The following is a 137921-nucleotide window of genomic DNA, read 5'->3' on the forward strand; positions in this document are numbered from 1 at the left end:
TCAAACATGCATGGGTGACACGTAAAACCTCTTTAAGCATGTTTTTGATGAGCGAGCTACATTTTAACATGGAACAAAGCTCCATATTGCACAATACCCCTTCTTTAATATAAGTGTGTTTCCTGCACTAATCACCAAATTATTCAAATTTCTTTCAACAAATGTTTTCACGGTTGTAAGCACATACAGAAGGTGTGGTTTAAAGGTGCACTGTGTAACTTTTTGGTTGGGGGTCTGTCAACTTGTTTCTATGGATATGTCATTGCTCTTCCTGGAATGTTCCACAGTATGACTTTAAATGGCTCTACCGTACATTTATTCAATCACAGATGGTTTTATAGCTGAAACAACACCTCCAAAAACAGGCATTCTGAGGGTGAGGGGGGTCGCCTCTCTTGGTCTGGTTTTGTCTCATGAAGATAGAAAGGTTTAATGCCATACTGTGAAACATTCCAGACAAAGCAATAACATCTCCATGTAAAAAAAAGCATTTCACGCACCCTTCACCAGAAAAGTTACATAATGCACCTTTAAACAGAAAATCTATTTATATAAAGTGTATTTCTTGTTTGTTGAGGAGACGATACGATGATGTCATGGCCTGTATTTAACACTTATTTAACCTTAACTATTTTAACCACATTTCCACTGTTCGCACTGCACAAACATCTATATGCAAATTACCTTCTATCACTTATATTCTGAATAATGAAGTGTCTTGCACATGGACACAACAATATGCACAGGGCCGGGGTTGAACTGTCAATTTTGGGTCAGTGGGTAGCATATTTATTTAGTTTTGAATAATTATTAAACTTGTTTTGCTGGTTTTGAGGTAATTTAAAAAGGAAATGTATTTGCCAAAACTGTATTTTCCCACATTTTGTAGCTTGATTCAGTAACGACAACTTAAAACCACAAGCAGTGATAAAGGCCCTCTCCTGGCTGTGCACATTCCTTTTTATATTGGTTGTGCCCAAACTGTGCATTACAATAGTACTTTTTGTATTTTGCTGGGCTGCTTGATTCTGTAGCATTATGTGAAGTTTTGTTCACATTCATTGGACAAAAGACAATAGACTGTACAACAGAAGTCGTATGAGGGAGTGTGACTTCACCCATAGCGTTGTAGAAGTTTTAGCGACTAATTTGCCAGGATTCATATTAGGAAGTCCAAGTGCGTGTACCATGGCAACCAAAGAACCAATCAGGAGCGAGGATGTACAATCCCCTTCCTGCCTGCACCACTATTTGGGCAGGGGGTAGTGCTTTAGCAACTCTGTCAATGAAACCTGTTGCTAACACTAACAACTATTAAAGTTTATATCTTAATTTAGGGACAAAACAGTCAAATAAAAACTCCAAAACTCCAGGATCATGTAGAGCGGGTAGAGTGGGGTAGGTGAAATCAGGAATTTCCTCTCAAGCCTCAAATGGAAGACAAACATGCAGGAATTTGATTGATTGATTGATAGCATTTATATAACACCTTTCAAGATACCCAAAGCGCTTTACAGTTCATTATTCAGTCACTCCACACTCAGTGGTGGTAAGCTACCACTGTAGCCACAGCTGCCCTGGGGCAGACTGACGGAAGCGAGGTTGTCAATCTGCGCCATCGGCCCCTCCGAATCACTCAAGATACAACTGGAAATGATGAGGAATGCAGTTAACGTGCACACTCCAAATCCTAATTCTTATTAAGATTATTCAAATGTAATGGTGCAGTTTGTATCTTCTGTAAGTGATTTTAAAAGTCTATAAATCAGACACTAAGCAGATTTTGGTGAGCTTTGTAACCGCAGCTAATATTAAACATGGATGAATTCTCAGAAAAGTACATTTTTGAAGCTGTATTCAATGGTCCTGCAGCTTCTTTTCGCACATTTTGAAGGTTCTATATTACGCAAAATTGACTCTGGTGAGCTTTAAGTCATGCTATAATGTCTCTGTGTTCTGTTTTATTCACACAAATTTGAGTAACAATTTAAGTTAACAGCTACCTTTTTACTTTTAGTTCAACAGAGATGGTCAATTTCAGAAATGATCCAAATGGTGAAGTTGTTTGAGTTTAAAAACATACATGAATGAAACAAAACACAACAGGTTTTTGAGGAGGAAACAACATTATAACATGGATATGAAAATGGCATAATATCGGCTCTTTAGATATTCCCAAAGTCACTTCACTGAGTAGCACAAAACATTAAGGAGAGAATGAGGAGTTGTCTTGCTCAAGGACACAGTGGCAGTAGCAGTGCAAGGACAGCGTCAGTGGAAATGTGGTGTTTTTTTCAGTTTTTCTCTTGGTTTTGGAGCATGATTTCAGTGTCACAGTGTATTAAATGAATGATGCAGACACACATGTTTATCATGCTACTGTTCATTTATCCTGATTATATTTAAGACAATTTAATAAAAAAATATATCTTGTATGCACTCTGCTTTCACTTGTGTTTGCTACAGCTGAATCAGAGACCACCCTCTCCCCAGACACCTCCCTCAGGCCATAGACAGGGCTCCAGGACTGAACTATAACAGGACTAGACCAAGGACTAAAGCAGGACTTTACGAATTTTGGACCTTTTTGAGCTGATTTTTCACTTGTGCGACTGTTTGTGGGATCTTTTGGGATGAGTTTGGCTTAATTGTGTGTTGTGCTTTGTGTAGTCCATTGTTTCCCAAAGACTGGGTTGCAAGAGATTTTTTTTCAAGTCGCCTTGTGACGATCTGCATGTAGGTCTGCAAAATACATAAACATACATCTCTGTGTACCCCTTGCTCCTCATTGCTTCTCTGCACATGGAACCTCCACTCTTCCCTCTCTGCTCCTCACTTTTTTGGCAGCATCGCCTTGCCAAACCAGTTTTCTGTTGGAAACACTGATTACCGTTTTCATTGTTTAAAACTTGAATAATACTAGTTGTTCAAAGAGACACGATCACTCAACAATAAAATATCGTCATTAATGTTTAGTAATGGTCACAGTTGTATTTTATGATTTACAAATAATGTCTATTGACTTGGGTTGCAAAGATTTGTGACTTTTAAAATATGGGTCCCCTGAAAAAACTTTTGGGAAACACTGGTGTAGTATACATGGGGTAACAAGAACCGGTTACTACCTCACAACCAGCTCCCAATTGGCAATTGTAAATCTCAAGAAAATCAAACCTGTTCCAGTCATCTCTCGTGAAGGTTTTACACTGCTGAAGTGGTTCCACAAGTTGTGAACTTTTAAACCCTGTGATTTGGTCGTACATTTTGAGCTGGGGCTGAGGGAAACAATTGAAAATATTGCACAGTGTACGTCTGGCATAAAGCAGGACTGGACTAGTGACAAAGGAGAAAGTAACAGTGTATATCAATTTCAGATTTGAGAACAGGTACTGAACCGCAACTGATCCACAGTCACCACATCAAAAGTGTGACTAAACCAGGACTAAACCCAGAGATAAATCTGGACTAGACCAGGGAACACATCAAAAACCATTGAGCCAGGTCTTAACCAGGTAGGGACCAAGCCTGAATGGAAATAGGATTAAAAAGGGACTAAACCTGGAGTTGAAAGAACAGGGCATATTCATTTGTACTGTATTGCACGAGATCCCCTCCCATATTAATCACACTGTAAGTTACAATAGGTGTTTCATTTATTACAAGAGTCTGAACAATGGTACTTTTTAAAATGGCCCCAGAGTGGTGCTGATCGATGCCCCTAACCCTGCGCCTCTGTCTCTGTGGGGCTGTTACCTTTATAGATTTTGGTCTCTTCTCATCTTTATTGGGCTTATTTTGACCCATCTTCCCCTTTCAGTCCGTCTCTAGGACCGTATTGACTGGTGGAGGTCCGGAGGGGGCCACAGATGTGCTTCATTACCCCAGGAAGAAGCGCTCGTCCCCAGGCTCAGATCGCACCATCAGCCTGGTCCATGGAGCTCTGTAAACAGGGCTCTACACGACCCATTACTTGCACTGTCAAGAGGGTTATTTTTTTTACAACCAATTTTAACTGAGTTTTAGTTAAAGGGTCTGCACCAAAAAAGCATCTAATTATAAAGCATTTTAGTGTTGTGTTCTTGTTGTTAGCATGCAAGCAAAACTCCACTCTGATCTCTGACAATTGTGAAAAACACACATCATGGTGAATAATTACGATGCTCAGAGTGCATATGGTAAGTGAGGAAGAACTTTAGACCACTGCAAATTCTTTAAATAAACTAGCTCTGTTGACAGGAAGATAAGATAAATCAGGTGTACTCTTAGTCCACCCTGCCTTTGCAAACTTACGTGTCAAAATTGACCCTGATCTAAAATTAATCAGCAAATTTGTGCTGTTGTAAAGTCTAGTTTTTTCCAGCTAAGACAACTCTCCAAATTTAAGCCTATCTTGTCAACAGAACTGATTGATTGGACTATTGTAATGCACTTTATGTTAGTGTCAGCCAAAATGCACTTTGCCATTTGCAACGAGTCCAAAACTCAGGGGCTTGACTTTTAATGATTTAGTCACATAATTCTTTTTAAATTTCAGTTTAATTTTGTTCTTGTTTAAGACGTATTTCTCATAACTTTGATGCAGAGACAGTGTAATCAGGCTCCACAGTGGGAACTCTTTTCATTATTTTTATTTCCTTATCTTAATGTGCTCTAATGTTTTCATTTGATGGTTTTATTATCAGCCCTGCAGTTCTTTATTTATTATTCGACTAAATAAATGACAATTTATTTACTTTCACACAAAGTTATTATGATATGAACCATACACGTATCTGTTTCCGTTGTGGTTATGTCCTGTTTTAGACCTGTTTTAGTCCTGGTTTAGGCCTGTTTTAGTTCTGGTTTAATCCTGGTTTAGTTTTTTGTTTAGTCCTGGTTTAGACCTGGTTTACTCCTAGAATAGTCTTGGTTCAGTCCTGGTTCAGTCCTGGTTCAGTCCTGGTTCAGTCCTATTTTAGTCCTGGTTTAGTCCTGATTTAGTCCTCGTTTAGTCCTGGTTCAGTCTTGGTTTAGTCATGGTTTAGTCCTGGTTTAGTTCTGGTTTATTCCTGGTTTAGTTCTGGTTCGGTCCTAGTTTAGTCCTGGCTCAGTCCTAGTTTAGTCGTGGTTTAGTTCTACTTTATTCCTGGCTCTTTGTGTGGCTTTTTGTGTGTTCTTACAACTGTTTTGGCCTGTTGACGCGATCCACAAATGTTCTTGTAAAACTGAATTTAACACTGTTAAAAGCATAAATAAGTTGTGTGTTACAGAAATATAGTTTAAAACATATTCTGTTAATGGAGTCCAGAAATGGCCTTGATTTGAAGAGGATTTGGGGAAGATTGTCTTTTTGGATGGGAAATTGCAATGCATTTCCAGTGAATCTGAAGGTTAATTGAGTTCACCTTGGTCCTTGGTCCAACACAGTAGGCTATAGCAGGAGGAATAGACTACTACAGTCAGTCCACTTACACAATTAAAGCAATAGTTTGATTACAGTAATGATCATGGTCTCTGACTATTATTTAGTACTGGAGTTCAGATGACATCACAACATTCTGTAGGACAGATCTGGACATTGTACAGCTTCTTCGTCGGTCCCACACCGGGTATCAGATCGATCGGTCCATTGAAAAATTTGATAAAATGGGCATCGCAACAATGCCCAAAGCACCCCCACTCAACAGAGCCCCCTTGAAAATGCAAATTTTAAAATTAATTGGAGGCTCAGATGCAGGGCACCATCTCTGCGAGCGGCTTTAATTCTGTTTTATTTCTGGTTCAGTCCTGGTTTAGTCCTGGTTCAGACCTGATTTAGTCCTGGTTTAGTCCTGTTTAGTTCTGGTTCAGTCCTGGTTTAGCCCTGTTTTGGTCCAGTAGGAGGATTAGATTATTTTAAGATGATGGACTGTCAGACAAATCAATAGGAGGCGATCAAAGCGTGACAAACAAACATAATTGTGGCTTTTGTCAGTGACATGTTGCGGCGGCGACAGATTTAGATTTATAATTAAAATCTTGTCATGAATAAGAGTAATTATAGACACCGGGGGAGTTTTTTTTTTTTTTTTTCTTTTAAGACTTTCTGTAGCGTTTAATCTGCAGATGTTGTGGTGTGCTTGGATAAATATAGCAGGAGAATGGACCTTGTCACTAATAAAAATGATCACTGAAAACACATTTGTGTATTTAGCTTTTGTTTTTTTTATATACTGACAGAGAAGATGTTTAACTTTTTTTGTTTTTTTTGTTTTTTTAAATGTAGATTGGCCCAGTAATTACAGAGATATTAACCATAAACCAGGTTGTGAACAAATCTGCAAAATTCAAAAATAGGTTGTGTTCATGTGACTCTAAATATTTGAATGAATCCAAATGTTTATGGGACATTTTACAATGAGCTGGACCAGGACTGAACCAGGACTAAACCAAGGTAATTAAACCAGAGCTAAACAGGACTCAAGCAGGTCTGAACCAGACTAGACTAAAGCAGGACTAAATCATAACTAAAGCAGGTCTAAATCATAACTAAAGCAGGACTAAAGCAGGACCAAATCAGGACTAAATCAGGACTAAAGCAGGACCAAATCACGAGTAAAACAGGACTACATTTGGACTTAATCAGGACTAAAGCAGGACTAAAGCAGGACTAAATCACAACTAAATCACGACTAAAACAGGACTACATTTGGACATAATCAGGACTAAAGCAGGACTAAAGCAGGACTAAATCATGATTAAAACATGACTACATTAGGAGTAATTCAGAACTAAATCACAACTAAAGCAGGACTAAATCACATCTAAAGCAGGACAAAATCAAGACTAAAGCAAGATTAAGCAGGACTAAATCAGGACTAAACCTGGAGTGAACCAGTATCTAAACTATGGCAACTCAATGAGGACCAAACAAGGCTTAAAGTACAAAAGCAGGACTAAACCAGGTCTAAACCAAGACTGAAAGGGGTTCTAAACTGGATCTAAACTGAAGCTAAACCAAGACTAAACTAGGACTAAAACAAGACTAAACCAGGACTGAACCATGCAGAACTAAATCATAAACTTTATTCTTGAATCCATCCTGACCTGTTGTCCAGCTCGGTTTAAAGTCTGGGCAGATTGTTGCGATATCAGGTGAGGTTAAATGCTTAGTATTTAAATTAATCGAAAAATCTATAGCAAATTTTCCGTAATGTTTTTCCTTTTGGTGGTTTGGTCCAGACTGCTTTGGGAACATTGCAGTAGTGTTGCCGCGGTGACTCTGCAGAGGCACTCGGAGCTTCACTCGGAGTCGGAATAATGAGTCTGTGGAGCGTTCGGGAGCAGTGGGACTTTTAAATGCTCTAAGTGTGTTTTTATGGAAATGCACCACCACAACATTAGAGCTTTATTAGACAGGGAAAGAGAAGGGGAGGGAGAGAGGGGATGTAGTAGGAAGGACAGGGAGAGACAGAGGAGAGGAGGAGGGAGAAAGAGGGGGATGGAAGAGAGAGAGGGTGGAAAGGAGAGAGAGGAGAGGGAAGGGAGAATAAAGAAGAGAGAGAAGATAAGAGGAGAGGGAGAGAGCGAGGAAGTAGTAGGAAGGAAAGGTGGGAGGGAGAGAGGGGATAAGAGAGAAGAGAGAGGGAGGGAAAGATTGGAAAGAAGGGAGAGAGGAGAGGGAAGGTACAGGAGAGTGGGAAGGAGAGAGAGGAGAGGGAGAGAGAAGGGAAGTAGTAAGGAGGACAGGGAGAGACAGTGGAGAGGAGGGAGAGAGGAAGGGGTGGGGGTGGGGTGAGAGAGAGGAAAGAGATAGGGAGAGAGAGTGAATGGAAAGGAGGGATAGGAGAGGGAAGGGAGGATAAAGAAGAGAGAAGGAGAGAGGAGGAGGATAAGGAGCAAAAAGACAGCATTTTTAGAGGAAGGGAGGAAGAGATGGAGAGGAGAGAGAAAGAGAGACGGCAAAGAGGAAGAGTGGTGAGAGATGGAGAAGAGAGGGCGGCTTACAGGAGATAGAGAGAAGAGATTTAGCAAAAAAGAGCCAGACATAGACAGTGTTTTTATAGAAATGCATCACAACATTAGAGGTTTATAAGAAAAGGGGCAGAAGAGTGAAAAACAAAGAGAAAGGGAGAGGAGGAGGGGGGAGTGAAGAAGCAGTAGAGAGCAAATAAAAATGCCCATTTCATAGAAAGAGAGGAGGGAGGTAAAGATGCAAGAGATTGAGAGAACGAGGGCAGACAGAAGAGGAAAGGGGGCTGAGCAAATGTAGTCCAGCTACTGAAAAAAGAAGGTGAGACTTAAGCGGTGTGTTCATTAAGATGGAGTTGAATATTAAAGCTTCATAAAAGGAGAGAGAGAAGAGGAGGGAGAGACAGAGGGAAAAAGCATATATGATGTAATAGCGACACCTGGTGGACATGAGAACATTCGTAACACTTACAATACGAACGAAGACTTATTGTATAATGAGCAAATAGTTCATTAAGAAAAATTCAAATTCAGTAATTACTTGGCATAATCCTGTCTAATATCTGTAGTAGTATTTAACGGTCCTATATTAATATGTATAATGTGTTATTACAAGAGCAAAACAATAATTAAAGATATGTACAATGATTTATTTAAATAAGACAAACTAAATATGACATCTTAAAATGAGGTCATTGATACTTTGCAGTGATGTTTCTTTCATGTTGATCATGTTTCTTTTGATATGGATAGACAGTAATTTAACAGATACGAACCATAAACCAGGTCAACAAATCTGCAATCTGACAGTTAATGGCAAATTCCATTATATAATTTTGGCCTGTGTCCAGCTCAGTGTAAACTATAGAGATAGTACAATGTGTGGATGTCACATGAGTCTAATTAACGATCAGAAGACTTTATTTCCTGGTAGTTTAAGTTACTAAAAAGTTACACTTTTACCAGCTTCACAAACCGTGTTCAACTTAATAAGGGGGTAGTAAATGCTAAGACATAACATATTTATTACATGTTGCCTTTTATTGTTTTGAAAATAGTACATTCACTGAAAACAACAAATTAACATAGTAAGTTAAAAAAGTTTCACTTTAGTTTTTGACACTTTGCTCACTGTGCTCAGTCACTTCCCTTTTAAAGCGACTTCACAGCACAATCAGCATGAATCCCCTTAACGAAACTACTCCACATCACATCAGGTTTGTCAAGTTGTAGTGTACAACTTTGTATTCTGTTTTTGTATATGCCTACGTCACCCATGCTCCCAGCAGAGTCTTGTACAAGATTGTACTGGAACTGTAAAGAGGGTTCCATTAGGGAACGCTGTAACATGGCAGAAAGATCCAAAAATCAATTTTGACATTTATGACATGTACTAAAATAATAAAGATGGTAGTTCACAGATAAATTACTTTCAAATAGCAAAAATATTTCCTTCATCTGAAATGTGTCTTCATAAATTGTAATATTGAACAAATTATAATAGTCAAATCAGTGCAAGAACTGACGCACAATATCATCACTATGTACAACTTTTTGAATTAACACTTAAAAATTTTGAAATAATGACCAAGTAGAAACTAAATAAAATGAGTAACAAAAATAATAATTTGAATGAAAAAATAAAAAAATGGTGAAATAGTTGGGACGATTATTTATTAACCAATATACTAGTGATGCCACATCACTTTGAAGATCTAAAAAAAAAAAAGAATCTGGGATTGTATAAAAAAATGCTAAAGTGAAAGAATTTATATTTAAATTACATTTCTATAACCCCAGATTTGAGGTAAAGATGTGGGAACAGCGGAGAAGTCACAGTGGTCCTACACTACTACTATAAAAAAACAGTCTACAATAAATGCTCCTCATTCTCCTCTACAGCTCTGATTTACATACGGATTTCAACATGACCCACGTGTTTGCACATGAGAGAAGATGCTGCTTGTTGAAGAGAAAACAGTGTAAAACCCACAGACATAATCTGTGAAGTGTGAAATTTAAACATTGTGTAGGCCTAATATCTGAGGCAATTACAAACTCTTCGCACAGAGACTGAACATGTTCGGAAACCTTCAGACAAAGATACTTCATTGCTCCTTAGCGCTGGTTAGGTTCCTGTGCTAAAGGAACTACGAAAGAAAGTATGCAGGCTCCGTTTCCAACTCCTTTTTAACTCTGCGGACAGTCCTTATCAAGGAATACAGTGACGCACATCAGCTTTGAGTTTAAAGAGCTAGGAGCTTCGGGGTCAATTTGAGCAATTCGGAATGAGCCTGAGAATGAGAAAAAAACAAAAAAAAAAGGCACTAGCAAACCAGGTTAATTTGTGATTGTTGAATTCTGATAGTAGTAAGAGCACAGGCTACCTAGTAAAAGAAAAATCTGGACATTAACCAAAACACTTGCAATTTCAAATCATCTATGGACATCACTTTTTGAAATGTACAAAATTAATTAAATGAAAGAACTCAAATGACTTTAACATAAAATCCCATCTGTGTCTCAACTGATGATGAAAACGCGAGGCCCCTCCTCTCTCATAGGGGGCAGACTCTCGATCACCATGTTCTCTATGAGCCCGTACTTGTCCTCCTTCCTGCTCCGCCCTTCCTGTCTGGTTGACGTGGTGATGGGGGAACCGATTGCGTCACTGATCACGGGGTCAGTGGGGAGAGGGTCCGGAGAGAGAGACATTTGTTCAGTCAACCGTTTCAGTGTTAGCTGCACAAAACAAGCACAAATTAGTATCCATATAGTTATTATTTTTTTGGTTAACCTGAAATGAATAATCCCTCAGGTTTCAGTAGAGGTCATCTGGATTCTGTTTTTGCAATCAGATGCAAAAGCCATTTTTATTTGATTATACTGGCTTGAGACACTAGCACAAGTCTTTTATTTATTTATATTATTGTGTATTGACTATCTCACCCTCACCATTGTTAAGTACCTGATTAGCATGTGATTGGCTTTCTGTCACTGTGGTCCAGGGGAGGAGGATGCTTCTTCTGTAAAGAGCTGTTAGAATGACTAAAGAAGTGGACTATGGGAGTGTGATGTCACCCATAGAGTCCAACCAAGATTATCAGAATAACCAAAGAGCCAATCTGTTTAGCAATGCTGTCAATCAAACCAGTTTAACTCTAGTGGGAAGTGTAGGGAAAGAAGGTGCTTGATTTGTTGTTATTAATGATCATTTCTTGATTTAGTGACAAAAGAGTGAAATAAAAACTTCAGGATCATAAAGTGGATTAATATTAATATTTTGAGGTCTGAATGACGAGTCGAGTCAGAAATGTGCCCATGCTTACTTCCTATTATTTCTATATTATTATTCCTACAGTTATTGCCATTTATACAGTCTATGATTAAAACCTCAGTTCACCATTTCTGTTCAGAGAAGCATACTCTTAATAGAAGGTCACTTTCACTCTGGGCTTGGTTAACTCAGAGTTGGATAAATCCCAGTGCCCCAAGCCAGTACCATCAAATAGAAAATGGAACTGAAACGTCTTGATCGCAAAAACAGTGTCCAGATAGCCACCGCTGAAACTTTCTTTACAATGAAACCAATAATGATTAAAAAAAAAAAAGAAAAAGAGATAATATTAACACACAGAGCTTTAAACCAGTGAGAGGCCAAGTCATGCACTTAAAGGGAGACCCAGTGAGACTTTAACATGAATGACTTTACAATGTTTTCTGATAGACAAAACCTCAGTTTATTGCTTCATGTCAAAACTAGGAGCAGGAAAAATGCAAACATTGTTACTTTAAAGGTTCTGTATTACGTAAAATAGTCTCTTGTGAGCTTTAAGCCATATTAGAACATTGTTACCTCGTGAAAAACATACCTGGAGTTGTGTTTTGTTTCATTCGCACATGTTTGAGTAACCCTATTTGTTTACTGTTTACATCCCTTAAATTCAAAATGTGTTCTGTTTGATAGAAGAACTCAGCCTAAATATGCACGGTTTGTGGATTGAACGTTATGCGTTAATGAAACAAAACAAAACACAACTCTCGGTAGGTTTGTGCTGAAGAAACAACCTCTATATACCGTAGCATAATATGGGACCTTTAACATTATCTGTGTTCTCAGGTGTGAAATTAACATGTAACACTGAATTTATTGATAAAATTGTAATGTTGAGTCACATTTACAAAAAAAATCTAAAGTTGGTGTTTTTCAGAAATTCGAAAAGGCCTGTTGCTGATTCACGGGGGACCACACAAGAGCACTGACCCAGCCTCTTTTACCTTAACATTTAAATATCCCTCATGTCATTTGTGTCCCTTCCTCAACCTCTCCACAGCCCACAGACACAATAGAATAAACTCCAATGCATCACAATATAATATAGTAATAATTTAAAAACTATAGATACTTTGCAGCAACATCACACTGGGGGGGCGGTCTGCATGTACCGGTATATCTATGTTGGAATATTCAGATGTTACCATGGTGACACAATGCACACATTATTTTAAGTTTAAGTGATTAAAAGTTAGTGTTTGCTTGTCTGAAAAACAACAACAAAAATGTGAGACTGACTGAAAAACTGTAATGCTATTCGAGACAGACTTGTTCAACAGAACAAATTGTCTCACCTGCTGAAGTTCCAGCTGAATCATTTCTTTAAACTGAGCTTTATTTTAGTGCAACCTGATCATTAAATCTAACCTGAGTAAACCCCCCTGACATCAACTGCAAAGTATCAATAGAATATAATCCAGTAGAATCCAATAGAGTCCAATAGAGTCCATGAGAGGAGTGAGAGTTGTAGCCAGACTAACCACAGTTACATTGAACAGCTCTGAGTGTGTGGGAGACCTACTTCTCTCCTGAAAACAGCTTTGACTGCGTAACAGAGAGCCAATGCCTACCACCTGTTAATCATATTTAAGAGATACATGAAAGTCATACGAAAAAAGGTCAGGACTGCATACACTCGGACTGCTGGAGTTACTAATGAATACAGGTACAAATGAGAATCGAATGACTTGAAGTCAGAAAATTAAAACTCCACTGTTATTGTCTGGCAAGTTCAAACTGATATGGCTCTGTGTAGACCTGTCACGAAAACACATTTCGAAGTACGATATATTATATTATAAGAAAATATAGGCAACAAGTAATGTTGAATGCCAAAGACCCTATGATTTCTGGTAACGGACTAAATTGATACCACATTTTCAGGAGCCTGTGATCAATACAATTGTTCATGGTTTGATTTTCAATAAAAGGTGAGAGTGACTACTTGAAAACTGCTGACTGACTAATTTTATGCAACAGAGATTAGAAATTATGTCTCCTGTTGTAGTCAGCTCTTTCTGGTCAGACTGTGTTAAAATAAAGCTCAGATTAAAGTCTAATTTAAGTAACAGATGTTCTAACAGAATAGTGCTTTAAGTTAGCATCACACTCCAGGAAATATTTCTGACATCAGCTGCAAAGTATCAATATTATGTTGTTTAATACCTGAATGTGCATAAGTGAAAAAGAACCCACTCTACAGCCTTGTTTCTGAATTCAAGTCATTTTCTCTCTTCAGATGTGCAGCTGTTTTTTAATGACTTCAATGTTCAATCATTTTCAGCAGATGTTTTGACTGTGAATGTACAGTGTTGTCCCTGGAGTGGTTGAGTGAAATCTTGTGCTATGGTTAGAAGAAGTGACAGGTGTTGGTAGAGCGGGTGTTGGTAGTGCGGGTGTTGTAGCGCTGGTGTTGGTAGCGCGGGTGCTGGTAGCGTGGGTGTTGATAGCGCGGGTGTTGATAGCGCGGGTGTTGATAGCGCGGGTGTTGATAGCGGGTGTTGATAGCGCGGGTGTTGATAGCGCGGGTGTTGTAGAGTTGGTGTTCTAATGCTGGTGTTGCTGTACATTTGAATGGCAATGAACACTGTGAATGATGTCACACTCACTTAGTCAAATTTTTTATATTGTTTATGGGAGGAGGAAACCACACTGAAACTAATCCAGTCATATTTACATAATCGTTCAGGTGTGCGGTGGGTGCTTTCACACCTCTGAGCATAATGCCTATCACTATTGTTTTCCTTGTTTTGATTTACGTCTGTGGATGGAGTTATGAATATCATCTATGTGCAGATGCTGGGACTGTGTACATACAGTGTTGTCTTTGAAGAGGTTGAGCAGAGTCACGCCCACCACGATGACCATGAATGACCCCACGGTGGTCACCACATCAATGGGGGACATGGAGCTCCACTCCTGGAACAGAATGATGGAGGTGCAGAGGACCACGGAGGTGAAGAGCACGTAGTAAATGGGATACACCATCTGAGTGTTGAAAATGTCCAGGGACTTGTTCAAATAGTTCACCTGAAATATTAAACAAATGAGATCCTGTGTAACTATTGAGGATGACAAGATGTTGGGGTGAAGATGATAATATCTTAATTATACATATGAGAAATTGCTATTTGTGGTCATAATGCACGATGTACAAAGAGAAAGTACTTTACCTGGGCCAGGATAGACAGCACTAGAGTCAAGATCAGGATATAAGTGAGAGGGTTAGAGAAGACAGAGTAGTCCAACATACCTACAGAAAGAAAACACACAAAGTATTACCATAGCTCTAGAAACGAATCTGCTCCATGTGTGGTGTTTATTGTGATGTGTGACTTGTTGTGACATGTTTATCTTTATCTTTTTCGTATTGTATTGGATTCTCACAGGTCTGTAGTGCGATGGCCAGTCCTTTGGCGGAGGAGACGGTGAAAGCTCCAAGCAGAGAGCAGATGGAGATATAAACCAGGATGTTAGTCTGTCCAAACCGAGGAGCAACAAGCAGAATGAGCACCATGGCCGACACAAGCACCAGGATCGCATACACCAGGAAACCTAAGGCAACAGAACAGAACAGAACAGCAGGGTCAGGGGAGGGTCAGGGGAGGGTAAAGATCCGCTGTGGAACTTGAATTCGTCTCCATGGAGATGTTACCATTTTTCTTTTTCCTGTAATGTCCCACAGTATGGAATTAAACAACTCTATCTGGCATTTATTAAATTACAATGACTGGTGATTTTGCCCCTGGTTGCACCTGCTTGTCCACCTTAAAAAATAGTGATTCAAAACTAAATAGTAATTGCAGTAGTTTTAAAAATAATCATTCATTAAGTTGATGATTTGATAGATCTAGATGCTATAATAAAGAGAAGTGCTGATCTATGATGCAATGTGAATGAAGGATTTAATTGTTTTGTTTTGGTTTCAACTGTGTATTAGTCTAACAATAAAATCGTGATATTTCCTACACACAATAATTGTAACAACAGAATTTTAGTCGGATTACGCCAGTCAATAAATAACATACTGAGCGTAAAGTGATATTTTGTGTATGGCATGATCATCACAACACTGTTTACATTTACAAACATATTTTTGAGCTGGGTTTGTGTTGGGTTTATAGACAGGTACCCCACAAGAGGGCACTACAGCTCCTTTATTAACATGCTGATTATGGGTGCAGGTTGATAAAGCTGCACCATGACATTTTTCAGGTGGAGGATCCAGCACCTGCTTGTCTCCATGAAGACATAACTGTTTTGCCAGGAATGATCCACAGTATGGCTTTAAACTTATATATCTTTATGAAGACAAGCAGGTGACAGGCCAAGTTACAGGTCAAATCTGTGGAGAGGCAACTCTGCTCATAGTCTCATGTTTCTCAAGGAATTTTGAGCAATGAAAATAAATTAATAAAAAGGATATAAATGTTTAAAGGGCACATTTTGAACTACTTTCTGATCTATGTTGTAATGTTTCGTCATCAAAAACACATTTGTAGTTTTCTTATGTTGTATTCAAACAAACTGCACATTTAAGATAAGTTCTTCTCTCAGACTGAAAACACTCCACCTTGTGATGTCATGCAGTAATGCAGCAGGTGCTCCTCTGTGTTTTTAAACTCCAAACACTTTCACTAGAATCATTTGGATGCATTCAGCCTTGGAATTTCTACTCTCTATTGAACTAAATACATGTAAAAGAAAACAAACAACTCCAGGTGTTTTTGAGAAGGTAACAACATTAAAATCTGGTTTAAAGCTCACAAGAGTCAATTATGCATAAATTTAATACCATACTGTGGAACATTTCAGGCAAAGCAATCACATCTCCATGGGACAAGAAAATTTACATAGCGGAGCTTTAAATGGCCCAAAAGTGATCACAATTTTGGAGAACCCCTGTGTGATTACCTGGCTCTAGAATCTTCATGGTCATCTCCTGCAGTGATGTCACTTCCTGTTCCTTTGGCGCATGGATGACCAACAGGACGCTACCGAGAACGCACAGGAAGCAGCCGAATTTCCCAATGACGTTTAGCACCTCCCCTAACAGGTAGGAGGCCAGAACTGCACTGAAAGAGAAGTGTGTGGAGGGTGAATATCCTGCTCAACATTTACACAACATCTCAAGACTCAACACGGTGTTCAAATAACACCGCTCATTGGACCTCTCACACTGAAGACATTAAGATAATCTCCTCTTCTCTGAGAACTGATGTGTGTCAGATGCCCTCCCTGTCTCTCAATGGGGTCTTATTCTATGCAAAAGCTTCTAACCCTGTAGTTTAGACCTCCACAAACATGTACTGAAATGTGTGGGATTATCAGTGAGAGGTAAAAAAAATATACATTATTAGTTAATAAAGACCATAACTATTTACTTCAATACATTGAAAGAGTTGAAATGTGTTTAATAACTGTAACAGTGCAACCATACTGGTAACAAGGGCCAAAACTAGTCATTTATTTGATTATTATAATCATGTTTAAATTAGATAACACTTTTATTTTGTTAAATAAAAAGTTTAAAGTGTCAGAAAAATGCATTCCTCGTGTGTAAATTGTTTCGAATGGTTGAAGTTTTCCATGTTGATGACCTAGACAGAGGAATTCTTTTTTAGAACTCAGCGCTACTGTTTGTATTTTTGTACTTTTCAATTTTTTTTCTACAAACTGTCACTTAACTGATGTACAACTATAATAAATACTGACAACAGGTACTATCCCGCCAAGCTGAGTAAACATTACACAAATATGAAATGATGAGATTAAATGAAATATTGAAGTTATTGCAGCTCATGTTTTTACCTGATGATGACAGCGAGTGCGCCCAGTGGCGTCACGAGGGTCGCCGGAGCAAATGCATACGCCACAAAGTTTAACACCTCCCCTGCTCCCACTGAAATACAGAAACATGACATTAATCTCTTCCCCTCTGACACACCCCTCTGCTCTCTCTGTCCCTCCTCTGTACCATACATTCATATACAGTTTCTATGTGGTTACATTAGTACCATAGACTGTATAAATGGGCATAGCTAATGCACTAGTCGCCGAGTTCCAAATAGGAAGTTCACATGCAGGCTCTTCCGGCTCCTACTGACCCTGGCTCCTATTGACTTACATTAGATTATTGTTGCTCCTCTCTCTGTAACTGCTGCTGTTAGCCTCATCATTTTGGTCTTAAAATGTTTGTATGAACTTGCTCTACATGATCCTGGTGTTTTTTTTTTTTTTTGTCTGGCTCCAAATATGCCCCTGTAACTGCTCATATCGCAAACTTCATCACAGTGGAACCTAAAGCTATGGGTGAGGTCTCACTTGCTTAATCCATTTCCTTTTACAATCCATGATCAGAACATTTAAACTGTCGGGTTATTCTTACTGGTCAGCAGTCCGCCCCACCAGAGCCAGTCCTTCAGATATCCATGACCTCCATCACCTTAAAACACAAATAAGGAAACAGAGAACTGTATGTTTACTCAGGTCAACAGTAGCTTTGCTGTTTTGCCAAATTATTGTTGGTTCTTCATCTAATCTAAAATTGGTCAATGTAACATACAGTTCAGGGCTACACAATTAAAAGGGCCTGTACCAAGTTTTATTCCACATATCCCAGTACACATATACTGTTTAAGGTTAAAATAAGTCCACTGTGTACTGTCAGAATCTAATTATGAAGCATTTCACTGTCTGAGAATCAGTAAGTGTGCGTTAACATGCTACTGCGGTTACCTTTACCATGACAGCAGAATTCTGTGCTGGTTTCTGAAAGTTGTGAAAAGTGTTTATAAACTCATTGTGGTGAATAATTAAGATGCTATGACTGCATAATGTAAGTGAGCACTATCTCCTGTATTTATGTGTTTTTCGTCTTTTTTTTTCTTCTTTTCTACTTTTTCCACAAACTGCTACAAACTTGATATGAAAGTATGGTAAATATTGACCACATGTATTACCCCACCACACCAAGAAAGACATGAAAATCTGTCATATTCACTTTAAATATGAGCAATAAGGAACTTTTACACTTCAACAATTACATAAGATTAAATTATTCAAATGAGAAGTCTCCCCAGATCTGACAGACACTGGGGAGGGAGCTTTGGGACTGTTGTGTAACCAGTTTAGCGACCAACACTGTTACCAACACCACAGTCTCCATATCAACAACCAACGCAGCAACCCAAAGGTCAGATTTTCCAACTTACGACTTGTAAATTTTGGAAAAAATGGAACATCTCTCTATCTGGTAATAAGCTGTGTTCACATTGTGAAAGCCCTGTAGCTTAAATTGAGCTGGAGAGTGGAGACTGCATATTTGTTGACTTTTTATAGTTAATATCTCTGTAATTAATAGGCACAAAACTGGCACAAAGTTCAACACCTTCTCTGTCAATATAAATCAGGGGTCTCCAACTTTTTTCTCCTGTGAACTACTTTTTGTAAAAGGAAAATACTAGAGAGCTACTCATTTTAATGGCTGCCAGAAATTGAGTAAATATAAAAGTCATGTCAAGCTGTAGATGATGTAAAGTTAGATGCCTATAAACATACAACAATTTCTTAGTGCACAAAATTAGGCATCAAAATGATACATGCACAATAGAAATAGGCATTTAATCCATCGAATCTGAGTAATTCAGCACAATATGTCTAATTCAGAAATTCCTTGGTGAGCTACTTGGAAGGAGGTGGAGAACTACAGGTTGGAGATCCCTGGTATAAATAAACAAAGGTGATTTTATTTATTTTTTCTTCCCCCCACAATGGTTTCAGAAAATGGTGCCATTATTCAACCCCAAAGCCCAACATACTGGTCTGTTTAATGTGGGAAAGGGAAATAACCTGTCTAAACCGCAGAATAGTTATGATAAGATAAAAGAAATGACAACACCTTTATTTTGATAAATGAAGGATGGAGTTTTCTGAGTTGATGACACAGGTAGAGGGATTTTGTTGAACCACTCATCATTACTTCCTGTCATTTTTGTACTTTTCTTCTCAACTTTTTTTTCCACCTAAGTGATGTAAAACTATGCTAATCATTTACCACAGGTACTATCCCACCAAACCACCAAACCAAGTCATAATAATAAAACACGAAAACACGCCAGATGCACATTGAACAAAGAGAGGAGGGGCTGTCTCACCTGCCCGTGTGCTCCCGTCGTTTGGCAGGCGTAGTAGAGCCTTCTTCTTCATGATCACACTCATGCCGATCAAGATGGCTGACAGCAAAGCCAGAATCAGACCCAGAATTATATTGTAGGTGTTGTTCGCCGCCTCAACTACAAAGACAGAACAAGATTAAACATATGGATCATAGCAAATCTACATTTCCGGTCAAAGGTTTGAACACACCCTCTCATTCAATGTTTTTAAATTCAATGTTGACTACTTTCTACATTTTAGATACATATAGAAGAGATTAGCAGTCAATATATACAGAATTAAGTAGCAAAGTCAAAATAATTAAATATTTTTTATATTTTATATTGATATCCTCAAAGTATCCACCCTTTGCTTTGTTGACAGCGCTGCAAACCCTTGGCCTTCTCTCAGTGAGCTTCCTCATGCAGTCCCTGAAATGGTTTTCACTTCAGAGCTGTGCCACATCAGGGTTAAGAAATGCCCAAAGTGCAAAGCAGTGAACAAAGCAAAGGGTAAAGACTACTTAAAAAAAAAAAAAAAAAAAAAAAAAAAAAAGAATTATTTAGGTTTTTATTTGTTTGTTCTGCTACATTCCACATGTGTCATTCGTTTATAGTTTCAGTGAGAAAATTAACAAAAACATTAAATGAAAAAGTGTGTCCAAACTTTTGACCAGTGGTGTACTGATATTTTGCAGGTGATATTTTCAACATTCACTGGGGGGGTGACGCTAACTGTAGGCACTGCTCTGTCTGAGGCTTTATTATACTTTAATCTGAGCTTTATATGTGACCATAAAGAACAGACTTAGCTAGAACTACAACAGGTGAGCCTATCTGTGCTAAACAAGTGTCTCTAAAATAAGTGTCTCTAAAATCAGTTTTTCAGTTAGTCACTCTCACCTTTTTATTGAAAATCAAACACGTAAACAGAACCACAAATGCTCATATTGATCGTAGGCTGCTGAAAGTTGTTGTTTAAATCCATTTTGTATTTTTTCTTGCATTTTCAGATAATCTTAAAACTTTTTTGGCTAATGTGTGCAATGAATTCCCATAGTAAAACCAATAGAGATAAATGTAGAACACCCCCAGCATGATGTCACTGCAAAGTATCAATAAACATGTTCAAAGGGGGCCAGGGAGAAGTAAAATGCAGTGGTGTAACATAACAAGCTCCTTTGTTTAGAAAAAGCACAATTGAAATAGAATAGGACCAAATAGTTCCTCTCTGGCTTGGATTATTCAGAGTGTATTTCCTCATTTAAACAAAAGGCCTTTAGAAAATCCTTCCACATTCACATTACCATGCAAATAACTTGACGTAACTCAGTATTGTGCTAGATTTAGTTCCAGCTCCTTTTTTTTTTTTTTAAACAATATGGCTCATTTTATAGAAGGATTTATTCTAAAACCTTGCTTTAGGGTTACAGTGTCAATGGTGTGTCAGTGGTAGACATGTGAAACCATTTCAAAGCCAAACACTCATGTGAACAAGTATCAATTCTGAACTTCATATTTTGTCAAACTTGCTTATCACATATCATCATTTATAGTTTCAAATTTGGGTTTGAAAATAGAATAGTTCATCATCAGTTTATCAGTGTTACTGACAGGCCTAAGGTACATAAGAGTATTGATATTTTGCAGCTGATGTCGTCAACATTTCTTGGGGGTGTGATGCTAACTGAAAGCACTGCTCTGTTAGAAGCTCGGTTACTCAAGTTAGACATTAACCTGAGCTTTATTTTAACATTAGCCTGAGCTTTATTTTAACACAACCTGACCATAGTGTCCACACTGGAACTACACCAGGTGAGATGATTTGTGCTGTTAAATAAGTCATTACAGTCACACAGCATTAGCCAACAGTTTCTCAGATAGTCACGCTCACCTTTTTGTTGAAAATCAAACCAGCCCTTGAACATGTGTTATTTAAATTCATTTTGTATTTTTGTTATTTTTTTGGTAAGTTTTCATACGACCTTAAAACTTTTCTGGCTGCATTTTCTAATGTGTGCATTGTGTTGCCATGGTAACTAACTACTGGTCATTTCACCAGAGAGGTTTATGAAGAACACCCCCAGAGTGATGTCACTGCAAAGTATCACGTATACTGTAAATTTGTCTTTTTATTCTCCTTAAAAGGCCTGTCATAATATCAACATTTAATATATGATAAATTAAGCAATAATTATTGGGGATCGTTGTATTTGAGCAAAACGTGTCTTGTCCCAAAACAGATTTATTGTATAATGGTTTGTTCTTATTGTTAATTATTGTTAATATTGTCCTTATTTAGGATGTATTATTACCATTTATATCTTTTTTACCATTTGTTATTATCAATAAATCTAAATAAGCAGCTCTTGAGGTCAAAATAATTCAGCTGTGAAGTGGTTGTTGTATATAATTAAGTGATTTATTGTCCGATAATCAGGAAGTGCACTGTTAGCATAGAAGTTGTTGTCGATTTCCAGAGTCAAATATAATCTAAGTAATCTGATTGATGATAGTTTACACATGTGCAGGTTTTGATAAGGAAAAATATGCAAAAAGGGCAAACTAAAAACATTTTAAATACCACGTTATTTTAAAATTCATTGGGCCTCATTCATTTATCTTTTCTTAAAAAAAGAAAAAAATATTTTTACTTTAAGAAGATGTTGACAGAACTCACAAAACGTTCTTAACAACTCCTTCTTAAATGACAGTTGCGCCGATTTCACCAACACCCAGCTACAAACACCTCCAGGCTAATTTACATTTCATTTACGTAGAAAATGAATATGTATTTGGTCAGAAACCCCTTCTGAACTTCAAAATACAGCCAATATGGGTTTTGCATTATGACCTGTGAAAGCGCGAGGGAGAGAGTGAGGAGGAAGTGAGGACGAGTGCATCTACAGACCACGGATGCTTCATCAGCAATTTCAAATGTTCAAACTCACATGAACACATTCAGGGAGGGAATATTTAAGCCATAAATTTATTGAAATAAGCGAGCGCTTTCATTGCATTTATCATGCTTTTTGCAATTGCGGACCCGAGGTAAATAATGTGGGAGGGGGCTGCGGGTGGGGGGGTGCATAAGAGGCGCTCTGGTCATGGGGGGTGAGGGGGATGTCAACTCCAGTTAAACTCAATAGACCATATGCTCTATAAAACACCTCAGAAATTTTATTGGATTACATAGTAATATATTTAGGAAATAATAAGAAATAAGAAAATATATAACTTAGAATCATGGAGGAATTTGAACTTTTAGTTGCATTAACAGAGTTATAATAATCTAAAACAGTCGAATTTATGTTCTTACAAGTGCTCCTGACTGTTGATAGGAGTTGTTCTTCCAGAAGTACATTTTCAGTGAAGAAAAAGTTTTGTGAATGCCAGAAATGTTCATAAGAAGGCTTTAAGTACAAATTTGTTGATAAGAACATTTCATGAATGAGGCCCATTGTACTTCACGTTCCAAACACAGTGACTCTAAAAGTGTTACCTGGTTTGGTGTTGTTGGTGAAAGGAGTGAAGGAACTCATGAACAGAGTCTGATCAGTGATGACACATACCGTAGACTGAGAACCACAGACGACCCTTAAGAAAGAGCCTGAACACACAGAGAAAGGAGAGAGGTTAGCCCAAAATGCCAGAGAAACAATCAAAGAGTTATTTGTTTTTCAGTGTGTCAAATCTGACCTTCTGAAAATTAAACATTTAAACATGAAAATTAGTGCTTGTATCGATAATTAATTGATGGTATTTATATCAGAAATCCACACACATTTTTCCTGATAATTTTTATCAGTGGCTGTGGTTACATACAGATACTCAGATTAGCATCAGATTTTTTCAGTCAAAAGATAACTGAAATAATATATAATTGAAATCATATATTATTTACAAATAATATATGAAAAAAAAAAAAGGTCCATTAAAGGTGTAATTTTTCTTCCCGTTTCTATGACTACGTCACTGCTCTGCTCGGAATGTTCCACAGTATGACATGAAACAGCTCTACCTTACATTTATTCATTTACGGTACAGGTGGTTTTGTAACTCAAAAATACCTAGAAAAACAGGCATTCTGACTGTGAGCGAGGTCGCCTCTCCACAGATCTAACCTGTAACTTGGTCTGGTTTGGTCTCCATGAAGACATTTGGAGAAAAGCACTTGACGGGCCCTTCACCAGAAAAGTTACACAATGCACCTTTAAGATAGTTTTACCCACAACGATCAATCTCCTCACTACATGGACTCATAAACATCTTATTTATAGAGAGAAAGGTTCATTTCATCTGTGTCTGATCCCAAAGTCTCTATCGATGATGAGCGTAGTCTGCAGTGTCCCTGGTGTTTAGCAAACTCTAAACTTGATTTTCTTGTTTTAAATGTCAAGTACAAACTAAATATTGATCAGAGGTGTAGACATTTACTTTTTTACATAAGGTCCTATGTTAAACAAATCGACTCTTGTGAGTTTTAAGCCCTGTTAAAATGATGTTACCTTCTTAAAAACATACCCGGAGTTATGCTTTGTTGTTGTTTTATGTTTGAGTAAAACAAAAAACAAAACAAAAAACATCTAACTTTTACCTTTAGTTCATTAGAGATTTGCAATTCCAGGCCTGAAATTATCCAAATTATTCTAGTGAAGTTGTATTAAGTTTAAAAACACAGTGGAGCACTTCCTGTTTTACCACATGACAGCACAAGGTGGAGTGTTTTCCATTTGAGAGAAGAACTCAGAACCCTAAATATGTAGGGTTTGTGTGTTAAACATGTGTGAATGAAACAAAAAAAACAACTCCAGGTCTGTTTGTGATGAGCATAAATCAAAAAACAATGTAATTTAGGCTAATTTAGGCTTTAGCGGCTCTTTCACATTTTAGACATATTTTGAGCTACACAGGAAAATGATACAGAAGGAAAAGAGAAGAAAATGACTTGCCATTGACTCATATAATGCTGCCACTCATTCTAAAAAAAATGTAATGTCATGATGTAATCTGCATAACTTATATTTGTCCACCCACACCACAACCTCTGCGGCCTACATTAATTGTATGTGAAACTCAACCTAATTTTATAATTGCACCCTGAGTTTCCATGCCCAACCCACCAACAGGAGTCCAACTAAATAAACACTCACTAAGTAAATACATAGTTAATGTTTTAGTGTTTGAATTATTACTCTATGATTGTAACCCCATTAACAAGAACAAGGGCACACTAATATGATGTCATAAATATTTTATCAAATTTATTGGTGTGTCATGTCAGAAATTTTATGACCCAGGATGAAAGTTTGTACAGCAAACAAAATTTGAGTATAGCCAAGTAAAACTAAAGAGCTCATTTAAAGCTATTTTCTGATCAATGTTGTTTCTTCATGAAAAACATTTTAATTGCTTTAATTCATAAATAAAATGCATATTTAGTTTATCTCTCAGGATAATTTCAAGATAATTTCAGACCTGGATTTACTAATCTCTACTGAACTAAAGATAAAATGTTACCACGACCCTGAGACAACCACTTCATGTCACCACAAGGTGGAGCTGAGCATTTTAAGCTTTGGAGATCTAAACGAACTAATAATAGAAGATTACTCAAACATGTGTGAATTAAACAAAACACAACTCCAAGGATGTTTTTGATGGTGTAACAACATTCTAACCTGTCTTAAAGCTCACAAGAGTCAATTTTGCGCAATATAGGACCACAAAACCTCAACTAACATTTCAAAAGGATTGCTGAAATATACTAGCCTGATTCATCAGCCAGTTTCACTTTGTGGAAACTGTCGCAGCATTAGGATTTGTTTGCTTGACGGTAGACAAGTACTGTTTTTTTTATTTAACCAAACGCTGCTATTTGGTCGTGACATATTTAATGCGCCGCTAATGGGGCTAATTGAAATATTAAGCTTTTCCCAAATCCCGTAGGAAGAAGGGCAATAACTTCTGTCCCACTGATAAAATTCACCAAACATTCTCTTGGTTCCGGCTTTAAATCCTTGATCTCGGGAATCGTTGCCAACACAGAATGTATGGCTCTTTGCTGATTAGCTGGTACCTGGACTCGTACTTCAGGGATTCTTGTAAACCATCTAGTGTATTCCAATTCCTGGCCTAGTTGCTGGAAAGAAATTAAATTTAGCGGAGGCGCTAGGTGGCACCAGTCTGGCTAGAAATACACTGCCATCTGGACAAAATAATAATGATAAAAAGGCATTAATTTTAGTCAATATATCCCACCCGTACTAAAGAATGTGGGTAGATATATTAAATCCTTGGACTGAGGTAGTTAAAAAAAAAAAAAAGTACACAGATTCTAATTGAAACTATTATCACAAGTAGATGCTAAAAAAGGGACAAAATTAGATTTTTTCTGAATAGTTAAAAAAAATAAAAATAAAATAAAAAAAACTAATAAAAAATTGCTCTATATTTATACTATATAAGAAGACAAACTAGTATGAAATAAACCAGTCTTATTTTGAGACAATGTTTGTTCTGTTTTCAGGTTAGACAAGACCATGCATTGCCAAATCTATAGGAGACATTACTTGGACACAGTGTGCAAGTGTATGTGTGTCCCTTCCCCCAAGAGAGGCAGTAGAGCCACATGAGTGTGTGTGTGTATGTGTGGGTGTGGAAGTGGTAAAGGGTGCTCACCCGGGCCAGGGAGGTGGCGAGAGGTTGGGTGGGTACCTGTAATTTTTGTTGACCGCTACTGCTTTTGTTTCTAGTTTTATTTTATCAATACAGTGTTCATCTTCGCAATATTTCTTTTCTCTGTATCCGCATTTGTACGTTGCCACTGTGATTGACAGTATGCCAGTTGCCCATTCATTAAACCATCGTAAAACGCATACTAGATCCAGCCTCTTTGTTTTGCATTGCATACAACATGTGGAGTTTTTTTTTTTTTTTTTTACTGAACCCAATTCTACCTCTCGCCGCTACAATATCTGCAGAGGTCTAGACTACAGGGTGAGGTTACAGATTTTATGTAGAATAAAACCCCATGTAGACACAGGGAGGGCATGTGGCACACAGGGAGGGCATGTGGCACACAGGGAGGGCATCAGACACACAGGGAGGACATCTGACACACAGGGAAGGCATGAGACAAACAGACACACAGGGATATTTCATAACATGTCCGTAAAGGTCTAAATTACAGGATTAGCCAGTTTTACACAGAATAAGATCCCATGAAAACACAGGGAGGGCATTAGAAGCACAGGGAGGACATCTGACACACAGAGAGGACATCAAACACACGGGGAGGACATCTGACACACAGCGACATTTCAGCACAAGTCTGTGGAGGTCTAAAATACAGGGTTAAGACTGGCTAATTGCAACCATTCAAACTGTCATGTCTGTAAACTTTGCCAGCCCCTGCCAACAACACAGCAGGTGGTTCACTTCTAAATAATGGTCAAGACAAGCATAATTGCGCAATACTGGTTTGACCACCTCTCTGCTGTGAAACAAGTGAAACAAGAGCTGGTCTCATACAACTAAGCACTTTATATTTACACTGTCAACAAAGCCTGAAAGTACATGCAACGTACTATGTGATCTGACATAAGGAGAGAAGTACAGGAATGGTGTGAATAAAGCATCACAGCATTCTAAAGAAAGATTGGCAAAGGAGAAATTCAATTTGTCAGCTGGACAGATGTTTATTTAAATGTATATTTGTCAAGTTGACAAATTGAATTTCTACTTTGCCATGGATTCTACCTGGATGACCGAGGGATTCTACACACACCTAAAGCAGGATTGTCAAAAGTATGGGAAATCAGATACTAATAAATATTGAAACTAGTTCTGAAACTAGACTTAAAGGGAAATTATTTGGACACAATAGCTCACACATCACAAAATAATAATAATAATAATAATAATAATAATAATAAATAATAAATAAAAGAGTAAAAAATATAAATGGTAATAATACATTCTAAAAATAAGTATCAAAAAAGATAGCAATAGACAGATGTGAAATAAGACATAATTATATACATGTAAATGTACAAGGCAAAAATAAGTAAATACATAAAATCTCAGCTATATTCAAGGGGTTATAGGAAGACTGACAGGAGATAGGGTTATCCGTTACATTAGGGTGAGTTGTATGCAGTATGATATGAATGTAAACTAGATTACAATTTGAGCAGATTGATGAAAAAGTCACATTCACAGGACAGAAATGAACCTTTCCTGAATAGCTAGAATGATCTTGAGCTGTATCAAAACAAATATAAGCCATGAACAACTGTGGAACCTACCTGAACTGCTCAGGGATTACAAAGATAAAGTAAGACCGCATGGTAATATAAAGGAAAGTACTACGGTTTAATGTTGAAAATCACATTCTATTGTTTAAAGACTTTTTTCATCATCATCGTCGTATCGGAATTGGTATTGCACATTGATTCTATTCCTTAGTATCCTTAGAGTCTGAAATTAAATAATTGAAGTTTAGGTTTCTTTCTAGATCTTGGTAACATCAGAATTGACTCTCAAGTTACGTTTTGTTAGTAACATCAAGATCAGTATATTCAAAATGTAACTCTGTATTTAAGTAGTGTTTTTCACAAATTAGTGTTTTGTAAAGTTCTTCTAAACATGTTCTTTATTAACCAAAGTACATGTTTATTCCCACCAAAAATTAAAGGCAAAGTTCTAAAAGGGGACTAAATATAACTCTTAAACCTTGGGTGTAAATCAGATCTAAAACACATATTAAACATTGTTACTAAAATGTCAAACTCAGTTTCAACTTGATACTTAAATGATAATCTTAAAAGCAAAACTAACACTTTTCAACACAAAATCTTTTTTTGTTTATCATATGTGATCTTACACTAGTTCTGATAAAACTCAAGATGGAACAGTTTAGGAAAAGGTCCAATTTGTCCCAGTTATGTGATTTTTTTCTCAAATAAGTATCTAGTTTTGGTTCTAGTGTTAGTATTGATTAGTATGTGATTTTCGATACTTCTCACAAACCTAACAGTAAATGCATTAAAAATATTGTTTTAGGCCAGAGCTGCAACAATGAAGTATAAACAAACCAACCAACTGCCTGGAGCCCAAAGCTGTAAAATCATAGATTAGATGATTTTTATATCACATGAAAAATGTACTTGGGTGTGCCCATGGTGCCTGGAGACAGTTTTGTTTTAGTCACAACACTGTAATAAAGGTGAACACTGATAGAGGTATTTTAATAGTGGAATTATTAATGGGAACCTCTTAATAAATGTAACTCAACCAGACAAAATACCAAACATACCAAAAGATAACTTACCTGAGTGACTTTTTGAGGAAACCGTACTTTTCAGAGTACTTTAATTCCATTTGAGTAACATTTTAATTGAAATAACAGTACTTTAAGGTTAATCTTCCCACTGCAAATAAGTCTAAAAGTGACAAAAGCTTTATGTTGACAATATGAAATTAGCTGAAGTAATTTCTTGCACCTCTTCTTCTCATAATAATTTAGTTTCTTTCATTTTTGTGTCTACCCTTTGAAAACACTAGTCTTAATGTTTTGTCCTTCTGATTACATTAACTACAAATTATAATTCAGATGTTCAGATGTCCCAAAACTGTTTACTTTAATGATTTCTTGGACCACTTTGTATTTCCACTTTTACTTGAGTTCAATTTTGTCTAATCTACCCAAGTCAGAATATAACTCGGATTTTACAATGCGTTTTTCGTCTCACTTTCTATCAAATTTAGCTACTACTACTTCATAACATTCACTTTTGTTGAAAATAATTATCAGAACAGTAGACAACGGGAAAATACGAGTGAATTTCAGACAGAAATTATGTTGTTGTTAGCTTAGGTTAGCTTAAAATGTTAACGTTAGCATCCACGTCTTACCGTTGTTACAGGTCTCATTCTGCAGCTGTAAATCCAGCATTTCTGCCGCTTTTCCCGAAGATTTCCGAGGATAAAATCTACAAAACACACACAAATACGCTAACTTAAATGCCCACGGATGACTGCAAAGGGATCCATTAACATCTCGCAAGGTTTAAGCGAGAAAGGGGTAAAACATGTGGATATTGTTGTTCTACGCTACACGATGGGTTTAGCAGAAGAAAGGATGTTTGGAGGATACCGGATAGAACAAGTGAACCAACACCGCCCTGAGTGCCTACAGGTGGGCGTCTACCTGTGTGCTCATCGGCCTCTCCCAAAGCAACCGCAGAGTCAAGGCAAAACCAACAAAGAGCAGGCGATTCGCGCACTTCGGTGTTTAGTCATAGCGCTCAAAGATAAAACAGTGGCGCTTTCTTATTGACGTAAAGGAAAGCCTAAAAAAATAATACATACATACATACATACATACATACATACATACATACATACATACATACATACATACACACAAACATACATACATACATACAAAACATACATACATACATACATACATACATACATACATACATACATACATACATACATACATACATATAGCCCATTATGGACTGCGTATTGTTTTTACAACGATATCCTGACAAAACAGAGGTTCTGGGAAGAGCTTTGTCCTCCTCAAGTGGTGAAAGTATGAAAGTACATTTTCATTTACAATACAGATAAGATATGATAAACATTTACAATGCAGACATATAAAGAAGTTTCATGCTAAACATTCCAGGCAGGGCAATAATATCCACATGGAGACAAGCAGGACAAGCCGGTTCTTGACTGGTGCTGGTTCTGGGCTAGGCTTGCTTGGTTTTCCACCAAATGAGAGTTAGCATTTGTTGCCATAGCAACTGTTAATTTACTAGCCCACAGTTAGCTTTGTTTTTTTCTCTATAACTGCCCCTGCTCTTGCCTTACCAGCCAGTCCCATTCTGCATTTGGTTCTGACTGGTCAGGTAACCCTTGTTCCAGTGTACTGGGATATTCTGATCCTCCTCATCCAACTTCAACTCAATTAGAGTTGAAGGGGGGATGCTCTACATAATTAAAACTTAATTAATTAATAAGACTAACATTTATTTCTGTCTACCACTAATACAGGAAAAGCTTCACTGCTTTTAAATTCCATACACCTTCACCAGATTCATTTGGATGATTTCAGCTCTGGAATTGCCAATCAGTCTGATTAGGTTATAACATACATATAACACAGACCAGGAAAAAGAGTCATATTTTTAATGTCAATATGTAGTGTGTATAACACTATAAGATTTAACCGACTAAGATATTCTTCACCATTCACTTAAGAACTTGTTCATCTTCAGAGTGACATAACTCCACAACAAACAGTGTTATATTTTCTCAATTCACAAACTTTATTTTGCTGGAAAAAATGCATTGGTCTTGTGTTTGCAGATGGGAGCAGCTGTTTGGAGGCAGAGGGGAGCGTTCAGTTGCAGTAGTTTTGGAGGTCGAAGATGTTACACGGTTTATGACAACACTGCTCCACAATCCCACGCTTCACAATCATCTCCATCTCGTCTTTGTACGGAAACTCTGGCACCTCATTCTCCCCAGCGGCCTTCGGAGGGAGGAGACCTGAGGAGAAGCAAAACAAGAGTAAGTCAGATGCCCTTCCATCCTCCTCTGTCCCTGTGCATCAAATGTCCTATGCCCCTGAAGTGTTTAATTGAAGTGGGGGCCGGTCAAATGCACTAATAAGCCAATATAGTCATTATAATGAGAGATCTACCATAATCACTAGACTGTATTTTAAATTATCATTATTTGTAATGTATTTCCAGACCGAGTAGTGAGTCCACGTCTCTGGCTCCGCGGCCTGGGTTGTAGAAGAAGCCCCTCTCTCCACACACGAGGTACAGAGCATCGACGAGGTGAGAGCCACACAGGTGCTGAGGGGGAGCAGCGCCTTGAGAGCCCGACCAGGGGACCACCAACAAAGCCAGGAGGAAGGCAGACTGCAGGGAGCGGCACGCCATCGTCAGCTGGAACAAAACAATTACATAATAATCAAAACTAAAACGTGTGCTGGAACAAGACTCATTTGAGTAGGTATTGATACTAAAACAGTCACATGTACAGGACAGGACTTTTCTGGTTCGCCATCAGCTTATGTCCATTCAATATTTTACCAGGTAAGTCAGTTGAGAACACTTGCTCATTTACAATGACAACCTGGCCAAGAGGCAATATAAAACAAAAGCATAAACAGAAAACACTCACACATAAACTATAACATGAAACAGTGAATAGAGATATAAGACAGTAAAATATTTGCAGATTAAAGATATAAAAGTGTTAAAAACATGTGCAATTATCCTGTAAATTACTCTGGATGTAGTTTTTAAAAGTCGACAGAGGTAAAAATGAACTAGGTTTTAAAGTCTGTTGAAGATGGTTCCAATCATTTGCTGCAAAAAACTGAAATGAGGAACGAGTATAATGACTACAATGAGGTTTCAACAAGTCTGTAATGGTCATTAAAATTTGTCTACATAAAAGTTTAAAGCCGTACTGTGGAACATTACAGACAAAGCAACAATCTGTGGCGGTGCTATCCAGGAGCAGTAACATCTTGAAGAAGACTGAAATTTGAACTTTTAACTAATCCAGGAATCACATGCATTTCAGTTTATAGTCGCCTACCATACTGCAGAAAAATTAAGGCAAATTACACTTCCACGAAGACAAGAAAGTGGCGGACACCTCACCAGAAAAAGTGGCATAGTGTGCCTTTAAAAATTTAGTTAAAATACATAGATTTGAAATCACTGGTACCTGTCAGGTTGTCGTTGTAGAATTGAGAATCAGGAGAGGAGCCGGTTGCCTTTTGCATCGAGACTGACATGTGAGTTTTATTCATTTTTATACCGGTTGTGTCTCACCTGGGGCCTCCTCTTCACGTGTTTAACCTGTGGAAAAAAGACACACACATTACTCATGATTGAATGGACCATTTACTAAAACAACGAAGCAAATGAGACGAGATGATCTGATAACCACCAACTGTGCTATCTGTGGAACTTAACAGCGTGCAATTCTGCTGACCACTAGTTTCCTCTTCAAGAAAGAAAAGTTTTAACACACACACAAATCCTATTTGACTAATATATATATATATATATATATATATATATATATATATATATATATATATATATATTTTTTTTTTTTTTTTTATTAAAGTAACAGTACTCTTACTTGAGTAAAAGTTACAAGTGACAAAAGCTTTATGTTGACAATATGAAATTATTTGAACCTCTGTGTTTCTTGCAGTGCTTCTTCAGATATGATTTAGTTTGTTTCATCCTTTGAAAATACTACATTTTATGCATTATTTAATGTTTTGTCCTTCCAATTACATTTACCTCAAATTATAAATCAGATTATGTCTCAGCAGTTACTCTTTAAGTTACTCTTACTTGAGTTATACTTTTTCTTTGCATTTACTTGAATAATTTCTTTCATGATTTCTTGAATTTACTTGAGCAATGTTTTGAAATGACATTACTCTTACTGGAGTAAAAGTTTTGGCTACTCTTCTTCCAGTATTTCTCAAAATGTGTTTTTTGTCCTTTGGATAGTTTCTTGTTTAGAACTACAAAATAATGTAGAAATAATGTAGTCCACCTTTAGACTGGTTTAGCCCTGGAATATTCCTATTATAGACCTGGTTTAATTCTGGGTGTACACGGAAAGTCAAATCTTTTCTTTGGTGGTACATTGTGTGAATAGTATGAGTCACTGGTTCATTAACAATTAGCTGGAAATGCATATGACAGGTTAGTCTACTCATTTAGAGTAGAATTTCACTTCCTGGTTGAAAATGGTCAGTAGATGATATACTTAGAGGAGACAATTCCAAACTGTTACCTAGCAAACATAAGGTTAACAAGAGCCAAAACATGTCTAAAGACAAATACAAATAAACAACAACACTTTTATTTGATTAAATAAAGGTTTAAAGTGTCAAAAAATAAAGAAAAAAAAGAAAAAAAGCCTTCCTTGTGAGTAAATTGTCCCTACATTGTGGATGGAATTTTCCATGTTGATGGATTATGTTTTAGGGTAGGGAGATTCTGTTTTAGAACAAATTATATGTGGGGATTTTAATATTAATCTTCTGCCCACGAGAAAACAGCAGACTTCATGAACATGATGTACTGTAATATGCTCATCCCAATCATAGATAAACCAAGTAGGATTACCATTGACACTACTACACTGATAGACAATATATTCTCCAGTAAAATTGAAGTTAAAACAATTGGAGGACTCCTGATTAGTGACATAAGTGATCACCTTCCAGTTTTTGCAGTTTTTCAGAACTGTAATGAACTGAATTATGATTCCAAATCAAAATCATACAAATTCATAAGACGATTAACACCCCAGTCTTTAAATAATTTTAAGGAGGACTTAAAGAAACTTAGCTGGAATGATGTGTATAATCAGACTGATCCCAATGATGCCTATGAAACCTTCTTGTGTAAATACATCAAACTATATGAAAAAAAACTGTCCATTGCAAAAAGTAAATGATAATCAAAACTGTGTTAGAAAGCCTTGGATAACGAAAGGACTAGAAAATGCATGCAAGAAAAAACATTTACTATATAAAAGATTTATCCAACTCAGAACAAAGAAATCTGAAATTAAATATAAAAAGTATAAAAATAAATTGATAAGCATCCTGAGAAGTTGTAAAAAGAACTACTTTCACAAATTACTTCAAGAGCAAAGGGAAAATATAAAAGGAACATGGAAAGTGATAAACAGTATTATGGAAATAAGAGACAAAAACATGATATCCCAAACCACTTTACACATAATAATACCAGACTCGAAACTATAAAAGAGATTGTAGATGGGTTCAATCAGTATTTTGTTAATGTGGGTAATAACTTGGCAAAATCTATAGAAATGCACAGGAACTCTCTTCCATGTAATACAGTCTGTAGAAATCCAAACTCCTTCTATATGAATCCTACAAATGAAAATGAGATAGTTAAAATAGTAAAACAATTCAAACCAAAAACATCCAAAGATGCAGCTGGCCTAGACATGAACCTAATCAAGAATACAATAGAGCTCATAGCAGATCCACGAACACATATATAATCAGTCATTTGAAATGGGCAAATTTCCAGATAAAATGAAAATAGCAAGAGTGTTTCCAGTATACAAAAATGGGGAAAAAATATATATTTTCAAACTATAGACCAATTTCAATACTCTCTCAATTCTCAAAAATAATAGAAAAAATATTTGTTCATCGATTAGATAAATTCATAGAAAAATATGAGCTCTTAAGTGACCATCAACATGGATTCAGGAAAAATCGTTCCACCTCAATGGCTGTTATGAAATTGGTAGAAAATTTATCTACAGCAATTGATTCAAAGAAATACAGTGTGGGTATCTTTATTGACCTTAAGAAGGCTTTTGATACCCTCGATCATATTATATTATTGCAAAAATTAGAAAGATATGGACTGCGAGGACCTGTGCATGCCTGGCTACAAAGCTATCTACAAAACCGATACCAGTATGTTGAAATAAATAATGAAAAATCTGTATTGTTGAAAGTAAATTGTGGAATTCCACAGGGCTCGACGCTTGGGCCAAAACTATTTATTATGTATATAAATGATTTATGTTCGGCATCAAAAATGTTCAATTATGTCCTCTTCGCAGATGATACCACCCTCTACTGCTCAGGTGAAGACCAAAAGCAGCTTTTTCAAATGGTGAAGAGGGAGCTGCAGAAAATTAAAGTTTGGTTTGATATTAATAAATTATCGCTAAACATAGAAAAAACTAAATTTCTGATATTTGCAAAGCGAAAAGTACAAAATCATGTCCAAATTATGCTCAATAATACACCACTAGAAAGAGTCTTTCAAAATAAATTTTTAGGAGTAACCACAGATCATAATTTAAACTGGAAATCACACATAAATACAATTAGGAACAAATTATCCAAAGTGATCGCAATTATATATAAATATAGATATACCCTAGATAAAAACAGTATTTTTATTATATATAACTCGCTGGTAATGCCCTACATAACCTATGGTATTGAGATTTGGGGCAATACATATAAGATGAATACAAAGCCAGTCTTTACCCTGCAAAAAAAGGCAATAAGAGCAATCACATTATCAACTTATAACAAACCAACCAATGCATTATTTATAAACCTTCAAATGCTGAAATTTTATGATTTAGTCAACATTTACACTCTTAAAATCATGTTCAAAGTAAACAACAATCTCCTGTCAAAATCGTTACAGAACATGTTCAAAATCCGAAAGAGCCAATATGAGCTCAGAGGCACAACCATGTTTATTAAAAAGAAAATCAGAACAAACATTATGAAATTTTGTAAATCTGTTAAAGGGGTGGAGCTCTGGAACAACTGTACAGAAAACCTAAAATTGTGCACCACTCTCTTTCACTTCATAAAGAAGTTTAAAGGTTTAACTCTGGACAGATACATGAAATATGAGACTTTGTTTGTGCTGTAGTACTTTGTTATTCTGTTATTGATTAGCTTGTTTCTTCCTGCTGTATTTATGAAGATGAACTGATGTCAAGATGACGCTCTGACAAAGGAATAAAGGGTAGGCATGATAAGCTTTAAGCTTCAGCCTGCACCTTTTCGGTCTGTATATGTTAAATATGACTGTTTATGAATTAATGTCAAAATATACCTGTGACCGAAAAAATAAATAAATAAATAAACAATAAATAAATAAATAATACTTCCTGCTCTGTTGTACATTTTTTTCTCGACCTTTTCTACAAAAACTGACACCAAAAGTGTAAAAACATGATAAATATTGACCACAGCTACTATCCCTCCAAACCGAGTCAAAATTAGAAAAAAAAACATGAAAACATGTGAAGTGCACCTTAATTGTCAAAATGCAGAATTGTTGACCTGGTTTATGCTTAATATCTCCGTGACAGTTTTTGTTTTCATGTGGATTGACACAGTAATTACAAGTTCTTCAATGTTTTCTCTGTCAGTATAAAGACGCTATAGTGATTATTTCTCAATAGTTTTATAAAGTTGAGGCAAATCACAAAGGGACGGTTATTGCCATCTGAAAGGTCTTTAAGACACAAGATTAAAGTTTGTGGGTCCAATCTGTATGAAATAAGGTTAAAAGTTATGAATTTTCATACTGGGGAATTCAGCATTTATTCAAGGAAATAAATGCCGTTCTCAGACTCTGCATTTGCATTTGGTAAAAAGCTTGTTTTCAAAGTAATATTTTACTTGCACTATTTTACTTTACACGACAGGGACAGTGTATATGAATCTGTGATTAAAGTGTAAAAAACAAGTACACAATTTTACAAAAAAAGACAACACACAACATTAAAAGTCAAAATAAAACACCTGTAATTGAATAAATGCAATATGTAAATTTAATGCCATACTGTGGAATATTTTGGGCAAAGCAACATCTTCAAAGGTGCCAAACCCTCTAATAGAATTTAAATAATTTAACTCATACATATATTCCTTTCTTGCAGTGCCAGCAGAATCATTGTTTGCTCCCCCAGTGTTTGGTCAATTTCCCTCATAGGCAGTCTCCATGGTGACGCAGAGGGTTGTGTAGAAAACACTGGAACATTTCCAGGAAGACATTGCATGTTTCCTACATGCACTCAAATTAAATCTAAATGAGCTCACATGACTGTTTCATAATATCAGTTTTTCAGTTCGATTTTTAGATTTTGAATTCTGGTGCAATCACAGACTGGATAAAAAAGTGGGCTAAGCGAGAACTCCTCACCAACAGCGTTTGGATCCAGTCATATGCTAGCGGGCAAATTTGGAGCCAAGCAATATTAGGAATAGGATTTTTTAAAGGACAAAATAGCGAAATAAAAATACCAGGGTCATAGAAAGCAGAATATGAATACGAACATTTTAAGGCAAAAAAAATTATGAAGCTCACAGCAGCATTTATAGAAAAAATGGCCCCAATATTCCAATGTAAGTCAGAGCCAGGGTCAGTAAGAGCCAAGAATTTCCTAGTGCATTAACTACAGTATGTTCATTTATATATACAGTCTGTGGGCGAAATGTATTATTTTACTTTCCATTTGAACAAGGGCAGTAGATATGGCATATTTAGAGGTAATTCCATAATAATTATCTACCAACCATAACTTTAACAAATTCCCAAAACTTACACAATAGTTAAGATTAGACTAATAAAACAGATCATGTGGGTGGGTGGCGTGGGTGCTAAACCAAAGATGAGACTAAACCATGCATAAGGTAGATCTAAATAACAATCAAACAATAAAACAAATGCTCAAATGGTAGACACTTTATAACACTATTACAGTGGGATTAAACACCTAAACTCCCCTCACAAACACAACACGTTTCAAACAGAGCTGCTAAAGTGGGCAGTACCTGAAGGACTAAAGGGGAGAGTGAGGGGGGTCTGTTTGGAACAGTGTGACCGGTCCACTGTGACTGGTATCCAGATTTCAAACTCTACAGCCAGGTGTTTGTTTGATTACCGTCCTGTGTGATGTTACATAGTGCTAGTTATTTCCACTGGACAGCACAAACTTAGATTTGACTTCTTTAAAACATAAAGCTGCAAATTTACCTAGTTTGCACTAGAGATGCCCAAAAATTCTAAGAACAATAGTTATTATTATGACCATATACCACAGCTTAGTTCCACTCCAGTTTCATTCAGTGATCATAACACGGCATGATGTACCTGATTTTTACTGTTTACTAACTAGTTCATTTTAAACAGCTTGCAGTGGTCCAAAGTTATTCCTCACTTACCTTATGTATTCTAATTCTAATTATTCACCGCAATGAATTTATAAGCACTTTTCACAACTTTTAGAGAGAGTGGAGTTAACAACAACTAGCAGGAACTTCTTGATTATCAGAAAGTTAAAAACATTATAATTAGATGCAGACAGTACAAAAAGGACTTATTCTGACCTCAAGACCTATGCTTATACAATATATCTGTGCTGTAGCAAGACACAGTTTTTACTAATCAGAAAGATGCTGCTCTTTAGGGCTATAGGTGACTAAAGAAATTCTTTGTCGAGTTCAGGGCTAGGAGGGGGTCTCGCCCAGGGAGAAAATCAGTGTAGGTTCACCACTGGTCGAGTTAAGACATAGGCATAGTTAACTCACTCCATGCACTTCCTTGTCTGCTAAATAAACTGTTTATCAACATTGTTGATTAATCGATGATGTCTCGGTCAACAACTTTGACTAAGGAACTACAGCCCTAAATTATTTTATGTAAAATGCATTTCAACAACAGCAGATTGCGTGTATTGGTCCGATATTTTTATACATTTATGAACAGTACTTTCTGTGGATGGATACGAATCCTGTGTAAACCATCTAAACTCTGATTTAAGTTTAATAATGCGGTACAAAATATATCAATAAGTAACTGTAACATATCCGAGAGAGTGCGCGCGTGAGACAGAGGCGGAGTTAAGGTTTGAATTCAAAACGCGAGCCCCGCGCAGCCAATCAGCTTCGCCCTGACTTCTATAAAAAGCCGCTGCCTACGCCCGAACCTTACATCGTCTTAGGTTTTCACTGAACTCATAGAGCAGAGAAAATGGCCAGAACCAAGCAGACAGCGCGTAAATCTACCGGAGGAAAGGCTCCCAGAAAGCAGCTCGCCACCAAGGCTGCCCGTAAGAGCGCCCCGGCCACCGGTGGCGTCAAGAAGCCTCACCGTTACAGGCCCGGCACAGTGGCTCTCAGAGAGATCCGTCGTTACCAGAAATCAACCGAGCTGCTCATCCGCAAGCTGCCCTTCCAGCGACTTGTCAGGGAGATCGCCCAGGACTTCAAGACCGACCTGCGCTTCCAGAGCTCTGCCGTCATGGCTCTGCAGGAGGCTAGCGAGGCCTACCTGGTGGGTCTGTTTGAGGACACCAACCTTTGTGCTATTCACGCCAAGAGAGTCACCATCATGCCCAAAGACATCCAGCTGGCCCGCCGCATCCGCGGAGAGAGGGCTTAAGCCGACCTGTTACCGGACACCAACACAACGGCTCTTTTAAGAGCCACTTACATGAAACAAAGAGCAGACTCATTTGTCACCACACAAATTGCTCAATTATAAAATATAGGTGTCTCCAAAACGTACAAAGTGTTCTTAGTTAAAGTGCTGTAAAGGCATGAAGCTTCACTCACCGGAGCGTGTGAGAAGGCAAGTCGCAGTCTGTTTGATCAATGTCAGGTGGAGGGCCAGAAGGGCCCTGCTTTATTTTTTACATACCCTACATCCATGATATAACTTTAATGTGGTAAATATGTACTGCAGTTTGTGTTATATAAACAATATGAACAACAATACCTTTATATACAATGATATATAATCTGTGCTTCTCTCTGGACCAAGACTCCTTAGAAAAAGACAGGAATAATTTCAATTGCACTTTCCTGGTTAAATGAAGGTAAAGTATGTACAGTCCAATCAATGCCAAAACGGAAGTTCATGCTGGCCTCTGATTGGACTCTTGGACTAACGGTCAGTGTAGCCAATCAGAAGTCTACAAAGCTGCAATATATTCCCCTCTCAGCCAGTATTAGGTTTAGTTTCTCTTCGAAGACTACATCTATAAACATGTCTGGACGTGGTAAAGGAGCAGGCAAAGCTAGAGCTAAGGCCAAGAGCCGATCTTCCAGGGCCGGGCTCCAGTTCCCCGTGGGTCGTGTGCATAGACTGCTGAGGAAGGGTAACTATGCTGAGCGCGTTGGCGCTGGAGCCCCCGTGTATCTGGCCGCGGTGCTCGAGTATCTGACCGCTGAGATCCTGGAGTTGGCCGGCAACGCCGCCAGGGACAACATAAAAAGACCCGTATCATTCCCCGCCACCTGCAGCTGGCTGTCCGCAACGACGAAGAGCTGAACAAATTGCTGGGAGGAGTTACCATCGCCCAGGGTGGTGTGCTGCCCAATATCCAGGCTGTGCTCCTGCCCAAAAAGACCGAGAAGGCAAAGTAAACAAAGCCTGACCGAACCAATCACAACGGCTCTTTTAAGAGCCAATCACTTCTGGCGAAGAGTATCATTCTAATATTTGTAGACGTCAAATACCGTAAGCCTACGTCCTTCTGAAGAAGTCTGAATTTAACTCTTCTGTAAATGTTAACCATGAATTTCCACAACTCATTTATTTTGGTGTCTGAGTTTGACGTTTGTGATGGGAATGTCCTAGAAATCATGTTCTCATGAAACTAAAGAGCCACATGTACAATCTTATTTTAAGCACAATATTTTCTCATCTTAAACACACAGTACAACCGTATTTCACACATTTGTCTGTTATTACAAAGTTTGTAACCCTGATGTGATTTTGAACATTTTACAAGCCCGTGTTGCATCCTTTCTGATAATTTCAGAGCTCTAATGGTCTTCAATGAAGCATCAGTTTGCAACATTAGTCTTTTGTCTTTTGTTAGAATCACTGATAATTGAAAATCCAAATTCACAACTGGTACCCAGGATCCAGATATTTAAATAGATCCATGATGAGTACACAGTCTTTCTGTGCATATTCTGTCTTATTCTGTGTGTGCATCTTACTGTTAATCATCGACATTTATTTAATCATTAGTACATCACGATAGGAGTTTATAGTAAAGCGCATGGCAAATGTGCCAAATACTTTTGACTGTGGTCACTTAGAACAGGACTAAGGCTCCAGAGCTGCAGTGTCAAATGACTGAAAGAGCACAGAAAAACACATCAAGTTGCTAATTCAGAATAGAGACAGAAATTCAAGTCAAGTGGAGTCCAAGTCCTCTACATTAAGATTCAAGTTGTTGCAAGTGTTTCATCAAAATACAGCATTATTATTATTATTATTTTGTTTTCATTTTTTGAGGAGGAAGAGCATCAAGTCATCTCAAGTCACACAGCTCAAGTCCAAATCAAACCTTAAGGCTCAAAATAGTGACTCAAGTCAGATTCAAGTACCCTCCTCTGATAACCATATATTACTTTTGGAGTTAAACCATCCAGTAAATAATGACACATTTTTAAGTTAAACAAATTTTACATAACAAATCATGATACAGAACCTAGTATAGAATCAACATTATCTGAACATCTAATTCACTTTTACTGATTTCAGAAGCCTTTATATTTTTCACAGCTAAGGAATACAGCTTATAAACACGCTTCTAATCTATATGTCAGCATTGTACAAACAGAAGAAAATCGTTAGTACTACTTGGTAAAAAAAAAAAAAAAAAAAAACAGGAACAAATGAAATAAATAAAAATTTTAAAAAAGCAAAAAAAGAGAGCGGTGTGAAATTCGACCAATCAGATGTGAGGATCGGCGCAGCTGCTTTACATGAGGAGGGTATAAATACAGCTCTCAGGCGCTCCCTCTGACATTCGTTCGCCTGTTTTCAGAAGATTTTGTAATGCCTGATCCAGCCAAGACCGCGCCCAAGAAGGGCTCCAAGAAAGCTGTTACCAAGACAGCAGGCAAAGGCGGTAAAAAGAAGCGAAAGACCAGGAAGGAGAGCTACGCCATCTACGTGTACAAAGTTCTCAAGCAGGTGCACCCCGACACCGGCATCTCTTCCAAGGCTATGAGCATCATGAACTCTTTCGTCAACGACATTTTCGAGAGGATCGGCGGTGAGGCCTCCCGCCTGGCGCACTACAACAAGCGCTCCACCATCACCTCCAGGGAGATCCAGACCGCCGTGCGCCTCCTGCTGCCCGGAGAGCTGGCTAAACACGCCGTGTCTGAGGGCACCAAGGCTGTCACTAAATACACTAGCTCCAAGTAAACTGCGCCTGCGCGTTCATCCCAAAACAACGGCCCTTCTTAGGGCTACCCACTTCGGTAAAAGAGCTTTGCTTTTATTATACATTTCCGTATGATGTGCCGATACGCGAATATATGAGCGGGGGTTTTCAAACAAAGGTCTGTATTTGAAATTAACTGGACATTTTGAACGTGCCTTGAGTGATTGGCGCTGATTGCGTTATACTTTGACAAATTGAATTCTCTTCAGTTTTAAACTAACCAGTAAAATGCCCTCTTTACCGTCACAAAACGCCGCTTAATTCCTTGATTTAACGTTAAGATTTTCTATCAATTTTCTACTCCTAGTCTGAAATTACAAGCCCGAACTCTGACAGAACGGCTCTTGCCCAGAGACTGTCTTCTCCAACGTCCGCAAAGGCTGCATAAAAATAGCGGAGCAGTGCAGCGTTTTTCCGTCCCAAAACCGGAAGATGCTTGGAGACATATGTTTGATGATTTCCCGCGGGCCTGTTAGCGGTGACTCTGACAATCTTCGCGAAAACTGAGATCATGGCTCGGCTTTCTTCCTCTAGATGTCACTGTAGCGTACCGTTATGTTCGGCAAATCAGCATTATCAACCATACCTCAGTTTTCATAATTTTCCCACCGACACAAAACTCCGAGCGCGCTGGGTACGTGCCATTAGAAGAGATGAGGGCGCCGATTTCAAGATTCTTCCTGATAGCTCCTACGTATGCAGTCTTCATTTTACCGCTGATGACATTTACATTACACCTAAAGGTCGTAGACGTTTGAAAAAAGGGACAATTCCAACTAGATTTGCTTGGAAAAACTGGGGTCAAATTCAAAGACCTGTCCACCTATCTGTGTACCAGAAATCCAAGAGACAGAAGCTGGAAGCCACCAGTATCAGAGATGCCATTGAGGGAGATGAAGCAGCTGATTGTGAAGGAGCTTCACAACCCTCTGATCACGACTATGCTGCCCCTTCTCCACCTGGTAGGTTTATACCATTCTAGTGCGTATAAAAGACAACTCATCATAGCTAATCATTACTACAGTTAACTGTAGAAAATATCAACAATTAATGCTTTAATAGTGGGTGTATTGTACTTTATTGTTGTTAATAATCATGATCACTGAAAAATAAATACATATTTGAATTCTGATTATATTGTGGTGGTTTTCAGGTTCCTCTGATTTGGCACCAGGAGAAGTAATGATGCTTCAGTCCTCAGCGCTACAGGAGCTGAAAATTGCACAAATGCAAACACAATTAAAACATTTCTGTGCCTCTGACAGTGATTTTCGTTTTTACACCAATTTCCCATCAGAGAAGGTGTTCATGGTGTTTTGGGAATCTGTGTATCCCTCAGCATCCAGACTGGTGTACTGGACAAAGGCACAGAGGATGGCAGACCCCTTGACCACCAGTACTCTCCACAGTCTGACACTAATTGATGAATGTTTTCTTTTCTTCTGTCGCATCGCAGCTGGTTTAAAGGAAAAGGTGCTTTCATCAATGTTCAGTGTGAGCCAATCAACTGTGAGCTACATAATTATAACTTGGGCAAACTATTTGTATCAGGTCCTGGGGGCACAGCCGATGTGGATGTCTAGACGACAGGTCCAAGCAACTATGCCTGAAAAGTTCAGACAATACTGCCTCGATGTGAGGGTCATTATTGACTGCACGAAAGTCCACTGTGAGACCCCATCTGCCCCGACACATCAGTCAGAGCCATTCTCCAGCTACAAGAACAGCAACACATTCAAAAGTTTGATTGGCATTGCTCCATGTGGAGTTATCACCTTTGTGTCAAAGCTGTACACTGACTTTATTTCAGATAAAGAAATCACTGAAAAATCTAACCTGATCAGTTTTCTTCAGCCTGGAGATGAAGTCGTGGCTCACGAGGGCTTCATAATTCATGACCTTTTGGCTAAAGTTGGCGCCAAGTTGACCACTCCCCCTTTTGAGAATGCCTCCCACCTGAGCACAGAAGATGCACTAAAGACACAGGCCATGGCTCACCTTCGGGTGTTGGTTGAGAAGGCAATCCGAAGAGTGAAGGAGTATCACATCTGGGACAGAGTTGTGCCTCTCTCCTTGTCTGGGACTGTCAACCAGTTGTGGACCATTTGCTGCCTGCTGACTCACTACCAAAGCCCTTTGGACACCTCCAATGACATGGCACTTTGATTTCCCTTTTAATATTTATTGTATGAATTAAGTTGTAATTAAAGCACTTATTCAATAGAAATTACAATTTGAAGAATGCAGAGGAGTTTTTTTTTTTTTTAATAGTATGTTGAAATATTTGTAGATAACAAAAAAAGCTTTTGGACGTTTAATTTATTTCTATTTACTTGTACACATTTATATAAATATTTGACACCAGCCATTTGCTACTTTCTCTTTATTATAATATATTGTGATGTGTGAGCTACAATATCCAAGTAATATCCATTGTGGATCAATAAAATGTGTTTAAGGTACTTTTATAACGGAAAAAAAAAAATTACATATTGGTTCAAACACACAAAACAATGCATTAATGATTGAACACTAATCATAAATCACACAAATGTGTAATTTTATTTTCAACTTACTACTACCATTAAAAAAAAAAGAGTATGCATTCAAAATAATTCATTCTCTCCAGATCCTCTCCTGCATTTGAGTCTGTAACACCAGTCACACCAATCCAGCTGCAAACAGCCAACTGGCCTCTGACCTGCCACTGAGCTCAAACTTTTTTTTCAGACTGCATGTATTTCACCTCAGTTTCAAATGCAGATGACACATTTATTTTGGGACAATCCAGCAACCATCTTTCTTTCACTATCACAGCATTTACTTTTTTTTTTTACTTGATTTTATGGAGTCGAAATAAGTTTTCATTTTGATTTAACACTTGGCTCTCTACCTCCAGCTATAGCCCTCTTTCCATGGCAGGGGTCTCAACATTTCCTTTTAAAATATGAGTTGCCATGGATATTGCCGAGGACTCCCCACATACGTGACAGGCCTGACATCATGTGCAGCTAACGGATTACCCTCTTGTTTTAGTTTCTATGACAGCAGATAATTCTATGACAGTGATAATACTGTTCACAAGTTGGTGTGCACATATAGTTACTTTTGAAAGCGTAGCCAATAACAGTGAGTACAGGGAAATCAGGTGCATCTGTAGTACTGTGTGAGTAGAATCAAGCTCTTACAGCTCAGAGTAGAAGTGAACCAAAGGGCACAGGACCAAATCAGGACTCAATCATGGTCATCTCCTGCAGGTCATGTGGGATCCTTTAGCTTCTCACCAATGCTCATCAAATGTATGTTTTATAATTTTTTAAAAACTGGATTATGCATTTAATTTCATTTCACTATGTGCAACACTGTAAGCATTTTTAATTTTTTTTTGTAAAATGTGCCCTAGAAATAAAGTGGAGTGGATTGTTTAGATTAGGTCACAAATCCAACACAGAAGCAAAATGCTGAGGTACCACCCATTATATAAAATAACATAAACTGAATCAATTATCAACTTGTACATGTAGCATTTGATGTTTGATTTACACAGTTTTCCATATAGAACATGAATCTCTACTGCGATTTCACAGGAGGTTGAAACTCCAAAAGGTTGAGACCATTGGTTTAGAGCGCTGTGCAAACAGGGTCCAAGGCAATTAGGGCTGCTCAATAGTTAGAAACTCAATATATCAGTCTAATAACACAAACACTGCAATTCTCTTTCCCTGCATCATATCACATCATTCAATACCTTACATATAGAGTTAAATATTTTATAATCTGTTGTATTGAAAGCAGGCCCAGGTTTAAAGGGGATGCAAAAGGATGCATTGCAACCCCATTTTAAAATACTTGAAACATCGTCTTTGGCTGTCTAAACTAAGACACTTAAGAAGGGAGCATTGTATTTGCACCCCTTTGAAACTCAAAACACTGTATAGTGGTGTCGTAACATTTACATTAATATGTGTTGGGACAAAGGGGGAAATTATTTAATGTTTTACATTTGATGTAAACGTATAAAAATACAAGGACGTCACTGTTGAAACAAAGTGATAGGGACAAATATATTATAGCTCAACAAATGCGCCCAAGGGAGAAAGTGTCTGAGCATCTACAAAGCAGGGCTGAACAGTTTTACATGGCCAGTAAAAAAAAAACTGAAAAAATCCTAAACAACAGAAGTAGCATTAATGTACACGTGTATTATTGGGGTAGGGCAAGAATAATACCAATGCTGCATTACAAAATGACTGAAAGGCTCGTCCGCAGTTGTGCTTACTACCGCCACAAAGTTGGTTAATTACAACTAAACGCTGAAGCCACTCCACGAGTTTAATTTGTAAATGTAATGTTTGACATCTCTTTACTTGATCTAAATACAAAGTATTTCTCATTTGTCAAGGTTTTGTCCAGTTTAAGGCAAAATGTGGGAAAAAGTCGAAGCAGAGTGCCTCGCTCGTCTGGACATGGTCCGGGTTTGAGGGCTTGTAATTTAAAACGCAGGATCCTGAGCGTACGAGGGTGCGTTAAATTAAAAGATGTGATTGTGCACTAAAGCATGATATGAAAGAGTTCATGTAAAATATGTCATATTTGTGTATTTTTAACTTTAAACTGCGAAGAGAAAACACAGAGCGGAAACACTGACGCCGAGCAGAGGGCGTTGAGTCTCTACGGTTCTCATGTGCGTTATAACTGTGGTCCGCGCGCGCGCCCGGCCCACAGACTCGGATCTAACCCGACACGAACCCGAACCATGGCAGAGACCGTTCCCGTACCGGCCACCGCTCCGGCCAAAGCAAAGGCGCCCAGGAAGAAGGCCGCGGCCAAGAAGAAGGAGGGCCCCAGCCTGCAGAAGCTGATCACCGGCGAGATCGCCGCCTCCAAAGAGCGCAAAGGCGTCTCCGTGGCCGCTCTGAAGAAGGCTCTGGCCGCGAAGGGCGTGGATGTGGCCAAGGCCAACAAGCGCATCAACACTGCCCTCAAGAAGCTGGTGACCTCCGGCGCCGTCAGCCAGACCAAGGGCACTGGCGCGTCCGGTTCCTTCAAACTGGCCAAGACCGAGGCCAAGCCCAAGACCGTGAAGAAGAAGGCCGCCGCCAAGCCCAAGAAGCCCGCGGCCAAGAAAGCAGCCAGCCCCAAGAAGAAGGTGGCCGTCAAGAAGACCGCGGCCAAGAAGCCCAAGTCCCCGGCCAAGAAAGCAGCGAAGAAGGCGGCGCCCAAGAAAGCAGCAGCCAAGAAGCCCGCCAAGAGCCCCAAGAAAGCGGTGCCCAAGAAGCCCAAGGCGGTGAAGAAGACCCCGAAGAAGGCCCCCGCCAAGAAGGCCGCCCCCAAGAAGGCCAAGAAGTAAAGGCTGACGCGACCCCCGCCACACAAAGGCTCTTTTAAGAGCCACCACTCGCACTAAAGAGCTTCATCTTTGTCCAGTAATGTCAAATAATGTGCCCGGTGCGTCTGTAGGTGCTCCGCGATGCCCCTGTTAGTACGATCCGTCACCAGTCACGTGCTGCTATACTGCACAAACAGAACTATAAAATAATTAATATTAATGAGGAAATAATATGTACGTTATGAGGGCGCAAGTAGCATGTATGCTTATTTATAGTACTTATTTATGGTCGACTTTTATTCAGTTATATTATTATGCAATTAAAAAAAAAAAAAAAAAAGGTATCTTGTTGATATGACACAGGAAACGCATAATTACTGAAAATTATAATAAATAGAATTGCGGCTGCGGTTACACACACACTCAAAATCAAAAACCTGATTTCTGGAGTTAATAGTTTGTTTGAGATGCCCCGTTAACACCAAAGCCATATGATTTCTTTCCGATCATGCTCCCTCTCATTACTCACATCAGAGTTTGTGGATTTTGAAAGTCATTTACCTAATCTCAGAAATCTGATTTTGGCCGCGCGCATGTGTAAACAAAGCCTCTGACAGTATCTTGACAAAGGCTCATTCTTCACCAGCGTGAGCCATAGACCGTACGATGTGAACCTCTGAACAAGCGCGCGGGGCAGAGGCGGGGTTAAAGTTTGAACTCAGAGCGCGAGCCCCGCGCAGCCAATCGGCTTCGCCCTGGTTTCTATAAAAAGCCGCTGCCTACGCCCGGACCTTATATCGTCTTAGGTTTTCACTGAATTCCTAGAGCAGAGAATATGGCCAGAACTAAGCAGACCGCGCGTAAATCCACCGGAGGAAAGGCTCCCAGGAAGCAGCTCGCCACCAAGGCTGCTCGTAAGAGCGCCCCGGCTACCGGCGGTGTTAAGAAGCCTCACCGTTACAGGCCCGGCACAGTGGCTCTCAGAGAGATCCGTCGTTACCAGAAATCCACCGAGCTGCTCATCCGCAAGCTGCCCTTCCAGCGACTTGTCAGGGAGATCGCCCAGGATTTCAAGACCGACCTGCGCTTCCAGAGCTCTGCCGTCATGGCTCTGCAGGAGGCCAGCGAGGCCTATCTGGTGGGTCTGTTTGAGGACACCAACCTGTGCGCGATTCACGCCAAGAGGGTCACCATCATGCCCAAAGACATCCAGCTGGCCCGCCGCATCCGCGGAGAGAGGGCTTAAGCCGACCTGATACCGGACCCCAACACAACGGCTCTTTTAAGAGCCACCTACATGAAACAAAGAGTCACACTTAAACTGATTGCTTGGCTTGTTTTATGCCTTAGGCCATCTGAAAATTACTGGTTGAAGTCACTCACTACGCACTACATTTACTTCCACACTATTCATGAGTGTGCTCCTAGCTCCAGTCTCAAATACGACCCGACCCCCGCCTATGAATGGGAATTCACGAAGATAATGCTGTGCTGACCATATGTACCTCCTGTCCTTTCTGGAGGGCCCGTAGCTACGCTGTCGCTTTACCTGTGAGACTTTATATTTCAGGTTCACTTGCCTCTTTGACGCTTACACCAGAAACGATCATCTTTGCATCATAATTATCTTGATTTATGAATACGGACTTAATCATGTTACATGTCATGTCATGGCAACTTTTCTATATTTTACCCCAATAGATATTCATTTATGCCTCTCTTTACTGCTGGCAGGGGCCAAATTGGTTAAAAATGGGGACACCTGGGATATTTCTTGGATGAAACTGGGACTTTTTTTTTTTTTTTTTTTTTGATAACTCTGCTGGGGAACACAGGGCTCAAAATTGGGACTATCCAGGGTTAATAGGGACGTCTGCTCAACCTAGACACAACACAGTCGGTAATATTTGTCCCCTCAATAAACTACTGAATATATTTTACAAGGTCTGAGGCCCCGTCTTTACTGTATCAAGAAAGTACAATAAAGTTCGCAAAAATATATTACTTGATACGTATCCGTATCAGTTTATCGTCGCCTTTCAATGTTTGTTTTGTGTAAACATGAACGTTCTCCTGCTCTGAGGCATCAAAAGGCAGGTTTTGTGAACAAATGTTTCTTTATTTTCAAGATTTATGTGATCCTTGTGAAAAGCGCGCGCTCTGCGTTGTTTTCAAAGTGTGAGTGAGCGTGTTTTCTTATTGGTGAAGTCTCTCTCCGACGGACCAATCAGCGATCAGGAGGGCCTTTATAATTCCAACCGCTGCGCCAGAGGGTCACAGTTGATTCTTTTTTAGACTCAATACTCACTAACGATGTCTGGACGTGGTAAAGGTGCAGGCAAAGCCAGGGCTAAGGCTAAGAGCAGGTCCTCCAGGGCGGGGCTGCAGTTCCCCGTGGGCCGTGTGCACAGGCTGCTCAGGAAGGGCAACTACGCCGAGCGTGTTGGCGCCGGAGCCCCCGTGTACCTGGCCGCGGTGCTCGAGTATCTGACCGCTGAAATCCTGGAGTTGGCCGGCAACGCCGCCAGGGACAACAAGAAGACCCGTATCATCCCCCGCCACCTGCAGCTCGCTGTCCGCAACGACGAGGAGCTGAACAAACTGCTCGGAGGAGTTACCATCGCCCAGGGTGGTGTGCTGCCCAATATCCAGGCCGTGCTCCTGCCCAAGAAGACCGAGAAGGCCAAGTAAACTGTCTCACCGAACCAATCACACAACGGCTCTTTTAAGAGCCACCCACTCGTTACAAAGAGCATGAGCTTTATTACACGCCTGCCTGGGTCTGAATTTAGAAGGGACAATCTATGTATGCCGCTTTCCTAACTTGGTGACATAAGCACAGCGATTTTTCTTTAGCAGCGCAAGGACAGCATTAGGATAGGACTGTCATTGGTGAAAATCACATTTGTACATTAAAGTATTTCAAAGTCCTGTTAAACGAGGTATTGTTTGCAATGAAACGCACGATTAACGCCGAAACGCTCTTTTCAAAGGCGTCTACAGTGTTGAACCGTCATAATTAAAAGTGGGGGGAAAATGCACGGCCCATGCAGGTGGCCGATGTCCAAAACTTGCTAGATAATCGTTTCTTTGCTTTGGGCCACACGGCTGACACATGCATTAAGTTGATGTTTTGTCCACTCGACTCATATGAAAGAGTCGTTCATAGAGAAAATAAAGAAGAGAATATCATATTCCATGCTAAGGAACAAAAGCACAATTTTAATGTCTACATCGAGTGAAACAAGAGAACGAAACCATTCCTACAGCGCTAAGCATTTCGGAATTCGGGCAAAACTAGAATTTATAAAAACGAAAGAGAGCGGTATGCCATTCGACCAATCAGATATGAGGATCGGCGCAGCTGCTTTACATGGGGCAAGTATAAATACAGTTCACAGGCGCTTTCTCTGACATTCGTTCGTCTCTTAGCGGAAGAGCACGTCATGCCTGACCCAGCGAAGACGGCGCCCAAGAAGGGCTCCAAGAAAGCCGTGACCAAGACCGCCGGCAAAGGTGGTAAGAAGAAGAGAAAGACCAGGAAGGAGAGCTACGCTATCTACGTGTACAAGGTGCTCAAACAGGTGCACCCCGACACCGGTATCTCCTCCAAGGCTATGAGCATCATGAACTCCTTCGTCAACGACATTTTCGAGAGGATCGGCAGTGAGGCTTCCCGCCTGGCGCACTACAATAAGCGCTCCACCATCACCTCCAGGGAGATCCAGACTGCCGTGCGCCTCCTGCTGCCCGGAGAGCTGGCCAAACACGCCGTGTCTGAGGGCACCAAGGCCGTCACCAAGTACACCAGCTCTAAGTAAACTGCGCCTGCGCGTTCATCCCAAAATAACGGCCCTTTTTAGGGCCACACACAGCTTACAAAGAGCGCTGTCTGTTTTTGTTTTCTTTTTCTTTTAAAGATTCAGTTTAAGGGTTGCAGCACAATACCTGTCAGTAATGACAGTTCTTTACAAAACATTAAATGATCGGGGCCAGTGTCTTTCTAAACTTAAGTGGGACTCTAGTTCTTCAGTCATTTCATTAAGGTTGAGCAGTTTCACTCTTAACCTACACAAAGCCATATTTCGGTCCTAAACTCTCAAAAATATTCAGTTGGTGTTTTTCTTTATTGTACAACTAGTCATCGTTGTGATGAATTTAGGATGTTCTGCTTCAGTCTTGTTCCTCCTCAGGTGTGAGGAGTGCAGCCCGTTTTGTTCACCTGTTCAGATGATTTGAAGCTTCTCTGTCATCTGTCCGATAGGTCATCTATATCGCACCTCCACAGAGTATGAATTGTGTGGAGGCTTGTCTTCCAAGTCATCTATTAAAAAAAATATATATATATATATATATAGATAGATAGATATGTGATTGTTCAGTTTATTTTATTTTATTTTATTACCTCCGCCAAGGAGGTTATGTTTTTGCCGGCATTTGTTTGTTTGTTTGTCTGTTAGCAACATAACTCAAAAAGTTATAGACCGATTTTGATGAAATTTTCAGGATTTGTTGGAAATGTGAAAAGGAAGAACTGATTTCATTTTGGGGGTGATCCGGAAGAAATCCTGGATTCTGGATCACTTTGAAATTTTAGTTAACATTGTGGTAAATGGGGCCAAAAATTTTGTTTCTCAATATCTCGGTTAATTATTGACGAAACCCCATGAAATTTGACTCAGGGATGGACAATGGGATCATATTCCAAAGGCTGATTCGGATCTGATCCAGAAGACTGATTTTATCGCAATTTATATAAAAATGGGGGTAGTCCTTGGCGGAGGTCTGCGCTCTCTGAGTGCTTTTCTAGTTTTATTTATTTAATGAGACAGGAACAGTGCACAGTATATATTAACCTCAACAGGAGAGATATCAGGTTGTAGCACTAGTGCTAATTTCCACCTGTAGTCCCCTAGCCAAGCCTAGCTATCAGCTGTTCTTCCTGGAGACCTATGTAGCATGTTTTGGATGAATATAAACTCAGATAGTGGATCTGAAAAGTCTTCTTTGTTCTTTGTAAACTGTTTTTACTCTTTGGAAGTTCAGTCACTCCAGTGTTTTGGGAGTTTGGTCCCTTTTTTTCTTGAGTGAGCTACAAAGGTACCTCATAGCAAAAAATCAAAGGTATACTGTCTAAAGCAGACTTGGAGAGACTTATCCATGCGCTTGTCCCCAGTAGGTTAGACTACTGTAATGGTGTCTCACTGGCCTCTCCAAACGAGCCGCGAGACAGCTACAGTACATCCAGAACACTGCAGCTCGGGTCCTGACTCGAACTAGGAAGTACGAGCACATAAGTCCTGTGCTCAGGTCTCTGCACTGGCTCCTGTGGCTCTTAGAACAGACTTTAAAGTGATCTGCTTGTGTACAAGTCTCTCCATGGCCGAGCACCAAATTTTGTGACTCTGTCCCTCTAATTTATGTAATTAATGTCTCTTTTTCAATTTTAATCTTTAATTTTATGATGATTATTAGTTTTTATTGTGATTTTAATGCTTTTCTCATTCTGTAAAGCAGTTTGAATTACTTTGTGTACGAATTGTGCGATACAAATAAACTTGCCTTGCCTATTTCCTATACAACAGGTGATAAAATGTGTGTGAGATGAGAACCAGCTCTCGTGTGTATTATTTTTTCAGAGGCTAAAATGGTTTGGAGAGGAGCTGGTTCTTGGACAAACACTTTATTTTTGCATTTGAGATTGCTCTTTATTGGGTCACGTCACACTCCACTTCTTTTTACAGTCTATGTCCAGGACTCAGACCGGTTCAGGAGGCTGCTGTCCCGCAGCCCAAACATGTCCAGCTCAAAGGATTGTCGTGAATTTGGTGTGAATTAGGAGAAATTATTAGTGAAAAAGCCTGTGTGTATGGGACTTTATTACTCATGATGCACCTGTTGGTATTGTAGTTCCGGAAAGCCCATGTCCCGAGTTCTCTGCAGTATTATTATTATTATTGTGTAAGGAGCGGAGCACAGTGCTTACCTCAGGCATCCTGTCTAATCTTGTGTGTACAAGCACAGTGTACGTCCATACGATGTAAGTATTGTTCGTAATTTAATATGAATCTATATTTTGTAAGTTTATTTACAAATGTGTAGTTTTCATTGCTTGATGTTTTGACGCTATTACTTTTATGTAGGCGAATTTCACCTGACATCATTGTTATTAAAAACCCGCGTTGCATGCTGGGAAATATTTTGGTCGGAGGCAAGAAACATGATAGCAGTCAAACACAGTGCATAACCTCGCATATTTGTCCCCGATAATGGTAAATTCCTGCTGCATTATGGGATGCACAAATAGAAGCACGGAAGAAGGAATGTCTTTTTCGTATTCTGAGTGAAAAGAACCGCTAACGGCGAATTAAATGGCTTTCAAACATTCACAGAGCAAACGTAGAAGATCCTAACAAACCGTGGACTCCAACAAGTTCAACAACGCATCGAGACTCTTGGAGGCTTTCATCTTTTCTGCTGTGAATGGCCCAGGAGTTTCCCTCAAGTAATTGTGGATATCGCTGAAGTGAATATTTGGCCAGGTAGTTGGCGATTCCGACCAGAAATTTGGTTTTGTCTAAATTTGTAGGGGTTGAAAAGGGTGATTTGGCGTCCATCGATGCTTATGATCAATTTCTGGTCACATTGTCAGGATCAGTGCCTCTGTGCTGTCCTTCAGACCAGCCCTCTCAAGCCATTGGCAGGATTTCTTGATATCAGCCACTTCAGTTATGTTCCGGTGGTACAGCCCCATGTAGGGGTTTGTCCTGCCATGATGGTCCCTCCAGCACCTCTTCCTCTGGACCCCACTGTCTGAGACATTCTCTGAGCACCTCATCTGTCGGGGCCTTGTCCTTGATGTACTCAAGGAGCTTGGATGTTTCATCCTGGACAGTGGTTCCCACACTCACTAGTCCTCGGCCTCCTTCATTCCGGCCTGCGTACAGTCTCAGGGTGCTGGATTTGGGATGGAACCCTTCATGCATGGTCAGGAGCTTTCGTGTCTTAACATCTGTGATCTGTATCTCCTCCTTTGGCCAGCTTACAATTCCTGCAGGGTATCTTGCCTCTTCGAGGTTGCCATTTGCTTGTGGGATACCAAGGTACTTGTAACTGTCCTCAACGTCTGCTATTGTTCCCTCTGGGAGTGAGACCCCCTCTGTGTGGACTACCTTCCCTCACTTTGTCACCATCCTGCTACATTTCTGAAGCCCGAATGACATCCCAATGTCTGTACTATATATATATATATATAATGAATATCTATACAAATATGGACAAAAGAATGCCCCCTCTTTTAATGGAAATAATAATATTTTCAGCCTACCAAGGGCTTCATTTTATAGACACCCTGAAAATCTAAGTGAAATAATGTTGTGGCAGGTTAGTCGAGTTTGCCAAAAATGTAATTGTTGCAACTCAAAATGCTTCTCAATCTCTTGTGTGCCCCCCACGTGCTTGTATGCATGTTTGACAACGTCATGACACAACATTTATGGATCTTTTAGGGATGAGCTTTTAACCATGATGAATTGCTCTCTTCAGACGGGGGTCTTTCCTGCTGCCTTCAAAACTGCAGTGGTGAGGCACCTGCTGAAAAAGAGCAATTTAGATTTTAATGATTTTAACAACTACCGACCAGTGCCTAACCTACCATTTTTAAGCAAAATTTTAGAAAAACTTGTTTTTATCCAGCTAAATATTTTTTGTTTAGATGATCATAACATCTTGGAAAAATTTCAGTCTGGTTTTAGGGTGAACCACAGCACCGAGACTTCCCTGGCAAAGATTTAAAATTATTTTAGAATAAATTGCGATTCACAAAAAGTGACCGGGTTGGTTCTACTGGATCTGAGCGCTGCCTTTGATACAGTAGACAACTCTATTCTTTTACTGTATGTGTCCCTCCATGGATATGCCTCTCCAGTCCAGCACTGACCTACCACCAAACCACTCATGCTGAACCATGGTGCAGGCAGCATCGTGTTCTCCTTGTCTTCTCCAGACTCTTTCACGTCTATTACAGGGTGAACCTGCTTTCATCTGTGAAAAGCAAAGGGCAATCTGTAAATTCTGTAGGGTTAAGGAATGGCCTCATCCTCCAGTAGTGGTTATCACTCCACATACACCTCCACATACAAAACCAGTTCTGTTTTAGGGGTTGTCTCAAGATGTTTTCAGGCCAACCAGTAAGCTGCTGGTGCCGGTGCCAGTGCTCACCCGTGAACGACCCATGTTCAAACCATTGAAATGCACCAATGTTGCGTCATTGACAGAAGTTGTGAATTTGCCACCAAATAAAAACAAGGCCATACGAAATAACAAATAAGGATCACATCCTTGACTACAAGTGAGCATTTGTACTCAAATCATTATTTATCTGCACCAAGCAATCCTACAACATCTGTTATGGAGAAGGCAGCAGTGATGCCTAATCCAAAGATATAACTTCACTGAGCGAACACGGATATAGCAAATATTTGTTCTTGTCACTTGATTTCTCCACCATGTGTGACCTGGATGAACCTGCTGACATCTACTGTGTCGTCACTGTTCGCTTGGTAAAAACAAGTTTTACTTGGTTCCCGTTGAGAATAAACTTTTCGGTTCCCACATGTTCTGATTTTCGGATACCGGTTTGAGATGAGATGAGGGAACCAACACCGGCACGGTTACCTGTCGGCCTGAAAACATTATGGCACCTGTTGTTCATTTCCATTAAAAGAAGCATCACCTTTTTGTTCCTTATATAGATTTGTTTTTCTCTCTCCACATTGAGATCTAATGTGTTTTTAAAGTGTTCTCTTATTTTTGAAGCAGTGTAAATAGTGCTGTCTACTGGAATATACATGATTGAATTGGTGACATCATATGAGAAAAATCATATTTGAGAATACAGACTCGAAACTTTTACAAACCATAGAAATCTGTTATGTTTGGGTGACTAACGAATTAAACGTATTTTACACGTGAGTCTAAGCACGTTTTAGCGCCTTGAAAAAGGGATGCTAGTCTAGCTGCTTTTTGTTTTTTGTTTTTTTGTGTGTGAGTGTTTGTTTCCAGCTGCTGATTCTGTTGTCAGCCTGGAAGTGCAAAGGAAATCCTTACAGGAACAACGTTTGAATTGACATCATATGGGTATTATGAAAAAAAAAAAAACTTGTTGCAAAGCACTAAAGGCACAGTTTTCCACACCAAGACACTGTAAGGTTTAATATGTTTTAATGGTAAAGCAGTACAATTATTTTAAATATCCTCTAAAAGACTAAAAGTTATTACTACTCAACTCATCCAAAAATCCTTTGCCACGTCAGGTCTTGATGCGAAGTGAGAGTTCCTGTCCATTAAAAGTAAAAATTATATAATATATATATATATTACGAAAAGGTTACTGTCAAATCCCAGACACCATATCTAAGCAATTATAACCAACTATTAATGATGGTGAGATGAAGCCTCATGATGCATTGAACTACTTGAATTATTGTTTCAAGAAAGGGGTCATTTATAATATAATAAATTTTGTATGTATTCTGTGTGTGTAAATTTCCCCAAAATGGTAATATCATAAAATGTCAGGTTAAGCTGTTTTTTTTCTGAAAACAGCACAGATGTAATCAGGCAAAGGACAATATCTCATTAAAAAATAAAATAAACTGAACAATCACATATCTATCTATCTATCTATATATATATATATATATTTTTTTTTAATAGATGACTTGGAAGACAAGCCTCCACACAATTCATACTCTGTGGAGGTGCGATATAGATGACCTATCGGACAGATGACAGAGAAGCTTCAAATCATCTGAACAGGTGAACAAAACGGGCTGCACTCCTCACACCTGAGGAGGAACAAGACTGAAGCAGAACATCCTAAATTCATCACGAACGATGACTAGTTGTACAATAAAGAAAAACACCAACTGAATATTTTTGAGAGTTTAGGACCGAAATATGGCTTTGTGTAGGTTAAGAGTGAAACTGCTCAACCTTAATGAAATGACTTGAAGAACTAGAGTCCCACTTAAGTTTAGAAAGACACTGGCCCCGATCATTTAATGTTTTGTAAAGAACTGTCATTACTGACAGGTATTGTGCTGCAACCCTTAAACTGAATCTTTAAAAGAAAAAAAAAAAAAAAACAGACAGCGCTCTTTGTAGGCTGTGTGTGGCCCTAAAAAGGGCCGTTATTTTGGGATAAACGCGCAGGCGCAGTTTACTTAGAGCTGGTGTACTTGGTGACGGCCTTGGTGCCCTCAGACACGGCGTGTTTGGCCAGCTCTCCGGGCAGCAGGAGGCGCACGGCAGTCTGGATCTCCCTGGAGGTGATGGTGGAGCGCTTATTGTAGTGCGCCAGGCGGGAAGCCTCACTGCCGATCCTCTCGAAAATGTCGTTGACGAAGGAGTTCATGATGCTCATAGCCTTGGAGGAGATACCGGTGTCGGGGTGCACCTGTTTGAGCACCTTGTACACGTAGATAGCGTAGCTCTCCTTCCTGGTCTTTCTCTTCTTCTTACCACCTTTGCCGGCGGTCTTGGTCACGGCTTTCTTGGAGCCCTTCTTGGGCGCCGTCTTCGCTGGGTCAGGCATGACGTGCTTCTTCCGCTAAGAGACGAACGAATGTCAGAGAAAGCGCCTGTGAACTGTATTTATACTTGCCCCATGTAAAGCAGCTGCGCCGATCCTCATATCTGATTGGTCGAATGGCATACCGCTCTCTTTCGTTTTTATAAAATTCTAGTTTTGCCCGAATTCCGAAATGCTTAGCGCTGTAGGAATGGTTTCGTTCTCTTGTTTCACTCGATGTAGACATTAAAATTGTGCTTTTTGTTCCTTAGCATGGAATATGATATTCTCTTCTTTATTTTCTCTATGAACGACTCTTTCATATGAGTCGAGTGGACAAAACATCAACTTAATGCATGTGTCAGCCGTGTGGCCCAAAGCAAAGAAACGATTATCTAGCAAGTTTTGGACATCGGCCACCTGCATGGGCCGTGCATTTTCCCCCCACTTTTAATTATGACGGTTCAACACTGTAGACGCCTTTGAAAAAGAGCGTTTCGGCGTTAATCGTGCGTTTCATTGCAAACAATACCTCGTTTAACAGGACTTTGAAATACTTTAATGTACAAATGTGATTTTCACCAATGACAGTCCTATCCTAATGCTGTCCTTGCGCTGCCAAAGAAAAATCGCTGTGCTTATTTCACCAAGTTAGGAAAGCGGCATACATAGATTGTCCCTTCTAAATTCAGACCCAGGCAGGCGTGTAATAAAGCTCATGCTCTTTGTAACGAGTGGGTGGCTCTTAAAAGAGCCGTTGTGTGATTGGTTCGGTGAGACACAGTTTACTTGGCCTTCTCGGTCTTCTTGGGCAGGAGCACGGCCTGGATATTGGGCAGCACACCACCCTGGGCGATGGTAACTCCTCCGAGCAGTTTGTTCAGCTCCTCGTCGTTGCGGACAGCGAGCTGCAGGTGGCGGGGGATGATACGGGTCTTCTTGTTGTCCCTGGCGGCGTTGCCGGCCAACTCCAGGATTTCAGCGGTCAGATACTCGAGCACCGCGGCCAGGTACACGGGGGCTCCGGCGCCAACACGCTCGGCGTAGTTGCCCTTCCTGAGCAGCCTGTGCACACGGCCCACGGGGAACTGCAGCCCCGCCCTGGAGGACCTGCTCTTAGCCTTAGCCCTGGCTTTGCCTGCACCTTTACCACGTCCAGACATCGTTAGTGAGTATTGAGTCTAAAAAAGAATCAACTGTGACCCTCTGGCGCAGCGGTTGGAATTATAAAGGCCCTCCTGATCGCTGATTGGTCCGTCGGAGAGAGAGACTTCACCAATAAGAAAACACGCTCACTCACACTTTGAAAACAACGCAGAGAGCGCGCGCTTTTCACAAGGATCACATAAATCTTGAAAATAAAGAAACATTTGTTCACAAAACCTGCCTTTTGATGCCTCAGAGCAGGAGAACGTTCATGTTTACACAAAACAAACATTGAAAGGCGACGATAAACTGATACGGATACGTATCAAGTAATATATTTTTGCGAACTTTATTGTACTTTCTTGATACAGTAAAGACGGGGCCTCAGACCTTGTAAAATATATTCAGTAGTTTATTGAGGGGACAAATATTACCGACTGTGTTGTGTCTAGGTTGAGCAGACGTCCCTATTAACCCTGGATAGTCCCAATTTTGAGCCCTGTGTTCCCCAGCAGAGTTATCAAAAAAAAAAAAAAAAAAAGTCCCAGTTTCATCCAAGAAATATCCCAGGTGTCCCCATTTTTAACCAATTTGGCCCCTGCCAGCAGTAAAGAGAGGCATAAATGAATATCTATTGGGGTAAAATATAGAAAAGTTGCCATGACATGACATGTAACATGATTAAGTCCGTATTCATAAATCAAGATAATTATGATGCAAAGATGATCGTTTCTGGTGTAAGCGTCAAAGAGGCAAGTGAACCTGAAATATAAAGTCTCACAGGTAAAGCGACAGCGTAGCTACGGGCCCTCCAGAAAGGACAGGAGGTACATATGGTCAGCACAGCATTATCTTCGTGAATTCCCATTCATAGGCGGGGGTCGGGTCGTATTTGAGACTGGAGCTAGGAGCACACTCATGAATAGTGTGGAAGTAAATGTAGTGCGTAGTGAGTGACTTCAACCAGTAATTTTCAGATGGCCTAAGGCATAAAACAAGCCAAGCAATCAGTTTAAGTGTGACTCTTTGTTTCATGTAGGTGGCTCTTAAAAGAGCCGTTGTGTTGGGGTCCGGTATCAGGTCGGCTTAAGCCCTCTCTCCGCGGATGCGGCGGGCCAGCTGGATGTCTTTGGGCATGATGGTGACCCTCTTGGCGTGAATCGCGCACAGGTTGGTGTCCTCAAACAGACCCACCAGATAGGCCTCGCTGGCCTCCTGCAGAGCCATGACGGCAGAGCTCTGGAAGCGCAGGTCGGTCTTGAAGTCCTGGGCGATCTCCCTGACAAGTCGCTGGAAGGGCAGCTTGCGGATGAGCAGCTCGGTGGATTTCTGGTAACGACGGATCTCTCTGAGAGCCACTGTGCCGGGCCTGTAACGGTGAGGCTTCTTAACACCGCCGGTAGCCGGGGCGCTCTTACGGGCAGCCTTGGTGGCGAGCTGCTTCCTGGGAGCCTTTCCTCCGGTGGATTTACGCGCGGTCTGCTTAGTTCTGGCCATATTCTCTGCTCTAGGAATTCAGTGAAAACCTAAGACGATATAAGGTCCGGGCGTAGGCAGCGGCTTTTTATAGAAACCAGGGCGAAGCCGATTGGCTGCGCGGGGCTCGCGCTCTGAGTTCAAACTTTAACCCCGCCTCTGCCCCGCGCGCTTGTTCAGAGGTTCACATCGTACGGTCTATGGCTCACGCTGGTGAAGAATGAGCCTTTGTCAAGATACTGTCAGAGGCTTTGTTTACACATGCGCGCGGCCAAAATCAGATTTCTGAGATTAGGTAAATGACTTTCAAAATCCACAAACTCTGATGTGAGTAATGAGAGGGAGCATGATCGGAAAGAAATCATATGGCTTTGGTGTTAACGGGGCATCTCAAACAAACTATTAACTCCAGAAATCAGGTTTTTGATTTTGAGTGTGTGTGTAACCGCAGCCGCAATTCTATTTATTATAATTTTCAGTAATTATGCGTTTCCTGTGTCATATCAACAAGATACCTTTTTTTTTTTTTTTTTTTAATTGCATAATAATATAACTGAATAAAAGTCGACCATAAATAAGTACTATAAATAAGCATACATGCTACTTGCGCCCTCATAACGTACATATTATTTCCTCATTAATATTAATTATTTTATAGTTCTGTTTGTGCAGTATAGCAGCACGTGACTGGTGACGGATCGTACTAACAGGGGCATCGCGGAGCACCTACAGACGCACCGGGCACATTATTTGACATTACTGGACAAAGATGAAGCTCTTTAGTGCGAGTGGTGGCTCTTAAAAGAGCCTTTGTGTGGCGGGGGTCGCGTCAGCCTTTACTTCTTGGCCTTCTTGGGGGCGGCCTTCTTGGCGGGGGCCTTCTTCGGGGTCTTCTTCACCGCCTTGGGCTTCTTGGGCACCGCTTTCTTGGGGCTCTTGGCGGGCTTCTTGGCTGCTGCTTTCTTGGGCGCCGCCTTCTTCGCTGCTTTCTTGGCCGGGGACTTGGGCTTCTTGGCCGCGGTCTTCTTGACGGCCACCTTCTTCTTGGGGCTGGCTGCTTTCTTGGCCGCGGGCTTCTTGGGCTTGGCGGCGGCCTTCTTCTTCACGGTCTTGGGCTTGGCCTCGGTCTTGGCCAGTTTGAAGGAACCGGACGCGCCAGTGCCCTTGGTCTGGCTGACGGCGCCGGAGGTCACCAGCTTCTTGAGGGCAGTGTTGATGCGCTTGTTGGCCTTGGCCACATCCACGCCCTTCGCGGCCAGAGCCTTCTTCAGAGCGGCCACGGAGACGCCTTTGCGCTCTTTGGAGGCGGCGATCTCGCCGGTGATCAGCTTCTGCAGGCTGGGGCCCTCCTTCTTCTTGGCCGCGGCCTTCTTCCTGGGCGCCTTTGCTTTGGCCGGAGCGGTGGCCGGTACGGGAACGGTCTCTGCCATGGTTCGGGTTCGTGTCGGGTTAGATCCGAGTCTGTGGGCCGGGCGCGCGCGCGGACCACAGTTATAACGCACATGAGAACCGTAGAGACTCAACGCCCTCTGCTCGGCGTCAGTGTTTCCGCTCTGTGTTTTTCTCTTCGCAGTTTAAAGTTAAAAATACACAAATATGACATATTTTACATGAACTCTTTCATATCATGCTTTAGTGCACAATCACATCTTTTAATTTAACGCACCCTCGTACGCTCAGGATCCTGCGTTTTAAATTACAAGCCCTCAAACCCGGACCATGTCCAGACGAGCGAGGCACTCGGCTTCGACTTTTTCCCACATTTTGCCTTAAACTGGACAAAACCTTGACAAATGAGAAATACTTTGTATTTAGATCAAGTAAAGAGATGTCAAACATTACATTTACAAATTAAACTCGTGGAGTGGCTTCAGCGTTTAGTTGTAATTAACCAACTTTGTGGCGGTAGTAAGCACAACTGCGGACGAGCCTGTTTGTAACAGCGCTGCACTGATTTATCGTAATAGCAGTCTCTGACCTTTTTCCTCCGATGAGCTAACTTTACACAACGATCTTTTTAGTTGTTTAGCACAATGTGCATAGTTCAGAACTCTCTTAGCGATCTACTTCGGAAACTACTGTTGGTTCCGGAGCTTTATGTTGGAGACACTCGGTGTATGACTAGTCATACCGATGTGCTTGAACTCACATTGTGAGCTTTTTTGTGGCGCGGATACGCTCATTACACATTCATTTATGACAAGGTATTTCAGTTTCTGCACTTTCCTTTTTTTTCAATTTAGGAGTGAATTATTTAAAATTACATGTATTTCTCCAAGCAATAAATGTTAACAATAAACACACAAGTTATTTCTAAAGATTAAGGGATCTCTATTACATTATTCCTCATCAAAACATATCTGGAGTTGGGTTTCATTTCAGTCACTTATATAACAAGCATACCTACATTCAGCTGTTAAGAGTTTTAGGTTTGAGGGAAGAATGCCTAAACTCCTACCATACTATTTTACTAAATTGTGCTGTTTGAATCAAGAATATGTTATTTTTGATAATTACTCATCCATTTTCTTGAAGAGAAATGCAGAGGCAGTGGCCTAAGCTCATTGGTCAGGGAAAAATTCAGATTTTTTTTTTTCATTCATAGACAATGTAGGCCTGTGTTATTATTCAGTCCAGAAACTTTCATTACACTCAGTTTAATAATAATAAGCATACATCTATACATTTGTTGTTGTAGTAGTAGTTAGCAAATAATGACACTGACTTCAGGTTGGCACATTGAAAAATACAAAACAATTTAATATACAACTGTTTAAAACAATGGAGAATGTAAAAACACTGGCAGATTTCATGCAGAGACAGAGGTTGTGTCTGTTAAAAGTTTTTCAATGCTTGGAAATGAAATAAAGCGCTAAAACGGTTTATTCTCATCATAATCATACAATTCATTTACAGGCCGTCCAGCGTTTGAACTTAAAAAAATAAAGAAAAAAAGTCACATTTGTGCTGGTCCCACAGAGTAAAACTGAAATAAAAGATTTGAGGTGGTAGATTTAGGTAAAACCGAATAAAAGGGTTGTCTGTCCAAAGGGCTGTGAAGATGCTGCTGGTTGGTTTAAAAGTGCGTTGGTTGGAGGTCAGTGTTTGTTGTTGGGGTCTTCCTGGTTTGACGTCGAGAGGCCATTTTGTGTCTGACTGGTGCCCGATCCCAAACCGTACAATCTCCCACAATACTTGGCGTCATCAATGTTGTCCTCGAAGAAAAGCTGAACAGAGAAAATAAATGTCTCACCTGCTTGTTGTATTCATTTGAATTTAATTTAAAAGTTCTACGGTTACCCCAAACCCAGAGTTTTTACTAATGATGGTGAGTATAATATTTCAATAGCCAATGGGAAAGATATGAATAGTAATAGTCACAATACAAACTATTTTTGATGCTAAGGAACAGACTCAATACAGTTTCTGATACAATGACAAAAGAAAAAAAAAAAAATTATATATATATATATATATATATATATATATATATTTTTTTTTTTTTTGGATAGAATGTCCTTGCACATCTGAACCAGGCCGCAGCCTGATGACATCATCACATGTTTACATGTGCTAACGTTTTTGGCGGAGAAAATATCCATTTGCGGCAGAAATATCTATTTAATAGTCAGGCGGATGTGCATCCTGTTATGATACGTGGAAGTTTATGGATATAAAAAGGGCACGGAGCAGCAATGACAGCTAGTGACGAGAGGCAGCTAAACTTCTTCCTTATTGAAGGTAAGTGTGGATTCACTGTATGCTTTCAGAGCAGAGTTTATTCACTGTTAATTAACATCAGAGCACCTGACAGGGCTCTTATAGTAAAGTCGTGTGCGCGCATACTTGAGTGACCGCGCCGTGCTTTGGCCCACCTCCTCCAAATGGGCTGAAGTCCCAGCCATACCATGCCTGGGACCTCCTCCAAATGGGCTGAAGTCCCAGCCATACCATGCCTGGACACGGATTGGCTGCGCTCACTCACTTCTAAAATCTTAAGTTGTCCAGATAGGTTCCATAGTGGTGCATGGGCATATACTGGTTTATTGGTCTTATAGTTGTTCAAATACAGCTCAAGATCATTCTAAAGCTATTCAGGAAAAACTCATTTCTATCCTGCGAATGTGACTTTTCTTTTAGAATCGATATCTGATTAGCAGAATAGTATACAATAGGGCTCACACATTATATAATATCATAACAAAGGGCAAATACATAAATGGAGAAACAGAAGTCGTTTGGAACCATGTAGCTCTGCAGCACACACATTTCTAGTTTGTTTGTTTTTTCAGTTGCAGTTGTGTTGCTGTTACCTCTTTCATCCTGAAGAAGGCCATCCCTGTGAGCAGAGAGTCTGACCCGGCCTGGTGCTGTCGGCCAATCCTCTTTAGCTCCAGCTGATCTGCCACTTCCTGTAGCCCTCCCTGAAGACACCACACAGGCATATTATATCATGGACTGTTTTATGTATGACAGACTGCACATGTTTAAAAGGTGCACTATGTAACTTTTCGGTTGGGGATCCATCACCTTCTTGTTTCTATGGCTTTATCATTGCTCTGCTTTGAATGTTCCACAATATAACATTAAATAGATCTACCTTACTTGTATTCATTTACAGGTGGTTTTATAGCTCAAAAAAACAAAACAAAACTGGCATTCTGACTGTAAGCAGGGTCGCCTCTCCACAGATCTGACCTGTAACTTGGTCTGGTTTGGTCTCTGAAGATAGAAAGGTTTAATACCATACTGTGAAACATTCCAGGGAAAGCAATAACATCTCCATGAAGAAAAACATTTGACAGACCCACCTTTAAATGCTCTATATTATGCAAAATTGATTCTTGTGAGCTTTTAAAAAAATTTTTTAAACAAAACTATATAATCATGTTTTTGCACCTTGAGGTTCTTGCAGCTCTTCATGAGATATTTGACATCATAAATGGCAGGAAAAAACAGGTTTAAGATTTGGAAGAAGTCATGCTCCTCTTCGGGCAGTCGGGCATCTGTGAGCAGCTTCACCAGGTATCCGAAATCATAACCACTGCAACAAACAAAAGACAATTTTAACAAAAACACATCAAAACATAACTGAGGAATCTGTTTTTCCTCAGGTTAGTCAAATATATAAATGGCCTCAACATTAGGTAGACTGTAGGGGTGGGTGATATATCGATATTTTAAATATATCGAGATAGTTTTTAAACTCGCGTCTCCTTCACTCGTCACTATCGCCGTGAACGCCGAAAGTTGGTGCCAGTGAAAAGCTTCAAGCACCACGAACATTTTCCACCATTTACAGACAAAACCATCAGCAGCACATCCTCATATTCCACCGAGTCGCGTCCTTTGCCCGAAAGAAGCTAAACGAGCTGAGCTGCATGAGAAGTGCGCTGTTTATGCAAATGAGCCATGCGCTTAAGTTTCGTTTCTGTAAAATGTAAACACACGTGCGCAAAACTGCATTAAACACATTATTATCGCAAACGGGCTAATGTAGAGTCGTTATGCTTTATATATTGTAAAGTTTAGCAATGCAAAGTTTATTTATGCAGAAGATTTTAATTAATAATCTGCTGCAGTGTCACTTGTACAATAGTGTTTGGAAACGTTGGGTTTGGTCTGCAGTGGATTGTGGGAAACCTCAGAGCTCCTTACTGCTGGATAATAACATGGATCTATTGAAATAAGGAACATCCTGAGCTTCTTCTGCTAAATGAGCTCATGGTTATGGTTATGGTTTGGATAACAGAGTTAATGCAAAGATGAGTTTGTGTTGAGTTGGTTTATTTATGAATGAAAAGAAGGAAATATGTATTATTTCTTTTATTTTACAGTTAAATTATTATTTATGTAATTAGGGTTTTTGTAATCTTAAATGTTCCTATATGAACTGCCAACCTCTTACACTTCAATAAAAAAAAAAAGACCTTGTGGAATTTGGCAGATTGGTTTTTGCAAGTTTTCAGTTTTAGGGGGTTATTTTTTCTTGAACATATATCAAGATATATATCGTATATCGAGATATAGCAAAATATATCGAGATATATTTTTTGATCCATATCGCCCAGCCCTAGTAGATTGTATATTATGCAGTCATCCAGGAGATTTTTAGGTTGCAAGAATTGAGAAGCAATGTTGTTATTTTTTTTTTTTTTATTACTGATATTGTGAATCATTAACGATGAACTCCGTGACCTTGACATCTGTATCCTACCATCAGCAGCACTGACCTATGGAAGGAGAGCCACTTGACGTTTTCACACAGGACTAGCCCTGAGGTCATGAGCAGCTCGGCAAAGTACAGCGTGTCAATTCCCTCCTCCTCGTGTTTTTTGAACTGGAGACCAGAGTTTTGCAGCAGATCTATGGAGTCCTGGGAGTACATGTCTTCTCTATAACAACACAACAATATACACATCTATTAGGTTCATGCCATTACATACAAAAGAGCCTTTGGTTTAACTAGAGATGGAGAAGAGGTGTGCTAAATTTTTCCTATGGCTAAATGAGGATGTGTTATGGCTCAATATTTCACTGGACCTTTACAGAAAATGTTTTACTGTAGTGTCATAGCCCAAAAAAATTAGATGACATAATTAGCGTAAATCTCCATATTTAGTTTTGATCCAATATGCTGCGTACACACCAAGCCTAAGGTCTAATAAATCTGCATCAGCTGTGAAAACATAATGGACAGAACAGCATTTCCCAAAGTGTAATATAGGACCCTCTCCTTCATTGGGAATTTTAACATTTCTATGTCCAATTTATTGTTCAGCTTAGTTCACTTCTGATCACTTTGGATTCCTGATCTAATTGATTGGCTTCTGTTTTAATCCTGGTTTAATGATGGTTATTGCAGTAGTGTAGCGGGTCTCACGTGAGGTTGAATTTGAAGTTGAACTGCCAGGTGGTGGTGCCTGCTGGGTAGTCTCCGTCCTCGTTCATGAAGGTCAGTCCGAGCTGGATGATCTTGAGCAGGTCCACGTTGCAGCGCAGGAGCTGGTACTGATAGTCCACGGTGCTGCGAAACTCACCGATCGGCCGCACCACCACGCCAGGAAACTCTGTGTCCTGAAAAAGTACATAAGATACTGTGAACAAGTCATACTTTGCAGCTGATGTCGTCAGTATTCCCTGGGGGTGCAAACTGTAGGCTCTATTCTTTCTGTATCTCTGTTACTCAAATTAGACTTCAGATTATGGTCAGATTATGTTAAAACAAAAATCTGACTGACCAGTAAACCAGTAGTTTGTGGAGAAAATGACAGCGCTTTACCATTGCAATGTAGTTGTAGTTCTGAATTATGGCTCTGATCTTGCGCATCTCATCCTCCACGTTACTGGCCCAAACCTCGCAGATGATCTGGCTCGAGTCGGTGAGCGCCGCCGGCATTCTGATGTCACCTCAGAACACGACCGTCACCGTGGAAACCACCCTCCAATCAGAGAGTGCGAACAGGAACCCGTCCAGCACACCCAAATATTACCTATGAAGGAATAAACAGCGATATTAACTGGAAGCTATAAAGATTTCTCAGCTATGCTCTATCCACCACCAATGACATGCAAGCAACTAATGATTATTTTAGAAGTGTATTAGACGTTTAGCATTAGTATTTATTTATATTCCTCAATTCCTATGATATTTTTAGGAATTTGTCCAATTGTAATAATAACGCTGTATAATGAAAAAACGCATTCTTCATTAGATACGTCAGATCTTGTAGTGTTCTCTGCACTGCTATAAATTAGTGCATCACAGGGAGAATTGTATCTGTTATCGGACCTTGGCACTACTCTGTATAAACATTCAATTTGGGAGTAGCTCCCAGGGTACAATGCTCCCATTTATGTGCAGTCCCATTAAAACCACCAAAAAGGCAACTTTTTAACTCAAGAACCCTTATTTCATTCTCATTCACTTTTCATTTGCATATCAGAAGCCCAGAAAGTGACCAAGTCTTAATCAAGTTACTGTTTGAATACCGATCAGTACCTGCAATATCTAAAGTACAACAAACAGCAGAACGTTATTTTTCTGTGTTAAATATTGATACTTTCCCTGGGGTTTTAAAGTCAACTAAAAGCACTGCTCTGTATATTATTCAAATAAGACTTAATATGGGCTTTATTTTAACACAATGTGACTAAAACAAGATGACATGGTTGGAACAGGTGAGATGATTTGTGCTGTTAAACAAGACTCTCACACTTAAAATTACAGTCGTGTTTTTTTTTTTTTTTGTTGGAAAATCAAACTAAACTGGACCATGAATGTATTATTATTCTTTTTTAAATATTTTTTATCATGAGTTTTTAAACTATCTTTAAACCTTTTTTGTCTGCGTTTGCTAATGTGTATATTGCTTCACCATGGCAACAACTGAACATTTTGCCAATAGGGATACATGTAGAAACCCCCCAACATGATGTCACTGCAAAGTATCAATAGCAATTAACAAAGCCTTCTGGGGGAACTGAGAGAACCACTGCTCTGAAGCTTAACCCAAAAACAACAGTTATGTCAGAAAACTGATACAAAAACATGAATGAATACTCAACACCATATAAAATAGTTGCTCTGCTTGCCTCTATGACCCTGATATTCAAAGCCAATGGTGTAACTTTTGCTTGTAGCAAGTTTCAATGAAGAAAAAAAAAGTGAAAATTAAAACGCATGATGATTGTTATGAACAATAATGCTAACGAGGACCACAAACCCAGTTACACTTCAAGCGACATGGCTACGGGCAAATTACACCAGGACGCAACGGCGTAGTTGTGCTAAAATAGTCTATACACTGGCACAAATGATTATTGCGACTTTCATCCTAAAATACCCGAAATTTATTAACAAACCGCTGTTAGCATTAGCCGCTAACTGCTAACTACCTGCTAGCATTTCGAAAAAACGACAGCCAATTTCATGTCGAACGAGAGCAAAAACAAACGGGAATCATCGATAAAACTATGACATGCTTTGCTTTTGTTTGTCGATTAAAAAAATACAGAAATGTTGTGATAGTATACCAAATTTTCGCCGAACACCGTAAAACAAACGCGCCCCGGTGCTGATCTCACTTCTTCGTCCTTTTTTCGCTTGTTCCGTTTCCTCTTCGGACAAAGAAAAGACCGTTAAATGTGCACACTGCCATCTGCGGTGAAGAACAGCACAATAACGACAAAAAAAACGTAAAATGATGTGACGATTTACAAAACTAACTCACAAAATTAACATTAAAAGTCAGTACAATGTGAATAGGTTGTATAGTGTTTAACTGGCATTTATTATTATTATTATTATTATTATTATTATTATTATTATTATTATTATTATTCAACACTACTGTTTTGACCTACAGAACAGTGATTACGTGTGAATATATGCAAAATACTGTAATTTTATATTTTAGACCAATTTTAGACCTGGTTTAGTTTTACAATAATTAATCACTATAAATGCAAATGAAGAGTGGCTCGTTCAAAAAACAATTATTGCATGAAAGATGCACATAACAATATAATTTATTTTGTTAAGACACTTTTACAAGAACACCACTGACTGATACCATATGTTCTTCAATCATTCGAACAATTTAAGGTACAATTATAACAGAATACCCAAATTACCACATTTACAAGAAAAAAAATATAGGGAAAACATGAAGGTTATTAATATATTCAGTTTTTATAAATTATCTTTGGTCCTGAAAATTAATAAAAAATGTCAGAACAAAAAAAATTGTTGCTAGTTTTCCTTGGAATTGGTGTAAATGTAAAGTTATTTAAATATTGTCATTTATTTGCAAAACAAAAAATTGTCCATTTATTACACTTTGAGCCCCCTCTAGAGGCAATACTGTGCCAACCAAGCCTCTTCTCTTTTCCAGAAAATATTGTATTGCCATAAAATAGTACGTAGTAAGTACATTGGCAAGGGCTGAGAACTAAAGCACACAAATGAATGGTGTAATTTAAACTGAAAAAAATAATAAAAACATGTTAAACAAAAAACAACCAAAAAAAAAAGAATCCCAATAAAGGTTCACTTTTTACTGCAAGTGTTTACCCATTATTAACATGGCGAGGCAATAACATCTCCATAGATACAAACAGGTGGTGGACTGTCTACCAGTAAAGTTAGGCAGTGCACCTTTAGGAGAAGGAATCTTTTATTTAGTTGTCATAATCTTTCAATTGTTATGTGAATATTTTGCTTGTGAACTTTGCATGAACTTTTTCACCTGTGCCCTTTAGATACTCAGCCCCCAAACATTTGTTCCCATTTGCTAGACTTACAAACCGTTCCCTCTACATTCCTTTACACATAATGGTAAACTTAATAACACTGTTTAGAAGTCTCAGAAGGTTTTCCTGAGAATAGTGGGTTTTCCATTAAAAAGATGCCAAAGAAGCCATGATTATTTGTCAGCTCTTCTCTCAATGTGCGAAATCTCCAAAATTGGCATGAGGAGCTGGAAGGCGTCTTGGATGTACGACGCACTGTTAGAAGCCTGTAAAAATACACACAATAGGTTAATTAAAAGTTATATCCAAGGATTTCAGAGTGATGATACATTAGCAATCAGCATGCATAGCAACAAAAATCTAAAGTACTCAAAATGGCACCTACAAACAGAATATTGATGCCCATGATAATTTTGGAGATTTTCTTTACAGCTTTTGAGCACTCAAGTCTGTGTACGCTGTATAACTTAATATATTAATGAATAACTACGAATACTGTGCGTATCACCCATTAATAACATACAATTGGAGAATGAAGTAAGAAGAAGGCAGTGGGCGTATGCTGGTGGTGGTGAAAATCTGCAAAATGTCGTCTTGAAAATAAGCAATTGCTCAAACATGCACAAATCACTCTAAATACAATTTCAGGTGAGTAAATGGTGAGGGGAAACAACTATATAATGGTTAAAAGCTCTGAAAACTAGTTTTTGCTTAATAGTTTGCCTTTAAATGTTTATTACAGTTAGTAAATTATCATAATCCTTTAGTGTGCCTTTTTTTAACGTTAAAAGACACTTTTGAAATCAATTAACCAAATTTAGCCAAAATTGAGACAAACCTCGAGAAAAACTCCTGTTATCAGAGGATTGAGCACATCTCCTTTCTCGTTGTTCTGTGGACACAAAATAGATGTAAAAAAGTTATAATTTAAGCTTCAATTTCTATACACAACTTTAAACCTTTAAAAATACATATTGTGCTTTTTTCTGCTATATAGTTATAATATATAGGTATATATTTTGACCATTATAATTTGTATTATTGATTTAATTATTAAGTAACTACCACTGGGTTTCAGATGACTACACATTCTACAGGCCAATAATATTTAATACAGATGGGGCAACTACAATTAATATTCTAGTAATGTAGATTTGTGTTGTAATACACTAATAGCAATGATCAACATTTATGAATTTACCTTTAAAATATTTTATGGTAAAGTACAATGTGATCAATAGAGGAAACTTACCCCTGTCGTTGTTAGGCATGAGGTGAATTTCTTTGAAAGTAGAGAGATTTCTTTGCACAAAATGATGGTTAACCTGAAAAACAGAAAGTGTGAAAAACAAAAACAGTTTAAAAACTTTTGATAATTAAAGGTTCTTACTGTGAGAGAACTTGAGGCGTCACGTCTCCATTTGAAAACAGAATCATTTCGGCAAGTTTGTGGAAAAGTTCGATGGAGCGAGCTGTGAGTTCAGCTAGACTCCGGATGGCAGCAGCGTGGACCTCCTGAAAAAAAGCATTTGGTAAAATTAACTAATCACACAGAACTGAAGCAGAAGAAGCAATAACTATAAGTGTGCCATTTTCTGTATTGATACTTTAGAGTGACATCATGATGGGAGTGTTCTACGTGTATGTCTAATGTTGGAATATATAGGAGTTACCATGGTGACACAATGCAAACACAGCCAAAAAAGTTTTATGATTATCTGAAAAGTCAACAAAAAGCACAAAATGGAATTAAACAACATATTTTCAGGTGCCTGTTATCAGTTCAAGCTCTCATGTCATTTGATTTTCAACAAAAAAGGTGAGTGACTAACTGAAAAAAAACTATTGTCTAGCTTGTGAATGTAAATGCACGTGTAAGAGACTTGTTTAACCGCTGAAATCAGCAGTTGTAGTTCCAAATAAATCAAGTCTTTAAGGTCAGATTGTGTTAAAATAAAGCTCATATTAAAGCGTAATAAAGCCTTAGACAGAGCAGAATCTACAATTAGCGTGACACCCCCAGAGAATGTTGATGACATCAGCTGCAAATTATCAGTAATAATCTGACACATGGCTTTCAACGTCACAAAATCACTTTCACACACTCCACATTCAAGGGCGGGTGAAGTGTCTTGCCTAAGGACCCAAAAAAACGGGTGCACCGGTCGGGGCTAGGATTTAACCTTCCAGCTAAAAGATGATATTTTGAAAATCTTTACCTCGACAGACATAACTTTTGAATCTTCACCCTCTTCTTGTTGTACTTCTGGTGCATTGATGGAGGTGATTCGAGAACACGTGCTCTTACAGGCCTGGGTTAAGAAACAATAAAGTTAAAATAATTATATATATAATTGGAATTGTGTTTTGTTTCATTCAGACATGTTTAAGTCATCCTGCATTATTAGTCCATCTACATCTCCAAAGCTCAGGATGCTGTGTTCCACCGTGTGATATCATGTAATTGTAGTTAACAACTACCTTTTACCATTTGTTCCATAGAAATTGGCATTTCTAGGGGTGAAGTTATACAAATTATTCTAGTAAAGGTGTATCCAGTACTTCCTGTATTATCACATGGCATTCCAAGGTGGAACAGACTGTTTCAGAGAAGAACTCAGCCAAAATATGCAGGGTTTGTGTATTAAACATGAAAGAATGAAAGAAAACACAACTTCAGGTGGTTTTGGAAGAGGAAACAACATTTATAACATAGATCAGAACATAGTGTAATATGCAAAAGTCTGGACCAAATGTTTGTTTTGAATTCTCACCTTGGTGAGTTTGTCCGTTGTGGCAGAAATGCTGAGTCCTTCTAATGCTTTTGTCAACTCTTTCTCAAACTCTGAGCCGTCTTCATCTGAAAACATACATAAAAACACAATCTAGTCACGAGGTATTTATACAGATGCTGTAAGATACATTTTTAACAGTAGTCAAAAGAGTGAGGATGTCACGTTGTAATATTTGAACACATTGTCATGAAATTAAAATAATGATAATAATAATACAACTTGAATTACCCTTTATTTATTTATTTTTATTAGAGCTTTAAATCGTGTTATAGCTATTCCCCCTTCTCATTTACCCTCTGGAAGTTGTATTTGGAGTCATTTGCTTGTTTGAGTAATCTTTAATCACTTATTTTCAAGACGCCATATTACCTCCTTCCTGTGTTCACAGCTACCAGCATACGGCCACTGCTCTGTACTAACTTTGTTTTACAGTCTTATTTTCTCAATCAGTGATACGAGTAGCATTCAGCCAGATGAGTACGTAAATACACATCTTCACTTCAGACAGAGCGGAAAGGAAGCCACATAAGAAGTTTATTTAGACAGTGCCCCCGAGGCCCTGGGACAGGTGTCTGCGCAGATGTCTGTGTGTCTGTCTGCAGAGGGCGGCTTTCTGCGGCGTGTGCAATATGAGCCATTTACACAGCGGCCCCAACAAATCCGAAACACCGACTCTTTTCATCATCATTCTGGCGAAGTCGGCTCTCATTGGGCACCACATCTTTCTAAAGCAGTAGTCTGAGGACTATTTCTTTAAATTGTTTTAGATGATCATTAAAACATAATGATCCACGGGTGCTGTACATTTGAACTATATTCGCCCACTGATCTGAAGGTTGGAGGTTCGAAGCCAGCTCTTGACATAAAACATCACAGGTTGAGCGGTCAGATCCACTGACCCACAGGTTGGCTGGTGTGATTCCAGCTCCCACAGATGAATGCTGAATGCTTAACCTACCTTGCCCCTAGTGTCTGCGTACACTGGTGTGTGAATGTGTGCATGAATGGGTGAGTGGTTCCTTGTTGTAAAGCGCTTTGAGTGCCTTGAAGGTGGAAAAGCGCTATAGAAAAATGTGACCATTTACCATTTATATAGCAGGCTCAAGCACAATATGTGATCTTTAAGACACTGAAATGATCACAATTTATTACATTGTTTGTTTCACCTGTTTTCTCCTCATCGTCATCATCATCAAACTCCACCAGAGAAAACGCCTCTTTGATTTCCTCCAGCTCTTTTCTCAAATCCATCAGTTCATCTCCGGACAGAGTCGTCAACACAGACTTCACCTAAACACATCAAAATATTTTTTTTTAAATTATAAAGGAAAGAAGGAAATAATGAGACACTTTCCCATTAGAGGGACAGTAAATGTAACGTTCTGGACATAATTATTGAACTGATAGTTTAAAGGTAGTATTATCTTTTTGTTGTTTTAGCTGTATTAACTTTTAGCTGTTTAAAACATTCAAACCACAGTAACAACCTATTGACCTATTTTGTCACCAATGAAAACACCAGAGCAGAGTAAGAGTAAGGCCTTTCCTGTTGTGTTCACTTTCCCCTGGAGGCTGTTGTGATGCTGCAGAACAAAGAGGAGGGGCACTTTTGGCTCTTCTGTTAAACTGCACTGAGACCTTTGTCTCTGTCTCTCTCTCTGTGTCTCTGTCTGTGTCTCTGTCTCTCTCTCTCTCTCTGTCTCTCTCTCTCTCTCTGTGTCTCTCTCTCTCTCTCTCTCTCTCTCTCTGTCTCTCTGTCTCTCTGTCTCTCTGTCTCTCTCTCTCTGGAGCAGGACCATGCCTCAACCTCCTCCACCTCTACATCATCATATCATTATATCATTAATCAATAAATATTTTCATCGCATTTATTGTTGACATAGGTCTTGCTAATGAAATTAAGAATAGTATTAAAAGGAAACATAAACTACTAGAAAAAATATATGTTTTAAGCATAAAAACTACTTGAACTCACAGTACTTCATAGATGACCATTACGTAACAACTTCTATCAAATTAAACTTAAGTTCAGTCTGACCTTGTCATATATTTATATTAAGGTTTATTACTTTGGGAATGAAGAAAAATTATAGCTAATTATATTCTTACAATTAGTGTATTTTGACATTTGTAAAATTTATTTCAGAAATGATTGACCCTGGCATCTCTCGTTCAGACTGAAATGGTTTGGACATGTGCAGATGAAGGGTTGTGAAAATATGGGCAGAAAGATGCAAAGGTTGCCAAGAAAGAGGAGATTATTGAATGTTGTGAAAGAGGACATAAAGAAGCTGTGAGTGAGAGCAGAGGACGCTAGGAGAGGGTCAGATGAATCTTGAAATTGCACCTTGGATTCACTCTCTCTGGACACGATCTCGAGCGCCTCCAGGTGGGACAGACCCTGGTATTCGTCAAACAGCATCCCATAATGAGCAACTGGTTTCCGGTCTGTGTCGCACTCTGTGTCTGCGGTCTGGAGCTCCTCACGCTCTTTTGCCTCTCTCAAAACCTGAGCAACAACAAACAATATGAGGTGCTGAAAATGTAAATGAGCAATCTAAATTATCAGTAAATTGCAAAATGAAAAAGAACATAATCTAAGAAGAAACGTGTAGGAAATCTCAAAGTGCACAAACAGCCATATTAGCATAAAACGGTGAAATTCTGAATCTATTTTCAAGACAATTTTAACATTTTAGATTTGTATTTAATAATAACTATTTCAATTTATCTAGCTACGCTCTTTGTTGGACACACAAAAATGGTTGGCATTACATTATCCATTCACTCCACATTTAAGATAAGCATAAGGTAAGTTACAGTTGCGGAAGACTGAGGCAGCCAATATGTGCCAACCCCTCACCACCACCCCATTCATATCACATTCATACACACAATAGGCAAACCAGTAAACCGCTAAACCACTACTGTCCTTAATATTTGTAGGTGATATCAAAGATGTCCAGATTTAACTACCAATTCCTTTTCTGTCTCCATCTGTGCCTCATCACAATACTGGACTGGTAGATATTGGCAGGAAGGGCATCTGGTGTAATGTACCTGGGAGAGGGTGGCATTCCTGTGCATCAGTCCTTTCGTCTTCTTGAATCCTGGGTCTCCTTCGGCAATCACATCCATCGTCTTTTTACCGATGAACTCCAGAGCGTCCAAACCTCCTGTGATTACCGTTTTACCCTGAACAGAATTTAAGCCAAAACACACATTTAGACATTTGTCAGACAAGCTTTAAAACACTATATATAAGCACAATCTAAAGTATACTTCATTTTTTTATATTTAGATTAGAAATTCACCAATATTGATTTCTTGGCTATGAGTTGTGCAATAAAGTCTACCGTAACCTCAAGCTTAGCCATGTTGTTTTATTACCATCTTTGAATAATATGTGAAAAAAATAAATGGTTAATTGATAATTGTGTGTTATTCAGATCGTAATATAAAATTATTTCTGTAAAGCTTGAAATCATAACAGCAGACGCTCATAGGGCTTAGCAAGATTGTTGGAAGTTAGAAAATCAAATGGTAAAATAGTCAGAGAAGCAGAAAAGAGGCAAAAGCCCCCGAAGCTACATTCAAAGAAGCTAAATTCTATTCTGAAAGAAAAATCTAATTCTGTGACATTCCTAGAATCATAGTCATGTTGTAAATGCTGCTTACAGTTGTCTGTACGACGCTGCTAAGAGAAGACAGCATTCCCATGGCTCCTGACACCGGAGATGAGGCTTCTCCAGAGGCTGTGTCAGGTTCAGCGCTGGATTCTCCTGGACAGAAAAAAACAAAGAGTTATTGTGAGATGTCACTGCAAAGTATCAATATAATAACTAAAAATACAATAGAATTTACCCTGTTGTTTCTGCTCCTCCTCGACTTTTGCAGATAGTTCAGTTGGACTGGGAATTCCCAAAGATGTCTCAGCCTTCTCAATCACCTGAGTGAGGCCTTGACCTAAAGGAAAATACTTTTTACGTGAGTTTATAACATAGAAAAAGCACTGAAACATCTGTCTACTCTGGACTGATGCTGATGTTCAACTGACCGACTGTTGCGACTGTCGCCGTTGCCGTGGACAGGATAGACTTGCCCCAGTTGCCCCAGTAACCCCATCCTCCCTGAGCAACAGTCGACTCACTTGGACTCTAGAGACAAACATGAATCAATCATAAAAAATAAAAAAAAATCTGACATAAAATCATCATCAACGATAACATGTAGTAATATATTTCTTTACAATTTTAAATAAATGAAATATATTAATACAACTTTTAAATCCAAGCAATGTTATGTATACAGGAACATATACTTACTTAGCTTAAACTAAAAATAAAAGAAATATTAAATTTCAGTCTGATTTATTATTTAATACAGGTCTGCCTGAGGACATGTGGAGGACTATAAAGGACATTAATTTTCACTAATGTCAGTGTCTACATGATAACAATATTTATTGCAACATTGTGGTTCCATCTATTTTTTTTTACCATTCTAGTTCAGCACATCATTTGAGGTACTGTAGGTATCAAAGCCTGAAATGCAACATACTGTAATTGATCCTTTCAGCTGATGTAATCGGCCTTCTCTCAGGGTGTGGAGCTAACTGAAAGCACTACTCTGTTAGAAGCTCTGTTACACAAGTTAGACTTATTTTAACACAATTTGACCAGAAAGCGCTGACTTAGTTAAAACTACAACAGGTGAGCTGCTTTGATGTTAACATGATGATTACAGTTAAAAGATAGTTAGTTTGTCAGTTATCAGTTAGTCACTCTCACATTTTCACTGAAAATCAAACCTAAACAAGACTGATATTGATCACAGGCAAGTTTAAATCCACTTTTCCTTGACTTTCCAGTTTATATTAAAGTGCTTGTGGCAGTTTTTGCTCATGTGTGCATTGTGTCACCATGGTAACTGGTGAACATTCTGCCAATAGAGATGCATGTAAAACACCCTCAGCATGATGTCACTGCAAAGTATCAATAGTTCTCTGTATTGTTGTGTCAGCATTGCATCCCTACTGTCTATACTAGTACTTGTGTTGTGTACCTTGGTTGGTTGCTGTGGTTCCTCTTTGTGCATTTCCTCTGTTTTCTCAGAGGGTGGAGTGGGGGCTTTGGGCTCCGGTCTCCTCCTCACCCTCCTCGTTGGTGCTACATCTGTGGAGATGTTATTGGAGCTGTCAGGTGTGTGCGCAGGTGAGCTCGGTGCAGGTGAGGTTGGCTGGGACCCTTCATCTAAAGCCTCCTGATCTTCCACCGCCTCAAAAAAAGTCTCTGCCTCTGTGCTCTCGTTGACTGACATCTCTTCTCAGTTATCTCCTCTGGACATAACTGCAGGAAAAATATATGACTGGATTATAAAAGAAAAAGCATGTTACAAAAGTAAATGTCAAATGTATTCCATTTGCACTAGTGGATTTGGACATCCTGATAAACCAAATATTGCAGTTTTTTTATTTTTTATTTTTTTATTTTTTTATTTTGGCGGGAAATCCTTCAAATCAGGAAGAAAAGAATTCAGCTCAAGAGTGCTGAATACTTAATTTTGATGACTCTTTATACATACAAACTAAATATTTAAGTATGTAATTCAGCTATTTATGTATTTTCTTGTTGTGTTTTTAAACATATTACACATTTAAAATAGTTTTTTTTAGAATAATTCTGCTATAGGGTTATTGTTTCAGTGTCATAATTTTGTTTAAATATTAGCGTTTATCATCTATATTTTCTTCAGCACCATAGCACACCTCAAAATGTGCGAAAGGTCAACATAACATAACATTGTTCCAAGTCCAGACCAGTGTTTTCCAAATATTTATACTGATTATTTAGTGGCACTGCGATTCATATCAGAATTATTTTATTCAATACTACAAATGACATGATGCATAAATGATACGTATTGTTCTATTAATCAAAAAGCAGTATTTGCAGATTAAATACAGTTATTTATTCATATGTATGACAATACTGCACAAGCATGGAGTGCCTAGACTATGGGGGCACAATATATCATGATGGTTTTCCCTAATAACAAGTATAACAAGCAACGCAACATAAGAGTTACTAAAACGAAAATAAACCACAGAATATCAACTCGAATTTATTTTAGGAAGATAATGTGCCATGTTATCTCCCACAGGGTCAATGTCTTGGCACCTTCATGATGTATTACATAACACAGCTGCTATTAATGTGCACCATATTTGTATTATCACAAATAGCCCACCCCCACATTGTCTTAACTATGTCTCTTGGTTTTAAAGTCACTGTATGCGATATAAATCATCACATACTCACTGTGATTGGAGTGAACTCTAAAATACAGAGAATTCTTATTGAAACTTACCAAAGCTGCTTGTAGCTTCTGGGTGCTAAGTGTCCACAGAGGGGGACCGTAAAAACGTTTTAAGACTGAAAGTTTAAAACGTAACCTTTGGAATGATAATTTAAGAAATTATTTCAGACATTGCAAAATAATCTGTGCAATAAACTGTGAAATTTAGGCAGACTTTTTTCGTTGCTGGATTAGCCCTTTGGCCACGTCACTTTGTTTACGACTGCTGCGTATAACGACGTCCGGTTACTGTTCTTTCAAAACAAGAGACTGCTTGCAAAATACCAATTTTTAAGTTAAATACGAATCTAAATTTAGACCTTTGGAGTGCCGATCATGATACAAAACATTGTAAACATATTGTTTTGTGTTTTATTAATTTGTGTGTTCATTCAAATATCTATTTTCTGACGTTTTTTTCTAAAATGCGTTTAGTTTTATGTTGAAGCTAGTTCAAACGATGCACATGTCTATTATTTATTTATTTATTTATTTTTTTTTTTTAGCTTGTTGCTGCTCATTAGATATTTCATCATATTCACGTTACTTTCCTTAAGTACATTTCTGTCATGAGAAGCTCACATAAGTACATTTGTAGTTGTAGTTTCACTGTCTTAATTGACACATACGTTTTATGAATTTGAATACATAGCTGACTGTGTTTAAATCTTCTGGAAATTTTAACTAAACCCTTTTTACTGCTAATGTGGAGTAGCCTGATTACTTGTTAGTGTTTCTTTTCATATCTGATCACGCCCTAAATCAGTTACTTATTCATAAACATATAACACATTATAATTAAATTGTGCTATACTGCTCGAGCCTGTTCATTCAAAGACAGGTGTAGCTCCGCCCCCAGTGCACCTGAGCCAGGAAGTGCAGCACTGATCCTGTTTGGTTTCTGTGGATATTCAGAGCAAAGGTTGCCACTGTACTGAGGAAATTAAATTAACAGATTGAACTATTGGACAAGTTCTGAACACAGGTAATCCAATCAAGTTACTTTTTATCATCTGGCTACTATCTACGTACTATGTTTCAGTAGCTGTGTATCAGTGTTTGTTTATTCTAAAAGACTCGAGTGAGTTGTGTGAAGCCAGGGCAGCTTGTTTTCAAACCAGTCTAGCCACATTTTACAGTAGTACTAACACTTAAAACAATAACTTTTCCAACATTTTTGTACTAATTTGTCTATATAGAGAAAGTGCACTGTAAAATATCTTGAGTAAACTAAATTTTTTAAATATTGACATAAAAAGTAGGGCTAAACATAATTTCTATTTGAATGCTCCCATTTACAAGAAATTCACAAACGCTGTAGTTAAAATATTCTATTGTTGTCTACAAAGAAATAAGTATCACAGTCTTCCACGTATTTTTAGTATTTGGTACAAACATGTTCTGAAATGATCCTTGTTCAGCACTTCATATTTTAGTCTTTCTCTCAAACGTTGATCTTCCTGGACAGGTTTAAAAGCTGAGCTGAATATGTATTTGACCCAAATTTTGCAAATGGAATCTTATTATGTGTTATGTGTCTTTAAATTTAGCTTTTCTCCCTGGAGATATTGCTTTGCCTAGAATGTTCCAAAATATGGCATTAATCCTTTCTGACTCAAAGAAGCAAAACAGCTAAAGCCATCAAGTTACATCAGATATATGAAGTAAGAATGCACATTTTTCAAGGTATTTTTGATCTTTAAAAACACCTGTAGCTTGATTAATGCCATTCTGTGGAACATTCCAAGCAAAGCAATTACATCTTCATGGAGATGTGTATGTGTCGGACTGCCCTTCAGAAAAGTTACATAATGCACCATTAAAGACTTTCTAAATCCAAATGCACAACCAGCATGGAAAAGCATGATAATGATATTGATGATGTTCAATCTGACAAGTTGGAACAGAATTTTGAGCTTTAGAGATGTAGACAGACTAATAATAAAGGATTAATCAAACATGTGTGAACGAAACAAAACACAAGCCCAGGTATGTTTATGTAACACAATTCTAACAGGGCTTAAAGTCCACAAGAATCATTTATGTGTAATATAATTGTATTGTTTTCTGTGCCACAGGTCTGCCATGTTTGGTCCTCGTTTGCATGTGCTGGTTGTTCTTCATGTTTTCATCAATGGGAACTGGGCACTGTTTCAAAACATTTCCAAGTACAAGAGCAGTTTGTTGAAGCAGGACATCTTGGCCCTAGAGGGCACTAGTGTCCTCATTCAGTGCAACATCTCCGGAGACAACATTCAGTGGTTTACTCCAAAGGGGGATCTACTGGCGTTTGACCAAGGTAAGCTCCATCGGCTCTGGCTCCAACTCACTTTGTATTGAAAAAAAACAAAAAAACAAAACACATTTCCCTCTCTCTCTGTAACTGCTGCTGTTAGACTCGGCATTTTGGTTGTAATTATTTAACCATTTTGCCCGTAAATCAATATGAACTGAAATAACAGACTAACCAGGTGTCTTCTTTCTCTGAGGACGCTCCTACTTGTGTTGGCAACAGGTTTGATTGCTACGTGCCCATTACCTTCAACAGCCTTGCTCTGGATTGTTATCGCTCTTTGGTTGTTATGATACTCATGGTCAAAATTGCAAATATGGAACTCAGCTCCAAATTGTCCTCTCTAATCGCTACCCGTGATGAGCTTCATTTGACTGGAGCTGAATGCTATGAGTGACGTCACACTCCCTAAGTCCAGTTCTTTATACAGTCTATGGTCAGTGGCATGAATCATGGTATGACAATATTACCAAAGTCACAGATTTCACAAGGATCAGATAATATTCATATTTTATCATACAGACTTCTGAGTATAACCTTTTTGTTATATTTGTTATATTGACTAGTTCTTGTTTTTTGTTTTTTTGGGGTTTTTTTTAGATGGAAAGTGGCAGATTGAGGAGAGCGGAGCCTTAAACATCACCTCTGTCTCTTTCTTGGATCGTGGGCACTACACCTGCTCTTCTGACTCCTCAAACTTCACTGTCACTCTTCGCGTCGCTTACACTGACAGCGGTCTGGGCCTGTACTACGTGACTGTTTGCCTGGTCACCTTCACCATAACCATGATCCTGAACTTCGCTCGCCTCTGTATGATGAGTAGCCATTTAAAGAAAACCGAACGCGTTATCAATGAGTTTTTCCGAACGGAAGGGGCAGAAAAGCTACAGAAGGCGTTCGAAGTGGCCAAAAGGATTCCCATTATAACATCAGAAAAGACACTGGAGTTAGCTAAAGTGACACAGTTTAAGACTATGGAGATTGCTAGGCATATTGAAGATTTGGCCAAAAGTGTGCCATTACCGCCTCTGATTTTAAACTGTGGGTCGATTGGAGAGGAGGCTGCAGTAGACAGTCCACAGATGGAGAAAAATGAAGACTTGTGTGAAAGAGAGAGTCTGCTGGTCCAAGCAGAGAGAGGAGAAGGTAATGCAGTGATTTCAGTACATGCACTATTAGAAGAACATGTGGACAAAGTAAAGTAGGATTTAAAGAAGACCTATTGTGCTTCTGTCTTACTTATAATCTATGACACCCGTGGATCATTATGCTATTTTTGCACATTTTAAGTCACATTATTAATCTCAAACGAGTTCCAAAAAAAGAAAAGAAAAAAAAAAAGTTAGTGCCCAATGGGAGCTGACATCGGCATAAACAACATCACAGCTAAGTATCGGTCTCTCCTATGGATAGTTGGAGATCACACATTTCCATTTGTACCAAAGTGCTGCAGAATTCTATGGCTATCAATGATTAAGTGGAAAATGAAGTACAGATCAGTGAGCATATGCTGGTGGCAGAGACAACGTCAAAATGACGTCTTGAAAATAAGTGATTAAAGATTGCTCAAACATGCACAAATCATTCCAAATACAACTTCAGGTGAGTAAATGGTGAGGGAAAACAACTATAACAGTTCTAAAAAGTTGATTTTGCATGATAGGTGTGTTTTAAAATACATCCATGAACTTAATCTGTGATAGGATGTGCTGTTGTTTTGACAGGGAAAGTGCCACATATAGGGCTGACTGATTATTTTGATTTAAGATCACTTTCCTTGATCACTGTATCCACTTATTGTTCAATATGTGAAAGCTGGAACAATATTTTTTGGGGTGAATATTTATCGTGGGTACTTTTTGGTTATTATTTGGCAATATTTTAATTGTAATTGTAATTCTTTATATGTAGGGTTAGACCAGGGCTCCCTGCAGCACTTACAACACATCCAGAACGCTGCAGCTCATCTGCTGACAAATACTAATAAACATGAACACATCACACCTGTTCTGTGTGACCTGCACTGGCTCCCTATCTTATATCGGGTGCAATTTAAAATGTTATTAATTGTTTTCAAATGTTTGCACTCTATGGGTCCAGTCTATTTGAGTGAGTTACTACAGCCGTATACTCCGCCCAGAGCCCTGAGATCAGCCGACCAGCTCCTGTTGGTCGTGCCCAAAACTAGGCTCAAGACAAGAGGTGACAGAGCTTTTTCTGTGGCAGTGTCCAGACTGTGGAACAACCTTCCTCTTCCTGTCAGATCCTCTCAATCTGTAACACAGTTTAAGACGAGACTGAAAACTCACCTCTTCTCCCTGGCATTTAGTACTAGCTAGTCAGGTTATCTTGGTGGTTTTATTGTGGCTTTCACATGTTTTCTGTATATATGTATTTGTAACTGTTACTTCTGTTTTGTTCAGTTTTATGTGAAGCACTTTGGTCAGCTGAAGTTGTTTTAAATGTGCTATATAAATAAAATTGAATTGAAAATTGAATTGAATATGATAAGATTTAAGCCATAAAAGGTTCAAATAATACCCCATTGCACATGCAAACTAAGTACTGAAGTGTGTCAATCTGTTGTTTATTTATTATAACTCATGTTTTTTTGTCTGTTTGTTTGTTTTTTTTCTTCCCACCGGCAATGGATTTAGGCCTGTCACGATAATTACTATATTGACTTATAATTCAATGTATGAAACCTGTATCAATATATATTTTTTTGTCATTTTAGTTGCAATATAAGATTTGAGCTTTAGAGGGGTGAATAAATAACATCTGTGGCTAATCATTGCTTCATTCAGCTGTTTATCTGTTGCAGCTCAGGCCTTTTTAAATGTTACTGTCTGTTAAAAAATGGTTTACTGGTATTATTTTGGTGGTATGGATGGGTGGATTTTACTTTTTTGTTATTGTGTCAGTGCCATAAGTAGTTTCTCTATTATTGTTTATCATTATATTACAGAACCTTTGACTGGGACTATAACCTTTGTCTGAATATGTGTAGGTCAGGGGTCTCCAACCTGTAGCTCGGGAGTTACCAGTAGCTCTCCACCCTCTTCCAGATAGCTTGCCAAAGGAGTTCTGAATGTGTATTGTGTTCAGTAACTTAAATTTGTTGAACTACCATTGTAAATGTATATTTCTGATGCCTAACTTTGTGCACTAATAATGCATGGATTTTGGTTTTATAGGTATCTAATTGTTCCTCATCTAAGGCTAAATGTCTTGTGACCACTAAAATCAGTAGCTCTTTGGCATTTTCTTTTTGTAAAGGTAACAGAAAAAGGTTGAAGACCCCCTGCTGTAGGTTATATTGTTATTATATTGTTTCTTTACTTTCAAGCAAACTAACTGTCTGACTCAGCTTGTGTGTTATGTGTTTGTTCTCCTTTCTTTTCCCGTGTTGTGTTTTCTTCATAATCATTTTTTGACACTGCAATTGTTCCCTTTTCTTTATTTTGACACTTTAGCTTGAACTGAACAAATAGCTTTTTTTCTTCATTGTGTAACTGCCAGTCGCACCCAGCATTAAACCAGGAATGAGTCAACAACATGTCAATCTGTGAATATAATTACTACAATAAGGAGAAAATAACTGTTATAATGAGCAACAAAATGTGTTTACAAACATAGACATAACTTTTAGTTAAAAAAAATAAATAATGCAAATAAATACTTTTCTTTCTGACAGTAACATCTATTTGTTCTGGTAAATGAGGTATGGTAAATAATCTATGTATTTAGGATATACATCACCAGCTTTTGATAGATACACAAATACAAATACGAATACAAATACAAATTACAAGATAGACTTATAAAATGTCCTAATGTTTGTTGGTTCTATCTATATTTACTGAATATTCAATCTTTATGTTCAAGTAACAACACTTTACAGTAATTGTAAAAAGAACTCATGCTGTGCTGGTATCCACCACAGGGAGTCGCTGTTGTATTAGAAACCAGGCAACGTGCTTTATTTATTTATTTATTTATTCATTTATTTATTTATTTTTAAAAACACTCATCTGCTGCATTTGGATACACATGTCATTAATCTGTTAAATGTAAGTTGTTTTTTGTTTGTCACGTTTTTTAATTATGTTTTTTTTTTTTTTTTTTCCCCCCTCTTTATGCATAACCATTAATTAATTAATCAATAAAAAATAAAAAAGGCCTACACATAAATAAAACAAAATAAAAATCATGCACATCAGTAACTCATGAGAAGTTGTCCAGCTTCTTCATGGTTCACTGGTCTATGGCACTATGGCACTTCATTGTTTTTGCTGTGTCCATTGGCAAAACACCATCTTATATAGAAATGAATGTGACTGATGAAAAAAATATAAAAATAAAAAATAACTGTGATGCCAGTGGCTTACACTGGGCCCATGTTGGGATATTTTCTGATCTATGTTATAATCAGTGTTGGGAGTCACGCGTTATAAAAGTAACGAATTACAGTAATGCATTACTTTTTGCTGTAAAGCAGAAATGTAAGGCATTACAGGGGAAATTTTTTATTTTTTATTTTACTCGGTACAAATGTGAGTAACGCGCGTTACAATGTTTTTTTTTTTTTTAACCTGGATTGAAGTGGTGGGTTTTTCTTCATGCAAATTCGCTAAAATCACCTCGATATCAGCAGCAGTGAAACGCCGGAGATGCGCCCTCGTAGACCTTCAGGTAACTGCGGGCGAAAGGACTGACAAAGAACTCCTCGCTGTTTAGACCTGGTTTAGACCTGGTTTACACTCGTCCCTTCCTCTATCGCAGTTCACGTTTCGCGGTCTCGCTGTTTCGCAGATTTTTATTTTTTTTTTATTTATTTTTTTTTTTTTTGTGCAATTTTGCATGCCTTTTTTGTGACATTGTATGAATGCGTATTGCGTTCCTCCCGCTGCGTCCTGACTGGCCAAGGGACTCCTGTCTCCTGTACAGTACAGTACAGAATGTGTTCAGCTGCCAAATTTAAATACATGTTCAATCTGTAGCAGTGTGATTCTGAAGTGCTGTACGGTTGCAAGTTTTCTCCCCGACGAAACCCACAACGTCGACGAAACGTTGTGCACCGACAAAGGCTCCTGCGCTCGCACTCAAAAGGCAGAGGAAGATGCAACCATCACACAAAAGTTGGACTTCTGGACACGCTGAAGGAAGGTAGAAGTTACGCGCTGTAACAGACTCTTGCACCGGCTCGGGTACCTGCAAATAGTTGCTGAAATCAGGGCCGTGAGCCCGAGCAGCAGGGTGTCCATAAAGAGCGATCGGGTGACAGCCGCTCTTACCTCCGTGAGGTGCGGAGCAGAGCCGCTCCTTTCTCCTGCGGTCACCTTCGAGCCCGTCCCTACAGTGAGTCCTGTTTTAGTCCTAGTTCAGTTCTGGTTTAGTCCTAGTTCAGTTCTGGTTTAGTCCTGGTTCAGCTCTGGTTTAGTCCTGGTTTAGTCCTGGTTCAGTCCATATACAGTGCAAAAGTTATTTTGGTGAGAGTAACTTAAAGTAATGCAATAGTAATGTAATGCCTTACATTTTAAATGCAGTAATATTGTAATGTAATGAATTACTTTGAAATGACAGTAATAGGTAATAAATAACGCATTACAGTTTCAAAGTAACTTGCCCAACAGTGGTTATAATGTTTCCTCATCAAAAACAGACCTGGAGTTGTGTTTTGTTTTATTCACACATGTTTAACACACAAATCCTGCAGATTTAGACTGAGTTCTCTCAAACAGTAATCACTCTTTCCCACTTTGTGATGTCATGTGGCAATACAGGAAGTGTTCCGTTGTGTTATTAAACTCCATACACCTTCACTAGAATCATTTGTATGATTTTGGTCCTGGAATTTCCAATCTCTACTGAATAAAAGGTAAAAAAGTAGCTGTTAATTTGAAACCTACCACTACATGACATCGTAAGGTGGAACAGAGAATTTTGAGCTCTGAAGTTGTAGACAGAACGGAGTCTCCTCTCCACAGATCTGACCTTTAACTTGGTCTGGTTTGGTCTCCATGATGATAGAAAGGTTTAACACTATTGTGAAACATCAGAGACAAAACAATAACATCTCCATGGAGGAAAGCATTTCACAGACCCGCTACCAGAAAAGTTACTCAATGCACCTTTAAATGTCTGCAGAAGATGAACGATCGCAAGCCCCACTCAATCAATTGAGTCAAGCAGTGCCCCCTGAGTACAGCCACTACTCCTTAAACAGGTCTTCACACTTGAAACAGGCACCAAGGCTAAAGGTGTTTTCTGAAGATTTTGTTATTTTTAAATCTGAATAGCTCTGGAAGGACAGACGGACATTAGCTTGGTACACTGAATATAAAAACAGCAGCTGAAATCTCAAGGGCGAAATCTGTTCTGTGTTACTGTTGAGTTTACGGTCAAAAGTTCACAAGTTATATAAGAAATAAAATAAAAAAAAATAAATATAAAATATATATATATATATATATATATATATATATATATATATATATATATATAATATATATATACATATATCATTGTATAAAAATATTGCAGATTTATTGTGTGCTGTCCTATTTATATGTAAATAAATAAAAATAAAATCATATTTACAGTGCACTGCTGCTGTGTCCTTGGATAAGACACTTTGCTTTATGTGGTGGTCGCACAGACTGGCAAGTTCATCTTACTACTACACTGAGTGGGGAGTGAACATAAGGTCGAGTGCAAAAATGAAGTAGAAAAAGCAAGTATAAAAAAGAAAAAAATAAATATATGCAGTGTTTCACATTAATACAGCCACCACTCATAGTCTAAAATAGTCTAAAAACAACCTGAACTATACTTGTTTATTGTACTGTCATGAACAAAAAAAGTTCAGCAGAGATTGGCAATCCCAGGTCTGAAATTATTCAAATGATTCTTCTGAAGGTGTGTTTAGTTTAAAATACAGTGAAGCACTCCCTGTATTGCCACATGACATCACATCACATCATCATTGAGAGAAGAACTCTGCAGGATGTGTGTTTAAAGATGTGTGAATGAAACAAAACACATCTCCAGGCCTGTTTGTGATGAGGAAACCTTATAACATAGATCAGAAAATAGCGTAATATGGGCTCTTAAAATTTAAGCATTAAGTGACATTTATAATCCACAAATTGAATGAGATGAAATTATTTAAACATAATAAGTTGTGCTACCATAATTTTAAGAATCAATGAGAAACACGGGTATGGTATGAATATTTCTTTTAGATTTTAAAATTATGTCCATTCAGTATTAAAAAATGAAATAAAAAAAAAAGATTACTTGATTTATGTATAAAAGGTAAATAGCGTGCAAGCGTCAAGGCAAAACTTTACCTCAAGGATACACAGACACAGGGGCAAGGCTCGTTAAGTGTTTTGCCCAAGGACACGACAACAGTATTCATCGTGGGAGCTGCTTGGAATTACACTGCCAACCTGTGGGTCAGTGGATTTATCACTCACTAGCAGTGTTTTTATGCCAAGACATTCAACCCACCAACCAATCAAAGGACGTGGCCACCCAGTATTCATTTAATCATCATTTCTTCTTTAGTATTATATTAAAATTCCATCTTTGTGTGTTTTTCTAAATAAGTAATTACCTCTGAACTATACAAAATTGCCCTGTGTAAGTTTTAAGCCATGTTATAATGTTTTTTATTCATCAAAAACATACCTGGAGTTGTGTCTTGCTTCATTTACACATGTTTGAGGAAGATTTTGTTATTAGTCTGGATACATCTGAGAAGCTCAAAATGCTCTATGCCATTTTGGGGAACAGAATGTTGTTTTTTTTGTTTGAGAGAAGAACTCAGCCTAAATATGCAGGATTTGTGTGTTATTTGTGAATGAAACAAAACACAACTTCAGGTCTGTTTGTGATGAGGAAACAACATTATAACAGAAATCTGAGAATAGTGCAATATAGGCCCTTTAATCAGTATTTCAGACACGGCTTTACAGTATCTAGCACAGCTTTCCTCACACCCAAATGAGCACTGCCCAAGAGTATTCTAATGCGCATCCATCACTATTATTAGACTTTATTAAATCTCCTCTTCGGGTTCATGAGGCTTATTATGTTTTGTTTATGGGGCTGTAAATTAGAGCTTGTTGAACATAAAATTCCTCATAAAACAAGGTCAGTATTAAACATTTTCTAATTTCCTTCGTTTAATATCCCAAAATCAGGATAAAGTGTGGTGACAAGATGGATTAATGGTTCGGAGAAGTGGCTCTGAGTTCTTTTGGCTGCGTCTCAAAAGCTCTTTATTTTCGGTTGAATTGTGTGAAACAGCGAAGGACAAACAAACACTTAAGACCTCTTTTTAGAGTAATTGGTTTTATTGCAGCAGCGTGTCCTTCCAAGAGTGAGGATTCTGCACACGGCCAACAAAACATGCAGTAAATTAGACTCCCTATAAGGCTCCATACAGTTTAAGCAAGATTTAAAAATACATAAAATAGGTCTTGGGCTATTACATCTGCTTAAAAATGTAAATAAAAGCCATTCATTATCTTTATTTTTGTTATCTCCTATTATAGAGTATAGTATATGGTGTTAATCCTTTCAAATCATCCTGAACCAAACCAGACCAAGTTACAGGTCAGATGTGTGGAGAGGCACAGTCAGAATGCATGTTTTGTGAGCTATAAAACCACCTGTAAGTGAATAAATGCAAGCTAATTGTGGAACATCTGAAGCACAGCAGTGACATATCCATAGAATCTAAATAGTCACAGACCCCCCAACCAAAAAGTTATACAGTGCAGTTTAAAGTTGCATTTTACCTCAACCTCATAATAAAGATTATGACTTTATTTACAGATTCAGAAACTTTATTAATTCCACCAGGGACAATTAGTTTGAGTTGTAAAAAATACACAGTGACAAATAAACATTTGATGGAGAGATTCTGAACAAAAGGGAGCTCTGAAGTTTAAGAAGCACCCAATAAAAAGGCATTGCAAGAATTTAAAAGATGAATGGCAGTCAGAATGTGACATAGGTTGACCATGAGATTAAAAACACAGACAAAAACAGGAAGATGTTATCTACAGTTTTGCTTTTTTTTTTTTTCTTCCTCAATAATTATGAAAAGTGCAGGTGCCACATAAAGTGCACGGTGCAATATGGAGGTCAGGCAGCATTTCCTCTCCAGCAGCAGAACACAGAAAGATGGAGGCACCTTTTATTTGGACTGATTGATTGGATAAAACTAAGCAAAACTATGTACATTTTTGATTTGGGGTCTGTCACCTGCTTCTTTCTATGGATATGTCATTGCTCTGTCAGGAATGTTCCACAGTATGACATTAAACAACTCTACCTTACATTTATTCAATTGCGGGTGGTTTTCTTGGTCAAAAATACCTAGAAAAACATAATTCTGACTGTGAGCTGGGTCACCTCTCCACAGATTTGACCTATAGAAAAATGATTGGCCTGAGTGTTTTTATTTATTTCATTTGGTATTTGTAGTGCTTTTTGAAACTATGGATTCTCGGAACACACTTGTTCTTAATAATCGGGGTGAAAGTAGATAAGTTCTTGTGTTTTTCCACTAATCCGAAGTTTGCAGTTCCAATCCCACTCTTGAAATAATCATCACTGGTAGACCACTGACCCACAGGTTGACGGTATGATTCCAGCTCCCACAGATGAACGCTGTCTTGTGTCTTTGAGTAAGACACTTGACCCACCTTACCTCAAGCATCTGTGTACAAAGGTGTATGAATGTGTGTTTTCATGTGAAGCACTTGAAGGTGGAAAAGCGCAAACATTTTTGGCCAATATTTTGAAAGCATTTTTGTCAAATCAAACTGTAAACTGATAAATAAAATAAAGAAATAAAATCAGAAATAAAACTCTCATAAGATAATTTTCTACTGAACTAAAACTAAACTTTAAAAAAAAAACAAATAAACCCAATACCACAAAAAAAGAAAAAAAAAAAAAAAATCTAAAAATGGTAGCTTCTTTCCAGAGGACTTTTTTGGGACCTGGATACAAGACCAGGAGTTAAGTGCATGCAAAAACAACAATGTTCATTGATGGATATATGTTCTGACTATGTGTTATACTCCAACTCTTGGCCAGGACTACCTTGAAGAAGCTTTTTAAAAACTTTTAATCTCAATAGGATTTTTTTTTTCCTTGGTTAAACAAAAAGAATAAAATAAAGTGGGACATGGGACAGAGGCATAAAAGTCTGTGCAGGACAAGGCTCTCCTGATGTATTATTCATTCACACAAAGTTGGAATATAGTGTCCTATTTTACAATTGTTTCTAGGTATTTCTCCATCTGACCTTGTGCTCTGTCCCTCTTCTTCGAATGCACCTCTTCACACTCCATCCTGGGTCCCTGTGTTGCTGACCCTGCCTGTGTCCGGCCTGAGAGTGGAGCTAATGGGGAATAATGGCCACTGTCTCTGTGAGTTCTCTGGAGGGAAGCAGAGGGGGAAGTGTCACGTCATGCTCAGACAAACTGCAGCCAACAGAGAAAAATCTGCCCAAGTCTGAAGGTCAAGAACAAAAAGGTCACAATAGAAAGTGATATGAATGAGACAAATGTACAAGGAAATTCAGAAAGCATTAGAAACAGGGGAATCAACTTTTGAGAGATTTTAAACATTTTAACCAAACACTTTCTCAGAGCTGATTTGATTTATTCATGTTTATTTAAGTAATCTTGTATAGATTTAAAGATTAGGAGTATTCTGCATGTAGTTACCATGACAACACAATGCACACATTAGCAAACACTGCCAAAAAAGGTTTGACATTATCTAAAAATTGATTTAAAACTAGTTTTTAGGAGCCTGTGGTAAATACAAGTGTTCATTGTCCCGTTTAAGTGTTCGATTTTCAACCAAAAAGTGAGCATGACTGACTGAAGAATTGTTGACTAATGCTAGTCCTCTAGGACCTGTAATCTTATGTGTGAGAGGCTTGTTTAACAGCACAAATAAGCTCAGCTGTTGTAGATCAGTTCTTTCTGGTCAGATTGTGTTAAAATACAGGTTAGATTTAGTTTAACTCAAATCACAGAGCTTCAGATTGAGTAGTACCTTGAGTTAGCATGCTGATGACACCAGATCAATTATTTATTCTTTATTTGGATCCCTATTAGTTTCTGCCAAGTGGTTGCTAGTCTTCCTGGGGTCCTTAAAATACAAAAAAATGTCACAAATTTCATGTATACAGTGAATAATTTATAAAGATGTAGAGATGCATAAGAAAAAGTCCATCAACATTCTGAAAATTCTGGATTTCGCCTACCCCCTATCTCCACCTATCATTCTCTCGGTGGCGAACCATGGACCTGGATCCTGGGCCTTAACAAGGACCAATTGCTGCCTACCATGACATCCAGTGGTGGCTGATGGTATAAAGTTTTGGGGGGTGCATAAGTCAAAATTATAAATATATATTATATAATATGTGCATTATATGTAGGCTATATAGTATTGTAACAAATTTGGTCACTACTGGCTGAACTATATCTATCAGAGCACAATGCACAGCCAAGCGCAAAGTTTACACAGCAGCACAACCTGGTCCACCGCTAACACCCAGCCCCACCAACGTCAGCAAAACTACAATAAGAGGCTACAGTCACAATATGAACACACAGCAGCTCCTACAGCACAGGGCAGAACACCGTAGCAGCTCCACTGCACCCACAAGCTCATTTCCGCACTATTTAACTATTAATACTATAACACTATTTATCTGTAAGGCTAATTAAGTTTGAAACTGAGCATAAGCAAGTACAGAATGGTTCTGCACTTGCTTGTGATTTTATGTTCAACGTAAAACTTAATTTCAAACATTTTACAGAACCATTTTCAAATACAAAACTTACTGGTATAGAGGAATGCCCTAATGAAAAGGAGGGTCCAGCACACGGTTTTGCAGTTTGAAAGTAAGTGGATATCTTTGTCTTTATTAAGCTCTTTTATAATAATTTGGACCATTTTAGTCAAATAATAACATTGTATGGTCCCAAGCAGGTGGTGGACCATGCATGAACAAAGTTACATCACATACTTTTAATTTTCTGTCCTTTGGCTTTTCATCTCTTCCAACCATTGTCTCAAGACATAGCTTCCATTTAGGAGTTTTACAAGTAAAAGTGTAGGTGACTCAAGGACAGACAATGAATTATGGAAAGCACCGGGTTGGTTGGGGATGGGGCCAAAATGAAAACTGCATGTGAAAAATAAGAGAAGACTATTAACAGTAGCAGTTGGTACAGTATGAAAACAGGTAGCAGCATCTGCTAATCTGGAAAGAACAAAAGACTGCAATTACTCAAATAAACAATAGTGGCTAATTTTGTAGCACATAAACCTTAACATTTTTAAAGTAGATTTAAATATTATCTTGTCATTTGTTTAATTCAGACCTTTTTGCTCGATGGACCTTGCCGGAGCAGATACATTCTCCAACAGGCTCCTACAGTTCCGCTCAAACAGTGAAAGATACAGGACTATATTCATACCATACTCCATACAACTGTGCAACAACTCACCCTTATCTAACAGATAGCCCTATATCCTGTCAATCATCATATCATCTTTGCACTGTCTTCCTATAACTTCTTGTATATAGCTGAGTTTTTTATATTTTATTACTTATTTTTCTATTTTATTCCATGCCTATCTTTTGCCATGTTTCCTTTTTGCTACTTATTTAAAATGTATTATTACCATTTATATTTTTTACTTCTTTGTTATTATATTATATTGTGATTAGTGAGCTCCTGTATCTAAATAATTTCCTTTGTTGATGAATAAAGTTTGTCTAAGTCTAAGTCTAAGTAAGTGATTTATTTATATAGTGCATTTCACAGACATATGTCACAAAGATGCTTTACAGAGCATTATTCATTCACTCCATACTCGGTGGTGGTAAACAACTATTTTAGCCACAGCTGCCCTGGGGTAGACTGACTGAAGCGAGGCTGACAATTGACATCATCGATCCTTATGACCACCACCATCACTCAAGCACAAACCACTTTCACTAGGCAATTTGGGTGAAGTGTCTTGCCTAAGGACACATTTTCCCAGTGGTGTCCAATCCAAGTATTAACCAGGCTCGGCCTTGCTTAGCTTCTGAGATCTGACAGGATCATACTTTGACAAGCTGGTATAGCCACAGGTCTATTAATACTTTGCAGCTCATGTCATCAACATTCCCTGGGAGTGAAAAGCTAACTGGAGACACTAGTCTGTTAGAAACTCTGGTACTCAAATTAGACTTAATCTGATCTTTATTTTAACATAATCTGACCAGAAAGAGCTGATTTAACTGTAACTACAAAAAGTGAGATAAATTGCATCTGAACAGGACCATGAATTCATTCATAGTTCTAGAGATTACTTGTTTAAATCCTTTTTTTTTTGTCTGTGCGTATGTGTGTGCATTGTCACCATGGTAACTGCTGAACATTCCGCCCATAGAGATACATGTAGAGCACCCTTAGCATGATGTCACTGCAAAGTATCAATAGCTCATTACTTGAAAGAGGTTCATTTTGGTCTTAGTTTAGTTTATTTGTTCATTTATCAGGCACAATACACACAAAACAACGTTATATGTTTGTGCCATGCAGGTTATAGCAAAATTACACTAGCACCATTCGATCTCAGTCACATCCATACACTATTTACATATTTATAATTCATGTTGCTGTCTTCCAAGATCATTATCAAATAAATGTTCTATTAAACAGACCAGTGTGATGTTTTACCTTGACATGTTTTTGATACCTTTTTCAAGGAGGGGGACATTTATTTGATAATAATCTTGAAAGACCAAAATGAAGTGGCCGTGTCCTTTCTGAGATGTTTGTTTAAAGATGTATGATGTAACATTTTGGTTTGGGGTCTGTCACCTGCTTGTTTCTATTGATATGTCATTGCTTTGCCTCAAAAGTCCCACAGTATGACATTAAACAGCTCTACCTTAGATTGATTAAATTACAGACGGTTTTATAGCTAAAAATACCTAGCATTCTGACTGTAAGTAGGGTTGCCTCTTCACAGATCTGACCTGTAACTTGGTCTGGTTTGGTTTCAATTAAGATAGAAAGATTAAATGCCATACTTTGAAACATTCCAGACAAAGCAATAACATCTCCATTGAGAAAAAAAGTATTTAAGTAAGTAAAGTATTTGGATCCTCTACCTGAAAAGTTACACAATGCACCTTTAAAAGAACATTTATTTTACTGAATATTCCATGTGTTTTTGATGAATTTCCCAAAGAAACCCAGACACACAGGAAACATGCCAACTCCACAGTGAAAAGCCACCTGGTTTTTTTATAATCCTTTACTGTTAAGGAAAAGAATAAAATGTTCAAAGTGTGCTAAAATGTCCCTCTGTTAGACTCTTCTTTTAGCTTCTTTTAGCCACAGTAAGGCTAAAGTAGTGGAAAATTGCCCTGTGGTCATTTCTGAAGCCGTGTGCAGTGCTCATTTGGTCCACTTATCTGGGATCTAGAGTGGAGCAGGGCCTGGAGAAGAACTGTGTTTGCCTGAGAGAAAAGTGAGGTGATTCAGACCTGACCTAACGCGAACAGTGATTATAGGGCTGCACAATATAGAAAAAAATATATGTGATTTGTGACATTTCAGGAAAAGTAATAACCTTTAACCCTTTGAAACATAAAAACATCATCTCACCTGCTCATGCCTTTAACATTCACAAACTCTGGAAATGTGTGCAGTAAAACGTGAAAATGTTGCTAGTTTGCTGAAGAAACCAAAAAATGCGTGCTTCAAATTTACAGTTATCACGGAAATAAAAATAAACAAGAAGTTTGAACAAAACATAATAAAACAAAATATGAAACAACATGGTAACATTTCGGCATTGTCAAAAACAAAACAATGATAATCTGCATATAAACCAGTATGATGGTGGAGTTTTACTTTCTATAAACACATATTTCCAGACAGAGAGAGAAATATTCAGTATAAGTCGGGTAAAAGTTTAGTTTCTATCAACTGTGGGAGATGATTAAAGCCAAGTGTCCTCATGTAGTTCGGAGCAGGGGATCTTTGAGGTAAAAATAAATAAATAACACGGCTGGATCTTTAACTCTGCTTCTCACTCTCTCTCGAGTCTAAAACTCTCCTCCAACTCGTAATACGATCTCATTAAGACCTGCAGAGTGGTTGCTCCAACACGACAATGACAATTTATGTAACATCTTATTTAGCAGTGAGCAGTGAACGAAGACTTGCTCGCTTTCAATTAACGGCCAGCAAAAAGGAGCAGGAGCAGCTTGTGGAAGTATGGTTCTGTAACCCCAAACTTACTTCACAACTTTTCAGAAAATAGGCTTTTAAAATACCTGGACTGAAATGACCCAGAACAAAACCAGTCTAAGACAAGAAAAGTAAACAACTGTTCCTAATGTACGCAAGATAAGGCAACTTTATTTGTATTGCACAATTAGTACATGTAATTCAAAGTGCTTTACAGAATAAAATCACAATACAAACAAATCAAAATATAAATAGTCAAAAGTCAAAAAATTAACATGGAAAAAGAAGAGTGCAGAATAAACACTTTCAGCCATATGCACAGCTATACAGAACCGTTTATGAGTGGAGGCCTGTCTCACATGTTCAGGGAGATTGTTCCAGGTTTTAGCTGCATAAAACTGAAATGCTCAATCTCCATGTTTAGTTCTGTTTTAGTCCTGGTTTAGTCCTGGTTGAGCCCATGTTTAGTCCTGACTCTGGGCATGAGCAGGAGGCCAGTCCCTGAGGTACTCAAAGTGTGAGATGGTTTATACGGCACTAATATGTCAGAGATGTACTTTGGTGCTAGGCCATGGAGAGGGTTGTACACCAGAAACAGCATGTGTGAAACTGTCCAGTGACTTCAGTTTCTTTACCTATGATATATGTTCATGGTCAGAAGTACCTGGTTGGAGGCAGTGTTGTAGTCAAGTCACCTTTTTTGAGTTCTTTGCTAAAGTCCTCATTGTTAAAGTCCAAGAGCTTATTTGAATCGAGTCCAGATCAAGTCTACACTGTCTACACCGAGTCATTATGGAGTTGTTGATATTATCTAAAACCAAGTCCTTGTCTGGGAAGTCAGTGGTACATATAAATGTCACATTTATGTAATACATTTCTACCTTCAGTGTGAAGTGCTTTATATCAGTTCCCAGTGCTTTTTTGTCTCAGACTAGCACCTTCAAATTTGAGTTGAATATTCAGACAGAAATATCACAATTCCATAAAACATTGTCATGATGACTACCTTTGAAACCCTTTCTGTCACATGGACTACAGAGACTCAGTACATTAAAAATCACACAATTTTACCAAACTGGATATTACTTTCACTAGTGAAGTTGTTACTGAAATTGTATCAAGAATTCTGTTGATTCAACCAGTAAGAAAAGAAAATCTGCTTTGCAAATTCAGACAATCCCAGGCTGCTGTCTCAGTGGTGTGGCTCGTTCAACCGTCCATCTTTGTTTTATGGTGAGATGCAGATGAAGGAGCAGACAGTCTGTTTGCTCATCTGGAAAAGATTAAACGCCCAACAATTTTAGACGAAGAGAAGCAGAAATGGTGCCACGCGGGAGCAGCAGCTTGTGTAAACAAAATCTGAACCAACGGCGTCAACAGAAAACATACTTATGAGCTAATCACTGCACAACAGCTGAGAACCACAGATGAACGTTGCCTGTCAGATTTCTTTATACTAGATATTTCACTTTAATGTTCTCTTTTATGTTGTGCCTTTTATTAAATAATTTAGCCTCACAGTTGGAATGTTTTTTTAAGAGTGGGTTGTATTGATCTTATTCCGCCCGCCCACTTTGCCTCTAAATGCTCCTAAACCATGCTTTCTTTAATGGTCCTTCTAGTTCAGTGGGAAGCCCATTAATTTGTACAGAGTATTTGAAGTCTTGCTGCTAAAATATGATATATAGGTTGATTGGTGTAAAATGGTGAATGTTCATGTGCACCAACAAGTCCAACAACACATATTCTCTGGAAGGCTTTCAAACAGCTTTATGATCCGAATAGAACTTATTTGTCAAGAACAGCAGCCCGAATGACCACAGCGGCGCCCATGACAACTTCTGTAATAAGGTGAATATAATATATCGAAGGTGTGCAAAGTTATGGAATAGCTTTAAAGGTACACTATGAAACTTCTTTGTTTGAAGGGATGCAACCTTTTTGTCTCCATGGCAGCTGTTGCCATAGCGATTAACAATTCAAAATAAAAATTCCAGATACTAGTCTGGTCCCCACAGCCATCTGAAAATGGGAGATTCACCAGAGACCAGAATGACATCTTCCTAAAGTATTGAAGAAGGGTGTATTCTGGATAGACTGGGATCGAAGGCAAAACAAGAGGATGAACAGCATACCCTAAACAAGCAGGTGACGCCACAAGGCCAGGTCAGGTCTGTGGAGAGGCAAGCAATAAAAACCTCTGTGATTGAATAAGATACATAAGTTAAATGGCATATTATAAGTGGACAAAGTAGAGATACATAATTCACATATCCCCTACTTAAAAACAAACAAACAAAAAAACAAAAACATAGACCTCATAGACCTCATCATCATTAGATTGATCTGAACTTCAATAATCAGATAACTGCTACTGAGTCAGTTTAAGTTTATTGCAAACTTAGCCTAACTGTGAACCCTGGTCCTTCCTTATAGCCTGAATCAGCTCCTGTCTGTCTAACTCAGTTTGTTTTAGTATTCACAGCCTGGAGTCTTTCAGTGGTTTTCTCATAAATAAATAATGTCCGTCCTGATACGTCTGTACATCGAGAGTGATCGAGTAAACACTGTGGGAGACTGGAGCCATGATGGAAGTAAGCAGTAGAGATCGGGATTGTGGTCACACCTCAACCTACTCAGCTGACACATTCTATTTAAATGTTTGCATCATTTTAAAACAGTGGTAATTATCCACTATGCCTGCCACTAATAATTGCATTTATTTTTTTATTAGGCAACCATTTGACAATTATTGTTCCTTAAGTCTTTTTAAATATTAAATTATAGTTCACCAGTTAAAGCTATCATGGTCGACCGGGCCATGTTCTCACATTTAACCAATAGATGCTATGTAGGTCACTTCCATCTGATAATATGTCGGCTTTGGCCTGACAGAAGAAGACCAGAGAGCACAGGTGAGTCTGAACAAATGCCAGTTAGTCTCACTATACGCTGCATTCAGACTGGGGCGTCAAGGTGTCCAGTTTACATGCAAAATCTATGTGGACATGTGTCTAGGGCGTCCTGTATTTTTGCTGTGTGTCTTTAAGCGTAAGCATAGCAAGAATCTGGTGTCAGCGCGGCGCATCTTGGACATTCAGATGTCGACACTCTGGATGGGCGTCCAGGGCGTCGCTGTCAGAAGATGAAAAAACTGAACTTCTGGCATTGTATGCACCGCATCGAAAAATCAGGAATGACTATCTAGTGACTTAGTAACATTATTACCTGGAAGAGGGAAAGAGAAAGACTGGGAGCTACAAACATCATATATATAATATCATATCACACACACACACGTGTGTGTGTGTGTGTGTGTGTATATATATATATATATATATATATATATATATATATTATATATATTAATGCCACAACCGCCTCTGCTGATGGGTTTTATGTTATAAATACACTAAAGCCACTCTCTCAACAGGGAAAACAAGGCACTTGCAGATCGCAGTGGTTGCCCTTGACACGTTTCAAGAATTTTTCTCCTGTTCATCCATGGCCTCCAAGTCACACGTAGGGTTCATCTGAACTCAAATGCAAAGGAGTCCAACTAGTGGGATCCAGCTCGTTTTCTGACACTGTGGTCTGAACGCAGCTTTAGATTTAGTAGCAGTGTTGTCTCTATATCTATTTAACTCCATGGAGACAAGGTGGTCCATGAATACAAGGTGGTGCTACTAGGCCAATTTACAGGTCAGATCTGTGGAGAATTATGTATGTTTTCAAAGTTTTATTTTAGCAATAAATGTAACAATAGCAATAACACCATCACACACTATCACCATCACAAAAGTTACATATTACAGCTTTAAGTACCAATGTAAATGTGTAAAACAAGTATTTGTATTTGTCGAGCTTGTTTTCAGACTGTACTGGGGCACTGTAGTAGAGCCTTTAATGGACAACATTGTGCTAGCTGCAGATATTGTGTAACGGACACTACACTTGTCAAAGCCCTGATCTTCTGGTGAAAAAATGTTTGAGGAAAAAAGCAATTTGTAAGATCAAAGCCATGGTCCTGGTTCAGTGTTATTCGGTATGTGTCTGGGGCTCTGGCTGTGTGAATTAAGAGGAAAAGTGGAGAGATCTGAACAGGAACCCACTGATCAAAAGATGCGTTCACTGACTCTGATTAAAGTCCAACAAAACAATCACAGCGACCTACAGCCATTTAGACACAGAGACAATCTGTGTAAAGATGACACACAAGAACTATGAGGAAATTATGAACCACTGAACCATAATAGTATGACTTATTTTGTGCTTCTCCTTACAATTTTCAGCATTAATTTGTGATGGTTAAAGCTGTTGACATGTTTTGTTTTGTATTTTATTTTATTTTCTTGTCATGTTGGACAATGGTTCTCAAATATTTCTCAAGTATCAGTTTTTGTAATCTTTGTTGTTCACTTAAACAATTGGACAAAGACTAAATCTGGACTCAGGTCTAAGAGTGGCTCAGACCTGAACTACATCAAGAAAACTAGATCTGAAACAGTCCTGTATGAAAAGCAAATCCAAGGTGATGAGATGAGGGTCCTCTTAAAAGTTCCTATATTACACAAAATTGACTCCTTAAAAAATTGTTTTAACACTTGTTTTGTTTTGTTTCATTGGCATATGTTTGAGTAATTCTTTATTATTAGTTTGTCAACATCTCCAAAGTTCAAAAAGCTCCATTCCAGTGTGTGATGTCATGAAGCACTAGTTTTTGAGATAAAACCAAGGTAATACCAAAGCATTTACCAATTTTTTCAGAGATTGGCAATTCCAGGTCTGAAATTATCCAACTGAATCTGGTGAAGGTGTATGGATCTTAAAAAAACACAGTGGAGCACTTCCTGTATTACCACATAGCATCACAAGGTTGAACATCTCCAGATATGGTTTTTGATGAGGAAACAACATTATAACATAGATCAGAACATGGCCCTTTAAGTACATTTTTGGCTACTCTCACCTAAACTACGTGTACTATTGTCACTTTTGTTTAATGTAAATATGTGTGAAGGACTTTGCTGGGTGTCCACACAGCAGCGACGGATGTGAAGCATACAAGGTGGTTCTGTTGAGTTTGTTTTGTTTCAGATGCTTCTCAGTGGAAAGTCCCAGGTTCACACAGAGACACTCGTTAATAAAACATTCATGTGAGAGAGGACAGTTGCCAGAGCTCCAAACTGCGCAGAATACCAACGAGACCAACCAGCTGAGTTTAAAGTATGTAACTTTTTGGTGTGGGGTCCGTTACCTGTTTGTTTCTATGTTTATTGCATTGCTCTGCCTGGAATGTTCCACAGTATGACATTAGTCAGTTGTACTTTACTTTTCTTCAATTACAGGTGGTTTTAAAGTAAATAAATAAATTACTAAAAGATGCACTATGCATTTTTTCTGGTGAAGGGTCCACTACCTACTTGTCTCCATGGAGATTTAAAGTATGCCTTTAAATAAATCCATCTAGCATTTATTCATTACAGGTGTTTATATTGCTCAAAAATTCAGTAATTCCTATTGCAAATCGGAGCAACTCTCCACAGATCTGGATTGTAATGGACTGTAGACCTGTAATCTGTTTGTCAGCCTCTTGATAGATAGGTTTAATCTATACTGTGCAACACTGTAGACAAAGCAAAAAGATTTCCATGGAGACAAGCAGGTGGCAGTCTTTACACAGTGCACCTTTAAGTTTTAGTTCAATCTGATTGGAAGGCTTGTTTTATTAAAATATAGCTTGTGTTTAAGGGCTGATAACTACAAGACATTACAGTTGTAAAAGTAAAAAGAGAATGCTCACTATATGTAAGGTTCTATAAGTCACTGGAATACTACTGGTTCCATGTCCTTCCAAATGGTGTGTTTACGGCATGATTGTTTACGGTATGTCTCCCACTTCTCCAACATCTCGTGTGTGATCTATCTCTGGGTGCCACTCATGGGCGGTGCTTGTCGTGTTGTTCCTAAAATTAGCTGATTGCCAAACGCTTCAATGAGAGAGTATTAAATCATGACTCTATTCATCTCTAATGCAGCTCTGAGCAGCGTGAGATGCCCAGAATCAATCATATAAATGGGGCTAAGGCTTCGGCCAGGTTGGAGTAATCAACAACACGATACGGTGGTCCAAAACACTTCAGATAGCAATATGAGGCTAATGACACATATACCCTTTAGCACACATAACAGTGGTCACTCTTTACTGGGACATACATCCTATGGCGGCTAACAGGTCTTTTTTCAAAGCAAAGCATTCACTGATTGAATGCATGGGCTGGATTGACGTCACAGCTGTGATGATTTCATGTATTTATTTTTTGTGATACCAATTATTAATTATCACCAATCAAAGCCTGCTCTACTTCAGTGGAATAAACTGTCCACCTGGTTTTCTCCATTGAGATGTTATTGCTATGCAAAAATGAAAAGAAGAAGAAAAGAAAGTCCCATGTATCTGTCTCTGTGGACAATGCAGTTGACTAGGCTTTACAAGTTACAGGTTAGATCTATGGAAAGGTAACAAAAAGAATACATGTTTTTTTCTAGATATATTTTTGACCAGTTAAACAAATAAATACAAAAATAATTACACACTGTGGTTATTCTGTGAAACATTCCAGGCAAAGCTCCACAAAGACAAGCAGAAATTGTGTCATCCACCTAAATAAAGTGGTGCACAAAGTGCACATTTAAATTACCTAAAATTACCTTTAATTACGCAAAATTAGTCTTGTGAACTTTAAGCCATGTTAGAATGTTGTCAGCTCATCAAAAATATACTTGGAGTTGTGGTTGTTTTGTTTCATTCACTCATGTCTCTCTACTTCTCCAAAAATCAAAATGCTCTGTTGTTGCTTAACTCTTGTCAAGTTATCAGCTTCCTTTAGTTCAGTAGAGATGGGGAATTCCAGGATTGAAGTCATCCAAATGATTATAGTGAAGGTGCATCAAGTTTAAAAACACAGTGTAGCACTTCTTGTATTGTCCCATGACACCACAAGGTGAAACAGAGTGTTTTTTGTTTAAGAGAAAAACTCTAAATATGCAGGGTTTTTGTGTTAAACATGTATGAATGAGTTAAAACAACTCCAGGTCTGTTTGTGATGAGGAAACAACACGGTAACATGAATCAGACAATAGCATAATATAGGCCCTATAAGTCCAGTGTGTAGTTGTGTAGTTGTGTAGTTAGATCAGTGAAACCCTTTGGTGAATGATTGTATCTGACATGTTTTATGAAGAGTCACAAACCTCTGCTCCTTCGCTCAGTACCAATTAGTTCTCTGTCCTGTAAGCTCCGACCTCAGCCCCACTCATCTCTGTGTGCAGTGAAACCAGCCCCCTGAACAACCCCCACTGGAACAGCTCTGCACATCCAATACTGAGAACTGACCTCTGCAGCGCTCAGACTGTGGGGAAGTTAGACAAGTGTTTGACAGACAATCTCTCTTCTACCATGAACGTGTCACTTCCAGGATAAGAGATTTCTTATTTTAGAGATTTTAGAATTTATGACATTTGTGCAAGTCATGTTTAGGACAAAGTTGTTTGTTTATTTATTTATTTATTTTTTAAGAGTGAATACGCTACTTCACTCATCCAAGCAGTTAGTTCAGTTATGACAGAGTTCTGATAAGTCTTATGTTGTGTTCCAGGTGGAGGTCGAAACTCGGATCTCAAAATGAAGCAATCTGAGTTCAACATCAGATGCCCATTTCAGTTGTCAAGTTGGAAAAACAAGGACCAGTATATCACAGTAAAGATTCAATAAAGTAATAAATACAAGAAAGTGTTCAAAATGACAAAAATGAGGATCCTATTAAGCAGTACTGTTGGGACTAAAGGGAAACAAACATAAGTATAAATTAATAAATATTTACATATATATAATATCAAAGTTTATCTAAAACAGGGCGCCACCATGTTCTCTGTGTTTCTGAGTAGAAATTCCAAGACTGCTATGTGTTCCATTTGAGGACAACTAGAACGCACCATTATATCCATCTTAAGGGTGAAGCTCTACTATACTAACACATCGTAGCTGTTTACAGTAAGTATTTCTTATTAGTCAAATCCATTGAACTACCCTAAGGTGTGAACTGTCTTGAATGGGGTGACTCGTAATGTATTTGTCTTCAGGGGTTTCAGTAACGCTACTTACCAATTTGGGGGCACATTTTTTCTTCCTAAATCAGTTCTCCAAAGACCCTGTCCTTAAACCTCATAACTTTTACCCATTTGAAAAATAAGATATTGTAGCATTAGCAAATAGCATTGCACCAAAGCAAAGTGGCCTTTATTTTTGATTATTTTGACAGAACTACAGAAGAAAAACAACTTATTGAGATTATTCACACATCAATCCTAGTTGTTTTTGCTTGTTTTCCATATACATTAAAATGGATTCTAACACATCAAATGTCACACCTAAAATATTTCAAATTCATGACCAATTTAATAATGTAATGCAATAAGACCTTTAAAAAGTTGAGAACATTTATGGCTAAAAAGTAGTTCTTCTTTCCTCATTTCTCCTAAAATTGTGGATCCAAGGGCACAGTGTGGAGTTATGGTGGGATTTATCTCTCTAATTAACACCACTTGAGACCAGGGCTCTTCTGCCATCACAGAGCAGTGGGCCGAATAAATCAGTCAGTTATGAGAATGACTTTATTACATTTAACGATGCTGATTTAATTCAACACATTTGCAGCCTGGGGATTATAGGACCCATATGACGCTGTTTTCAGATCTATGTTATAATTTGTTTCCTCATCACAGACATACCTGGAGTTGTCTTTTGTTTCATTCACATGTTAAACACAAAAACTCTATATATTTAGGCTACGTACAGACTGCAGCCTGAAGTGACCCAAATCCGATTTTTTCACCCCTATGCAGTGTTGGGAAGGTTACTTTTAAAATGTATTCCCCTACAGATTACAGATTACATACCCCAAAATGTAGTTTGTAACGTAATCCATTAAATTACTTAAAGTGAGTAACGTAATCTGATTACTTTGTATTACTTGATACTGTGATGCCTTTTAAAACGACATGAGCGTATTGACCACATCCTGAAAATTCTTGTTTGTTCTCTTCAAATTGTCTGTTGAGCCCAAGTCTCCATGAATAAGTAACTGTTTGCTGTAGAGAAGCAAAGACCAGGATATGTTAACATAAGATGTTTTGTCTGCTAACAGAGAATAAAAAGTCTAGTCTTTCCTTAACCATATTAAAAATATTATTGACAGAGAAATGATTTTTATATGAGATCACCTTAAATTATGTCCAACCTACTGTTAGGGATCATTGTTTAGACCTGGATTTAGTCCTGGTTTAGTCCTGATTTTAGATCTGGTTTAGTCCTGGTTTTAGTCCTGGTTTTAGTCCTAGTTTAGTCCTGATTGTAGACCTGGTTTAAGTCCTGGTTTAGTTCTGGTTTAGTCCTGGTTTAGTCCTGGACTGGGTTAGTCCTGGTTTTAGTGCTGGTGTTAGTTCTGGTTTAGAGGCGCACAGGAGGAAGCGTACACGAGAAAACACGGTCAACACGCAGCGCGCGGGAGAATGACGGTGGTCTGCGCGTTCTCAGGTCGATGACGATGATGAAGGTATGTGTTTGTGTTTGTGTGTGTTTGTGTGCATGTCCCCTCGTGTCGCAGGTCACTAAAGGACAGTAGTGCAGATATCATGAGCCTATGCAGGTTGTATTCACCAGTGCCAGTAGCTCCGGTTTGACATTTAACTTGCAGTTTTTGAAATGATTGCCAAAGAAATGTCCAAGCATGGCTACAGGTGGTCCTGGCTCCAATTTCAATGAAAAATAAAGATCAAATACAACGAGGCTAAAGACTCAAACAAACGAAGTTGCCATGAATGTGTAATGTGTCCTTTTGACAAAAAAACTGGACCGTATTTTGGGAGACAAGCCCAGCGTTTAGGCGACTTCCGTAAACACTGAGCACACTTGATTTGTGTGATGTCATCATGTCCTCCAATGCACATGCGGGACACTTTCAGAGCGTTTAAAGTTCACACTGGAGTTCACATACAAGCCACATTTATTTGGAAATGTGAACGACCTCCAAAAAAATCAAATTTTATAAAAAAATCTGAATTTAGCATTAAGCCTTGGAGTCTGAATGTAGCATTAGACTGAGTTCTTCTTTTAAACTCAGAACACTGTTCCACTTTATGTCATGTGGCAATACCTGAATTGCTCCACTGTGTTCTTCAACTACACAGTCCTTCATGAGAATCATTTCAATAATTTCAAACCTGAATTTGCCAGTCTCTACAGAACAAAACAAGAACTTGAAAACTACCGCTTCATAACATCATAAGGTGAAACAGAGCATTTTGAGCTTTGGAGATATAGCCAGACTAATAATAAAAGATTACTCAAACATGTGTGAATGAAATAAAACACAACTCCTGGTATGTTTTTGGGGAGGTAATAGCATTATAACACGGCTTAAAGCTCACAGGAATTCATTCTGTGTAATATAAGACCTGCAAAGCAGGATTAACTGCCCTTGAATTGCCAATCTCAGAACAGAACAAAAGGTAAAAGGAGCTGTTAACTTGAAAACTACAGGTTGATGACATCACAGGGTGGAACAGAGCAGATGATTTGTCTCCAAATGCACTTCAAATGTCAACATGGTTTTTTTCAGTGTCATTTTTATTTAGACACTGACCAATTAACCTTTTGTTCATAGATAATTTTAATTTCTTCCTTTTTTATTTTATTTTAGGCTGTGAAAGTTAAAAGACGCACACTGAAGGGTTTCCGCATTTCCCTGTTCAAGCTGAAAACTGCTGTGACAGATCTGCACTGTGCATAGAGACACAACACAGAGACTGTTTTCAAAGGTGGAAAAAGTTAGGAGTTCTTTGGTGCAACTCAGATTGACGTCTGAAATGTTGATATAAAATAACACTTCTAGGTTTTTCTCTTTGAGGAAGTTTCAAATAAAGCTGGATGTAACTGGATCTGCTCAAATGAAGCCCCCGATCACCAGATAGACTGTGGAGTGAATTGGTCCCACTGAGTCTTTGATGAAATACAGACAGCAGCTGGGAGCAAAAGAAATCAAGAAGTGATGGCAGTAACGTCTTTTTACTGCAATTTTATGAACATAACATGACATACTAGTAAGATCATTTTTCTTTACAAAAATTATCAGTAATGTCATATTGATAGCTAATGTCGTCAACATTTTTATTTATTATTTTAACGTAATCTGACCAGAAAGAACTGATTTAGCTCGATCAGTTCTAGAGTTGTAAAGCCTGCATTTTTAGGTTGAGTTCTTCTCTGAAACAGAAGACACTCTGCTTCACCTTGTGACGTCATGTGTTTATACAGGAGGTGTTTCACTATGTTTTTAAACTCCATACATCTTCATGAGAATCATATGAATAATTTCAGCCCTGGAATTGCCAATCTCTACTGAACTAAAAGCAAAAGGAGCTGTTAACTTGAAAACTACCACTTCATAAGCACAAGTTAGAACAGAGCATTTTGAGGATTAGGATGAATCTCATTACACCCCTTGGCCATACCACTTTCCCCTACCCCTCCGTTTTGCACATTCATGTGTAGAGGGAGGGGTGTCCCAGTTACGGTTATGGCAGAGGGGTAGGAGAAAGATAGGGCTATATACCCCTCCAAATGAAGATTTTTCAGAGGCACACTCCAAACGTAGGAGGATGAGTAATTTCTCAAAATGCCTTGTGAATCACCGGCAAGATGGTTGCTACCATGACCACAGAGACCAAAGAATCCACAGTTGTAGATGGCATGCTGGACTTCTGGCAAAAGCTCGTCACGTCTGCTGGTGGAGACTACTGATGACGTATGTGATTGTTGAAGGGGTGTCCCAATTTGTAGAGGTTTACCCCCTACCCTTTTCCCTTGTTGCGCAATTTCTAGGGGCAAGAGGTAGGGTAGAAATTAGAAATGGGATTAGCCCTTGGAGATGTAGACAGGCTAATAATAAAGGGTTTCTTAAACATCTGTGAATTGAACAAAAGACATCTCAAAGTATGTTTTTTGAGGCGGTAACAGTATTACAACATGACTTAAACCTCAAAAGAATCACTTTTGTGTAATATGAGACCTTCAAAGCAGAATTAGCTGTCCAAATTAATATCAAGAGACATCAACATCTGAAATCTATCAATCTTAATCCAAAAAGTCTTAGTGCATCATCGTCCTTAAGCCACCTCAGCCTTTTCATAAACGTATTTAAAACTTAGCCTGCTGTTGGCTGATGCTTCACCACATTTCATCTATCTGCATGTTTATGACTAATGTTCTCGTAATGTTATTTTGTTTTTCACATCCACGCATCTCTGAGCATACGACCACATGTTGAGCCAAACTTTGTCCCTAAATTACACTCTGGGAGACGGAAGGCTAATAAAACACAGATGGCATGTAATTTAGATGAAAAATGCATCCAAATTAGCTGTTGCTCCATGAGTTCTGAACCGTTAGTCATTGTAAACAGATTTAATCTTGGTAATGAGAAATGATGTTTGGTATAAACTGTTAGCGTTAGCCAGGCGTGAGTCACTGGTGAGAACATTGGTGCGGCGGTGCAGACTCTGGAGTTGTATTGTTGAAATTTGTCTTAGTCATTATTGTTCTGGACAATTGAGTGTGATTTGATTTAAAAGTCCTATATTGCACAGAAGTGACTCTCTTGAGCTTTTAGTCATGTTATAATGCTGTCATCTCATCAAAAACATACCTGGAGTTCTGTTTTATTTGAGTAAGCCTTTATTATTAGTCTGTCTACATCTCCAAAGACATTTTACCTTTAGTTCAGTAGTTTATGAAACGGTTAGGGTGGTTTAAGGACAAGAATGCACTTACTTTTCTTGATTGATAGATTTCAGATGTTGATGTTATGTCTCATGATATTTTGGACAACTGCTGTTTTTGTTGTTTTTTTTCAAGAAGATAAAAGCAATAGGCAAAACTTTAGAGCCTGTTTACTGATTCCTATAATGATTTTCATGTTTTGCTATTTGTTGGTTTGGATACCACGTTAAATACCTATCATAGTTAAAGGTATGTAACTTTTTGAGTGAAGAATCTGCCACCAGCTTGTCTCCAACAACTGTTAACTTGAAAACTACCGCTTCATGACCTCACAAGGTGGAACACAGCATTTTGAGCTTTGGAGATGCAGACTAATGATAATGGGTTACTTAAACATGCCTGAATGAAACAAAAAACAAGTCCAGTGATGTTTTGAGGAGGTAACAGGATTATAACATGGCTTAAAGGTGCAGGTGTAACTTGTGGGTCTGGTGGTGGGTCTGTCAAATTAGTTTGATTCATTAGCTGATTTCACTTTGTGGAAACTAGGGATGGGTATGATTAATCGATTAATCGATAATTGATCATTAAGAATTTCATCGATTACGTTAATTTTAATCGACAAACCAAATGTAGGTTGCTGTGCGTAGCGTTACCAAACAGGGGTCCGTACATGTAGCTCTCTGCACTCAGAAGGAGCGAGCAGACACAAACAGTAGGTCAGCCTGCAGCGTGCCGAAGCACAAATGTGTATTTAACGTTGATTTGTACAAGAAATTCCACACTTTCTGTTGCGTTCGGGACAAGTGGGAGTCCTTGTGCACAGTGTACAAAGCAGCACATATGTTTCGGTGTCCAGTGGGAAAAAGCTTTACCAGGTGAGAGTCACGCAATGTCGATGACGAGTCCCCACCTCCCTCCCCCCGTACGGTGTCCTGGTTTTGACAAACGCAAATATAGTCACACTAACCTGTATTCCACTGAATCATGTCTTTTAATCTGACAGAAGTTGACCGCATCAGCGACACAAGAGCTGTAGTTTTATCTTCGCTGAGTTTATGCAAATTAGCGATGCGGTTTTAAGTTTCATTTCTGTGAGAGTTGCGCAAAACTGAATTAAACACATTATAATGTCAAACGGATTGATGTGGCTCTAGAGTGGTTACGGTTTATATGTCGTAAAGTTGAATTTATTTATGCAGATTAGTAGTGCAGATAGTAATAATAATGATGATCATTTTAATATAAAAACGTTAATGATTAATCAATAATCGATCGTTAATTCTTCCGATGATCGATTAAGAAAATTTCATCGAATGCCCATCCCTAGTGGAAACCATTTGACCATGCAGCATTAGGATTTGTTTGCGCAACTGTAGGCGGGTATTTTTTTATTTAACCAATCTTTGTTATTTGGTTGTGATGTATGTAATGCGCCAAATCCATTAGGAAGAAGGGCAATAAAGTCTTTCCCCTTGATAAAATTCATCAAACATTCTCTTTGTTCTCGGGAATTGTAACACAGAATGTATGGAATGTATGGTGTTGTCTACATCCATCTCAAGCATTTTGTTTACTGTTGTGCTGTACCACAAAAAGGACCCAGACAGGTGCTTGACTTTGACGTCAAGGCTTCACAACTCTTCACTAACTGGCCGGTGTGCGATCTACAACTTTCGAGGTTCTTACAAACCATCTAGTGTATTCCGATTCCTGAGTGAAGGCATTAGGTGGCTCCAGCCTGGTTAGTCAAATGCTTTTCTCCATGGACATGTTAATGTTTGCTTTATCTGGAATGTTTCACAGTATGGTAAAAACCTAGAGACCAAACCAAACCAAGTTATAGGTCAGATCTGTGAAGAGGCAACCACATTCACAGTTAGAATGCCTGTTTCATGCCTAGAATACCTACAAAATGCCTAGTATTGAGTTATAAAACCATCTGTAATTTCAATAAATATAAAGGAGAGCTGTTTAATGTCATACTGTGGAACATTCTGGGCAGAGATATGACATTGCTATAGAAACAAGAAGGTAATGTACCTTCCACCAGAAAAGCTACTCAATACACCTTTAAACCTCACAAGAGTCAATTTTACGTAGTATGGGACCTTTAAGCAGTATTTATCTAATCCCAGCAGATTCTTCCACTCCTAAAATTAGCTAAGAAGCAGTTGCCTTTCTGTTTTGTGTTTTTGCAGCAGATAACTGACAGATGCACAACTTCTGAGCTACAGTCTCCCTCCCCGAGCAACCCCACAGTGTCCCCCACACCCTTCATTATCTCTCTTTCTCTTTGTAGACCCCGAAATCCACTGAAAACAGGAGCTAAAAATGGATCAGCAGATGTAGCCTGATGCAGAAAGCGTAAACAGTTTGGGGTAGATCAAAACGTGCTCCTGTCTGACGAAGAGGAAGCCATGTTTCTCTGCGGCGCTTCTGCTCAAATCTCAAACCCCTCAAAGGTATTTTCTTGCCTTTGTTCTCACCGAATTCGCCAATTCACTCAGTTTCCCCAAATGATCAGAGTTTGCAGCATTTCAGCTCCTCTCTCTTAAAAAATAAAAATGTATTTGAAATTAAGCATGAAAACATAAATGAATTGAAAAAGCGGGACAATTTAACGGTGTAATGTGTAACTTTTCTGGTGGAGGGTCCATCAAATGCTTTTCTCCATGTAACTGTTATTGCTTTGTCTGGAATTTTTCACAATATGGTATTAAACCTTTATACCTTCAAGGAGACCAAACCAGACTGAGTTACAGGTCAGATCTGTGGAGAGGCGACCCCGCTCAGTCAGAATGCCTGTTTTTATAGGTATTTTTGAGCCATACAACCACCTGTAATTATTATTAAACAGCTCCTTACATTTATTCATAATGTCGAACATGACAGACCCCCGACCAAAAAGTTACTGACCTTTTTTTTTTTTTTTTTTTAGCTATAAAAAAGTAATGTTTTTTTTTTCTCTTCCATTTTTCAATTCTTTTGAGATTTGGGATTCATAATCTTGTTGTGCAGCACTATAATATATTTTTTATCGTTGTACAGAGAAATTATGAATTGCCTTGTTGCTAATTATTAACATTATTACATTATTGCATGATTATTCACTTATATATATATATATATATATATATATATATATATATATATATATATATATTTTTTTTTTTTATTATTATTATTATTTATGTGGTCTTTAATGAAAAATTTACAGTCCCTGTTTTCATCACCTTGACAGCAATTATCATCAAACACAAGAAGGTGTCATGAAAATATAATAAATAAATATATAAATCTCACCAGTTTTCACTGCGATTTCAACAGGAACTTTGAAACTGCATGAGTCAGACACATTTTTGTAAAGTTTTTTTTTTTTTTATTATTATTATTATTTTTCACCATATTATACATTATAATTTCATCTGACAACACAGTTACATCAGTGGGTTTACAAGACTCCCCCAAAAGCTGTTTTTATTCGCTCACTTTTGAAACGAATGAAGAGTAATTGGGCTTTGAATTCTACGTGGCCAAGAAAATAACAAAGGAAAGACTGTTAGCATCAATTTGAGCTAATTTAGACTGATCACTATGGAAACGATCGAGATGAAAGATGCATCATAAATATATCTGAAGTGGATATGACAGGTTAGACAACACTTTTCACTGAAATCTGTATTGATACTTTGCAGCTCATGTCATCATTCCCTGGTGGTGTGATGCTAACGTAAACACTGCTCTGTCTGAAGCTCTGTTACTCAAGTTAGACTTTATTCTGAGCTTTATTTTAACACAGTCTGACTAGAGAAAATGTATTAAGCCTGAATTAAAACAGGTGAGCTGATTTGTGCTGTTAAACAATTATCTCACATAAAATTCCAGTCACAAGCTAGTTAGCATTAGCATTAGTTTTTCAGTCAGTCACCTTTTTTCCTCTTTGTTGAAGATCAAACTCTTAAACAGGACCATGAACACTTGTATTGATCACATGTTCCTGAAAATGTACAGTTCCGCCTATAGGCATATAGGCTGAACGCCCCAAGCAAGATGGGGGGCAAGGAATAGATTTTCCTGTTGTTTACATACTTTCCAAATATCTAGCTGTCTATTATAGGTCTGTGCGGGGGACAGAATTTTCAGTCCCGCTCCCGCCCACATCTGCGATATTTTGTCCCGCTCCCGCCCGCAAGTCCCGCAGGATGAGAACCTTTGCTTTCTTAAGCTCTATCAATCATGGAAAAGCGAAAGGAATTGGGCTGCGTATGGGAGGAGGCGCGGTGGGCGGGCCGGCAACATGGTTAAGTCCTGGCTAAATCCTGTTTTAGTCCTGGTTTTAGACCTGTTTTTAGACCTGGGTTAGTCCTGGTTTTAGACCTGTTTTTAGACCTGGGTTAGTCCTGGTTTAGTTCTAGTTTAGTGGCACAGGGAGGGACTGTTCACATGGCATATGGGACTTGGGGACTCTCCATGCGGCGTACGGGAGGGGGAACGGTCTGCTTCTTAAAATGTTTATATTAATGCCAAATAAAATATCCAGCACAAATTATGTATGATATGCTTACATTCAACATTTGTGTATTTTACTTTACACTCGTATTTAGTTTGCGGGACTGCAGTTTATCATCCCGCCCGCCCGGGCCCATGCCTGCAGTGAGCTTTCAAAATGTGTTCCGTGCCGCACTGTTTTGCAGGGCTCTACTGTCTATGTATCTATGTTGGACTTGATAATTTCTAGTGACCTTTGAACCATATATGTCATGATCCTCCAGTTTCTCCCTTTCCCCCTCCCTTCTGTATTTCACCTGCCTGGGAGGAGTCACCTCACAACACCAGCTGCAGCCTCTTTGTCATCACACACTTGAGATCCATCTCCAATCTTCAGTTGTCCCTAACTATTACGTGGTTCACCTTTCACGGTCTTGCTGTTTTGCTGATTTTTTATTTTTTTTTGTGTGTGATTTTGCATGCTTTTTTTTTTAAACAGTGTATGAATGCGCATTGTGTTCCTCCCCCTGTGTCCTAATTGGCTAAGGGACTGTAGACCATTGTCAATCAGTCTCCTCCGTGCCATGTCTCCTGTACAGTACAGAATGCGTTCACTTTGACAAATTTGCATAAATGTTCACTAGCAGTGTAATTCTGAAGTGCTGTATGTTTGCAAGATTTCTCTCCAACAAAACCCACAATGTCAACAAAATATTCTGCACCGACAAAGGTTCCTGTGGTCACACCCAAAAGGCAGAGGAAGATGCACCATCGCACAAAAAGTTGGACTTCTGGACATGCTGAAGGAAGGTGGAAGTTACGCGGTTATAGGGTGCCATTATGGAATAAATTAATCTTCAATTCATTACATGAAGAAGGAGGAAAATAACATAAGCATGACAGCAGCAATAAGTTTGTGAAAGGTGCAAAAAGGGTGAAGTAGAAGTGAGAAGTAATACTAGTTGGAACACTGACTTGTGCATTCAAATCCAAATCTTCTAACATTTATTTGCATCATATTATAATTGTACCTGTAAAATTATTCCTCTTAAGTAAAAAAAATAATAATATGTGCACACTCTTCTCCTTCAGCAGTTTGTTCTCTCTTTTTCAGAACCTAAAATAGACCCTTGTCCTATAAAGCAGTGGTCCCTCTGGAGTCAGGCCAAGAATATCTCAACACAATAAACACACAAAAGGCGTTCAAAGATTTACAACAAAATAAATAATTTCTTCACATTATTTGGAAAGATCAGACCAATCTGCTTATATATTACATTTGGTATATCAGTTTTCAAATCTTGCTCCTCATGTATATGCACGCATGTTGTAATCTGAGCTTTCGAATGATACTGAGGAAAACATATGTGTCCTGTATAAGCAGGTTTAGGTACTGGCTAAGCTACATACATTTCCTTTAAAGGTTCTGTATTAACGACCGCAATGAACAGTGACCAAATGCTACGCCAGTACTTTTGAGACTGTGTGTAATGTGCTTAATAGGAGCTACGATACTCACTCCAGGTATGTTTTTGACTGGGGAAACAGCATTATAACATACATTAAATAGCAAAATATGGGCCCTTTTAAGTAATATGAAATGTCAGGGCTGAGGTGTACACATTAATTCCTCATAAAATTCCACAATGCATAGTGAATTCTTTGCTTTTGGATGAATAAGTTTTAATCATTACCTGTTTTATGTTCTCCTAAACATGATAAAATCTGCCAATTTTCTGATCAAGTTTAAGGCTAGAAAAGTCTTTTGGATGTGTGATTCTTGGAGGTCGTCCCATCTCAGGCAGCGAAGGTTATTTATTTATCTATTTCCTAAATGGTTTTGGTGAATAATGAAGGTCAGTGTGCCTCTGCTGCTAAAACATGCCCAGTTTTACAGGAGAATTGGAAAAGGAGCTGCAGTGAAAATAAGGTCGCTCTGTGGGGTCAAACAATAACGCACCACAAAGAAACACATAAATCCACCGGCATCCACAATGAAGTCCATGTTATTTTCTACATGAATTTTAACAGTTTTCAGACCCAGTAAATTACTATGCCAAAGGTAGACCAGTGTAAAATAATGAATAACTTTGAAGAAAGCTGGCTTTAATGCCCAGTCTAAATTACCTCCACAAATGGAAAGCATGTCATTAAATAATAATTTCAAGGGTTATTATGTTTCTTTATTAAATATACACATTTGACAAGTTTTGTCTGATGCTCCCTGTTCCCTCTGCTCCCCCTTCAGAGCACTATCACATTATAATCAGATCACATTTTGCTCAAGAAACTACTGCACATCACATCATGATTACTTGTGAACATCTATGGATGACATATAAAATCACTTCAGGAATATTTTTGGTGACTGAACATTGTTATAGCATAGCATGGTGGAAAGCTCCAAAAGGTTTATTTAGCATGTATGATACCTCTCTTTAATGACATGGTTCAGTTCACAAAGGAGTGGAGTTCAACTTACTGAAATAGTTTTGGATTTGATAGTCTTAAATGTGCAAAATGTGGCTGTGTTGGTGCAGGGTGCACCAAACACTTTGGTTTCCCATGGGTATGCTTCTTGCTGAACCTGGAATGTCCCACAATATGGCATTCAACTGGTGTTTAATATTTGAAGATTTTAGTCTTTGCATTACGAATTAATGAGTTCCCAAAGTTCATGTTAACTTTTTAATTTTCAAAAGTTCTGCTTAAGCAGAGCAAAAGACAGAACAAAAATCTTTCAGTTCAATTAATTCTCTATTTTCTAAAGGTCACAGAGACGATTTAAAAGGTCGACCAGACCGAGACAAATTAAATAGGTGTCACTTTGGAAAATAATCTACTTTCTCTGCATACCACTGCCATATTCATGTTAGTGTAGGAGAGGTACAGCCTACTGTGAGCAAAGGCTTAAAGGTGCACTTGGTACTTCTTTAGGTGGATGGTCTAGCTTGTCTCTGTGGAGATATCATTACTTTGCCTGTAATGTGCCAAAATATGGCTTTAAACTTACCTATCATGGAGAGGCATGATGGATGCTTTTGAAGGTATATTTTTTGCAATAAAATCTAACTGAATGAAAACCTAGCACTCTCACTTCAGAGCAATAAGATTCCAGGTTCAACAACCGGGCTATGTGGGTTTGTTTTCCCCTTGTGTCTGGGTGGGTTTCCTCAGGGTATTCTGGTTCCCCCTCAACACAAAACATGCACCATAGTTAAAATCCTCCAGCTGAAGTAGTTTTGACCAAGAATAGCTTAAGCTCTGGAGATTGGTCTCCACTGCTCCTGACAGGTTCTCCAGCGACACTGAAGGATTATCAAATGTAGAGGACAAATTTTCCCATAGAGATTTGAGTGTACCATAACCAGAACAATTTAATATGCATTATTATAAAGAATAAAGTTACTGAAGTAAATTATCTGGGTGTAGATTCATAAACTCAATGGGAAATAGGCAACACTTACAATCTGTTAATCATTCACACGCCCCCTCAGTCTCTCACAATATCTCTGAAATTAGCCCTAAGTGTTTGGCTGTTCAGCTCCTGTATTTTTATTAAAAAGAATCGTTTTTGTTCAAAGAAAACAAATCACCCTTTTGCCTCCAAGATTGTACAATGGCAGCCAACTGTGTGCTCATTGCCACTGCATAAAAAGCTTTCATAATCAGACAGCCAGTTAATAGTTTGGACAAGTTCTCAAGCAGCGGGGTGGTTGTTGTACTTTTGCAAATTAATATCCTGTGCACTTTCATCCTGGTTTAAACTTAGATTAATGCGCTGTATGTAACATTTCTGATGGAGGGTCTCATCATCTCCTTGTTTCCATGGAGATGTTGTGACTTTGGCTTGGAACATGTGGCATTAAACCTGGCATTAAATCTGTATTGCATTTTAGCAGTTACAGTTGTTGTTAGTTAAAAATATCATTTGGTAAAAGAAATGTTTGACCTAGTAACACAACCTTCCTGTTCCTCTGGATATAAATAAGGTTAATGATCTACTCTGGAATATTCCAGGCAAAGCACTAGAATCTATGTGCCATAATCTGGCCATAAACCCAACTGACTTTAACATATAAGATTAATATGGAGTTTGAGGAGCCAGTCTTTTACAAATAATGATACAATACAATATTTTTTATATTATGAGAATAGATATTATTTTTTAAAGGGCCCATATTACACAATTTTCTGATATATGTTATAATAGTGTTTCCTCATCAAAAAACACCTGGAGTTTTGTTTCATTCACACAAGTTTAATACACAAACCCTGCATATTTAGGTGTTAGGAGTTCTTCTTTCAACACTCTGTTCTACCTTGTGATGTCATGCTGTAATACAGGAAGTGCTGCATTGTAATTTTAAATTCCATACACCTTCACTAGAATCATGTGGGTCATTTCAGCCCTGGAATTAACAATCTCGACTGAACAAAAGGTAAAAGGCTGTTTAACGCTGATGAAGGCAGAAGGGCCGAAATGCATTTTTTCGTGATTTTAACTTTATCTGCCATGTATTAAAAGCTTTGAATTATTTGTACTTTTTGAGTGCCTCAGTTTTTTTTCTACTTTGTATTTGAGAATGGTCCTTAGACTGAAGAGCACCAACAGGACTATTCTGCACAATTTTTGTATAACCAAGTAGCACTCCTGCCCCAAAAGTTTTGCAAAGGTAAAAGGTTGTTGTTAACTTGTAAACTACCACTACATGACATCACAAGGTGGAACAGAGCATTTAGAGCTTTGAAGATGTAGACGGACTAATAAATAGTAATAAAGGCTTACTTAAACATGTGTGACTGAAACAAAACACAACAGGTATCCATCCAGAGATGTTTCTGATGAGGTAACAACATTGTAGCATGACTTAAATCTCACAAGAGTCAATTTTATTACCTCCGCCAAGGAGGTTATGTTTTTGCCGACATTTGTCTGTTTGTTTGTTTGTTTGTTTGTCTGTTAGCAACATAACTCAAAAAGTTATGGACCGATTTTGATGAAATTTTCAGGATTTGTTGGAAATGTGAAAAGGAAGAACTGTTTTCATTTTGGGGGTGATCCGGAAGAAATCCTGGATTCTGGATCACTTTGAAATTTTAGTTAACATCGTGGTAAATGGGGCCAAAAATTTTGTTTCTCAATATCTCGGTTAATTATTGACCAAACCCCATGAAATTTGACTCAGGGATGGACAATGGGATCATCTTTCATATTCCAAATTGAAAGATACAAGACAAATATTTATGGAAAACACAATTAATATGAGTGGGACTGTAGTCCTTGGCGGAGGTCTGCGCTCTCTGAGTGCTTTTCTAGTTTTTAATATAGGACCCTTTAAAGACAATTACTTTGCTTAGAATGTTCCACAGTATGACATTAAACATATCTACCTTATATTTATTCAATAATAGGTTGTATTACTGCTCAAAAATACCCAGAAAAAAGACATGTTGACTGTGAGTGGGGTCTGGTTTGTCTCTATGAAGATACAAAGTTTTAATTCCAGACAAATGAATAGCATCTCCATGGAGAAAAAGCATTTGATAGGCCCTTCACCAGAAAAGTTACACAGTGCATCTTTAACCAAATCAGTACCATGCACATCATTATATAACAGGAGTGGATTAACCCAAGAAACAAACATCTTTTTTGGCCTCAAATGTACATGAAGACGCCAAGTGTGAATAAGCTACAGATTCAGCCAACTTTAAAGACTTCTTTTGGCAACACAGAAAACGTAAATAAACTGAAAATCCAGCATTAATGTCATTAGAGTTTTTAATCTCAAAAACTGTCCAACACTAATTCACTAATTGGTTGCATATTAAAGTAATGGATAGTATGTGATATAAGCAGTTGGCAAGATTCAGGGATGTTTTCAGGGACATTTTGGAGACCATTTTTGGACTTAGGCTTAGAATTAAACTTAGACAAACTTTAATGATCAGAAAAGGAAATTATTCGGGCACAGTAGCTCACACAGCACAATAAATATAATGTGCTGTGTAACGTTTATGGTGGAAAATCCTCCACCTGCTTTTCTCCTTGGAGATGTGATTGCTTTGTCTGAAATGTTTTACATTAAAATGTTCTATCATCATGGAGATGAAACCACACAAAGTTACAGTTCAGATCTGAGGAGAGGCAACCTCTTCTTAGAGTCAGAATGTCTGAGTATTAAAAAAAAAACAAAAACTGACAGATCTCCAACCAAAAAGTTACATAGTGTACCTTAATAAAGCGGAGGTGTCAAATAAAACATAAGTATGTAGCAATATATGTAAAAATAAGACACAGAAATATAGCAATGCAAATATATCTCAGTTGTATACAAGATATCGTAAGGAGAGAAAGTGCAAAGATGAAATAGTGATTGATTGAATATAGTTATCTGTTACATAAGGGTGAGTTTTTGTACAGTTGTAGGGAGTACACTGTAAAATCTCATTTGTAGACTTTATTTGAAAGAAATCTAAGAAACTGATTGCCTTGAACAATCTAACTAAAGTGGACTGTGAATCTAAAGGTGAGCTCATAAGTAATTCCTCAGTGCAGTGTGCAGTAAATTCCTCTTTAATCTAACTAGACACAGCAAGTTAAGTGTACTTTAGTTTTCATTCACTGAACTCATGTTGTGAAGCTGTGCCCACTAATCATTCAGTTTCTCAAATCTAAAATATGCAGTAACCTTTACTTTAAGAGTAATTTCATCTTACTTGGTAAAACCATGGAAACCAATCACCTTGAACTGAGCAATTAAATGTTACTGATACACACAATTTAGAGTAAAAATAGGTTATATTCTACAATAATGCCATTTATCGCTACATCGGGTACACAAGGATTTGAATATTTATTAGTCTGAAAGAAAAAAAAAAAAAAAAAAAAAAAACTTAGTAAAGCTTTTGTTCAGCTTAAGTTCAAAACACATCATAACAATAAAATAATATAGCTCAGTCATTCCATGTCAACTCAACCAAGGCCCACACACTTCTCAAAAGATACTGGAAGAAACAAAACAGGTGTACAGGTGTAATCTAGGACAGACTGAATGAACAGAGGGAGGATATAGAGACAGCGCTGGGAGGATCAGGAAATGAGTGACAGCTGTCAGAAAAACAGGGAGGTAGCAAAAGGAGAACCGGATAGACTGGGAAATGGAGCTGGACTCTTTGCAATTAATACATCACTGTTGAAGTTACTTGTCTCATTCAAGTCAACCTTAGTATAATTGACAATTAATGTGCTTTTTTTCACCCTGAAAGTAACAATTACTTTACCACAATTATTAAGATCCAAAAATTTGTAGCTGTGAGTAAAATGTACTAGCTGAAAGCAAGTTAACCCTTGTGTTTGATTTTACAGTGTATGGTATAAATGTATCCCTCACGGTTTGAGCCGTGCTGTAGGAGCCTGTTAGAGAATGATCTCCTCTGTCCCGTCTGGTGCCGTGGGTGAGCAGGAGTGTTAATGATGGAGAGCAGTTTGTCACCAGTTTAGTTTAGACTGGGTGTTGCAACAAATCCCTAATAACCCAGTGCTTTTGTAAAATGTGCCTATTACACACACAGTAGGGATTTAGATGAGAAACTTGTTTTTGTATGATAATATGGTGAATTGTATGAAAATGTAAAAATAAATGTAAGAAACACAACTTGTTTTCAATATCTTTGATTATTAAACAGTCAAATGAAACAATCTAATACATTTTCAGATTTTCTGTGCTTAATTTACCATTTCTTATTTATTTTTCATGCATTTCAATTGTTTAACAGTTTAACAGAAGTGACTTAATTAGATTTTAATGTTTTGGTGAAGAGATGATGTTATCTGTTATTTATTATGCCTTATTTGACACCAGTCTCTTGATGTTCTTGCTGCTTATAGAATGTATTATCACAATTTATATTTTTTCTCTTTGTTATTATAATATATTGTGATGTGTGAGCTATTGTGTTCAAATAATTTTGGATCGGTAAAATTTGTCAAAGTCTATTTCGAGTATTCATATCTGTGCCTGCACTCTCCTGTAATGTTGCAATGAAGACAGGACTTAGAATTACTTCAAACTCAATTTAAATTATTTCAAGACTGATCTACTTTCAGGGAGAGAAGCATAGGGTAGATCTCCCCAGATCTGGGAAGCGGTGACCCTGCTCATAGTAAGAATACATGTTTTTGGGTATTTTTGAGTGGTAAAAACACCTGTTGATTAAATGCAAGATGATACACATTGTGCTGGTGCCTGCTTTATAATCTACATCTACATCTGTGGATCATTGTTATAATTTGCATATTTTAAAGAACAATATTAATCTAAAACAAGTTAATAAAAGGGACAAGACTTTAACTTTAGAAATCTGGAGCTGACATCGTCGTAAACGTTACCACAGCAAAGAGTCGGCACATCCTATGGAAAGCTACACAGGACATTAGCGAGTTTCATTTGTACCAAAATGATGACCTAATGCTGCTGAATCCATGAATCGATCACAAACATGGACTGTATAAAAAAGTGACTAAGTGAGTCTGATGTCACCCATAGTGTTCAGCTGCACTCAAATGAAGCTCCCAATACTAATGGTTACAGGAGCGAATAGAGTCAGGCTCCATATTTGGAAATCCAACGGCGAGTATCATAGCAACCACAAGAGCCAATCATGCTTGAGGTCGTTAAATGTGCTCACCCTTCTCACTTGAAAGTAGCAAGGGGGCTTACTTAGCAACCAAACACACTAACTGTCAATCAAACCTGTTGCTAACACTAGTGGGAGCGATCTCAGGGAATGAAGGCATCTGATAGCGCATCAGCTATGTCCATTCATCTATATGGTCTATAATATAACATATTAAAAATAAATAAATTTGGAAAACAAAGTAAGTACAGAGCGATGGGCATGTACCGGTGGCAGTGGAAAAGGGGGTTGCTTGAAAATCTTGAAAATAAACAATTAAAGATGACTCAAACATGCACAGTCAATCCAAGTACAACTTTAAGAGGGTAAAAGAAAAGAAAAGAAGAAGAAAACTATAACATGGATAAAAGTTCTGAAAAGTCATCATAATAGGTCTAATTTAATACCATACCAACATTCCAACACTGGAGACAAGCAGGTGACAAAGCCCCCACCAAAAAAGTTAAGTAGCACACCTTTTAAATGATAAAATATTCTAAACCTGTAAAGAACATGAACATACTTTTGAAGACTTTCTTAAACTTAACTTTCAAATTCAATATATTTTTGCCAGATTTTCTAAACCCAATGAGCTGAAAGCAAAAAGCTGATTAACACCTAGTTTCTATATGTTATTCATAGCCTCCCCTCTGTCCTCTGCATGTGCTTTGCGAAGTCTTTGTACTGGGTCCAGATCATGTTTTGTTTAATCTGGTTGGAATCCACGTGGCTCAGCTCGCGTGGCAGCTGGCCCTCTATCACAGACCTGCCAGAAATCACATAAAAACACGCTCCAAACGCACAGAAAAATCACCGCACCTGCACCGATCCACTGCCGCTTCACTAACGCTCACACTGAGAATAAAACTGGTTTGAACAGGGCTAAATCCGGTCCAACTGGCTGGAAGTGCCTTACAATGGCCACCAGGGGGAACAGGGAATAAATGGGACAGAATTGGGGATGAAGGATGAGGATTTAAAGGGGTTTATTGTTGCTCACTGAGGCAAACAAATGTCTAGTGATTGTGTAGAAATGCTGGGATGGAAAAGGATTAGTGCTGTGACAAAGCTCCCCTTACAACATGGTTCAAAACTTGAAATCTGGAAAGAAAAGGTGTTTTGGGTTTTTTGACAAAACAGCATGGATTCCCTAACAATACAGTTAAAGGACTCATATTATGCTATTTTCTGGACTTTCCTTTCCTTTCCTTACCACAAATATACCTGGAGATGTATTTTGTTTCATTCACACATGTTTTAACACACAAACCCTGTATATTTAAGCTGAGGTCTTCTCTCAAACCTGTTCCACCTTGTGATGTCATGTGGTGATACAGTAAGTGTTCCACTGTGTTTTTATACTCCATAGAAGAGTCCTGCACCAGGTCGGGTACCCGTGGGTAGACCTGGTCCAGTCCTGATGTAGTCCTGGTGATCAGCTTGGTGGTTATGGCGTGCATATATTTATGCTAATGACACTGGTTTAGTCCTGGTCCAGTCCTGGTGTAGTCCTGGTGATTGGCTCTGCAGTTGTGGCGTGTATATATTTATAATCCACTGATGACCTGGTTTAGTCCTGGTTCAGGCCTGGTTTAGTCCTGGTTTAGTCCTAGACTATTAGGCTGTGGGAGTAATGGGCGGGTAACGGGTGGAATGTTAAAGGGTCCAAGTAGGTGTGGATTTAAATTTGATCCTGGGTTAACAGGCGGGTATGGTGCTGTATTGCAAGGGTGCAGGTCTCCAAAAATGGACCCATGCTGGACTCTGCTCCATAGACAGTCACTAGAATTATTTGGATAGTTTCAGTCCTGGAAATGCCAATCTCTACTGAACTGAAAGGTAAAAGATAGGTCTTTAGTACCATTACATGACCTCATAAGGGAGAACAAAGCATTTTGATCTGTGGGTATTTAGACAAACTAATAATAATAATCATAATTAAAAAATAATAATAATAAATACATAAATACATTAAAAATAATAATAATAAAGGGTTACTCGGATGTGTGAATGAAACAAAACACAACTCTAGATATGACGGACCATGCGCATCTCTAATTCACTAATCCACCTGTCAACCAAACCCATCTGAAACAGGAGAGATTCACCAACGACCAGACTCACATATCTGTAAAATATGGAAGAAGTGTGTATCCTGCCATCAAAAAAATCACATATTGCACCATAAGACCCATTGCCTGTACTCAATCCAGTGTGTCCTCCTCCAGTTCACTTGTATCATCCAAATTGCGTTAGACCAAGCCACAATAGCACTTACAGGATGAACTGCCCGCTGCTGCTCGTCTTTATAGAATTTGTTGATAAAAGTCCAGTGGAATAGCCGTCAGTGTATGGCAAATTGAGTTGGTATCCTGTCAGACTGGCCTCCTATGTATGTAACGAATGGGACATGACTTGAATCTAATGCTTTATCAATGACTGGATACTTCGATGGGCCACACAGTCAACACCGCTTTGTGCATTGGGTCGATAAACGTCGAGAGGAGGGCCAGAGATCCTTCAATAAACCCCCTGATGGATGAGCGGAGCTGGGGCAGAGGACAGAGGGGGGGGGGGGTATGTGGTTTAGGGCTGTTGTATTGATGGGACTATGACTGCACTGCACAGCACTATCGCTAATGGCAAGCTTCATTTGTGGAGAGCTCAAGTTATTGTGCAGTAATAGTGACTTAATTTAACGAACATGCATGTCAATATTGATGCATTTAAAGACGGTTCCAATGGTGTGTCTGTGTACATAAGAAAATTGTGATGATTTTTTCCACCCTCTTATATAGTCAAACAGCTCTGTGAAAAAGTCAGAGGTCTGTGTGTTTGCGTCTAACCATAAAACATTTTATCGATTGCAAAACCAAAATAAAGAGCTAGATAAATAACTGAAATATGTTTTGAGATGAGGGGGTGTTGTCTGTGTGATGGCGGTTCACTCTTTTGTTTTCTAAAGCAGTTCTAAAGCTGAGCATGTGGCCAAAAAATGATGCATGTGAATACAAGTGATGTGCCAAAGGGTTTGTGAGAGCCATATGAGATGGATTGTAATACCTATACCTTGCCTGGTCCAAATCCAGACTGATATCTCTCTGCAGTTTTTATATAGATTGATAAGTCTGGTCACCACACTTTAGCTGCGTTTGAAACCCGGGCCAAATGAAGAAGGAGCTTATTAACAAACAAAATCAAATTTGCCTCTCCTCAGATGAACAGTTTAGTGCTTTACTGCCTGATTCTGTAGAAATGTTTTTCAGTCCACTGTAATATTTTTGTTCCTTTATTTTTTCCTGATACAGACCATAGACTGTATAAAAGGACTGGAATTTTTTTGACGGACAAAAAAAAAAAATTTAAAACATTTGGATCATGTAGAACAGGTTAATACAAACATTTTAAGACCAGAATGACGAGGCTCACTGCTGCAGTTACAGAGAGAGGAGCGACAAGATCTTAATGCAAATCAATTGGAGACAGAGTCAGAAGGAGCCGAGAGAGCCTCCTGGTGAACTTCCTATTTGGCACATGGCGGCTAGTGTGTTAGCTATGTCTATACATCTATACAGTCTATGATACGGACAGGCAATGCATATCCCTGATTGGCTAATCCACCTGTCAATCATGCCCATCTGAAAACAGGGAAATATATCAGTGACCTGACTCATATTTTCTTAAAGTACTGAAGAAGTGTGTATTCTGGATTCCAGTCAAACCTATATCTGCTCCTTCCATGTTTTAAGATATGTCTTAGACCTGGTTTAGTCCTGGTTTTGACCTGCTTTGGCTTTGTGTGGCCCTGGTTTAGGCCTGGGATACCTGGTTTAGTCCTAGTTCAGTCAAGGGATTTTTTTTTTTTTTTCTATGTTTTGACTCTTTCCTTTGGGATTAAACCTGTCAGGAGCATTTGGCAACTACAATGTGTGTCTGAGCTAAAATTATGTTTAAAATTATGTAACATTTGTTTTTGCCAGTTTGTCAGTGTTTTTGTCAGAGTTAAACATTTACAGTTTAACTTTGAATAAACATGATACTAGTCCATAGCAGATGTAGCTCTTTTTGACAATAGCCTTTGTTGAGTATTTACTTCCCTGCCTCAATAAACATTTTGCTAGAGATGTAGTGTGCAGGTGCATATTTAGACTTGGCTAGCATTTGAGTCACAAACCATTATAATCAACACTAATTGAAGTCATGTGATTTTTGACATTAAGATAACTGTGTGCAGGATAATTGGGAAACATTCTTCATGCTTAATGAATGATGCAATTTGCAGTTATCTTGGTGTTGTTTTCTATGCTTTTGTAAGAGATATATTTGTACTACTATATTTCTATACTTAATTGTATATATACATTTATATAATTGTGCCTTATTTGACACAAATGTTTTGCTATTTTTGCTACTTATTTTGAATTTATTTTTACCATTTATGTTTTTGCTCTTTGTAATAAATAATAATAATAAATTGCCATGTTTGAGGTACTGTGTCAAAATAATTTCCTTTGTGAATCGATAAAGTTTGTTTAAGTTCTAAGTCTCGTGTCTTGTTATTCATTTTGCGCTATACATCTTTGCTGGGAAATGATTAAAATTACAAGGAAATAATAATTTGCAGCCACACAGAAAAACAACGGATCCCAGGAAATGTGCAAAAACAAGATGTCGTCCAAGGCAGATAAATAAGAATGGGAGGATGGAGGTAATTACCAGGAGCAAAAATAGACTGATTTGGTGCAATGTTTTTGTGCCACTTCCCAGTTTAAATGAATCTGTGCACAGTCAAGAAATACAAAAGTGAAAATATTACACTGCTGATTCATTTTGTACTGTACATTAAGATATCACACAAACACACACACACACACAAACACATATATATTGTTTTTCTGTTTTGTTTTGCCTGGAGTTGGTAAATAAAAAACTGTGTTCTTTTGAATGTGGGGAGCAAGAGAGGGTTTGTTCACACTTTCATACGCGCCATATTAAACTGAACCAGAACCAGACCAGGACTAAACCAGGACTAGAAAAGGGCCAAAACCAGGTCTACATCAGAACTAAACTGGGCTCAAACCAGACCCAAACATTGGCAACACAGCTAACAGTTTTGAATTCTGCATTAAAAAAAAATGCTGTTATGTAGAAAATTATTAATTTGGCAGATTTTGTAAGATACCAGATGCCCTTCCCTTTGTCTTTGTCCCCTTTGTTTGTCTTACTTTGTAAATGGACATAGCTAAACTAGTCGCCGAGTTCCAAATAGGAAGGAGCATGGGGGCTTTTTCGGCTCCATCGACTCTGGCTCTAATTGACTTTACTCTGAAAAATTGTTACACCTTTCTCTGTAACTGCTGCACTGGGCCTCGTCATTTTGGTCTTAAAATGTTTTGTATTAACCCGCTCTACATGATCCTGGTGTTTTGGCAATTTTGTCCGTAAATAAATTCCTATTCCTAATATAGAACTCGACTCCAAATTCACCCTTGTAACTGCTGGCCTCGTGAGCTTCATTTGACTTGACGCTATGGGTAACGTCACACTCCTTTAGTCCATTTCTTTATACAGTCTATGCATGCCACACAACAATAGCAATCATCTCAAGCAAAACTATTTCAACACAAATATTTACACCAATTGAAGACATAATGGAAAACAAGTTTCTGAAAACACTGCATTTCCAATTGCATCCACACTGTGAAGAAAACATTTTTATTTTTCTGTATATATGAAAGGTCAAGGGCAGCTAAAATATTGGTTTATTAGAGAAAAGAAAGGAGGAGAGGCACCTGCGTTTTCTCATTAATTTGGTTCATTTTGTTTGAAGGTCAGCTCCTGGTGATTATTACTATTTTATTTATCTGAAATCACAGAGGCAGAGTCTACACCAGATAGAAATTTGAAACAGGTGATGACAGAAGAGCTAAATGTTTCTGAGTTTGACAACGGATCATTTAAAAGGCTGATATTAGGCTGTTTTCTGATCTCTGTTATGTTTTTTCCTCATCAAAAGCATACCTGTAGTTGTGTTTAGTGTCATTCACACATGTTTGCCACAAAAAAAAAAAACGAGTATTTAGTCTCTCAAACAGAGAACACTTTGTTCCACCTTGTGAAGTTATGTGGCAATACAGGAAGTGCTCCACTGTTCACTTTCAGCCCTGGAATTTCCAATCTCTACTGTACTAAAGGTAAAAGGTACGTGTCAACTTGAAAACATCACAAAGTATTTTCAGTTTTGGAGATGCAGACAGGCTAAGAATAAAGGAACATTTTGTCAATTAAACCCTACAGACATCAGCAATACAAATGAGTGCATGTTATTTTGTATTTCACTTGTTCAATTAGTCCTGTGTAATTAGTCAAATTTTAATTGAGATTCAGTCAGTTTGAGTTTTCGATAGATCTGTGTAGCATTTACCTAACCGTAGTATACTAATTGGACTGTGTAAGACTTGACAGCCAATCCTCTGCCAGTAAAAGCATGTTGTCTAGAGCAGGAAAAAAAAAAAATCACCCAGTCCAATATTCAGTGCTTCTGAAAGGGGTGAGCAACTACAGTACAGTGCAGTGACGAGGAGGGTGACCAGACTTCCTACCACTATACTATACTACTATTGTAAATGTTTAGGTTGATGGAGCCTACTAGAGACAAGAAGACAATGCAAATTCCATATATGGTCACCAGCACTGTGAAGGGAGCACTGTTTTAAAGGACCTATATTACACAAAATTGACTCATGAGCTTGTGAGTCACATTATAAGGTTGATACATCATCAAAAACATACTTGGAGTTATGAGTAATGTGGGCCCTTTAACCAAAACCATCTTCTTCTTAATAATGACTTAGGAAGTTGTGGGTTAAATTTTTTGGGCTTGCTCAAGGTGGACTTTCATGTCAGAAAAATAGGACATTTTAAAGTAGACCTATTCTGCACAATTTTGACCATGTTATAGTTGTTTCCCTCTCATTTGCCCTCTCAAAATTTAATTTGGAGCATCTCATGCATGTTTCAGCAAAATGCCCACTGCTCTTACTTACTTTTTTCGTTCTCCAGTTTTATTTTCTTAATCTGTGATGAATGTAGTCTTTGGCAGTGCCACATAGTCATTTTGGTACAAATGCAAACAATTCCGGTGGCTCACTAGTGTGATGTGCAGCTATCCATCGGCTGGACTGACTCTTTATTGTTGTGATGACATTTATGGCGATGTCAGCTCCCACTGGGCACCACAGTTTTTGAACACAGAAGTCAGCGAACTTGTTTCCATTGTTCAGTCGTTTTAGATGAATATTGTGAAAATTTGTATATTATAATGTAATGATCCACAGGTGTCATAGAATATAACGACATAGAAGACACAAGCACAATAGATTTTCTTTAAAGCGTATTTTTGTGAAGCTAGAGATTGCATGTGTTGGACCATTTTACAAATCCTGCTCACTTCTTTCTCTCTGAAGATCTGGCAACCCTGCATGCATTTGAATTCCAAATGAATGCACCTATATAAAACTGAGGAGGCATCTGTATTTAGCCTGTATCTGTCAGGTGGTGGTGTATTTAACTGTGGATGTGACATTGACTAAAAGCTGCAGAGATCCTCCCGTTCTCCGCGGTCACGTCTTGGCGGTTCAGTCTCTCGACCCTGGATTCACGCTTGAATTAACGCCTCCTGACCTTTGCTGGCATTAAGAAAGGCCAGTCCCTCATAAATCTGCTCCGGAGCTCTTTATCAACGACAGAGAGGGGCCATTACCTCCTGCTCCCCGCGGACGCTCAGGTTCATGTGATTAAGGCACATTTCCTCTGCTCTGGAGTAGGTACAGAAACACAGAGCGGAGTGGGACATGCACGATGCAGTCACAGCATTTTAGACTTTAAACGTGCATTGTGTCACTTTTCTGGTTCAGGGTCCACTACCTGATCATCTCCATAGAGATGTAATTGCTTCGTCTTGAATGTTCTACACTATGGAAATAAACTTGATCATCATAATGGAGACAAGTTACTGGTCAGATCTATGGAGAAATAAGCTTGTTCATAGTAAGAATTCATGTTTTTCAAGGTATTTTGAGCTATGAAATACGAGTAACTGAATACATGGAAGCCAGTAAAGTTAAATCGAACATGCAAAGAAATAACATACTCATGGAGACAAGCATGATGATGACCCTCCACCTTAGAAGTTGCATAGTGCACCATTAATTTTATAATTTCAGACATAGAGAAACTGCAGTAACTCTATGGGTTTCAGCTTCCTGTTACATTTTGAGGATGGCTCACCATTCAAACAATCTAAAATTTTGTTGTGTTAATTGCTATGAAAACAGTCCTAATGTTTCATAATTCCGTGACCCATATTTATAGGTATTTGGGACTGAAAAAAAGGAACAACTTCTTATGATATAAAATACTAAAAAGTTCTGAGACTGTTGTATGTGGATCTGTGGTATGTGGATACCTCTTACTATATATTACATTTAGAGTTTTTTGTTTGTTTGTTGGTTTGTTGGTTTTTTTAACCAAATTCTTATCTCAAGCAGAAAACACTCTGTTCCACTTTATGATGTCATGTGGGAATACAGAAAGTGCTCCACTATGTTGTTCAGCACCATAAGCCTTCCGTAGGAACGTGGATAATTTCAGCCCTGGAATCGCCAAGCTCTCCTGAATTGAAGGAAAAGAAGGAGCTGATAACTTGAAAACTACAAATGCATGACATCACAACACAACATTTTGAGCTTTGGAGATGTAAACAAACTCGCAACGTAACAGCAATATGACATGGTTTACAGCTCACAAGAGTCTGTTTTGTGTAATATAGATCTTTTAGAGAACTAGATTATTTTTAGTGTACTTTTCCCATCCCAAATAACAAATGAACAGTGCCGTATTGGGCGTTTATGCAGAGCCGCTGTGTGACAGTGTGGTCTGTGGCAGAGGGTCCCAGGGCGTATCTGCTGCAGGCTCCGGTCCAGGACGGGAAACGGAGCCAAGTCCAACACGGACCGCGGGAATACTGAAGCCGCCTAATTAATTTATACAGAGAGAGAGAGTCCATTACTGCCACAGCAGAAGGGCGAGCGGCACATAGGGACAGAAGGACCAAAGACATGGTTTATGAGCACAAAGACAATGCACTGCTCAGTTAGATATCACAGTTAGGGACGCACCAATACAGCTTTTTCAGCTCCGATACCTCTATTGATACTTTGGCTTTAAGTGTCTGCTCATACCCAATAACTGATACAGACTCAGAATGACCTTTTTTCCCCAAAACACAGTTAAAGTATTACAAAATTGATCAACTTCTGGTATGTAATTGTTGCTTATCATGCCAGTTAATAGTCTTATTACATCAAATTACAGGCCCAATATCGTGGGGCCAATACCCAATCCAGCTAAATTTCCTGAATCGATGGCAGTGTCTAGGGATACCATACAATACTGGAATTAGATATCACTCCAATATTGAAAATGTTGGTGGATTGAATAATGGCTTCAAAGATAAAAAATAAAGTTTGAAGATATCAGTCCAGCTGATATCCTACTCTGGTCTTTAAATTGGTGTAATAATAAGATTTACTCAAGACGTAAACAGACTAATAATAAAGGATTACTCAAACAGTATAAGGAAACAACGTTAGATTAGAAAATAGCATAAAATGAGCCCTTTATACAAAATCTATTTCTGCAGTTGCACAGCTATAATTTGACCTGACTTTTGAATTTTGACCAGGGAAAGCATGAATCACTTTTCCCACATTGTAAATAGAGCTGACTGGTGTGAGCCATGTCCTATTGTATTGTATTGTGTTGTGTGTATTGTGTTGCAGTGGGGAAGTGTCTGTAGGAGTGCGCAGGGTGTCACTGGGTTTCGTCACTTCATTTGGACCAGTTTCTCGTCATTACTCTGCACTGCTGACATCTGCACCTCTCTGTCCCCAGCTCTGAGCCCATCCACCAATCACAGTGCTCCATGGACTGGAGGAGCAAGCTGTTCCCCTGAATATTTCCCATGACAACTAGTGCTCCTATACTCATATATGTAGTGGTCTTATATTAAAGGGCCCAAATACCTGGAGTTGTGTTTTGTTTCATGCACACATTTATCTCACAAATCCCACATATTTATATAGTTCTTCTTTCAAACAGAAAACACTCTGTTCCACCTTGTGATGTCATGTAGTAATACAGGAAGTGCTCCACTGTGTTTTTAAACTCCGTACATGTTCATTAGAATCATGTGGATGATTTCAGCCCTGGAATTGCCAATCTGTACTGAAACCAAAGGTAAAAAGGCAGCTATTGAAAACTACCTCTTTATGACATCAAAGAGTTAGTCAGTCATGAATGTGAATGAAACAAAACCCAACTCTGAGTATGTTTATGATGAGGAAACAACATTTTAACACAGATCATAAAATAGTGTAATATGAGTCCTCTAAAGGTGTACTAAGTATCTTTTCTGGTGGGGGCACAGAAATTACATTATGTCCCTTTATGCTTCATAGACATTTATTCAGTGCTAATTAGCTAACAAACTAATTTATTCCTACACCTGATCTTCTAAAACCATGTGCTTTTTATAGCCACTGGTTTGTGTAAAATAAATGCAATAGCCCCAGGCAAATCATGGTCTGCAAAAGATTTCATCACAGTTTGATTAAAATGTTATTAACAGCACAGAGCTACAGGGTGAAATGTCTTGCTGAAGGACACAATAGCAGTATGTAATATTGAAAGTAGCAAACAGTACCTCAATTTACTCAAAGCACTTTACATCAAGGAACCACTCACTCATTCATACGCCAGTGTACACAGAATCGTGGGGGGGGACTGCATTAATCTGTGGGAGATGGAATTGCTCCACCAACCTGTGGATTAGTAGCCTGATTCATCAGCATCTTCTGACCTCGCAGCATTAGGATTTGTTGTTTTATTTAACCAACTGCTGCTATTTGGTTGTGATGTATGTAATGGGCAACTAACAGGGATAACTGGTATATTAAGCATTTCCCAAATACCGTAGAAGGGCAATAAGGTCTTTCTCCTTGATAAAATTCACTAAACATTCTCTTTGTTCCGGCTTTAAATCCTCAGTCTTGGGAATCATTCCCAACACAAAATGTATGGCTTTGTCTACATCCATCTCGACCACTCTGTTGTGCTGTACCACAAAAGGGACCCAAACAGGCGCTTGAGTTTGACGTCATGGCTTCACAGCTCTTCGCTGATTGTCCGGTGCTGGTCTACAACTTCTGCGGTTCTTGCAAACCATCTAGTGTATTCCAATTCCTGACCTAATCCTGGAGAGAAATGAAATTGAGCAGAGGCACTAGGTGGCACCAGTCTGGCTAGTGAATTAGTGGATCTGACAGCTAAACAAATTACATGTGTGTCGAGAGTGGGATTCAAAACACTAACCAATGGATCAACTGAGCTACTGTCACCTCTGCTGAGCCACTGTGAAGTGTCTTGCCTAAGGACACAAAGACAGCATTCATCTGTGGGAGCTGCAATTGCACCTTAAACTTGACTGCTCTATTAGTGTTTATGTTGAGAGTGGGAACCTTTGGATCAGTGGACAAATACTCTACCATCTACACTCACGCTACAGGGTCTTGCTAAATTACACAATAACAGAACGTAATAATGATCATAGCAAACAGTATCTATTGAACAGCTAACGCGTTCATATCACATTGAATAAAACAAGAATCAAAAGCCCCATGGGTATTTAAAGTGTGACAAACCTCCGCCCATACCCACCTGGAGGAATATATTGACTTTAAAAACTTCCTTGTAATAAAACAGTAGCTCCATAAGTCTTCTGCTCTGACGGCACACCTCATGCTTTCTCTCTCAAACATCCACAATAAAACAGATTTACGGCGCAGACATGGATCCACGAGGGCCATAGCCTGCAGCAGGAAAAATATCGATCAAAACCAAATCAAAGGGCTGTGCAGAGGCCTGGAGGCAGCCAGTTTAATGCTCCTTTGGGGAGTGCTTCCATCTATCTGTGAGAGGAACACAAGGCAAAGGACAGAGTAATTATGGAGAAAGTGCATTTACTCCTTAACTACAACTAGGGGAAAAGAAGTTGGAATGTTACGTATGTGAGGCTTAAAGGTCCCATATTAAGTGAAATTGTCTCTTGTGAGCTTTAAGCCATGGCATAATGTTATTATCTCATGAAAATCATACATGGAGTTGTGTTTTGTTTCATTCACACATGTTGGAGTAATCCTATCTCCATGGCTTGTGCCCTGTTCCACTTTGTAATGTCATAGTGGTAGTTTTCAATTTAACAGTTACCTTTTACATTTTCCTTAGTCGAAACAGGGAATTCCAGGGCTGTAATTATCCAAATGATTTTAGTGAAGGCATACGGAGTTTAAAAACACAGTAGAGTACTTTCTGTATTTTCACATGGCATCACAAGATGGAATAGAGTGCTTTCTGTTTTACAGAAGAATTCAGCCTAAATATGCAGGGTTTGTGTGTTTATGTTTTTGATAAAGAAACAGCATTATGACAGATCACAAAATAGCATAATGTTGGCTCTCTAAAATCATAAAAAGAATAAATAAACACATAGAATATCTGGTAGCACTTTACTGTCCACCATGGGATTGAAATAAGAAGTAACTAACAGTGTAATTATGGTATTGGCCGAATGACGTGCAATTTATGTTTTCTTTGTGGAGATTGCTTGTTTCTATGGTTACTCCCATCAACCCAAAACATGCACATTTGATAAAATGCACTAGGTTCAAGGTCCCACTACTCCTGCCCAATTGACCCAGCAGCATTGAAGGATGGGTCAGATGCAGAGCACAAAAAGTGTATAATTTTACATCTGTTTTATTCTATGTTTATTTGTATGATAATTATGAACAGTACTGGAAAAAAATGCCTAATATTTTCTTGGTAATTACATTGGAAGAAAGAAAAAAAAACATATACATCAGACTATTTTTTATGTCTATATGCAGTAAAGAGTATCCCTTTTTATTTAGGACCAAATTTATAATATATTTTGATAATACTGATTGACCTCTGACCTCTGAACTTTGGGAAGAATTCCCTCCATGTTGCCCTGCAATGAGAATTTCTTTGAGTGATCGGGACAGATTTATCCCTGCCATTGGCTCCAAATGGTTGACTTGTTTAGGATAATTCCCCCTAAACCGGTTAGTTAAGATTTAGAACAGAGTTGATTATGTGTTTGTGCTTGGATAGAGAGGAGGGAGAGTGGATTTATGGTACAGAGGAGGGAGAGTGAACAAATGGAGGAGAGAGAATGAATATATGGTGCAGAGGAGGGACATTGGTTCAGAAGAGGAGAGTGGATGAAAGGAGGAGGAAAAGTGAACATGTAGTACAGAGGAGTAAGCGTAAATATATGGTATAGAAGAGGGAGAGTGGATATTTGGTACAGAGAGGTAACATTGAATACATGTTACAAAGGAGGGAGAGTGGATACAGAGGAGAAACAGTGAATGTTTGGTACAGAGGAAGAACAGTGAATATGTGGTAAAGAGGAGGGAGATTGAAAATATGATATAGAGGAAGGGCAGTGAATATACAGTACAGAGGAGGGACAGTGAATATAGGGTATAGAGGAGGGAGAGTGAATATGTGGTACAGAGGAGGTAGAGTAAATATACGGTACAGAGGGGGGAGCATGGATATGTGGTACAGAGGACAAAGAGTAACTAGACGGTACAGAAGATTAAGAGTGAATATGTGGTACAGAGGAGGAAGAATGGATATATGGTACAGAGGAGGAACAGAGAATATATGGGTTACAGAGGAGTGACACTGGTATAGAAGAGAGACAGTGAATATGTGGTACAAAGGAGGGAGAGTGACTGTATGGTACAGAGGAGGAACAGTGGCACAGGAGATGAACTGTAAATATATGGCACAGAGGGTGAAGAGTGATTATTTGGGTAGAAGGAGTCTGGAGTTAGAAATGAAGGACAGAGGAAGCCTAGAGGTTGACAAAAGGGGCAACAGTGGCTGAGTGGTTTGAGCAGTTGTTTCCCAACCTGATGAATGTGGTGTGTGTGTGTGTGTGCGCGCGTTTGT

General features: G+C 38.5%; 15 protein-coding genes across 20 annotated transcripts; 7 read left to right on the plus strand and 8 right to left on the minus strand.

The window, feature by feature from the left end:
- Positions 1–8928: 8928 nt before the first annotated feature.
- Positions 8929–29631, minus strand: nipal4 (NIPA like domain containing 4). Its single transcript, XM_020920631.2, has 10 exons — positions 29338–29631; positions 22922–23029; positions 19420–19557; positions 17652–17708; positions 17075–17165; positions 16178–16338; positions 14651–14818; positions 14437–14516; positions 14081–14293; positions 8929–10671 (listed from the first exon to the last, which is right to left on the minus strand). Exons 1-10 carry the CDS (start codon positions 29375–29377, stop codon positions 10453–10455), a joined length of 1275 nt encoding a protein of 424 aa, XP_020776290.1. The 5' UTR covers positions 29378–29631; the 3' UTR covers positions 8929–10452.
- A 1161-nt stretch (positions 29632–30792) lies between these two features.
- Positions 30793–39927, minus strand: ins (preproinsulin). 3 transcript variants are annotated; one of them, XM_020920673.2, is made up of 4 exons: positions 39804–39927; positions 32191–32324; positions 31199–31397; positions 30793–30990 (listed from the first exon to the last, which is right to left on the minus strand). In XM_020920673.2, exons 3-4 carry the CDS (start codon positions 31389–31391, stop codon positions 30842–30844), a joined length of 342 nt encoding a protein of 113 aa, XP_020776332.1. In that variant the 5' UTR covers positions 31392–31397; positions 32191–32324; positions 39804–39927; the 3' UTR covers positions 30793–30841. The 3 variants fall into 3 exon arrangements, with proteins under 3 accessions (XP_020776332.1, XP_055004519.1, XP_055004520.1); XM_055148544.1 differs by lacking the exon at positions 39804–39927 and adding an exon at positions 39641–39737; XM_055148545.1 differs by lacking the exon at positions 39804–39927 and adding an exon at positions 39384–39487.
- Positions 39036–39477, plus strand: LOC129407448 (histone H3). The gene has a single exon (XM_055148532.1). The coding sequence runs from the start codon at positions 39057–39059 to the stop codon at positions 39465–39467; it is 411 nt and encodes a 136-aa protein (XP_055004507.1). The 5' UTR covers positions 39036–39056; the 3' UTR covers positions 39468–39477.
- Positions 39928–40004: 77 nt separating the features above from the next.
- On the plus strand, positions 40005–50312 carry LOC110156424 (uncharacterized). The gene is given in 4 exon segments (XM_055148547.1): positions 40005–40295; positions 40298–40449; positions 46789–46814; positions 49914–50312. Coding segments are annotated over 4 exon segments (783 nt in total). The 5' UTR covers positions 40005–40073; the 3' UTR covers positions 50297–50312.
- On the plus strand, positions 41867–44642 carry LOC110156461 (histone H2B 1/2-like). 4 transcript variants are annotated; one of them, XM_055148526.1, is made up of 3 exons: positions 41867–42313; positions 43115–43238; positions 43430–44642. In XM_055148526.1, the coding sequence occupies exon 1, from the start codon at positions 41883–41885 to the stop codon at positions 42255–42257; it is 375 nt and encodes a 124-aa protein (XP_055004501.1). In that variant the 5' UTR covers positions 41867–41882; the 3' UTR covers positions 42258–42313; positions 43115–43238; positions 43430–44642. The 4 variants fall into 4 exon arrangements, with proteins under 4 accessions (XP_055004501.1, XP_020776321.1, XP_055004500.1 ...); XM_055148525.1 differs by having other exon boundaries at positions 42254–43238; positions 43430–43749; positions 43828–44642; XM_020920662.2 differs by having other exon boundaries at positions 41867–43238.
- LOC110156416 (histone H1-like) lies at positions 47013–47635 on the plus strand. Its single transcript, XM_020920618.2, has one exon. It carries the CDS (start codon positions 47033–47035, stop codon positions 47624–47626), a length of 594 nt encoding a protein of 197 aa, XP_020776277.1. The 5' UTR covers positions 47013–47032; the 3' UTR covers positions 47627–47635.
- Positions 48399–49556, plus strand: LOC110156419 (histone H3). Its single transcript, XM_020920621.2, has one exon. The coding sequence runs from the start codon at positions 48441–48443 to the stop codon at positions 48849–48851; it is 411 nt and encodes a 136-aa protein (XP_020776280.1). The 5' UTR covers positions 48399–48440; the 3' UTR covers positions 48852–49556.
- Positions 50313–51011: 699 nt separating the features above from the next.
- LOC110156432 (histone H2B 1/2-like) lies at positions 51012–53010 on the plus strand. Its single transcript, XM_055148541.1, has one exon. It carries the CDS (start codon positions 51052–51054, stop codon positions 51424–51426), a length of 375 nt encoding a protein of 124 aa, XP_055004516.1. The 5' UTR covers positions 51012–51051; the 3' UTR covers positions 51427–53010.
- A 3866-nt stretch (positions 53011–56876) lies between these two features.
- LOC110156462 (histone H2B 1/2-like) lies at positions 56877–58203 on the minus strand. Its single transcript, XM_055148542.1, has one exon. It carries the CDS (start codon positions 58200–58202, stop codon positions 57828–57830), a length of 375 nt encoding a protein of 124 aa, XP_055004517.1. The 5' UTR covers position 58203; the 3' UTR covers positions 56877–57827.
- Positions 58204–58916: 713 nt separating this feature from the next.
- Positions 58917–59357, minus strand: LOC110156460 (histone H2A-like). The gene has a single exon (XM_020920661.2). The coding sequence runs from the start codon at positions 59339–59341 to the stop codon at positions 58964–58966; it is 378 nt and encodes a 125-aa protein (XP_020776320.1). The 5' UTR covers positions 59342–59357; the 3' UTR covers positions 58917–58963.
- A 350-nt stretch (positions 59358–59707) lies between these two features.
- LOC129407447 (histone H3) lies at positions 59708–60822 on the minus strand. The gene has a single exon (XM_055148530.1). It carries the CDS (start codon positions 60819–60821, stop codon positions 60411–60413), a length of 411 nt encoding a protein of 136 aa, XP_055004505.1. The 5' UTR covers position 60822; the 3' UTR covers positions 59708–60410.
- An 814-nt stretch (positions 60823–61636) lies between these two features.
- On the minus strand, positions 61637–62250 carry LOC110156458 (histone H1-like). Its single transcript, XM_020920658.2, has one exon. The coding sequence runs from the start codon at positions 62228–62230 to the stop codon at positions 61637–61639; it is 594 nt and encodes a 197-aa protein (XP_020776317.1). The 5' UTR covers positions 62231–62250.
- A 1281-nt stretch (positions 62251–63531) lies between these two features.
- Positions 63532–69956, minus strand: cnot8 (CCR4-NOT transcription complex, subunit 8). The gene is made up of 7 exons (XM_020920612.2): positions 69837–69956; positions 68083–68293; positions 67684–67877; positions 67034–67195; positions 65700–65844; positions 65114–65224; positions 63532–64027 (listed from the first exon to the last, which is right to left on the minus strand). The coding sequence occupies exons 2-7, from the start codon at positions 68197–68199 to the stop codon at positions 63899–63901; spliced, it is 858 nt and encodes a 285-aa protein (XP_020776271.1). The 5' UTR covers positions 68200–68293; positions 69837–69956; the 3' UTR covers positions 63532–63898.
- Positions 69957–70450: 494 nt separating this feature from the next.
- Positions 70451–80441, minus strand: fam114a2 (family with sequence similarity 114 member A2). Its single transcript, XM_055148523.1, has 14 exons — positions 80219–80441; positions 78914–79197; positions 77907–78006; positions 77714–77815; positions 77528–77631; positions 76910–77044; positions 76197–76358; positions 75016–75139; positions 73829–73914; positions 73274–73366; positions 72445–72569; positions 72307–72379; positions 71893–71946; positions 70451–71320 (listed from the first exon to the last, which is right to left on the minus strand). The coding sequence occupies exons 2-14, from the start codon at positions 79166–79168 to the stop codon at positions 71228–71230; spliced, it is 1506 nt and encodes a 501-aa protein (XP_055004498.1). The 5' UTR covers positions 79169–79197; positions 80219–80441; the 3' UTR covers positions 70451–71227.
- A 488-nt stretch (positions 80442–80929) lies between these two features.
- Positions 80930–86108, plus strand: LOC110156413 (microfibrillar-associated protein 3-like). Its single transcript, XM_020920614.2, has 3 exons — positions 80930–81191; positions 82285–82505; positions 83100–86108. Exons 2-3 carry the CDS (start codon positions 82292–82294, stop codon positions 83702–83704), a joined length of 819 nt encoding a protein of 272 aa, XP_020776273.1. The 5' UTR covers positions 80930–81191; positions 82285–82291; the 3' UTR covers positions 83705–86108.
- Positions 86109–137921: the final 51813 nt, after the last annotated feature.

The sequence above is a fragment of the Boleophthalmus pectinirostris genome, unplaced genomic scaffold (genome assembly GCF_026225935.1).
Source record: "Boleophthalmus pectinirostris isolate CB_2022bp ecotype Guang Dong unplaced genomic scaffold, ASM2622593v1 HiC_scaffold_12, whole genome shotgun sequence".
Classification (NCBI taxonomy): Eukaryota; Metazoa; Chordata; class Actinopteri; order Gobiiformes; family Gobiidae; genus Boleophthalmus; species Boleophthalmus pectinirostris.

Excerpts from the sequence above, each read along its gene's own strand:
- nipal4 (XM_020920631.2), bottom strand. The coding sequence starts at position 29,377 with ATGCTGGATTTACAGCTGCAGAATGAGACCTGTAACAACG. Across the intron at positions 17,709-19,419 it reads CGACGGGAGCACACGGGCAG|GTGATGGAGGTCATGGATAT; the intron begins GTGAGACAGCCC and ends TTGTGTTTTAAG. Across the intron at positions 17,166-17,651 it reads GTGGGGCGGACTGCTGACCA|TGGGAGCAGGGGAGGTGTTA; the intron begins GTAAGAATAACC and ends TCTGTATTTCAG.
- ins (XM_020920673.2), bottom strand. The coding sequence starts at position 31,391 with ATGGCGTGCCGCTCCCTGCAGTCTGCCTTCCTCCTGGCTTTGTTGGTG. Across the intron at positions 30,991-31,198 it reads AGACGTGGACTCACTACTCG|GTCTCCTCCCTCCGAAGGCC; the intron begins GTCTGGAAATAC and ends GCTTCTCCTCAG.
- LOC129407448 (XM_055148532.1), top strand. The coding sequence starts at position 39,057 with ATGGCCAGAACCAAGCAGACAGCGCGTAAATCTACCGGAGGAAAGGCT.
- LOC110156461 (XM_055148524.1), top strand. The coding sequence starts at position 42,788 with ATGGCTCGGCTTTCTTCCTCTAGATGTCACTGTAGCGTACCGTTATGT. Across the intron at positions 43,239-43,429 it reads TGCTGCCCCTTCTCCACCTG|GTTCCTCTGATTTGGCACCA; the intron begins GTAGGTTTATAC and ends GGTGGTTTTCAG.
- LOC110156416 (XM_020920618.2), top strand. The coding sequence starts at position 47,033 with ATGGCAGAGACCGTTCCCGTACCGGCCACCGCTCCGGCCAAAGCAAAG.
- LOC110156419 (XM_020920621.2), top strand. The coding sequence starts at position 48,441 with ATGGCCAGAACTAAGCAGACCGCGCGTAAATCCACCGGAGGAAAGGCT.
- LOC110156432 (XM_055148541.1), top strand. The coding sequence starts at position 51,052 with ATGCCTGACCCAGCGAAGACGGCGCCCAAGAAGGGCTCCAAGAAAGCC.
- LOC110156462 (XM_055148542.1), bottom strand. The coding sequence starts at position 58,202 with ATGCCTGACCCAGCGAAGACGGCGCCCAAGAAGGGCTCCAAGAAAGCC.
- LOC110156460 (XM_020920661.2), bottom strand. The coding sequence starts at position 59,341 with ATGTCTGGACGTGGTAAAGGTGCAGGCAAAGCCAGGGCTAAGGCTAAG.
- LOC129407447 (XM_055148530.1), bottom strand. The coding sequence starts at position 60,821 with ATGGCCAGAACTAAGCAGACCGCGCGTAAATCCACCGGAGGAAAGGCT.
- LOC110156458 (XM_020920658.2), bottom strand. The coding sequence starts at position 62,230 with ATGGCAGAGACCGTTCCCGTACCGGCCACCGCTCCGGCCAAAGCAAAG.
- cnot8 (XM_020920612.2), bottom strand. The coding sequence starts at position 68,199 with ATGCCGGCGGCGCTCACCGACTCGAGCCAGATCATCTGCGAGGTTTGG. Across the intron at positions 67,878-68,082 it reads ACTACAACTACATTGCAATG|GACACAGAGTTTCCTGGCGT; the intron begins GTAAAGCGCTGT and ends GTACTTTTTCAG. Across the intron at positions 67,196-67,683 it reads AACTTCAAATTCAACCTCAC|AGAAGACATGTACTCCCAGG; the intron begins GTGAGACCCGCT and ends GTGTTGTTATAG.
- fam114a2 (XM_055148523.1), bottom strand. The coding sequence starts at position 79,168 with ATGTCAGTCAACGAGAGCACAGAGGCAGAGACTTTTTTTGAGGCGGTG. Across the intron at positions 78,007-78,913 it reads AACCACAGCAACCAACCAAG|AGTCCAAGTGAGTCGACTGT; the intron begins GTACACAACACA and ends GTTTGTCTCTAG. Across the intron at positions 71,321-71,892 it reads TAACAGGAGTTTTTCTCGAG|GCTTCTAACAGTGCGTCGTA; the intron begins GTTTGTCTCAAT and ends GTATTTTTACAG.
- LOC110156413 (XM_020920614.2), top strand. The coding sequence starts at position 82,292 with ATGTTTGGTCCTCGTTTGCATGTGCTGGTTGTTCTTCATGTTTTCATC. Across the intron at positions 82,506-83,099 it reads TCTACTGGCGTTTGACCAAG|ATGGAAAGTGGCAGATTGAG; the intron begins GTAAGCTCCATC and ends GGTTTTTTTTAG.